Source organism: Sciurus carolinensis, chromosome 7 (assembly GCF_902686445.1).
Source record: "Sciurus carolinensis chromosome 7, mSciCar1.2, whole genome shotgun sequence".
Classification (NCBI taxonomy): domain Eukaryota; kingdom Metazoa; phylum Chordata; class Mammalia; order Rodentia; family Sciuridae; genus Sciurus; species Sciurus carolinensis.
This window is the reverse complement of record NC_062219.1, coordinates 47,057,974-47,191,861: the sequence shown is the minus strand read 5'-3', so window position 1 is coordinate 47,191,861 and position 133,888 is coordinate 47,057,974. Positions and strand designations below refer to the sequence as shown.

Here is a 133,888-nt window from a genome sequence, read left to right as displayed (position 1 = left end):
AAATTACATTTCTATTTCTTGCCAATTTTAAACCAAGTGAAAAGTAAAATAAGCCTGTTGACCAGAGACCATGGTTTTACCTGTATCATTTATGAAGTTGATTGGAGGATGTCGCATCTACCTGTAGGCATATGGGCTTCCTGATACTGAACACTAGCATTTAATAGTCGGACTCATCAAGTCCCAAAACACCTGGTCCCGGCAGGCCTCCCACCTGTGCCAGTCTGCCTGTGAAATGGATGGTGTGGAAAACAGGTCAAAGTGTGTCCTCTGCAGGCAGCAAGACACACAGAAGAAGGAGCATGACTGGGCAAATTCAGTCCCCTACCCCCCCAACCTCCCCAATAAGTGAGGTGTCTCTCCTGAGGTGACTTTACACAGTACATCACCCAACAGGCATTTTCATTACCCAACAATGTCCTTGAAATGCATCTGTTGTTAGTTGCGCTAGTTTATGCATTTTACCTTCGATATCATCTTACTTTTTTTATCATTGTTGATCAATTCTATAGTTTTCTACATTTTCATTCTTGTATGTTAGGCTTCATTGAACATTCTTGAGATATCTTGTTGGGACTATGTGCAATAGTTTGTCTTGGGGTATTTACCTAGCAGTGGAATTTCTGAATCAAAATAAACATAAATCTTTACTGTATCCATTTTATGTAAAGAGTGAAACTTGATGGAACACAATAATAAAGTAAATTCATTCTCCTAACTTCCTTGCATCCAAACCCTATACTATCCCTTTAAATCCATTTGTAAGCTATTTGTTCTCTGTCCCTTGTATAAAATCTTTTTATACAACAACATTTTTGGAGATGACTAGTCATTTTGTTCCTAAAGAATAATGCCACTTTTAGAAATTATAAGTCTAATTCAATGTAATAATAAATATTCTGAGCTTTATTTAAAATTAAACTTGCCTTCCTCCAAACATACATCTCTTTCAAAATGGAAACTTGACATGGGGGAGAGGATGTGTGGTCAGTTTGTTTTTTGTCATCTCCCCACTTTTTGCTCCTTTTTAACCTCTGATTAACTCTGGTTCCTGCACCTTCACTAGGCCATCTCTGGTTCTCTTAAACTTGGAAGAGAGGTGGGACCAGAGAAGAGAAAAGGGGCAAGAAGTTTTACTTGACAAATTTCTTTGTATTCTGGAGCTGGCACTCTCTGTCTTTGGTTGGTGCTAGAGGCTGACTCTTTCTTTTTTTTATTATTCTTATTATTTTTATTTAGCTTTTAATTTTTTATAGACTGCATTTTGATTCATTGTACACGAATGGGGTATATAATTTCCTCTTTCTCAAGGGCTTTTTGTGGGTTCCTGGGAGACAGACCCTCATCTCTGCCTCTACTACGTCCATGTACTTAGAGCTTGTTCTTCTTGAAGCTTCTTGTGTTCTCTGCAGCTGGTTGGCTGGTTTGGTTCACAGCCTTTTGCCTTTGAATTGCTGGGTTAGGGGTCAACCTCCTGAGGAAACGTGCCAAATTCTCTGCGTAGTTCTTTCAAAGCCTCTCTCCCTTGGTTCTAGGTAAGAAAAAAGAATCTTTTCTCTCCCCAACCAACCCAAATCCCAAGGTGGGATGACAGATGTTCCAAAATGCTTCTGTAGTTTTCTCCAGAAATGTTTCTCTTAAACCATCCTTCTCTCCTGGCCTTTCCAACATTTTAAATATTCATAAGGTGTAGTTGTCATTAAATGAGGTAGGGAAGACTATAGAATGTAAAAGATTTTGACTGTGAGATTGTAGTTGAGTTTGGGGTATTTTTGAATTTGAGATATTATCTGGGTTCTCCAGAAGAAAAGTTGTGCGTGTGTGTGTGTGTGTGTGTGTGTGTGTGTGTGTGAGAGAGAGAGAGAGAGAGAGAGAGAGAGAGAGAGAGAGATAAAGAGAGAGAGAGAAAGTCTGTCTGCCGGGAGTATTACCTTTTTTTCAAGGAACCTCATTTTTTTCTCTTACAATGTTCAACTAACAGGATGAAGCCCATCCACTTACTTGAAATCTACTGATTCAAATGTTAATCTTGTCTTTAAAAAAATTTCTTCACAGAAACATCTAGACTGGTATTTAGGTAAATATGTGGGTACCATGGCCTAGCTAATAGTGTTTTGCTATAGCAAAATACCACAAATTGCATGTTTTAAGCAGGAGAAATTGATATCTTACAGTTGCGGAGGCTGAGATGACCATGACCAAGGTGCCAGCTGATTTGCCTCCTATGAGGTCTCTTTTCCTGGTCTGCAGATGGCTGTCTTTTTATTGCGTCTTCATATGGTGGAGAGAGGTATGGTGTCTCTTCCTCTCCTTATAAGGCAACCAGCACCATGGGATTAGCACCCAGTTTTATCATCTCATTTGATCTTAATTACCTCTCAAAGACCTGTATCTCCAAATACAGTCACAATAGGGGTTAGGAATGTAATATATAAACTTTGAGTGGATATTATATGATTGAGAAATAACATTAACTGTGACAGATGTCTGTTGGATATGCAAACAGAGATGTGAAGTAGGTTTTGACTATAAAACATGGTCTTTAGGAGATGAGGGTGAGAACTCTCAGCCATGAATGGTATCAAATCCAAGCGTTCTACCAGATCACCAAAGGAATGAATACAGATAAAGAAGAGGACCAAAGACTGGGTGGGATCAAGGCTTAGAGGAGGAACCAGCAAAGGAGAGAAAACAAACATCTACTTAAACTGCAGGAAGAAGGAAAGGGAGTGTGGTGTTTTAAAATCAAAAATTTTTTTTTATACCAGGGATTAAACCCAGGACCACTTAACCATTGAGCCACATCCCCAGCTCTATTTTGTATTTTATTTGGAGAGCGGATCTCACTGAGTTGCTCAGCGCCTCACCATTGCCAAGACTGGCTTTGAACTTGAGATCCTCCTGCCTCAGCCTCCTGAGCTGCTGAGATTACAGGCATGCGCCATCACACCTGGCTACAGTCAAATTTTTTTTAGAAAGTATCTTAAGGAAGGTGATCAACTGTATTCAATACTGCTGTAGGTCAGGTAAAAGTAGGACAGAATATTGATTATTGTATTTAGCAATGTGATATCTTGCCAAGAACATTTTTGGTGTAGTGTTTGAGGATAAAGCCTTGTTGAAATGAGTCCAGAGAGAAGGGGAAGAGGATCAGGGTCCTAGAATCCCTGAAGGCTCAAATGCTGGCATAACGATCATTATAGTTATATCATTTATAAAAGTACTATTATTATATAGTGGTAATATAATAATAATACTATTTTGAGAGTACTCTCACTCTCAAAAAGTTCTTGTTTGGATGAAATAAAATATATTCATCCAAAGGACAGGAACTGGAGATAGAGAAGTTAAATGTCTCTTTAAAGGAAATTTGAAATATAGGGGACAAACAGAGAATTCTTTAAACATTAAAGAAACAACTGCTAATTTTTTTATTTTAAACTTTAGTACATAATTATAAGTGGGTGCCCAGTTTAGTTTTTTCCTTTTCTCTTTTAGCCAGAGACAAATTCTAAAGGCATATTTATTTGCTTAATAAGAATCCACCTACAGGGCTACAGGATTTGGGACTGTGGCTCACTGGCAGAGGGTTTACCTAGCATGTGTGGGGCACTGGGTTCGAATCTCAGCACCACATATAAACAAGTGAATAAAATATAGGTCTGTCAACATCTAAAATTTAAAAATATATTTTAAAAAAAAAGAACCTGGCTACAAGTCATTTGAGAATATATATTTCAAATACCTGTGTTTTTCCATTTGTTTGTGTTCCATACTCCTGTCCTTCTCATCTTTTAATACTCCAGAAAGAGGGGAAATGCAAACTCCCCTGAGCCCACAGCATCTTCCCCTCATCTATTCAAAGCTTACAAGGAGATCCATACTCAGGATTCAATGACTTAGCCTAGCCTCTGCAGCATATTTTCTGGCTTAATATTAAATTAAGTCTCTTTTCCATCAAACTCTTTTCAAAGACCAGATGGGATTTGTCTCTGAAGCCCTAGCAGTTCATGTAATTTTCTGGAAACCATAAAAGCCATAGATAGCTATGGTCAGCTTGTGGCAACTAAGGCTTTGCCCCAGGAAATTCAATTTATAGGATGCATACATTTCCAATAAAGATTTTAATAGACTTTACACTTTAAATTTTTATTTCACTTACATGTTTGCAACACAAGTGCTCTGTTAGCATCAAATCCCCCTCACCCCACCCATTTGGCACAGAGTTAAGCTACTAATAACAGGTGATGCTTAATATTGTAATCATCAGTGAGCAAGCTGCAAATTACAGAAAACATCTGTGTTAGGGTTTTCCAGAGGAACAGAAACAATAGGATACATATGATTATAAGGGGTATTTATTAAACTGGCTTACAGGATTAGGGGTTGAGTGGTCCTACAATGGCTGGATTGGCCAGGGAAAGAGCCAGGGCAAACAGTAGCTGCTCAGTTCAAGAAGTTGGAACTCCAGAGCCAGAGGGCCCAGCAATGCACCCCAGTCTGAGCCTCAGGGCTGAAAACCCTGTGGAGAGTCACTGTTGCAAGTTTTTGCTTAAAGGCTGGAGAATCTGGAATCTGATCACTGGAACAGCAGCAGGCAAAACCCACATTGCTTAAGAAGAGTCAAGTGTCTGCGGCACATGTGAGCTTCCCCCTTCTTTCACCTTTGAGTTCTGCCCAGGCCCCCAGCCTATTGGATGGTACTGCCCAGCAGGGGATGAATACTGTAATCATTGTAAAATGTTGAATGAATTGTAAAATGGTAAAAAAGTTAACAAATACTCAATGAAGATTGTATTATAATTAGATTTGGAAGAGAGGATGATTTCTGTAATTACTTTTCTTTAAGAAAGCAAAGTGTATGAAAATTTAGAATAAAGAATTATTACTGTCCTGCCAGAATTAATAGTTGTATTTTCTCCTCAAAAGATCTAAAAGTAAATTCATTGCTTCTAAAAACATTTTTATATTATATTATCATTTCTTAATTATTTGTTTAATAGGTATAAAATATAAATAAATATATTTTTAGTTTTATTCTTGCATTCATGGATATTTTGGTAAACTTAAGTATCATTATTAATGTTTATTATGAAATTATTCTAAAAGTAATTCATGAAGGTCTGTCTTACAGTTATACAAATAAAAAGCAAAAATATAACTGTCCACCAGGTGGCAGTAGTATCTTCAACTCGCTTTACAAACTAAGGACAAGGGGCATTTTATTGGAATGTGAGGAGAATGAGTTCTCTCCCTGTCCTCAAATTACTCCCAGTCTGTGTTCTCTAGCTCATGTACATGTAATTTATCTTTTTTCTTTGTTATTTGAAAAATATAAACATAGTCTATTCTTAGAAGAAGAAAGAAAAGAAAAAGTGAAGTTTTTTTTTGGCATCAGCGATGTGCCTGGATTGAACGAGTTTAAAGGCATATTTCTCCAGGGAAAAAAGTCATTCTAGTAGGCATTTGGAAGTGGTTTTTCTACTAAAAAATGTGTATGGTTTCAGATATGTGGTTTTGCATAATTGTTTTCAGCTCCAGAAATTGAAACTAGCTTTTTTTTTTTTTTTTTTTTTTTTTAATTAAAAAAAAAAAATAACTTGGTTGTGCTAATTGGGTCAAATGGTGTCCAGGTTTTCTAAGGAATGTCCATTCTGGAACAGAATGGTTGCACCAATTTACAGTCCCACCAGCAATGTGTAAATGAACCTTTTCCCCTATATCCTTTCCAACATTTATTGTTGCTTGTATTCTTTTTTTTTCTTTTGCAGTGCTGGGGATCAAACCCAGGGCCTTGTGCTTTCAAGGCAAGCACTCTACCGACTGAGCTATCTCCCCAGCCCTGTTGCTTGTATTCTTGATGATTGCCATTCTAACGGGAGTGGGAAGGAATTTCAGTGTAGTTTTGATTTGCATTTCTCTATTGCTAGAGATGTTGAACATTTTTTTATATTTGTTGTCCATTCATATTTCTTCTTTTGTGAAGTATGTTAGGGGGTAAGTACAGTGGTGGAGGGGAACCAACAGTTTTACTCTGGAAATTGGCTTAACAAAATAGTTCAAAAGAGAAATAATGAATAATATGATGTTTCTGCATAATTCACATAATTTCTAGATATGTTAGCATTTCTTTATTTTTTGCAAGTAATGCTTTGCTTTTTTTCCCTTCAACATTTCTATGTCCAAAAAGTAGACATTTGGCATATAAGTTTTAAATCAAAATCAGTTTTCTCTATTTTGCACTATAACATCTATTACTATTGATTAAAAAGTGTTAATTTCTCTGGAGTTATGTGATTCTTATTTCATCAAACATTTACATAAAAATATTTAAAAGAGCTTGATTTTTAAAAATTCTGCTTTTTGGTTATTTTTACATCAATACTACATCATTTAATTATTGTTACTTTATCTGGAAGGACAATTCTACTGGGTACTTCTCTCACCTTTATCATTATTCTTATTCTAGAATAATTCTTAGTACGTATTTTTCTATTTTTATTATAAAAATGACATTTTATGGTTTTCATCATGAGTGCCCTGTTAGTAAATGGGCAGGTTAAGAAATGACATTTTATTTACATTTGTATTCTGCAGTAAAATATGCTCATTGTAATGAAAATTGAAACACTAATAAAATATAGACAGTAAGTTTATCCAACCATTTGATCTTTGGGGAAAATCAATATTACCAGATACATGTCTTTCCAATCTTTATATATATCATATATACAAAAATTATGCTATTCTGCAACTATTTTTTTCACTCATAATTCATGGCAGGGTGTTTAATACTTATTCATGTTAACTTACTCTTCTTCTTAAAATGATTGAATAGTCTCTCATTGAAAAAAGTGTCATCATTATTTTATTGTTTTGTATGGATATTTAATTGTCTGAAATTTTTAAATTTTTATTATTTTGAGCATCATTACAAAGAACATCTTGCAAATAAATATAGCTTTGTATGATAGAGAATTTATTTCTGAGATCTAAATTCTTAGCAGTGGAATTGCTAAGTCAGATATTATGTGTTCCTTTTTAACATCTATTGATAAGTTGGCCTCCAAAAAATTGTTTTGACTTATCCTTGCACCTGTAATATATTTTCAAGCTAGCAAATTTAACCTACTTAGAAGGTCCGAGCATAGTTGTCTCTTTACAGTCGGGTAAACAGTCTCTGGAATCTACCCTTTCCTCTTTTTTCATATCTTTGTTTTGATTGACTCACAGGAGAAACAAGTTTACAATTCTAATCTGATCTTTTAACTTGGATATCAGTAAAATAATTTAATCCCTCTCTGTCTCTGTCTCTATCTCAGTTTAAACAATCTAGGTCAGGGATATAAAGAAAACTGTTCATATAAAATTCTGGAAATCTCTTTTCCTGGTTTTTGTTTTCACTGTATGTGACCTGGTGTTCTAGTAGCAAGCTGGGGTGTCTGAATTTATTTTAGCTTGACCATGAAATAGATGTACAACTTTAAGCAGGACACTCAGTGTTATCATTCCTTAATTTCCTCCTTCCTAATGCTTATTAACACACCTCACAAGATTGTTGTGAAAGCAAATACTAACAGTGATGGGGAAAGCAATAATATTTTGAATAATGATTTGTAGCTTTCAATGTACCTTAATGTGCATTATCTCTCTTGATCTTTAGAATAACCTCAAATGGTAGACTGGACAAGCATTTTAAATGTAAAACAAAGAAACAAACAAACAAAACACTGTTATGGTCTGGTAGCAACATCAAAAAAAGCTTCTTTGAGAAGCTGAAAGTACCCCACAAATGTAATACCAAGGACAAGTAGTACATCTTTGCCAGGCAAGGAAGTTCAGGAAATAATGCATGTGCACAGCATCTCTCCACCATTCCTCAGGACATTTACTGTGAGAAGAGGGTTCTGTGTCCAACTTCTTCCTCTCACTTTCCCACAATAGCTTTTTTTTATATGGTTATAGAGAAAAGTTTAATCAACAGAAAACGGTAGACCTGTATAAGTATATACAACATATGTCATGCTGAGAATTATATATAAATACAGAGAATTCACTGCCTTTATATAGTAATTCATTCCACCCCAGGTCCATTGACTGTAGAATAGACTTTTCTTTCCCCTGTTGCTTCTGCACCCTTTGGCTATATATCTAATTTCCAACTTGTTTTCTCAACTTCTCCTAGAGCTTCATTACAAACACCAATTTGAAACCTTAAAAACAAAACAAACAAAAAACCCTTTCTGGGTGAGTCATACTTTGTCCTTTTAGGGTTAGCCCCAAACACTACATACTCTATCTTAGAAAGAAACAGGAAAGAACATTCTCTTGTGTGTCTTAGCACAGTGATTTATCTTTTCCTAAATCCTTTATAAACAAATGACAAATTGTGTGTGTGTGTGTGTGTGTGTGTGTGTGTGTGTGTGTTCATTTTTTGGAAAAAGGATTCTCAGGAGAAAATCCTAACTAATGGAAGTATGAGCTGAAGTTCCAAAATTTAGCTTATGCTTCTTTTAGCTACTGATTTTTCAGAAAATACTCTTCTATTTTCCCTCTTTTCCACAAACAGAAAACAAAAAGGATCAAATCTTAAATTTCATTATGAATGGAATGATCTCTAGCTTAGGTTATATCAATAATAACTCTTTTGGATTATCATATTTTCCATGTTATTGGATCAACAGTACAACATGCATTTCTCACTTGAGGATCAATCATATTTATTAATTTAACCGTTATTTAACTCTCTTCCCAAGAATGGGAAACCTGGGAACGTGTGCCTACCACTGTGCTTAACTGTGGGATACAGGGGAGGAGGGGATGTGATCACTTCTGTGATTACTTTATAAAGGGATAGATTTACAGAGAGGTTTTTTTTTTTGTTTTTTTGTTTTTTTTTTTTTCCTTCAGTGTAATACAAGAAATAACTTGAGAGTCAGAACTTCAAGTTATCAAAATAGATAATGCCTCTGTCTTGAATTCACTCACAATTAATCTAGAACTATAGAATTTTAGACCTGGAAGGAAATTTGAAATAATTTAACATATTCCTGTCATTTTTTAAGTGGAAACATATAGCCAGTCATATGAAGCATAAATATTTCAGTCATAATTTTTTAGTATCAAATTGTAGAAATCCGGGAGCAGGTGTGTGAGGGGGTTGGGGGGTGGAGATAAAAGCAGTTCAGCATCAGGCATAGTTGGATCTTAATGGTTAAGTGATTGATCCCCTTCACCTTCCACTCCTTACTTGTCTCTGCGTCATTTTTCATTTGACTTCATTACCCCCTGCTTCAAACAGATTTTCTGCATGTGAAGGAAAGATGATAGTCAAGGGCACTGTGGTTTACCAGCCAAGATCAGGGGGAGTTTTTCTGCTAGCCTCCAAGGGCAGAAAGATCCCCAAAGGACTCTGAGGGCCCCGTCTGAGCCTCTTTCTTGTCACTCTGGTTTGAAAATCTTTCAGTTGCACATGGAATGGGGAGATTCCTCACAGAATTGTCAAGTGGGATGGAGACTTGAAAGGTTACGAAATATGGAGTTACTGAGAAGGGAAAACAAGTCTCTTAGACAATAAAATTTTCTACATCGGTGCAGGCTTTGCTGGGCACTTTCCTTGTCTTCTATGATGCCCACAGGTAAGTTTAATACAAGATCAACTCCTATTCCAAGGCTAGAATTCAATTGTCTGCCTTGTTCCATTATGTATCTGATTTTTTAAATATTTACTTGAAGAATTTTATTAAATGTATTTTTTATAAAATTCATTTCAGATCTTTTTGGAAATAGGTTGTTGTAAATATAGTAAGTTCTGGCTGGGGATATAGCTCATTTGGTAGAGTGCTTGTCTCACGAGCACAAGGCCCTGGGTTCAATCCCCAGCACTGAAAAAAAAAAAAAAAAATATATATATATATAGTAAGTTCTGCCCAATGCAGTGTCGCACGCCTGTAACCCCAGTGGCTGCATATAATCCCAGTGACTCGGGAGGCTGAAGCAGGAGGATTGAGAGTTCAAAGCCAGTCTCAGCAATTTGGCAAGGCCCTACGTAACTCTGCCAGACGGTAAGCTTTTATATATATATATATAAACTTTATATATATTTGAAGTTCTACACATCAATACTTCACTTTTCCTTTGGTGTTTGCTCTCTTACTGTTCTATTTTGTTTTGTTTTTAATTTTATTTGTTCTTTTTAAATATGCATGACATTAGAGTTTATTTTGACATATTATACATACTTATGCTACTTAGGATCCCATCCTGTGGTATAACTTATGCTAATTAGGATTCTATTCTGTGGTTGGACATGATGTGGAGTTTCACTGGTTGTGCATTCATATATGAACACAGGAAAGTTATGTCCAGTTCATAGGACTGTCTTTCTTAATCCCATCTCCCCTCCCTTCCCTTCATTAGACCACTTGGTCTAACCCAATGAACTTCTATTCTCCCCCTCTCCAATACACACGTTGTATGTTAGCATCTACATATCAAAGAGTACATTTGACCTTTGGCTTTTGGGCATTGACTTATTTCATTTAGCATGATACTCTCTAGTTCCATCGTAATATTCCATAGTGTGTATATACCACATTTTCTTTATCCATTCATCTGTTGAGGACCACCTAGGTTTGTTCCATAACTTAGCTATTATGAATTAAGCTACTATAAACATTGATGTGGCTGTGTCATTATATGCTGATTTTAACTCCTTTGGCTATATACCAAGGAGTGGGATAAAGGGTGGTTCCATTCCAAGTTTTCTGAGGAATCTCCATACTGCTGATACTGGTCTTGGAAATCAGAATCAGGTCCTCGTTCCCCTGATGTTGAAGATTAAACATCTGAGAAAAGTCAAGGTAAGCATGAAAAGCAAGTTTTATTTAAGAGACAGAACAGAGGTAGTAGATTTTCTGTAGAGAAGCTCAGACCCAGAGCTGGTGCCCATAGGAGTGAGTTTGTCTTGCTTTTTTAAAGACTCGGACCTCTCTTTCTTTCCTACAAAGGAGGGAGTGTTGAAAAGTACATTCCTTCTCTCCACTGGAGGTGTTAGCAGCTAAAGGAGGGTGAGGAGTGTGATCCATCTGGAAGTTAGATGTTAGCAACCCATTTCTTTTTCTTTGATAATCAGCTACCTGTCCTTTGTCCCTTGGATTCCATTGGTTGTACCCTGGAAACTCCCAAAATTTGGTTCCCATGTTTTCAGTTTGTCTGTGCACTTACAATAGAGGAAATGCTCCAATATGGACTTCCTGGTTAATTACGGATTGGATTTCACACTTTAGGCATCTATCTATCTATCTATCTGTCTATCTACCTACCTACACACCTACCTACCTATAGATATTCTCCATCCTTCTTGCACCCAAGTTTTGAAGATTTTTTCCTACTCTAGCTTTTCAGAAGTCTTATATGGAGACTTTAATATCATTCAGCAAGTTTGGAAAAAAGTCATTGAGTTATTGTGTTAACCAAAGTTTTAAGAAGATCCCTGAGAATGTTAATTGCTCATTTATCATTTAATGAATATCAATTTTGGGGTGTTCTTGTATAAAACCTAGGCACACAGAAGACTATTGCACTTGGACCTTCCTCTTGAGATCCTTACAACCTGAGCTGACCAGCCTTTGATTCATCCTGCCAATATAAAGCTGTGGATGTAGTGTGTATTTTCTCTCCACCCCCATTTTAGCAATTAAATATTTTACTTTGTGTGTCTCTGTGGGCGGGGCAAGGGGATAATTATATGAGTTAGTCTGACACTGAATTCTGTTTTTCCCCCTCAATTAGTTTGTCTTGACTAATAGGAAAGTTTCTGTCTGAATAATGATTTGAACTTTATAATGACAACCTATAAAGAGTTGAATAGTTCATAATGAAGGATTACTGGTTGTTCGGCGTTATGGAGACATTTTTGTGTGTTGATTTTTCTTATCTTTATTTTTTCTTATTTTAAAAAGAATATCCATGCACTACCTTTTTAATAAAAAAAGAAACCCTTTATTCCAAAAAGAGTTAAAATAAAAATTAGCTTGTTTTACTTAATAGCCAGATGTAGTTGTGGCTTTGAAGAATTCAGAACTTAATTTCTTACATTGAATAGCTCTTTTTGTCTCTGGAATAATGGTGGAAAGCTATGTAATTGTAGTAAAACTCACAACCCTCATGAAACAATGTTTCTTTTGTTGTTCTATTGGCACGACAGTGCTGGGGTTTTTGTTTTGTATGACTATATTCAAGAACTGGAAGCTCTCCTGAAGCTTTGCTCACCTGTCAATAGGAGACTGTTTTTATATCAACAGAGCAAGGAATCACTGAAGTCACAAAAATAATCATTTCTTATATTTTCATGTGGATCAGAATACTTTATCCTCCTAAAATTTTTATAAGATATTATCACTTTATTAATGTGAATACGTTTAGGATTACTCTCATAGTTTTTTAATTTAAAAAAAGTCAATGTTGAATAAGATTGTGGAACGTCTTGCTTAGATAGGTAGGCAAATTTAATTTAATGGTGAAAGAAATTGGAGGTTATCTAATTTTCCGGAAGAGGAGAATGGTAGTATTGGAACTACTTTGGGAAGGATTGATCCATGACAATGTATTCTGTGTGTTAGGGTGGGAATGCCAAGGTAGGCAGCTGGCATAGAATCTCAACAGCAGAGATGTGAAGTCCTAGGACACACTAGGTGGTGTCAGTGGTGGTGTTAGTATTGGTTGTAGAGAGGAGAGTGCAGCTGGGAGAGGTAGTATTAAAGAATTGACTACTGCAAGATGTTGGGAACCTTGGAATGTAAACTCCTGGCAAGCAGAAAACTTGCCTGTTTTTTATCTTTTGTATATTCCGCATACATAGAATGATGTCTGCTACATATAGGCACTCAATAGGTGTTAACTGAAAAAAATAAGACAAAAGCATGCGAATGCAATGAGCACTATGGCAGAAAGGAAGGTTGCATAGCAAAGGAGGTACTTGAGTTATGTCCAGTGGACTTAGCTAGTTTCAGGAGGGTCAGGGGTGGAGAGGATGTAAAGGCAGAGAGAAGAGCCCATACTTCGAGGCATGAAAAAGCGTGGTGTGGGGATAATCACAAGCAGTTTGCCATTTCTGAATGGCACCACACAAGGTGGAAAGGAGTAGAGATTGTGCTGGGCTTGAAGACCCTGAACATTAGGGTAAGGACTTCTTGACTTCTTATAGGTGTTAAAATAATTGGGTAATGTGAAGAGATAATTGGGTGATTACTATAGGAATGGAGCTCGTGGGAATGAGTGGAAAGCTTACCAGGGGCTCCTCCAAATTTAGAGTAAGTTATTTGAGACCAGAGTCAAAACAGGAGGCTGTTGCAACAATCTATGAACCAGGAGATGAAGGCCTGGATTAAGAAACTGGGGTTGTGGCTCGATGGTGGAGTGCTTGCCTGGCATGTGTGAGGAACTGGGTTCAATTCTCAGAACCACATATAAATAAATAAAATAAAAATCCATTGACAACTAAAAATTTTTTTTAAAAAAGGAAAGTGATGACAGGGAGAGGTCATGGCAGTTTTAAGAAAGTGTAAGTTAGAAAACAAATGAGACATGACAGATTAAAGAGAGAAGAGGGTGAAGCTGATAGCGGATTTAAGAATAAATCTCAGGGTGTCAATTAGCCCAAAAGAAGTCCTCCGCCATGATAAGCAATGGAAAAGAGAGAGGAAGAGGAATTTAGGAAAAAGAAGACTTGGATTACATTTTGGGTACTGTGACTTTGAAGTGTTAGGGACACGAGCAGGTGGGTTGGTTGGAGACTGACCTGGGTCAGAATGGTCATTTTTGGAGTTGTGTGGGCCAAAGTTAAACCATAAAAATGGACAATATTTTAGTGAGAGTGTGTTGAGAGGAATGAGATATTAGTTGAAGATGAAACCCTGGGGAATACTCACATATGAGAGTCAAGAGGAGGAAGATAACCCATCAGAGGAGACTGATACTGAATGGTCAGGGTATCAGGGTTAAACCAGAAGAGGTTTTATATAACCCCAAAGAGTTTTGACTCATTGGGGGAACTAAGACATGGCATTTCAATGAAGAGGAATTAGACTAAAAGGTTAATTAAGTTTTAAGGGAGATGAACACTTTAAACTGATAATTATATTGAGAGATGACAGGTAACATTCCTGTGAACTATTTCAATGAAGTGGTCCAACTAGATGGCAGATTTTCATGGGTTATAACTAACCTACAGGTAACCAATGTAATGATTATGACATTATTTCCTTAAGCATTTAATTGTTAAAGGGATAAAGAAAGACAGTGACAACTAAAATGAAAGTTGAGATTAGGACAATGTTATTTTGTAACATTTGTCTATTTTGAAATGATGGGAGCATCATGAACATGGTGTCCAAATCCTTCCACCAATCTGAGATCCCCTGAGCTCAAAGCCTTATGATCATATGGATGTATAACGTCTTGAAATTATTTCAAACACCGCAAATTCAATATTCTGCCATCTACTTTAAACCAAGTCTTTTTCTTGTCTTTCATATCACCTTTCAATAAACCATATTAGATGCCTATAATTCATCCTTCACTAACCCATTCAAATGAATGCCACCTCCTATACAGTTTGAGTATATATCCACATCTTCTACCCCCATAGATCCCAATCCTGTTAACTAGACTCCACCCTCCACCTTGTATCAGAGTGATTTTCCAAAGATAGAACTTTAAACTACTCCACCCATCACCTTTTTGCCAGATACTTTCATGGTAACCCATTCCCCACAAGATAGAATTTATCCTTAGCAAGGACCTCCAACTGTGGCATTCATTCATGAACTAATCTCTACATACCAGGGAGGATTCCGCTCTAGTAATACCTAATGAATACAGTTCCTGAGCACACGTTCTTGTCACCTTTCTGCTGCTGCTTCTGCTTTTCCCCTTTCTCTAGAACTCCTTTCTGTACTTTTGGATTAGCCAACTCCTACTTATCTTTCAGGGCTTCATCTAAGCATTGTCATATTTTTTTTTAATTTCACCTTCTCCTAAACCCTCCCTTCACCCCAGGAGCAGTTAAGTGCCATTTCACTGTTGTTGTGCCTTATGCACATTATAGTCATAGAATCCCCGCACTATACTGACGATGTCTATATGTGACTGTCTCCCCCTAGAATTTGTGCTCCTTGAGGTCAGGAATTATTCCTTGCTGCTTCTTGTGCCTCTGTGTTCAGCATATCGCTGGGTGCAGGATAATTGCTAAAAGGTTTGTTCAAGTGCACTGAGGAATAGAATAGAAGGGTAAAGATGCTTAAGAGAGGAGGAGAACTCATGTGAAGAGCTCATGTGAAGTGGCAGAGAATGGAACCAGGATGATATATTATGGGTTAAACTTGAAATAGAAGTGATTCCTTTAACCATGTGCCTAGTAGGAAGGAGAAATAAGATAAAGCCCGATGAAAGTGCTAAAAATGAAGGGAGTTTCAAATTGGAGACTTTATTTTCTTCATTAACAACTGATTGCACAGAATGAGTATTTAGCTCAAATTTGGTGAAGATGATGGCAGTGAAGAAATACATGAAACACATTTTCTGGGAAAGTAAGTGCACTTCTTAGATACAAAGACCCATGAAACATTTTATTCCATAATGTGGCCTCTTCTATTGGCTCATTTATATACTTGAAATTCTTTTCCGAGGAAAAGTTTTAGAAATCTTTGTCACATTTTCTCTGCATATCTGTGCAACTGGTTGTGCCTGAAGATCTTTGCTTTTCTGCCAGGCTGCAGTGTTTCCACTAGGACTAGGATGGGTCATTGTGATATTGCTATTAGTGGAGTCCAGTGAAGTATGACTCATGGCAAGGTTCCCAGCACTGTGAGAAGAGTAACTGTAAATCAACTCAAGAAAGGCTGATTTTGTGTTAGTCTCTTGCTTGCAAAGAATAACATAGCATTTGGGGAAGAATGTACAACATAGGATCCCATAGTTGGATATTAAAATTACGATAATCTCTACAGCTGGCAAATACTTGCCAAATGTGGTAGCATAGACAGGGATGAATGTGATCCAAGCTATGAAGTAAATAAGCATGCCAAATGTTATGAATTTGGCTTCATTGTAATTCTCAGGTAATTTCCTGCCTTTGAAGGCAAATATGAAGCAAATGAAGGCCAGGATGGCAATATAGCCCAGCATGGTGCCAAATGCAAGTATGGATCCCTCCTCACATTCCAGGATAATGACTCTGGGCAAGGACACATTCTCCTCCACAGTAGGTGCTGCAAAGATGAGCCAGAGTGTGCAAATGACAACCTGGATACCTGTACAAGTGAAGATGATGGGGATAGGTTTATAGAGGCATTTCAAGAAGTTCTGTAAGTTGGGATCAAAGCTGAAAGCTAGCAAAATTTTCAGGGACTTCATCAAAATGCAGGAGACACAGAGGGTAAAGGTCACTCCAAATAGCATCTGCCTGGTTTTGCATGTGAAGTCTTGTGGCTCTCCGATGAAAAAGCCCGTGCTGGCAAAGTTGAGAAAATGACAAAGCAGGATCACATAGCAGACCAGTAATCCCCCGGACGATTTCACAACAGGCGTATTCAGGTTTCTTGTAAATATTATGCCAATAGCCAAAACAAATATGATTCCTAGGAGGGAGAGGGCCACCAGCAGAAGAGCCAGGGAGTCATTCCAGTTGAGATATTCCACTTCCTTTTCCAAGCACGTAGCACTCCTTACAGGGGCCCAGTGAGTTTCGTTGTTGCATAAAATGCAGTGATCCATATCTAAAAGACAGAGTAGATTCAGTTACACTGCAAACAATTAAACTAGGTGATTGTCCAAAACTGTCCATGGTGATTGTCCATGGTACCAGTCCTGACTAGAAAACCGATACGGGTAATTGTCACATTAGTTCTTTAGTGAAATAAAACACGCGTAGAACCCCCACAAATGAGAGAAAAAGAGTAAAGGTGAGTCAAGGGAAAAAGTAAAACAAGAGAGAGAAAGCTATCAGAGCTATGAGTTTTTAGGAAATTTATATTTCAGGATAGAGGCTAGCATCGTATGAAATTATTATTGGAGGCAGTTCAGGGACCTCATTAAGAATAAAGGATTTGGAATCAGACATAACTCCAGTCCCTTTCATCTCTCCACCACTATCATTCCTTGAACAAGCTAACTGAATTTCCTGAGCCTATTTTTAAATCTCTCTCTCAAAACAAAAACAAAAACAAAAACAAAAAAACTCTGCCCGTTGGGGTGCCACATTCAGAGCATTGCACATGGTAGACTCCTCTCAGGTGGGAGTGCTGTTCTGAATAAGGGTACAGATCTTTCAAAAGTAGAGGCATTATGACTGAGTCACCCTAAAAGCTTAAACTTCTTCCCCAAAGTGAGATAATGTGAGATTATATCAATGACAGTTGAGGAAGAATTAAAGTTTATCCTCCCAACCCTCAGGAGATTGGTTAATTTGAATCTCTCACACTGTCAGTGATGAAATTGAACAGTATTTATGTTGATTCTGACAGCAGGGCAACATGAATAATTGATGTCAGATGGAGTCTCTGGGAGTAGAATTGCATTTGCTCTCTATTACCACAACCTTTAGATGATGGGTTCCAACTGTTTCCAAAAAGCTTCCCCCAGAGCATCCATCTGATTACATGCTACAAAAGTTGAAAGTGCCCATTCAGCATTTTAAAGTTTCTGTGTTCTCTTCTATATTAACCTTAAAGGGTTTTTGTTTATAAACTTCATGACTTTTCTAACCTCCTTCTCTTTGAAAATTTTATTTTCCTACAAATAAAATCTTTTCTTTGGTTTCTTCTTAACCACAGCTGGTAGGGCTTGCCATTTCGTTTGGTTGGTGGGAATTGAATGGTCTTGCCTATGCATGAGAGCTGTGTGCTAGAAGCGTAGAGAAGAGATGATGGCCTTCCAGGCTACTCTAACTCCTTGCTTTTCCTCCAGAGTCTCGTCAGTCTTCTACACTTGTGTTTGGAACCAACTTGGTTATCAAAAGACAGAATCCAGATTGAACTTAGAATGGCTGTACCTCTTTATGAGAAATAAATTTTACTTTTTTAAAAAAAATTCTTTCACTTGAAAAATTGCTCTGAGGTTGAGATAAATGGCATTTTCTAAGGCAATGACACAACATAAATGCTGTCATATTTCCATTGATATACTCTTTCCTCGAAACCAATAAGAAAAATGAATACATATTTGGGAACTACTTCAGCTCTGGGGTTCTTAAGTTTTCATAGATGACAATTAGGAATGCTGCAATTAACCAAAGGATATGATGTTTTTAAGTAGGTTTAATGCTGCTGAAAGTGCCCATAGTTCTTAGGGCTCCTAAGGCTGTTGACTTCACTCTTGCATTTTAATTTGTCTGTTCCACTCTGACTCTGTCCAATTGATAAAAATAAGGACGGCAAACAATCAGTCATTAGCACCTTATTTCTGTTAATAGGGGGTCCTCTTGTTTCTTAGGTTCAACTTTTTTCCTCTTGGTAAGAATGTTAATATTCCCAGTATATGCAGTTATTTCTTAACTCTAAGGATCTTTGGGTTTCTATTATGTTCAATATAGCTAATCTAATATTTACTTATTTGTACTTTTTGTGCCTGAAATTTCAAGTCAAGCATGTCTGTATGAGGATGGGTACACAGAAAAAAATTGACAGAGAACCTGCACTATTTTAAGAGTTGTTGATGAGGAAGTCTGAATGGGGGAATGATATTCTCCCTTAGAAGTAAAATTACTTTTACAACTCTATCATCTATTAATGATATACATCCGATAATATAATAGAGCAAATTCCAAGAGAAAATGAAATTTCGCTGGAACTTAATCTAGCAGGAGCATGGGAAGCTTTAAAAATTTTTTTTCAAGCCAAGAAACAAACCAAAATAGGATTCATGTAAGAGAAATCAGTTTAAGGGAAATAACTCAGATGGGACACTATGTGTAATGACTACAATTTACCTGTCTGATTACTGTAGTGATTTTCAGGGCAGCTCACACATTCATAGCAGCAGATATGTTGACTTCTTGTAGTTTTCTTCATTTCTCCAGGACTGCATTCCTTGGAGCATTTAGATAAAGTTTGCTAAAGTGAAAAGAAATCTCAGATGTTTTCTTTTAATTAATCTTGGCTTAATTTAAAGATACTAAGTAAAATTTTGATCTTTTTCATAGCATTAAGTAATTTCTTTTGCTATCTTGAGGTATTTGAAAAAGCTTAAAATACATAAAATGTTTCAGATGGAGAAAGAACACAATTTTTGTCCTATCAATAGCTTCTGTAAGCAAATTATGGGAACTGACTCTTTCAGACAGTTTGCAGAAGAGGGAGAAACATAGTTGTGAAACAGAGGTGAGAGCAATTTTGTGTTCAGAGTGAAAACTGAAAAGCCAAACCCTGTCCCTGCAGGTGTCAAGGAGGCTAAAACTGACATTTTCTGTGACAAGGACAGCCTTTATAAACTACATATGTACATCTCCTGACTTTTATTTTTATAAACTAACCAGTTCTGCAGGACCTGAAGAGACACAATCTAGCTGCTTCTCCCCAGTTTGATCGAACTACATAAAATTCGTTTTTCCTTTTTATATATTTTGCTCATTTATGGGGTCAGTTGGTGGCTGAATCGGGCAGCCATGATCCAGTCAGGTTCCCTGGCTTGGCTGTGGGAAAGAGTTGTAGAACTGAAGCAGGAAATGATGGTCTGGAAATTTCCAGTGTCATGTTGAATGATTAGCTCCACTGTATAAGAAAATAGTAAATTATTAGACTTTGATACTCTTTATAAAACATTCTAATCATACTCTCCAAGGGACACATCCAGTCTAACTCTAAAACTGAAACAAAACAAGAAAAAAAAAAAAAACCCAAACAATGGAATATTTTGAACTTAAAACTATTATATGTTAGTTAAAAAGATAAGCTAAAATAATCTTTAAATCACACTGAGAGTTATAATTCACATGTTGCAACATGAATCATAAGCAGCATTCTAGTCTTATGGAATCCTTTACTTCTGATCCAATTAATCATTCTTTGCACTTCACATTATAATTTTTCATTCATAATCCTTTTCTCATGGCATATCTTGTAAAATAAATATGTGTCATCATTTAACTTTTCCCTTGGCAAGTCAGAGTCAAATGATTAACTGAGACTTTCTCAAGATTCTCTGAACAGCTATTGCTGAGTCTGAAACACCATCAGAGTATTAAGCCAACCAATCCTTTCTCTAGAAGATGAAGAAAACCAACCAGGGACTGAGAGAAAAGGTAGCAAGATGTAGTAGCCCTGTGTCTACAAGCACTGGCTTTCTTTTTCTCAACAATTATTGCTCAGGAGGGTTTTCATCAGGAAGTAGATATGCCTTGATGATTTCCCAGGGCAAACTTTTTAATCTGAGCTGTCCACTCTCCTGGAGGATGCTCAGAGGAAACAAAAGGATTTAACTATTAGATAAAGCCAGTCGTCAATACGGGGATAAAAGTGTCGCCTCCTTTCCTAGCAACAAAGTCCTTCTCTCCCTCCACATCAAGAGACAGCAAAGACACTGCAAAGTCTACTATGGATAGCTTTGGAATATCAATAGATTAGAAATATCTGATATTTTGGATTAAGAATTTTGGTGAATTATGAGAAGTTTTGATTCACCAACTAGCCAGCAAATTGACAAGGAGATCTTGAAATCTAACCAAATGTCTCAGCTATTATTGGTTTTGTTTTGTTTTTTGTTTTTTTGCGGTGCTGGGGATTGAACCCAGGGTCTTGTGCTTGCGAGGCAGGCACTCTACCAACTGAGCTATCTCCCCAGCCCTATTATTGGTTTTGGCTATGTCCTTGAAATATCGATGGGTGTCTTCATCAGCAAAGAAGGCCGTGTCCCTCTCCTCATAGTGGTCAGCCCTTCAATTTAGTCACTCAAAACTTTTCTCAGTTTTCTGCATTCTACCACCTGCCCCTTAGTGTGTATCTTACAGAATCTGGAGATAAGTCTTGGTAACAATTAAAATCAGCACTTCTTGCAAAAATAGTTAGGGAAGCCTCTTTATTCAATAAGAAAGTGAGTTAGAATGGTTTTAAGGATTCCGTGTGAGTTTCCGTATTTAGCAGAGGGCTGGGTTCATGATGTAGTTGCAAGGATGATGGTCGTGATAGTGAAGATGACATTTGAACACTAAAACAAGGGTTATATTTCTGACTTCCAAGAAAAAAGTATTTTGCTTTATTGAAACTACTGATAGTAGAAATTTGATTAATGGAAAAGATTTACGGCATTACTCAACTAATTCTTTCATCTACCAAACACTTAAGTGCCTATTTTACATCAGGAACTGTTTTAATTGTTGGAGCCACAGGATGGAATGAGAGAGAAATTCCTTCTCTCATAGACCTTTCGTTCTGGTTCTAGTCATCAGGACAATAAACAAGATAAAAGTAAGCAAAATATACAGAATGAGAGACAGTGGTAAGTGCTAAGGAGAAAAAGGAAGAGAGGATAATAGCAAGCAGAAATAGGAGTTTGGCGTTGCAATTTTGTGGTGCTGGGAATCAAACAGAGGGTATGTACATTCTGGGAGTGTGTCCTACCACTGAGCTACATCCCCAGCTTGGATGTTGCAATTTTAAATAGGGTGTCCAGGAAAGGCCTTTCTGAGAAGGTGACTTTTCAGAAAAGAGAAAGAAGTGAAATAGTTAACCACATGGATGTCAGAGAAAATTACCAGAGGCAAAGGAAATAGTAGGTGCAAAGCCCTTGTGCTAGGAGAAGGAAACACATGTATAGAAGGACAGGAGGCCTATGGGAGGCAGAAGAGGAGACCAAAGGGAGGGTAACAGGAGATGAGGTCAGGGAGGAACAGGGCAGGTCGTGTAGGATCTTTAAAAAGACCAGCTTTTACTTTCAGAGAAATATAATTTCATGAAAGGTTCTAAGCATAAAACCATTTGTGGGCGCATGTGTGTGTGTGGCGGGGGGTGGGGTTCTGGGAATCAAACTCGGGACCTGTGCCTGCTGGGCAAGTGCACTACCACTGGGCCATATCCCCAACCCCAGAGCACTATCTTTTACAGAACCACTATGTTTTAAGGACAGACTGAAATAAGTAAGAGTGAAAATAGACAGTATAGACAGTACATACCCTCTGTTTGATTCCCAACACCACAAAATTGCAACGCCAAACTATTTCTGCTTGCTATTATCCTCTCTTCCTTTTTCTCCTTAGCACTTACCACTGTCTCTCATTCTGTATATTTTGCTTACTTTTATCTTCTCTTTTCTGAAGATAGACAGTAAAGTGAGAAACTTTACTACAAAAACCTGGGTGAGAAATGGCTGCAGCTTGGAGTGAGGTAGCAGGAACCAAGTAGGAAGTCAAACATGGTTAGATTCTAGACACATTCTGAAAATCAAACGTCCATTGGATCTGGAGTGTGCCAGAGAAGTGACCAAGATCCCAGCAATTTGCAAAAAGAGAGTTGCCATTTACTGAGATGAGGTAGGTTTGGAAAATAATATTAAGAGCTCTGTTTTAGAGATGCTGAGCTAAAATGACCAATAAATATCTAGTTAAAGGTGTCAGTTAGGCAGCTGGGAATTTATTCAAAAGTCAGAAAACTAAAATCTAGGAGTCATCAGCCTGCTATATAATGACATTATTTTAGGCCTGAGTGAGATCACTCAGGAAAAGTTTTGACAAAGAAGAAAAATTCTAAGCCTTAGTCACTTCAGTGCTGAGTAGGAAGGATGAGGAACCAGCAAAGGAGAGTGAGAAGCAGTGGCCAGAGACACAGAAGAAAACCAAGGAGTGCGATGTGAGCTAGACAGAAACAATTTTGATAAATCAGAGACAGGTAAACAAAGGTATGGGAGGAGAGAAATTTGAGCCAGTGAATATATTAATCTTTTCAAGGAATTTTGGTGAAAGAGAAATACAGAAATGGGTAGTGTGTGGAAGACATGGGGAGCTTTATGGTTTGGATGTGAGATGTCCCCCCAAAACTCACATGTGATACAGTGCAAGAAGGTTCAGAGGAGAAATGACTGGCTTTTAAGAGTCTTAACCCAATCAGTGACTTAATCCCCTGACAGGGATTAACTGAATGGTAACTGAAGTGGTAGGTGTGACTGGAGGAGGTGGAATTTGGGGCGTGGCTTTGGGAATATATATGTATCTGGTCAGTGGAGTCTCTCTCTGCTTCATGATCACCATGATGGAAGCTGCTTCCCTCCACCACACTCCCCCACCATGATCTCCAGCCTCACCTTGAGCCCTGAGAAATGGAGTCAGTCCTCTATAGACTAAGATCTCTGAAACTGTGAGCCCTCAAATAAACTTCTCCTCCTCTACAATTGTTCTGATTGAGTCCTTTCATCAAAGCAACAAAGAAGCTGACTAAAACAGGAGGGGGGGTCTATGGAGTTTCTTTCTTTTTCATTTTTTAATATGGGAGAAAACATGATAGCATATTTATATCATCATGCAAATAATCCAAAGTAGAATAATTGAAGATGCATGAGATAGTATAAAATTGCCAGAGGAAGATGTGGCAATAAGTGAAGGGAATGGGTCCTAGAGATGAAATGGAGCAGTTGTCCCTGACTAGGAGCACTAGGTGCGACCATAGGGCCAGATGGAAGGTGGGGATACAGGCACAGATATGCTACAGGGGAATGTGGAGTGCTTTTCTGATAGGCTCAGTTTTGTTGGTAGAATAGAAAGCAGTATGGTAGAACTGAAAATGAGAATGAAAAGGGTATATTAATGTCAGAGGAAAGAAGAGAAAGCAAAATAGCAATCCAATATGGCGGGTGAGTTAACTGACAAGGCCACAATGTGATTGCTCTCAGCATTAAGGCCCTCTGGAGGTTGGATATCATGAATTTAAAGTGATACCAGTGAACAAACATATCTTTTTTCCTTTCTTTCTGTTTTCATTTTTTTGTGTGCCAAGCTGAGCCACATAGGAACAACTCTGATTAGGAAGAATAGTTGGATCTAATCAAAACTGCATTTTGATCCAATCAATATGATAAGACAAAGGGGTAAGGAGATTGAGGCTGTGTACAAGAAAGCGTTACACTAGATGAACTCAAAATTTAAGAAGGGAGTGAGGAGAAGTGAACAGGTAGGAGGATCACAGGAGGTCCTGGGGGGGTCAAGGACTTTTCAGGTGAGGTACTAATTGATTGGAATGCTACAAAGCATTCTACAACAAAATTACCTTAAGAGTCCTGAATTCATTTTTTGTTTCCTGGTTTGTGATGATGAAGACATCATTCTGTAGATCATATTCTGCCATCTTGGTGATGGTCATGTGACCATTGATCTCCTTCCACAGCACAACATCATATCCAATATTCAAGTCCCCGTGAGCATCAAAATGAAAAGAAGTCCCTCCATCAGTGAATGTTATATTTTTCAACACATCAAGTAGCTGTAAAAAATAAAATGGAAACAAATGCTGAATATGAACATGGTAAGTGTACCCATTATCCCACTTATAATACTGCATCATAAGGAATATCACTTAAAAATGAGAAAAAAAGAAGATTCCTTATCACTGATGAGGGCATTCTTAGCCAGCTGTGGCAATAATTTAAGAAAGAATTCCACTTGATTTCTGTTCTCATCTCTGCCAAAGTTTTGCTATGTGGATTTGAAAAAAAAAAAGTTAGTTTCTATGGTGGTAGCTACTGCAGTCTATAAAGTTGAAATCTGAGAATCTGCATGTTGCAGAATTTCAGAATGGGTCCTCTGGAGCAGATGCCTGGGCTCTAATTCTGGTTCCATTCCTCATTAGTGGTGAGATCTTGATAATTGCAATTATTTTCTGCCTTATCATCTCTAATTAATCTTAAGTTTGTTTCTAGCATAAAGTGACCTCTAAATTCTATTTTAAAATTTAATTTATAAAATAGTTTTTTAACTAGGAAAGAGGAAAGAAAAATTACTTGCCTTACTATCCAGTTTTTACAGTGAAAACTGATAAGTGATAGAACTGGAACAGAAAATGTTTTGCTGACAAAGTAGCCACACTAAGCTCATGCTCAGGGAAAGAACACTGGAGTTGGATGTAGGAAAATAGGTTACAGTTTTGGCTCCATCACTAACTTGCTATATAAGCATCACTCAGTAAATATCCTCTCTGAACGTATTCATTATGGCCGATTCATGTTGGATTGGAAATCTATGGAATGAGGCAGAAATTATTCTCTCTGAATAGAATTATTCTATTCTATTCATTTTTAGTTAATCTTTTTTTTATATTTCAAAAGTTCTTTGGTTAATGGAATATAAGAAAATCAAGCTAGATTTCAAGATAAATAGTTAGATTTCAAGTCATGGTAGTCATGTCCATGACCAAATGTCACTTAAGCAGAATCCTGGTGTGTGTATTGATTTTCCTATGTGTCCCTACAGATTTACTACTTCTTTTGGTGAATGTAAATTTATTGGTATTTCTTTAAATAAGCAGGATACTGATATAATATGGTAGAATTAACCAAAAATATTTTATTCCAGCATTGGCTGGAAGAAAAAAATGGAGGAGACAAAAATGAAGGAATAAGTAAGAATCTGCTTTCAATGTTCTATGTCTACCTGTATACTGGTTTTAATTCTGTTCTTTCCTTAAACAATATGCACAAGTAATCCCCAGTAATTCAGTTCTTTAGGAAGCATATCCTCTTCTGGTCTCATGTTTGAACTATAATTTCCATCTGTTTTTTCCCAGTATTTAATTAGGCTTTCCAGGGTAAAGTTCTGACATATGTATGTTCTGTAAATAATGATAACATTGTATAATGTAAATAAACTTGCACAATTTTATGCTTGTTCTTTCAGGAAAGAGGATAAAGGCAAATAAAACAGTACACACATTACTCATTAAATATGATAAAACATTTGCTTTGGATCAAGATGAATTTTGAACATTAACCCTCCAGTTATTATACTATTATTTTTTTTCTATCACGTATTAATTTCTTTTTTATAGAAACTCCTAACTTCACTATGAACTGACATTACAGAATTCAGAGACTGGGAATGGCATTTCAATTATTATACGACTCATCTCTGTATTGTAGCATCCTGTTTTTAAGAACACAAGGCCAGGAGGCCACACCAACTAAGGTGTTATGGTTGATCATGTGTTCCATTTTCCTATCTGCCCTGATATCTGCTCCATCTTCATAAGTAAGCTTGTTTGTGGAAAGAGGTATCTATGGGACCAAATTACAGAAAAGCAGAGCAAGAAGCTTTGCATCTTTTTCCTGTGCTCAAAATTGTGTCTTTGTTTCTGATGAAGTTTTCTGTGACATAGCAGAAAGCACACTGAACTAAGGCTGTCACAGTTTCACTGTAACTATGTTGGTGACTGTGGGACAGACCTTTATTCTGGAAGTATCCTTCATCTTTAAACTGCTGTTAGAGTTGGTTTCCAGTAACAATTCCTCTCACCACTTCTTTAAAATGGAGCTTAAGGAATGAGTCCTAGCGGAGCGCATGCATGTAATCTCAGCAGCTCTGAAGGCTGAGGTAGGAGGATTACAAGTTCAAAACCAGTCTCAGAAACTTAGCAAGGCACTTAACAACTCTGAGAGACCCCCGTCTCTAATAAAATATAAAAAAAGGGACTGGGAAAGTGGCTCAATGGTTAAGCACCCCTGGTTTCAATCCCCAGTAACAACAAAAAAATAAGTCCTGTAGATCTTCCCTAATATTATCAAGATTAGAGATGATAGATCTCAGCACTTAGAACCATAAGGCTTAAAAATTGTTGGTGGTTACTATCCTTCACTGCAAAATCACTCTAACATCTCTCCTAACCTCAAGACTAATATGCTAACGTCATGGTTACACTTGTGTATCTCATAAGTTCTTCAAATTCAGTCTCTTCAAAATGAAATGCTTAATGTCTTCTCGCCACCAGACCTCTATTTTCCTCTGTTAACGTTTCAGCAAATGGCATCAGTTGCTCAAATTGGGAATCATTACAATGTTTTTGCTCTTCTCTGTCTGTCATCTGTTATAGTCAATGTATATCCAAATGCTCTTCAACCATCTTCTTAAATATCCATGTATACATGTCTCCATCCTTATTGTCACACCCAAAGAACAAGGCATTCTTATTTTATGCTTGGATTATCAAATTGTTCTTTCTCTCTAATCTTGTGTTTCTTTAATCAATTCATACAGCAGTTGGAATGCTTTTTCTACAATTGGAAAACAAATCATATCACCCTCCTGCAAAAAAATACCTTTAACGGGCACCTTTTTGCTTTCAAAAGTCCAAAACATTAAACATAGTTTGCAAACTTTCTACCTGAAGGATGGTCTCTGCCCCAGTTGTAGCAATATCACCTGAGATATTGTTAGAAATGCAGGCTTTTGAGTCCCTTTGTAGGACTACTGAATTAACATCTGCATAATATGATTTCCAGGTAATTCAACTACACTTCAAAATTCAAGAAATCCTGATTGACAAGGTCCTAATAATGTGCCCTTAATAAACCCTTCCTGTCTCATATGTCTATAGCTTCCATGCAAGACTCCAGTCCCATGGCACTATTTTCTGCTCCCTGAGGATGCTGTGCTTTCTCTCCCTTCTGGAACTCTGCTGAAGTGTTTCTTTCTAACCTTTCCATGGCATTCACCATAGATGTCATATTTGGAGAATGTTCTCTGAGTGCTTATACTGGGTTGGCTGGTTCAATGATATGTCTCTCTGCCATCTCATGTTTATATGAACTGTTGTAATTAAGTAGACTGCATTATAATTGACTCTATAATCATTTGGTTGTATCCCACACTAGATTGATTAAGGAGAAAATTGTTTTGTTCTCCATGATATATATCCTCAGCACTCAACATAATGCCCAGAACACTGAGACACCAAACAAATATTTGCTAAATAAACACATGAGTATTAGACATTCTGTCATCTCACATACACCACTTACTACCTTGTATACAATCAGAAGTAAAAGAAAACCAAAATCATTAGTCATAAAAAGGAAACAGTATCCTTACACACATGTGAAGAACATTAAAAACCAGTTGAAGTCCCATTATTATGTATAACTATATTGCCCTGAAAATACATTTTAAATATCTGTTGAAATGAAATAAATAAATATGACTTTGCCATCCCTGATTACTGCTTACAGATATCTCCAAATACAGAGCCAAAGTAAGTACTACCCTAAAACGGTAGGAAAAACTAACCCCTTAAAATTATCTGAATCTAAAACCATTCAGAAAATAACCTTTAAATATTAGTGAGTTTTGCTAGAAGATAAAGTAATACTTATGGATGTATCCTTGCTTAGGGATCTTATATGTTACTGATCTTTTTGAATTTGATGTCTATGAAGATTTCTTTATAAAACAACAATTGTTTGTGTTATTTGTCCTTCTAAATCTGGCATTGGCCAGATGTGGCTCACTCACATTATGATCAAAGGAGCAAGTTACCCTTTAATTCTCCTTTTAAATATGCTTCTGCTTCTTTCTAGATTAACAGGTTTTTGGGAATCAAGAATGACCTCAGACTCCTAGTGTTTAAATAAAACATTTTAGAAGACTTGAATTATACTTTCTGAAGTTTTTCTTCAAAATGTTTTACATATATTCCTGATTTAAAATACTTTTATAGATTTTCCTCAGATCTTTAGCAGACCTTGGAGCTTATTTTTGCGAGTAATAAAGTACAAATGAAAGAGCTGCCAGTGTAGCTTAGTGGTAGAGCCATGCTTGGTCCTGGACTCAATTCCCAACACCAAAAGAAAAATAAATAAAAATGACAAAAGTAGAAATGACATTTTTCTGGATATGCATTTATATGATCAAAAAACTGAATTTTATTCCTTTTTGCTTTCTTTTCTCTTACAAATCTGTAAACACCTGTATTTTGTGATATCTACCTCAAGACATATAGACTTGGCTTTGATTATCCATTATTGAGAGATTTGTTTCTAATGAGCAAAACTTATCAGCATTAAAAGAAGCAATTTACTTTTAAGTTTTGTTCATGGACATTTAAGAAAACTGGAGGTGTTGGGATTATAAACCACCTTCAACACAGTGGAAAGAAAAGAGTATGGAGTCAGAAGACCCATATTAGAATCATATTTATGGTACTGCCTAAGTTAATCTCCTTACCATATACAGGTTATCCATAATACAGGTTGAGCATCTCTGATCTAAAAATCTGAAATCCAAAAATGCTACAAAATGCAAAATTTTTGAGCACTAACATGACAACACAAATTTTTAAAAAAATCCACACCTGACCATGCAGTCATAATGCAGGTGCACTAAAAATATCATAAAATTAACTTCAGGCAATGTATAAAAAGCATATATAAAAATAAAGAAATTTCACATTGAAACTTGGAACCAATCCCTAAGATATCTCATTATGCATATTCAAATATTCCAAAATCTCAAATAGTACCCAACCTAAAGCCCTTGTGTTACCACAAAATTCAGGTAAGGGGTACCCCACTGTATTTAGCAATAATGAAAAGAATCATTAAACTTATCTGGTCTAATTTTTGCAGTTAAGATTATTAAAAGAGCTAATTTTAATTTATGTGAGGCATTGAAAAATCCATAAACTCAAGCATTATCAGTAGAATCTTTCTGGAAAATGTAAGAACAAAACTTTGGTGGATCAGTAGCAGGTAAAACATAATTCTATCCTCTTTAAGAATAAAAAAAAACGAGATAGAAATGCAGGTTATTCAAACACTAATAGTTTCTACATATAAAAGGAATAAAATTGAGCAGTTGATATAAATCTTTGCAACATAAGGTAGGGAAATTAATGATGGAAGGGAGATATTCTTGGATGTGTGAGTTAGTACCTCCCATGGTTGAAAGGCGTTGGGGTTCTGACAGTCTCGAGCTTGGCACAGATCCCGAATGGCATAGCCAAGGGCAAACACGGCAAGTTGAATACTATGAATGAGTCCTGGCTCGGTATAATGCCAGAGGAAGTCATTTCTCATGAAGAAGTTCCTTTTTACAGCCTTGTTAACCCTGTAGGTTAAAGTCCCCTGAGAATAATTGTAAATGCATCGGCTCAAATCACTGTCTTTGACATGCTCACAGGCAGAAAAAAGGACAGCATATTCATGCAGGGGTTTGTTATTGTCATTGGGATGTGTGTGCAGGGTTTGAAGAAAGGCATGGAAAGAGGATATGTTCCCTCTTCTAAAGGTAAACCCCACAACTTTGCCAAGTTTTTTAACATTAGGAATAGTGATAATCTTGGTGGCAGTTGACCAATTATCACTAGCAATCCAGATCTTATTTATATTCCTTTCAATGGCTTTATTGAAGAGATTGAAAACATGGAATCTCCTCAGAAATACCACAATGACATTAACCTGGGCTTCGGCAATGATTTTCTCTAGGGTCTGATTGATCCTGACTTCGATGGTATTATCTGAGAGGAAGGCTGGGAGAACCTCTTTGAAGGCTATGCACACATTATTTGCTGCAGCTTGAATTGCAAAAGTGTTGAGAGCCAATCGTCCGTAGTCATCATCTGTGGTTATGATGCCAATCCAGTTCCATCCAGATTTCTGAATCAGGTGGGCCATTGCTTTAGTTTGATAGAAGTCACTGGGCACAGTCCGTAAAAATGAAGGAAAACGAATTTTGTCACTTAGAATTTCTGCAGTTGATTCATAACTCACCTGGAAATGGACAAAATCTTTTAGTTACTGTGTCAATGAAGTCCAGGTGGCTGTTCATAGGAGTGTTCTTTTCTTTGATTTTTATAAGTTTCTGTAGCCTTTCCCTAAATTCTCTGGTTCTTTCTATATTGCCCTTTCAATAAATTCCTACTCTAGGAGTAGCTTAAATCATGACACTTACCACCTGAGAATGGGTTAGTGTCACTCTCTCTAATAATTTCATATTGTATATAGTATAATCCCTTCAAGACTTCAGTACCTAGGATTTACACCTACACACTATATTTGCCTGTATCATTCTATATCTTTGGCCAGGGCCAATACCAAGTTTATTTAAAAACTTAGAGGTAAACACAGGTAAAATGTAGTTAATCAAATAAGCAAAATGTATTCTGGGATACCAGCACATGCAAAATCCTGTTTAATCCACAACTTTTTTTTTTTTTTTTTTTTTTTTTTTTTTGTTCTAGGTAAAATTATCCAGTGAGGTAAACATCTAGTTCAGGGGCCACCGAACTTTTCTGTAAAGGACTAGAAATAAAATACTTTGAGTTTTTTGTCTGCATGTAGTCTCAGTTTTTTTTGTTTTTTGTTTTTTGTTTTTTTTTGGTGGTGCTGGGGATTGAAAAGGCAGGTACTCTACCAGCTGAGCTAGATTCCCAGTCCCAGTCTTATATTCTTTACTGTAATTTTTTGTTACAACCTTTTAAAGAATTTAAAAACCATTCTCAGTTTGCCAGTTCAATAGCTTGACAGCCACATTTGATATGCAAGCTGTGGCTTTCTGACCCCTCTGATCTAATCAAATAAGCATCAGCACCTTGGGAGTCCTGCCTGATGTGAGCAAAGTTTTGCTTGATTTATAGCTTTGATGATTTTATTTTAGGAAGAATTATTATCTTCCATTAGCTACAATAGCACCATGTCACTTGCTTTACTCCTTAACAGCAGCCCTATGGTATGATAGAAAGACAATATAGACTTTAATAAAATGTTAGAGTTTTGGCTTCAATAAACTTGGGGAAATTACTAGTCACTTCTTTACCTGTAAAATTATAGGATGCTTATTAAGATTAAAGGGGGAAATTTAAACAGACACCAATCAGTATTGTCTGTGGAGGGCTCCCTTTCCTTTTGTGCTGTTTATCACGGAAATCACATTTTTACTTCAGCCAATAGTTGTTAAAGTAGTCTATTTTTCTTACTTGTCACCTATGGAGAATTGCACATTGTAGGAATTTTGAGCCAAAACCTGAATCTTATATGTTTGTAGATAATTCTTTGGGTTTTTTCATTTTGCACTTAAATTTGTTTTGCCAATTTCACTAAGGTATGATATAATGGAATCCTTCATGGGTATAAGTATTTACTGTACATTCATAAAAGTTATATATTTGGAATTATTATGCACATTCATTATATCTATATCTATATCTATCTCTCTCTCTCTCTCTCTCTATATATATATATATATATATTTTTTTTTTTTTTTTTTTACCTGCTCACTTTTTCCTATTTAACTTTTGGCTTCTAATGTTCCCTGAGCTTAGAAAGCACTAACCTAGACTAGGAGTTCCAAAGTGATGCAATAGGAAGATAAGTAGGCTCAAAATGAATGCCAACGGGACTTGATTGACCTTGAATAATGTGTAAGAGTTGATAATCTGTTTTGGTCTTTTTGCTTACTTCATATTATTGGTTTGCATTCCAAGAAGATAATTATTTCTACTGACTCTACTCAAAGCCTTTCCATCATATTAAGAACAAGATGCAAATCATATCAAGATGCTATGTGACCCAGCCTTGCCCTTCTCTACAAATCCATCTCTTTCCAGTCTCCTTTTGCTCAACTGCCCTAGCCACATTGACCTTTTTGCTGTTCTTCCAAACCTTTGTACTTGGTACTTTCTCAACTAGATATTCTCTTCCCCTCCTCCACATACCCCTGGTGTCCTTTCTCATTGAAATTTGAGGCTAAATATCACTTTCTTGAGAAGTCTTTCAGGCCCCCCATAACCCCTTACTTCCTGCTCCCTTCAGGGTCCTTCATAACACCCAACTGAAAAGATCAGGGTAGCAGAGCAGTAGAGTTCTTCAGAGGTGTGTGTCTTATCCAGATCAAGCTAAAAATGTCAAAAACTAGACCTGACTGATGTAAAAACAACTCCCTAGATAGTTTCCCAGGCTCACTCTGATTCTTTCATAATAAGATCCAAACTAGTGAATAGAAGTAGAATAAAATATACCTGCGGAATGAGCTGTAAGTTCAACATTCTGGAGACAGCCATGGTTATTTCTGAGTATCCAGCACCTATGACAGCCTTAACCCTTGGCATGTAGCTGGAGTAGTCACACTGAAACTCCACAGTTTCTCTAGAGCAGTTGAACTTAGAAAGGAATCTCAGTGTGGCTGCCATTGCCGCTGTAACTTCTGTACAAGTGTCATAGATTTCATACCCCAGTTTGACTCCAGATAATAGTGTTGAATTGTTGATCATCTCAATGCTGTGTATCATGGCAAGGGTTTGAAGAAAAGCTGATACTTCAAAGCTGTTGGGAAACAAGTATTTTTGAAATCAAAACCTAATTCTTCTACAGGTATGCTGAGATCCTTTTTTATCCACATTTCTGTCTATAACACACAATTTCTGGGTAAGTGAAGTTTACCTCTTGAAGGGTATAACCTTTATTTGAAAATAACTTTTAATGGGAACCTTTAAAAAGGACAATGCTGGAAACCAGAGTTTCTTAAATGGAATATATGATATAAGATTTAATGATTTCTGGATGAATTTTGGGATCATTTTGAAAAGAGTTATCATGCAACATGAAGCATCTGATTTTGTCCCTTTTTTGTACCTAGAAGTAAATATTTTATTGTTGTCAAAATAATTGCTTATTGGGCTCAAAACCCAGTTTTGGGGTTTAAATTTAATAATCAGTTGTAGTTGGAAATTAGATGAACAAGCTCTTAAGAATTGTACTTAACCCATTATATCCCTTCATCCTATATAGAGGACACCCATAAAAACCTATAAAATTTATAGGACACTTATAAAATTGCTGAATTTGTTTTTATAGGTGTTCTATGTATAGGCTGATGGGGCAATGGTTAATCAGGCACTGGGTAAAAGCCTAACAGCCTTCTAGACAAAGTGCACTAAGTTCAGAGATAGCTATTTCCACAGCCAGAGGGCATGTGGAATGTACTTCACAATTTGTGATTATTCCAGAGTCTTGGAGTTTTTAGTACTGATATACTGTTTTTTCATCCACAAAAGATTACAAATAGTGTCTAGTACATAATACATTTCATTGGATATGTTTTTAAATGAAGAAAGAGATGCTACTGTTTAGGGTTTTGATATTCTAAAGTTTCCTTATTGTTATAAGTTATGATAAGTTAAACATTTTAGACATTGCTTTTTGTCATCGTGGACTGTCAAAACATGAGGTTTAGAAAATCAACATTATAATTTTCATTTTGAAAAAGAAACAAAGAGGAGAGAAAGAACAATAGTAGATAGTGTGATAATTAAATCGCATCATATTTTCAGAGTTCCCTACCTGTTAAGTTCCACTTGAGTTGAACCTCTTTGAGGTATTTGCCTTGGTATCCCTAGTGCCTAGAACAGGGCCTAGGCAATGTACATATACTTACTAAGTAGTGGCTCAATGTTTAATGGGAACTGTTATTCTTGATGAAAAACAATAAGGTAAAAGATTTCTAATTTGGAGATTTTTCTTTCCCCCAGGAGAATTTGTTCCTTATATCAAATGACTCTTTGGTGTTTTCCATCAATTGTTGTCCTACAATTGTGAGCCTCTGACTGCAGTCATTCTTTGGGTACCAATGAACAACTCTGGAAATCTTCATTAATTATTTTGTGCCCTTCCCCGGGTTTCCTGCTTGTCAGTTGTGATGACACAAGCAAAGTACCCATTTTCTGGAGAGAATGTCAGGAAGGAATCTTAGAATGACATGGGATCACATTTTATCTGAAAGCATTCTTTGAGAGGTTGATCAGTACTTTCAAATAAAGAAAAGTAGAAGAAAAGAGATTAAACTTACTTCAAGACAGAATCAGAATTTTATAGTAAACTAAAGAACTAAACGATGGTTTCTTTAACTATATTGGTTGCTATAACAACCTAAACTGGTGTTACCTCATCCTTAGAGGTTACCAGGCTCTCATTTTACAGATGAGGAAATAGAAACAGGAAGTTAGAGTTTAAGTGATTTGCCTAAGTTTGCAAGATTCTTTTGTACTAAAATTGGAAGTAGAACTCAACTATCCTAGTCTCCTTAAAGAAAATTCAGACATTATTGCCTCACACACATATATGACTGCATGACTGATGTGATCCTACAATATGTACAATCAGAAAAATAAGAAATTATATTCCATTTATGTATGATTTATCAAAATGCATAAATGCATTCTACTGTCATATGTAACTAATTATAAATTTTAAAGAAATTTTTAAAAATCCATTTGTAGTACCTTCCACTCAGTTTTGCTTTTCCACATTATACTGTATTGAATGTCATTTCAGTAACTAAGTTTCACAATGTAACTTGTTCATCAAGAAAAAAGTGACACTTGAATTGAGGAGGGTCATCATTTATCATGAAGGAATTAGATTATTTCAAGAATTAAATTAAATTTTGTCAGGCTAGTGCTGACAAAAGTGTTAGTGTGAGAAATATGTAAATGTAGTCTATTTTAAATAAAACATTAAATAATAAGTTCATATTTAAACAGAGTATAAGCTGTGGGTGATAGGAATATAAATGTGCTGTGTCCACTTCTGTTGAAGTAGAGACTATAGGGTATTCTCAAGTGACCTCGGGTTATTTTTTAAAAGTACAATCCAAGAAATACATTAATGCGAAGCATTCCTTGCCTCTGCACTTGGAGAGTGTTTGATTACATACAGAGGACTGATAAATCTCTCTTTTAAGCAAGTATTGCAAGATTAACCACATGCAATTTGAAAACATGCATTAGTTCAAATGTTATTAAAATAATTCAGATGTTAGTGCCAACAAACAGATGACATGATCTGGTCTCCTGGCATGATCTTGAAATCTATGCCGTTTGAAGATTTACTCACCCAACACACTTCTGGATTTGTGGTCGTTTGGGATGGTCTTCTGAGGATAACATTTTTTCATGAATGGCGAACAAACCTCCAATCATGATATGTCCCGGAGAAGTGACAGCCACAAAATCATCAGGAGTTTGACAAGGCTGGGAAGTAGCAAGAATAACCATGAGACAGGTAATTAGTATAATTAATAAGGCCATGTTTCTATCTCATTTTCTCAGTTCATGAGAGTTCTTAAGAATCATCAAGCTCACAGAGTGCCAACAGCTTGGTTCCCATGTCACTGGTAAACACCTTGCAAGGTATAGGCCACTGACAAGGCCAGAAGCACTCAATACTCAGGTACTTGATTATAGTAAAAACAGTTCTTTCACCAATAAGAACATATTGGACTTAACAGTCTCCAATGTTGGAGACATGTGATAGCAGACATGTGATAGGTAAAAGCTGATATAATCATAAACACAGGTTTCTCTGTAATGGTATTTTTTTTGTTCCATTGATATGTCAAGAGCTATGAGCCATGTTGGCATTTCTTTTTAGGCAGAGTATAGAACCTCTGGAAAAAGCATTTTGGGAAAATTTTTCTCACTTAAAAAATGGACAGTTCTGCATTTCCAAAGTATCACATTCAAGGCACAAAGGACTCAATAGTTTATCAATTGTTTAGAAAAAAAAAGTACCCTGCTTTTTTTTCTCTATTTAAAAGTACCCTGCTTTTTTTTCTCTATTTAAAAGTGCCCTGCTTTTTTTTGTTTTTTTTTCTCTATTTAAAATAATGAAACCGAATTGAGTTTAGGTTTTTATCACTTCTAATTTACATGTATTAGAGATAAATAGCTTTTTGTGGTGATGGATAAAACTAAAAACAAGGTGAAACTTATTGATAGTGTTTTGCTTTGATCAAGAAAGATGTCATAGATCACTGACATTTTCAACATTGTGCAATTTTATTTTTATAAATTTGTGACTAATTTCAAGCTACAGGTTCTGAATGCTTGGGAATCTGAACTAAAATCATTTGATGGATATCTTTAACAGAGAATAGATAAACCTTTGCAATTTAGATACTATTAATAAAATGTTTAAAGTTCTTAAATTTATTCTTCAAAATCAATCTTTTAAAAATATTTGATTTAAAGGGAATATCTCATGGGAAAGCAATACAGCTAATTTATTTGATGGGTGGCAGATACATTTAAAGGAATTTAAAAAAATAAAAAAGTACAGTGGTCACTGTAGCATATTTTGTTATCCAAATTAACCTTACGTTCCATAGATTGTGGGGTTATGCCAACTGAAGAGTGAGAAGTCCTGGCTCATCACATAGCAGCCAACATTTCCTTAAGTCTTTCCATTTTTACCAATAGTAGGATTAAGAAGATGCAAACCTGGTAACTTCAGTTGCCCAGAAAGTTTAACATGCATGAATTTGAAGTTTCTTCAAATCTTTACTCAATCTTATTATTCATTTGTTTATGTACGTATGTATGTGTGCATATGCACATACAATTGGACAGACTTAGGTTTTTGTGAATTGAGTTATTTTGCTCAGATAACCTCAAAGATCTCAAAAAAAATTACAAGTTCAAAATGATTTTGGTAAAGTATACTAAATGCAAGATATTCATATAATTTTCCAGCAATAGTAAAAAGTAGGTATTAAGCAACTCAATGATTATGTTCAGATCTGACATTTACTTGAAAAATCAGTGATTTCTCATAAGTTGAAATTTTAATATTTTTAGATTCTTTGTAATCTGACCAAACACAAAGATGAAGGACATTTTCTTATTTTATTAAACATAATCTAAGTTTGAAGATTTGTTTCTGGGAGCCTCTGAAGGTAGGAAAACAGAAGTTTTTGAAAGCCCTTTGCCCTGTAAAATGCAACTTCATGTGGCAGAGAGGGCTTAATCTTTGGAAACTGACATATCTGTTGTAGCTCTGCTCACCACCTAGCTATGTGGCAGCGAATGAGTTACGCAACTTCTCTGAACAATGGTTTTCTTGCCAATGATAGTTAAGATGTTCTTTCTAATGGGTCTGTTGTGTAACTTGAGTTAATCAATGGTTAAAGTTCCTATACTCAATAACTAGCTCCTAAATTCCCTTCCCCCCAATCAAACTGGAAGTTATTAATTCTTAAATTTAAAGTGGTTTCCACAGCTGGTTAAATCATTGTTCAGAGATTTTTCTCAGACATTTTAAATGCATGCCTAGTAGAAATGATGATTTTTTGTAACACTACCACTCCCTGGTTTGTCTCCCTAGAATGAAATCCATTACTGAGTTAAACTTGAAGGAAGATATAAAATATATATTAATTACTTCAGAATTCCATTGAACACATTATTATATCTGCTATAACTTCTATTGTTATCAAAGTTTAATTCTGAGACAACTTTCAGCCTTAATTTGGAATCTACAGTTAGTATATATTTTCTTTTATTTAAAAACATTTTTATAAATGACAACAATTATTTCTAAAGATTATGATTTTTCACCTTAAACTACTGTTTCTGAAGGCTAAAAACCTCTTAAAGAAAATTTGAGATGTGAGTATTGGTGAGACTAGCTTGATTGTTCCTTTGATCTTTTTTTTTTTGTAATGATCTTTATGCAAAGAGATATCTGGTTAATATTACTTAAAGAAAATAGTATAGAAGCAATATCACTACCCAAGTTATTTTCATAAAGAACTCATTGCCCATCTTGGACAAGTGTAACAAAGAAGAAAAATCCAGGATTAAGGATACTTAATTCTAACATTATGAATTTGTAGTATTGAAGATGGGATGGCTTCACCCATAATGGAAAGACCAGGGTAAAGGCTGGTTCAGGCTGGAAATGGCATTCTGGGACCAGAAACTTAGCATTCATCAGCGTGCAAGACGACTTTCAAGCAAGTGAAGTTTAACACCTGTCTCCTTTTAGCTCTTCCATTTTCTCTCTGGCCATGCCAGTTACCCACTCAGTTTCCATATCCCCACACTTCTGTTTCCTTCTTCATTAAGCTTCATGCAAATGATGACATCATATATTGTCTTCAGTGCTATTTGCATTTGAAATAAGATTTTTTAAAAAACAAACATCTTCAATATTAAAGGAATAAATTTAAAACAATTGAATTTTAGTTATCTGCAAAGGTGTGGGAGGTACGATATGACAAGGCTCATGGGGAATCTTTGGAGATTGGCAACTGCCTACTCTGCCCACATACAGAGCCAGATGGAACACGTCAGAGTGCCCTCTCAGAATGAAGGAAGAAGCCAACAAAAATGACATGAAGATAGATGCTAAGATCTACATTGTGTGTGTGTGTGTGTGGTGTGTGCTGGGTGGGGGTGTGTGTGCAGGGATAAACAGAGCTCAAGAATGAGTTCTGACCTATTTATTGTTCCTTACTGTTAATCTCCTTCATTCCTCCTGCCCCCTCCCATTCCCAACAGCAAAAAATGAAAATATATTTAGCCCAAACAAGAGGTATTCAAAACGCAATGCCACAACTACATTTTATTTGATCAACATTTAATTTGAATGCATTTTTCTGCTTGTGTTGTGCTTTTTTCCCCCACTCTAATCCCTTATATAGTGACAACAAAGATTGTGAGAATACACTCTTAAGCACTGGGCCATGATTAGGCACTTTGGAATGTCTTACAAGTTTATTTTAATCCTCCTATTATTTCCTAATTTTTCATGTATTATTGCCTCTTCAACTAGATTGAAGCTTTTGAAACCTGAGTTTTACACTTTGCACCTCTCATAGTTCATTGTTTTAAAAGTACAACTAGTTTTGTGATGTTGCAAATACATGGCTCAACTTCATCATGATAATAAGTTATCAGTAAGCTAATTGTAAACTATTCAGGTTACTGTGCTCACTAGATATGATCAGCAACATTAAATCTATTGCTATTATCATTCACCCATAAAAATAAAACTATCAATTTCTATTGCTTAATCAGTGTTGAGAGAAGGATATCACTGTACAAAGTTCAATAGTTTCTGCTTAAGGTAAAATTTCAGGGCAAAGGCTGAAATCCTTAATGGTGTGTGTAGAGCTAAGAAATAAATTTCAGTTAGTTGGATTTCAAAATATAAAAATGAGCAGAGTTGGTCCTTAAAAAAGTCATAAAAATGGGCTGGGGTTGTGGCTCTAGAGGCAGAGCACCTGCCTAGTGTGTGTGAGGCACTGGGTTCAATTCTCAGCAGAGTGTATAAATAAATAAAAGTCCATCAACAACTAAAAAACTATTTTTAAAAAAAGTCATAAAATAAATTGAGTCAGATTTTGGTCATCTTGCATTCTTTCCCAATCAGGTACACTGTTCCCCTGTCCTTACCCACCTGACTCAGTATTCCATTAGTACTGTGCTATCCATCATGAATATATATCACATATATCGTATATCATGGCAACACTATTGCTCCAGCAAGTACTGTCTTCCTGTCCTGCAGTGCCTATTTGTAATTGAAATCTCCCTTATAGTACTTTCTATTTAATATGTAACTTTAAAATTAGGTAATTTTCTTTTATGTGCAACATAGGGGATTTATTCTATTTAGGGCACCATACAAGGACTATTGGTGGAATCCATGGATGTCTATGCAGTACTTGAATTTGTCTAAAACTTTTGAGTGAACATGCATATGTTGATTTTTTGGAAGACAGCATTCAGTGCTTTTATCAGATTATCAAAAGAGTTCTGTTAAATTCAGGAAAGTGAAGAACCACTGTCAACTGGAACAAATTTGAGTCCTGCTTCCCAGGAAACACAGGAATGTTTTTAGATAATGATCCTGCCTTTGTTGTTACCCATTTGTGACTCAAGTCAACCTCATCATGTGCTTCATACATTTAGTATTCTCAGTCAAAAGATCATGTCAGCAAAGTATGACTGCCCCAAATTATTTCTCATCCATCCTAGAGTAGAACACAGCTAGGTCACTACCCAAAGAAGACCAAATCTACTTACTTTAATGAAGAGAAGAAGGGTGATTTTCTTGTGAAGTTAAGCAATAGTAATAGTCTACATAGAGTTTTATTAGTTCAGAACATGCCAAGTGGTCACTTCTTAAAGCTATTTGCTTTTTAAATTCTTCTCTAGCAATCATACAAAAATGACGATTTTTATAAAAGTAATTATTTTGATGTAACATGTTGTATATATATGTTGATACATACAAGGGGGAATATATGTATGCCCCTTGGGGAGAGAACTTTAATATTTTAGGTTATCATTGAGCTCTGCCTTCTACTATCTCATACGGAATGGCAATGCAACATTTCATCAGGGTCCTTTAGACTTGATATTACAGTACAGGTGACTGTAAAAGTTAAGTCTTTTATGCAACACAGCATTAACTATAAAACAGGCAAGGAAACCAAAATCTACCGGTTATCTCTCTCAGCATCCAATCATTGTTCACCTTTTTATCTATCAACTGAGTCTCTCATACTGCAAACTATATTTTTAGTAAAGTTATTTTAAAAAACTGAAAAGTTGTAGTCTTTGTGAATAACAAGTTGGATGAGATTGGCAGTTATTTCTGATATCAAGCTAAATTGTAAATTCAATGTAAGTGGTAAATGCAATTCACTACTTTTAGTGCCATTGATACAAAAATCAGTGGAGCAAATGTCTCATTTTCAGTTAAATTTTGATATGCATAGACATAATCCAAATCAACCACTTAGCTCTCTTTCTACCAGGTGAATAAATAAGTAGAATTATGAAATAAATTGTCTCTAGGAATCCCAAACTATTCTCCCTACATCCCCACATTTCCTAATAGAACATTCTGCACACAGCACAAATGCTTAAATCAGTGAGGAACCCATTTCTTCTTATGCAGATTGCTATGTTGGGCTCAAAGTTGAGGACACATAAAGCATTATTTTTATCCTGAAGATGTATTTTCAGACTTGTATTTGGTTTTGGCTTAAATGTAACTTCCTCAGAAAACTCACTCATTTTCTTCACAGCATTTATCAAAATCTGTCACTGTTAGTTGTTGGTTTATTGTTCTCCTACTCCATTATATTTTATAGCTCTATAAAAAGATAGATTTTGTCCATGTTTACCTGAATATATCCAGTATCTCATACAGAGCCTACGTGTGGTAGACACGCAATAACTACTTGTTGGTGAAAGAACAAGTACATTAGAAAAGCAAAGAAATGGGCAATCACAAATTAGACTGCTCTTTTTATCAGAGTGGATGTAGCTTTAGAAAATCTGGGAGGACACAGGTTAAATGTTGGTGAAACTCCAGTTCACATTGGTTTTCTCCAGTTTGTGATGTCAGAACGAGGATTTGTTTGGGGACTCAGTAGCACCTGCTTCCCTATTTATTCATTCTCTGCTCTTCTCTCCTAGTGAGGCAATATAGTAATCAGCCAGCTGCTGGCAGGCCTAACAGACTGACCACTACCTACTTGTTATTTGTTTTCAACAGACATACTCCATCAGGTTCACAGCTTATGTTGTGAGTGTGGCATGTTTGTGTTTAAAGTATAAATAACTTTATACGTGCTACGTACGCAGCTCTTAGGCTCAGTTCAGCAGGAAGAAACAGGCCAAAGCAACTGATATATAACTAGACAACAAATTCAGACTGTCCATTATAGGAATAGGCTATCGGTGAAAAGCCATTAAGAGCTTGCTCAGGAATAGGAGTACTTGCCATTAAAGATTTCTTTATTCACATAAGCAAAAAATAAGGGGTTAGCAATTGTGAGCAAGACATTGTGTAAGAGACAAACTCAGGTTTCTTCCTCGAGATTCCAGAAAATCACCAGGTTTAATCCTGCAAACAAAGGCAGACAACCATGATTGGGTCAGGTTGGTGAATTATTGCAGATCTGACTGCTTTGGTTGGCAAACATTCCAAGTTTCCTTTAAAATCTTCCTTGTAGAAAGAGATGAAAGAACTATTGAAAACAGACATAAAACCTCTGTATTCTGATTTAAAAAACATCATAATGGACAATTGATTTAGAATTGATTGTTGTATAAAATTCTGTTTGATTAGATTCTTTAAGTAGTTTCATTTAACTCTTTGAATCTATCAATTTGTCCTCCAATACTGTAGAAGTAAATTGACATAATCCTTTAAATATGTAAAGTAGAAAATTAAAGTTGGAAAAAATAAATGAGGTTGAACCACAAATATTCTTGTGCTGAAGACTGTTACCAAATTTCTTGAGGTACTATCAGAGTTCAAGTGATCATGTAGTAAATTCAGTGCTTTGGGTAAGTATAGAGAGAATCTGGACCATTGATGTTTGCAGTTCTAGTCTAAGAATTTCTTACTTTATCTACTTTAGCCTTGGGCAGTTACCTGGCAATTGATTAAAGTCATGTTTCATTTGCCTGTGCATGCTTTATTTTGCTGTTAAGGGGTTTAATACACCATATCTATTGTATATGTAGTTTTTCAACAAATACTTATTTGAGTATCTACTTTGTATCAAACACGGTTCTAGGTTCCAGAAAAACAAAAGTGAATGTGGCAGGGGGAAAAAGTCTAATCCTCATAAAGTTTATATTCTAAGGGTTAATTACCAAAAATATAAATGGTTTATAATGTGTTGGAAGATCTTAATGAGATTATGAAGAATAATAAAGTGGTTAAAGGGCATAGAAATTTCCAGAGTAGGATTGGCGCTTGAATCAGGCAAGGTGGCTGGTCAAGCCTTGCTAGGAAGATGACATTTGAATGAAGACTTAAAGGGGATGAAGAGATAACTCTGTGATGTGGGAGGAAAGAATGATCTAGGCAGAGTTAGTGCAAAGACCTGAAGAAGGAGCACAGTAATACAGCAAGGAGGAAGGTGACTTCGAAGTGAAGGGAGAAGGGAGGAAAATAGAATGAGACAAATCAGAAAAATGACTGGCGACCATATCAGAGGACCTTTCAAGTCCATTGTAAGGACTTTGTTCACAATGAAATGTAATTCTGAAATGGGAACTCATTGGAAGATTTTGAGTAGTGAAGAGCCATATTCTGATTTAGATTTTTGAAGACTCTCTTTATCTCTGTGTTGAGAATAGATTTGAGGCAACTTGGTAACTCTCACAAAAACTCTTACAAGAACAACTCTCTTGGTAACTCTCACAAAAACAAGATAATACTGACTTTTGTGAGGCTGCTAGTAGTGGATGAAGTGAGAAGTAGACAAATTCCTAATATGTGTAAAATACGGAAACAACAGGATTTGCTGATATAATGAACTTGAGATAGAACAAAAAAGAGTTGAGGACAACTGTAAGTTTTTATTCCGAGGAACTGGAAGCACCAAGTTGCCATTACTCAAGATGAATAAAAATATAGGAGAAGCAGGGTTACAGTGGGAGATGTCAGAAGAACCTTTCTGTCTGAACTATCTACAGTTTCACATTTAAGTGGAGATGTCAAGTGAGCAATAGGATATACAAGTGTAAAGTTTAAAAGTGATTTTTAGCTAGAAATATACACATGAAAATCATCAGATGGTATTAAAGCCAGGGAGCTGAAAGAGATCCCTTCATCAAATATTGGTGTAGATGCAGAAGAGAGGAGGTGTGAATGAGGACATCCGACGTTCTTCAGCGACAGAGGACGGGGAAGTCAGTCAAATGAGAAAAAGCAGCAGTGCAGTATGAGGAGACTCCGGACATGAAGAAAGTGTTTTTCAGGGATTGACCTCCAGACTGATGGTTGGATCACTGTGAATGTATCAAATCTATATCATAACACTTAAAACATTCAAAAGGATAACTTGTTAATCCAACTACCCAGACATTGAAATCTAATTAATTGTTTGCCTACAAAATATAACCAACAATGATGGTTGATATTTATGGCAGACTTATTCTGATTTAGATTTTTGAAGAATCTCTTTATCTCTGTGTTGAGAATAGATTTCATGCTAATAGTCCTATGAGGTACATCTTATTAACATGTTCATTTTGAATAAGAAGAATTCTAGGCTGAAAGGATTGTGTAATTTGCTGAGGATGGTGTGACCTAAATGCTACAGCTGAGATTCACCTATATGCATCCAGAACTTTAGTCCTTACCTTCTGTACTCATAGCCCTCTCCTAATGCCCAAGAGAAACTCAAGCTATGAGGACTCACCAATTTCTGCCCTAGATGACTCCATATAGCCTTCTACAGAACAGAGTTAGTGGTGCTTATGGGTGAATTCATCATACATCCTAGAAGTATATTAAAAAAGAAAGTGTCAGAAAATCTTATGGTGATATCCTTTCTTATCTATGCATTTAATCAATGTGACTATCATGGGACCTTGTTTAGTGAATGTAGGCATATACCATATGCATATGTTCCTCAAAGCACTATGCCTGTATAGATGTGACAGAACATGTCCAGGACTTGTATACATTTAAAATCATATCAGACTGTTAACATTTTTGCTTCATCTGAAAGTCATAATTTAGGAACTCAATGAAGTATAATGTGTCTTATTTACCCCCAAATTTTTACCTTTCTATTGCTGTTTCTTCTTTCCTGATATTTCAAGATCCTTCCTGTGCTAATCATACCTTTTTATTCTTATTTTTGATGTTTTGACATATTGGGGCTTTGTTGATCCTGGAGGGATTTTTCTTTCCAAGGTCAACTAATTCATAAAGCTAGCAAATAATACATTTTCAGAGGTGAAACACCCAATCCTATTCCAACAACTAACTTTGTTAGGTTCTCCCGCTCTGGACCACTAACCATTTGCCCTGATCATCTCAAGGCTAACTATCAGATAACTAGGGATGGCCCCAGCCTCCAAAGCACCCTGAAGTCATGCAAACTAGCGTCCTAAACTTGCTCACCCAGTCTCTTCCATTCCTTCCCTTAGATACCACAATAAAGGCTCTTGACCAAATCCCACCGCCCATCTGTCTCTAACTCCTGATGAACTCATTGCTTCTAATTTTAGTATGCCAAACCTCTGGTTTCTAGCAATTTACAAATATAAGTAACCTTTCTAACAGTCATTTCTGTATCTATGTGTCTTACCACATCTGATTAAAACAAATACTGAAAACTCTTACAATATTTCTTTAATCATTACCTTTCCATTTAGAGATCTTCCTGTAGCCATTCTTTTAGGAAAGGTTTCCTGGTGGTAAATTCCCTGAGTTTTCCTGCAACTATGTCTCGATTTTTATTTCATTCCTAAAAGGCATTTCCCTTGTAATATGATCTAGCTTCATGGTTCTTTTCTTTCAGCACCTGAAAAATATTGTCACTTCCTTCCTGGACAAGGAAGTCAATGCTTCTGTTTTAATATTTGTTTCAGATATTGTAACAATTTCCTAGCAATCTGTGTTTTCCACAAAATTCCAATTCCTTGTGATTTTTATTAAAGTACAGCTCCCAAATGCCAAGCCCACTATTAGGCAGATAATAGGTATGCTACAAAGACTTGCAGAACAAATTCATCTTGAGATAATCCTGCTACTTAAAAATAACATTTAATACTTGCTCCATCCACAAAATTTCCATTTGATAATTCCCTAGATATGGGTACTTTCAATTTATAAATAACTTTTCTAACCAAGAAATACATTTCTATGAGATAAACATAATTTACAAAAAGAAAGGAGGAAAGAATCTCCCTTTTTTCAGGTCAAGTGTCTATCCTGCCAAAATTATTAGGAAAGTTGTTAGCTATTAAAATTTGTTCCTTTCTCAATTTCCATCTAGTGGGTAGATTCAGGATGTCAGAATATTTGGATGTATGGAGTGTAATGTGAAGTAAATAAAATTTCAAGAAAACTACATACTTAACTATTTCTCATTATTTGTGTACTGTTACTGTATTTTTCCTAAGATATTCAGATAAAATGGGATAAAAGACAAAACGTAAACTGTTTGTCTTTTCTCTAAGTGCATAAATATTATTTTAAATGAGTTGTGGTTGAAGCATTTGATTTGAAATTTGTGCTTACCTAATAATAACAGAACATGTACATCTTGGAAAACGCAGAAGATCAAAGGGTTCTGTTTGTCTTCAAAGACAGTAAAGGGAAAAAAGGAAAAGAATAATAATTAACTTTTTCCAACTTTGGAACCCTGTTACTATCTCTTTTTTAGTGCATTTTTACATCTCACTCTCATGGTTATTTTAAAACACACTAATTCCCTTTAGTAACTGAGAGATGATGAAAGCATTTTCTTCTGATCATAAAGTAAATAAAAAACTTAACTCCACTTTTAAAAAAATATCTTCCAGGAGATACAAGATAAATAAAACATTGGGGATTTCTAACTTTGGTGAAAGAATGCTAGCAAGAGACTTCTAAGGACTTCCTTGTTTGGGTACCAGAAAAATCTGATAGAGCATTTTATGGGAGCTAATGAAAAAAAGGACAAAGAATTAAAAATTTCACGTTAGTGTTTCTTGAACTGTTTCTTAAGGTGATGCTCACAGTTATTCTTTGATAACAGGATTTCTATGTGTAAATAAAATGGGAAATTTTGGATTGAACTAAAGACTCTAGTCAGATTATTTACTTATTTTCTTTTTCCCTAGGGTTCTCACCTCTGAGCCTTTACTCAGCAGAGACAGAAAGAGCTAGTGCTGTGGTACTAGGTCAAGCTACACTACTAGGTGCATGTAGACGTGTTTATGATTGTCATATCTTTTTTGTGTGTTTTTCATTTTATTCCTAGTAATATGTTTTCTCTTAAACTCTATTTTGTGTCATATTAAAATTATAACACCAGTTTCCTTTTGGCTAACATGTACCTTGTATATATTTTCCATACTTTTCAACCTGTATGTGCCATTTTAAGTTTGCTTCTTGTAAGCAGTGTATTACTGATTTTTTTAATCTAAACTGATTTTGAAATCCCCTGACTTAATACATGAATTAATCAATTTACATACAATGTGACTTTTATTATATTTGAAATTATTTTAATCTCTTCTTTTACATATTCAGCTTGCTTTTCTTTTTTCCTGCCTTTACTGCTTTATGTGAGAATGATAAACTTTTCTTTTTCACTTTTACTCTCTTGGTTTCCAAGCTATTAATTACATGTTGAAAAGTTTACCAATAGTCTTTTCTGTACCTTTGTAACTAAACAGTGTTTCTCCTTGGTTACAATTCATATTTTCCATTCATCCTGTTTAGCATTTTTATCATGCTATACTGGTTTGGGGATTTGTTTACTAACTACTTTTATTGAAGCATGATACATGTACAGGTACAAACACATATTTTAAGTGTACCCCTTGATTTAAAAATTCAACGTATGTGTGACTATATTCAGATCAAGATATAGAATATTGACAGTAATGCAGATCCTTATGCTCACTGCTAATCATTACCTTCTGGCAAGGGCAATTAGTCTTCTGACTTATCACAGAGTTTTGTCTGGTCTTAAAATAGATTCATGTAGTATCTGACTTCTGTTACTTAGCATTACTTAGATTGACTCATTGTGCTGAATGTACGATAATTATTTTTTCAGTACTGTACTGAATTCTTGTATAAAGAGATATTATAATTAAAATATATCAATTTATCTTATATTAAAATATATCACAATTACTCATGCAATCATTGACTGACATTTGCATGCTTTCTAATTTGGGCTACAATGAATAATATTTTCATGAATATTCTTGCATTTTTTTTAGTAAACATTTGCATGTATTATTTTGGATACACTCTTAGGGATAGAATTGAATTGATGGGTCAAAGGACATATATATTGTCAGCTGTAATAGAAAGTGCTAAGTAGTTTCCCAATGATGTAGCTATATAAATTTGTATTCCTGCCAGCAATGTATGAGAATTCATATTGTTTCTTGTCCTTTTCAGTGCTTAATATTATCGTTTTATTCATTTTAGCCATTCCAATGGATATTTAGTATCATCTGATAATTTTTTAATGTACATTTTTCTGGTAAGCAAAATCTTGAGTAACTTTCTAAATGTTTTTAGCTATTTGGAAATATGTTTTAGGAAGTATCTGTTATGTTTCTTATTTAGAAACAATTGGTCTCTTTCTTAGTGATCTTAAGGAATTTTAAAATAGATTTTAGGTATAAGAACCTTGTTAGACATATTTTCTGACACTGTATCTTTTCTCAGGTCCCCCTCTCTATTGTTATTCCCTAAAGTTTTAGGGAATAATAAGAGTTTCTTTTAAGGTCAGAATGATTAACCAAACAGAACTTCATGGATAGGTCAAACAAGCAGCCTTCTTTTGTTGTTCAACTGGCAGCTCCCCAAGATGCTAAGAAAACCTTTAATGAGACTGAAATTCCCTTTCAATAGAGGTGAGTAAATACTGTACTTTTAGCATACAGCAAGATATTATTTGCTAGTTTCACTTAATTTAAGTCAAGATTGGACTTTTAAATCAAGATTGACTCCTATACCAAAACACATACTGACCATCAGTTACCTTAAATTGAGGCATGACTAATAATGTACATTGTTAAGTTATATGTATTAAATATACTGAAAATGGACTTTCAGCATGATATTTCACCTCAGGCATACACTGTGTACTGATCAAATCTAGTCTCCCCTTATTGACCCTATCCTCCCTCCCTATGCTTCCCAATCTCTACTAATCACTAGTCTATCTTCAGGTCAACTTTTTTTAGCTTCCACATATGAGAGAGAACACACAGTACTTGTCTTTTTGTGTCTGTTTTATTTCAATTAACATCCTGTTTTCCATTTTGCTGCAAATTTTTTTTTTCATTTTTTTATGGCCCAATGATACTGCATCACGTATAGATACCATATTTTATTTTTCCTTCATTCACTGATGGGCACCTAGGTTGATTTCATATCTTAGCTATTATGAATAATGCTGCAATAAATACGGGCAAAAGCACGTTTTAGTTCTTTTAAAATTTGGTAAACAAATTTTGATATCTTGTTAGGCAGATGAGGGCTGGGGAGATAGCTCAGTTGGTAGAGTGCTTGCCTCGTAAGCACAAGACCCTGGGTTCAATCCCCAGCACCGCAAAAAAAAAAAAAAAAAAAAAAAAAGTTGTTAGGCAGATGAAAAACAAAATGTGAGCTCAAGCAAGGATGAGTTCAAATGATGTTCCCATCATTTACTATTTGAATGCCCCAAGCCAAGCAGCTTAATTTCTCAGTGCCCTGATCTGTAAAATGTGGTTAATTTCCCCTATCTCTTGGATGGCTAGAAGGATTAAGTAAAGTCAAGTGTGGGAAGCACTTAACAGCCCCTGGTACCAGTAATTGTTGTCCAATACCTATTAGTGTGTAGCAGAAGGATGGTTAGGTTGAAGTTTTGCCCTTGTATTTTCAGCACAAGGGTCAGACATGGGCTTTTGCAGATCACTTTTATTTTGTAATTCACCTTTTTTTTTTAGAATTTTAAAAAATTCTTTAATTGTAGGTTGACACAATATTTTTATTTTTACGTGGTGCTGAGGATCAAATCCAGGGCCCCATGCCTATGCAAGCGTACTACCACTGAACTACAACCCCAACCCTGTAATCCACTTTTGAAGCATGAGTCCTAAGTTTAGAGGAAACATTGATTTTTAGGCCGCTAGGCAGCCCAGAGGCAAAAAGCTGAAGCATTGTTCCTGTATAGTTAGAAGGCCCCCTCTCAGAACCACGGGGTTCACATTGAAGGTTGAGTCCAGCCATTTTTATGGTTATTTTAAAACTTAAAAAGTTATTTATAATTTTTGAGAAATTTTTCCATTAAAAGAAATTATGTAATATAATAGGGCAGATTTTTTTTCCCACAGGCCTGCTGCTCTTTGAAAGTCAGGAACAAGGCTTTCCACAAACTACAAAAAACATTATTCAACGTCCCCACCTACTGGTTGCTCTACATTATGATAATATTCAGCTAATGAAGGAACTTAAAATATCTGATAATATTACTATTTTAATACTTCATCACAAAAAATCATTACCTATATTTTAATGACAAACAGGTACTGAGCAATTACTATGGGTTGTGACCTTTTCAAGAGATTTATGATATGGAAAAACAAAGTGTGTTTTTTCTGTTGAGTAGATGTGACCTCATGAAGAAATAAATTTCATCATTATTATTGAGCAAAAGGAGAAATCATTTACTCAATACAAAGCTGGATTTTCAATCTTCAATATCTTGTCTAGTGGATTGCAATAACCTCCTTGCAATGAGCTGTCTCCAGTTTTTCCCAAAGTCAGTCCCCAATGTAACATTTTTATTATGGTGATAAAAACAAAGAAATAAAGTTCCTGAATACTTTAAAATTTTATTATTTTTAATTGGCAAAAAATAATTATACATATGGGATACAGTATGATAATTGATATATGTATACAAATGTGTAAAGATCAAATCAGGTACATAGCATTTCTATTTCCTTAAAAATTTATCATTTCTTTGTGTTTCAAACCTTCAAAACTCCTCTGTTCTAGAATACATAAGTTGTTATAATATGTATTCACACTGTAGAACATTAGATCTTATTCCCCCAACTATGTTATTATTATATCAAACTAAGAAGCTTCCCCACAGCAAAAGAAACAATTACTAAATGAATGGACAACCTGCAGAATGAGAGAAAACTATTTGCAAACTATTCATCCAACAAAGTATTAATATCCAGAATTTATAAACACTCAACACCAAAGAAACAAATAATCCAATTATAAAATGGGAAAATGATATGAATAGATATTTCTCAAAAGAAGACCCATAAATGGCTAACAAGTATACAGAAAATTGTTCAACACCACTAATCATCAGAGAAATGCAATTCAAAACTAAATGAGATATTATTTCACCCCAGTTAGCATGTCTATAATAAAAATCCAAAATACAAATTTTGGGGATAATGTAGAAAAAAGGGAACTCTTACCATTGGGGGAATGTAAATTAGTGCAGCCACTACAGAAAACAGTATGGAGGTTTCTTAAAAAACTAAAAGTAGAACTACCATATGACCCAGCCTTCTCATTACTAGGTATTTGTCCAAAGGAAATTAAATCAGTATGAGAATATCCACATTTTCACATTTATTGTAGCATTATTCACAATAACCCAAGTATGGATCAACTGAATAGACATTTTAAACAAAGATTTAAAAATGTTTATAGCAGAAACAATAGTCTTAAAAACCAAGTTTTTATTGGTAGGGTTGGATTTGTGAGAGTAAAAGGAGTAAAGGTGAAGCACAGAAGACAGCAGAGCATGAACTACTTGCCTTATAAAGTTGATCTGAAAAAGATTTATGATATCAGAGAAAGTTCTCCATCCTGATTAAAAACAGATCTCACAGTTTGGAGATTGGAAGAGGAAATGACCCAGGTAACAAGTGGCTGGGCCTAAGGCCTGTGCTTGGTGCCAGAGGGGATGGCATGTTTGGGATCTGGGGAATGAGGGTATTTTACATGTGGAAGGAATGCAAGGATGAACTGCAGGTTTGCCATAAATTCTTTGACATTCATCTCATTGAGAATGAAGGTCTATGGCCCCTCTCCTGATTTTGGTGGGCTCTGTAACTACCTTGACCACACGATATCACAGAAGTGACACTATGTCAATTCCCAGGTCCATTTTTATGAAATTATAAACAGCTTCTACTTTCTGATTCTTGGAGCGCTCTCTCTGGAGATGCCACAGTGGGGAGGCCCGTGTCTGGGTGTCCCAGTTGACAATGTCCCAGCCCAACTTTCAAAACACTAAGGATATTAACTGAAGGCATCTTGGACTCTCTCGAGCAGCCCTTCTACCAGTGAAATATCACTAAGTAATTTTAGTTAATGCCACGTGAAACAGAGGACTTGTCCAGTTGAGCCTTATTTGAACTTTCGACTCATGAAGAGATATAATAAAATGGTTGTTTTAAAGCATTGCATTTGAGGGTAAATCTCTGATCAGCAATAGATAATCAGAACATTTCCCTCAAATCCTGTTCTCAACACAGTAGTCAAAATAAATACTGAAATGGAAGTCAGATCTCTAAAACCCTGCAGTGGGTAAAATCTGAAGTTCTTACTACAATGGTCTTGAAGGCCTTACATGAACAGTCCTACTTCCCTCTACCTTCATTGTCTGCTACTATCCTATTTGTTCACTCATCTCTTGCCACAAGGGCCTTCTGCTCTTCAGGAAAAAACTCAATATGTTGCTACTTAAGACTCTAGCAACTTCTGCCTAGAATACTCTTCTTTCACATAGCCACTTTCCTAACTTCTTTACCTCCATTATATAGTTGCTTAGATGCCACCTCCTCAATGATGCCTATCCTGATGATCTAATTTAATGCTACCGTTTATTCTCACACCCTGGGACTTCCACACTTCAGCACTCTTGATCCCACTTGACCTAGATAATTTTGACTTTTTTTTTTTTTTTTTATACTTATGTCCTCTTAACCTATTATACTTTATTTATTTTTTTTTGGAGGTAGATATCAGGGATTGAACTCAGGGACACTCGACCACTGAGCCACGTCCCCAATCCTATTTGTATTTTATTTAGAGACAGTCTCACTGAATCGCTTGGTGCCTCGCTTTTGCTGAGACTGGCTTTGAACTCTTGATCCTCCTGCCTCAAACTCCAGAGCTGCTGGGATGACAGGCGTGAGCCACTGCACCAGGCTATACTTTATTCTTGATGTTATTAAATGGTCCAACTTCTTCATTAAACTATAAGCGTCTCAAAGGCAAGATATTTTTCTGTTTGTTCACTGATGAATTTTAAGTGCCTGGCACATGTTAAGTGCTCAGTAAATATTTTTTTTTTTTTTGACTGTTTTAAAGGAATGAGATTACCTTCAATTAGTTAATAAGTTTACATTATCTACTAATGAGCAGATACGGAAACTTGAGTACTAAGTTTGCTTCAGTTTTAGAGAGAAAAATGTGTTAAACTTTAGCTTACCTGAATTTTCTGAAGGTGAAGATCTCTTCTTTATTATATTCATTTGGACAAGAACACTCCAGTCAAGATGCTGAATCCTGAGAACAAACAGTTCTAAGTAGAATACAATTACCATCATGGTCATCGTCCCCCTCCTCATCAATGTTGGGGTTGATCTAGTCGTCCTTGTCATCATCATCATCATCATTATCAGGTTCTGAGACTATTTCCAAACAAATTGAAAAGCAAGAATGAACTTTACCAATACAATTATTTTTATGAGATAATAGCCAAGCATTGTCTCAACTCAGTTTCATTCAGCATTCCTGTAATGAACCAGCTTTCTTTTTGAGCCCCACTGTTTCTAACATTTCTTAGCTTGCTGAGTACTTTTAAATATATGAGTACTGAATGCTGTCAAATGTCTTTTCTGTGTCTATTTAAAATACTTGTTGTGAAGCCCTAGATTTGATTCCCAGAACCATTAAATAAAATAAAATAAAGCCATGGTAAGTTTTAAACTGGGCGCAGTGGTTCATGACTATAGTCTCAGCTACTCAGGAGGCTGAGGCAGGAAGACTGAAAGTTGGAGGCCAACCTAGGCAACACAGGGAGACTGTCCCAAACAAAAACAAAAACAAAAAATCAAAACAAAACAAAAATTTCTTTTTTTTTAATTGAGTTAATATGATGAATTTGCTGATTAATCTTAGAAAGTAAAGTATTCTGACTTTTTTGAAATAAATCCCTTTTGTCAAAATATACTCTCATTTTAATGCATTCCCTCCCACCCCCTACTGTGGGTCCTAGGTGCCTAGATATTTGGTTAAGCTTTACTCTGTGTGTCCCTGAGGGTATTCCGGAATGAGATTAACACTTGAATTAGTAGGCAGAACAAAGTGGATTACCCTCCCTAATGTGACTGGGCCTCATCCATTTAGTGAAAGCTTCTGTGAAATAAAAAGTCTGACCCTCTAAGAATAAGAAGGAACTCTTCCTGATTGCCTACCCTGAGCTGGTAAGCTGGTGGTGGTGGTGGGCGGGGGTGCTGGGTTCTTTAATACTTTTAGACTCCAGTGATAACATTGGCTCTTCCTGGGTTTCAAGCTTGCTGACATTTGTAGAGGTACTATAACAATGACTCTCTTGCTTCTTAGACCTTTATACTGACTGGAATGACACTATCACTTCTCCTGGGTCACCAATTTACAGATTACAGAACTTGAGACTCTTCAACCTCCATGACTGTATAGGCAATTCCTTATGTAAATCTCTTTTTATATATCCTATTTTCTGGAGAATACTAATTCAATCTCTTAGCCTAATTTTTGTGTTTAATTTTTTTTTTTTTTTTTTTTTTTTTTTGTCTCTCACTAATTCAATCTGGATATTTTCATCTGGTTTACTCTCCAGTTTACTAATTCTATCTTTAGTAATATTGAAGTTCTAATTTTGTTGATTGCATTTTTTCCCTAGAATATCCACTTTAAAAAAATTATTTAAAGTTATCAATTTTGTCTCTTCTTTAATGACCACATTAAACTTAGTAATTTTAAAGCCAGTGTCCAATAACTCTATTGTCTGCAACTTTTGAATTTCTTCCAAATGGCCTTTCTTCTTCTGTTTTTTAAGGTTACGTTTCTTTGTTACCTTCTTTTATCTCACTCTTTTTTTTTTGGAGAACCACATATTGTATAAGAAGGTTTTATTTTAGAGATAATTGAGGCCCAGATTGATGTTTTCTTACTCCAGAGCAGATTGAACGTTGTCTCTGGTTGTTGGATAAGAATAGTAGCAATTCAAACACTTAATTCAATCTTATGTTTTTGAACTCAGAGTATTTGAAGTTGGCCTTAAGTTTCTTGCAGGTCCAGTCTATTTTTAGTTTATATTTTCTCTTAGGGAAAAGGAAACCTTCACTTCCCACAATTAGCCTCTTTGTCAGGAACTTCTTCATTAGCAGATTTTGAACTGTACTGTGTATCTATTAAGTTTTGTGAGACCATCAGTACATTTTTTAGCTTCTCAGTCTCTGAGGCATTTCTTATCCAACCAATTCCTGGGGCATAAGCAACTCAAAATTTGGATTTTCTTCAATGAACTGTGTCTTTTCTTGGATATCATTTAAATAATCTTTACATTGTAGACTTTGCAATGTTCTTAAAAATTTTTTAAAGTCATTTTTAAAAATTATTTCTTAACTTGGAATGGAACCACCATTTGACCCAGCTATCCCACTCCTCGGCCTATACCCAAAGGACTTAAAATCAGCATACTACAGAGATACAGTCACATCAATGTTCATAGCTGCTCAATTCACAATAGCCAGATTGTGGAACCAACCTAGATGCCCCTCAATTGATGAATGGATAAAGAAACTGTGGTGTATATATATATATATATATATATACATACCATGGAATATTACTCAGCCATAAAGAATAATAAAATGATGCAGTTGGAGAATATCATGCTAAGTGAGATAAGCCAATCTCAAAAAACCAAAGGATGAATGATCTCGCTGATAAGCGGATGATGACATATATAGGGGGTGGGAAGGGGGCAAGAATGGAGGAAGGAGGGACTCTATAGAGGGATAAGAGGAGTGGGAGGGGTGGGGGGGGAGAAAAAAATAACAGAATGAATCAAAAACTATTACCCTAGGTAAATGTATGATTACACAAATGGTATGCCTCTACTTCATGTACAAACAGAGAAACAAGATGTATCCCATTTGTTTACAATAAAAACGAATTTAAAAAATTATTTCTTTAGCTTTCTATTTGTTCTCAGTGAGAACTTTTACTTGAATTACCCAATTCATCACCACTGGAATGAATCCTTCCTACTTGTATTTTATTTCCAGTGTGATTCTTCCTTTCTTTCTTTCTTTCTTTCTTTCTTTCTTTCTTTCTTTCTTTCTTTCTTTCTTTCTTTCTTTCTTTCTTTTTTCCCCTTTAGTCCCTCCTTCTTCTTTCCATGAAGAGAATAATTGGAAAAACTTAAAGGAAAAATTGAAGGGCCCTGCACACACACTGCCTTCTCATATCAGGACATGTTCCTGGAGTGTACATTATTATATAATAGCTGTTCTTTGACATTTTTTTTTTCAATTTTCTTATATTCACTTTTTTTATTAGCAATATAGAGTCAACTAAATTGTCAATCCTAAGCAAGTTGAAGAGTTGATTTGCTCATTAAGGTATGAAGAAAATAACTAGTTGAAATGGTAAATGCTGTTACTTGTTTAACCATAATGTTATGCAAAATTGTATCAGAATCTTAAGGCAGCTGAGAGTTTATTCTTCTGGCAGCATTTTAACCTAAAGACCTGACATTCTGTAGGCCAGGTCTATTTCCCTTACCCTTTTCAGAGAAGTAGAATATATAACTAAAAGATGAGACTTCTCTTAATTCTCTCATTAAGGAATGAGTAGTGCCTTTTTATAAAGCCTACTTTTCTAAAGTTAAATTTTCTTACCTCATTGAATTTCTCCATGGAATTCTGGGGTTAATCATTATGCTAGGTGTTATACATGTTTACATAATTTATTCTCCAAATCAGGTATTATCATCATAATCCCTATTTTGCGGAAGAGAAAAATGAGGTTTAAAGAGGTTAAACACAGGAACACTACTCAATGGTAGATTATGGATTCTAATCCAGGTCAACCTGACAAGACCCTCATCCTTCCTTCACCTTTCCACCATCCTTCAATGTATGGTTTAATAGAGTATATATTTCATTTAAGCAGGGCTAAGTAAATTAATTCTTTAGTAACAACAGCAAATATATTTTAGTGGGCACATATTATTTGCTAAATAAGTATTTATTTACTGATAGTTTTACTGAGTATTGTCATTTCCTGTAAGGTTTCTATTAAGTTTAAGATCCTGGATTAATTTTTCTTGTTATTAAGAACCCGTGTATCAGCCAGTGTCCCATCAAAATATAGAGCCCATGGTAGGTGGTTCAAAGAGGAAATTTAATATAGGAAACAAATTTAAAGGTACTGAAAGTGTTAAAAAACCAAACAGCACAGCGAAGCAATTTAGAGATTAGCAATAGCAGGAAGTTGCTATTGTCCCTAATGGTGGAGGAACTGATGGAGGAGAACCTAAAGCCATGCCAATCTATGGGCTGGGACAACAGAGGCAGGACTGCCTGGCAGGAGCTGGAGCCCAGGAGGAAATGAAGCCAGTGGCACACACACTACCTAAGGCAGCCAGGATGCATACCCTGACTCTTCTTTTCCTCCCACCTATGAGTCTTCCCTTGAGTGAGTCTAGTTAAGATTTAGATCTTATTAACATGAACCCTTTCCTTTTGTTTTTTACGTTTTCCATTTGAGTATTCCTCTCTTGGCAAGTCTCATCTTCTGCATCCAAACATTCTCCATTTGCTGATTTGCCATAAAGCCCAATTTAAATGTTTTTCACCTGCACTTTATATGTAAATGCAAAGTCAATATATTATCTTTGTTTATATTACTGAATCTTGTTTAAAGGTTTAAATTGACAGTTCCATTTGGAGTAATCTGTACTGCTTTCAGTGGAATTTTTGTTTTTTGATATGATGGGAAAGAATGCCGTCAGTATTTAGCAGGTAGGACCAGGTTGCTTAATATCCTATAAAGATAGTTATGCACATGCATTCTGCATGACTTGTAAATAGCTTGTTATATATCAGGTAGTTGAAATATCCGTGTATTGTTCTATAAGCCTAGATGATAGCTGTTTTACATAAAAACACAAAAAGGCCTTGGTATGGTTATAATCCATAATGATCATTTTAGGAATTCAGTAAATGTAACAAGGTATTATATACTATTAATGATATAGATATTGACAAATGCTTTACATTTATCCTTTTATTCCTATAAAACTTACCCCTGCAGGCCCATGGGGGCTAGGGATATAGCTCAGTAGATAGAGTGCCTGCCTCTAATGCACAAGGACTTGGGTTCAATTCCCCAGCACCACATTAAAAAAAAAAAAAAGAAAGAAAAAAAACTTACACCTGCATTCTAGCTCACAGTTATAGAATTTAATGTGCTTTTTTTCTACCATGTTTTCTTTCCAATTATACTAATTCTACAACTTTCAGTTTCTCTTGGTTATTTTTCCTGAGTCCTGAATTTGCATTTAAATATATCAGACAAGCTTTTGTTTTTTTCCACTTCCTTTTCTCTCATTGTCCATACTCTTTGTCAGCATTTCTTGCTTCCTTGCGGGGCCTCAGGAATCTGCATGGTGAATAGGGTTTTAAGATTCCATTGAATGTCATGAACTACTTCTGCAGAGGAGAGAGTTCTATTGAGTAAAACAAGGTATCCTCTTCCTCAGCCAGCCTGGATGAGTCCTCTCATTGCAACCATTAAAGTGCATCCCTGACAGGAAGAGAACTTTACTTTTTACTGGAATTTCTGCAATGCTACCCAAATGGAGTATTTTATGCCTGTTGCTCACTGAATGAAGCAGTGAAGACATCATAATCTTACATTTCCTGATGCAGTGAACCTTAATAAAATAAGGGAAGATCATGATTTTTAAAAAGTCATTTCAAACTCAGAATTTCATTAACCTGTCATGGATTCATATTTCTGCAAATTTTCATGAGCATCAGTTGTTGTAACTTAAACCACTTAGATTCATTCACATCAAAATGGATGATGAATTATTGGAACTCTAAAATGTGCCTATTGTTGGCACTATGGAACTACCTTTTCTCTCCACAGGCTTGTAAATATCAATATACTAGAACAGGGTTAGAACAGAAATCACCCTTACCATGACCCTGACTCTATTAAAATTCTTATTTTTATCTTAATTACTTCCTGTCTCACTATAGTAATTTCCTTTTTTTTTTTTTGAAAGGTCTTCCTCAATCTTCTCATTTCTAACATTAAGTGAATGCTGAAGGCAGCTGGCAATCCATAGAGTATTTAATGGAAATTCTCAAAGGAGAATTTTCCATTAGTTTAATTTTTCTTATATAATCAACCAAGCAATAAGTCACATAATGACTTTGATAATTTGTCAGATATCTCTAGAGAGATCCATTGACTTTTATGTCTCTTACATTAGAAACTTCACTTCAAAATTAACTCATGGTTATAAACAGATAATCAGCCACATTTTAATGTGATTTAAATTATAAATTAGTAGTTATAATAGCTAAGCATTGATGACGAAGGTTTTTATTCACTTAGTAAAACTGAAGTTTACTTCACATTTACTGCAAGTTCATGAATAGACTACTGTATACTTAGTTTTATATCTGTTTTCATGTTATCCTACTTGTCAGTGACTTAAGTTTCTGGAAATGTGAGCAAAGAGAAATTACAAAGAAGATAACCTAAATGTGCAATCATATGTTGTTATTTGCTTTCCATATTAGTGTAAATGTTAATATAGTTTTCTTTTAGTTCTGGGTGTCAATTCTTTTAAAAGTTGATATATGAGTTTCAAAGTTCTATATCTTCTGATTTATTTGATGCATCCAATTAATGCTGAAAGATATATTGCTAAAATTCAACAGTATGAATTATGGAAATATACATTTTTAAACCTATAGAGTTTATGAAAGAAACCAATAAGCCTTTCATTTGAAATATTGATCACTAGGTTTTGCAGCTATTTTGACTTTGTAAAACATAATATCAAAGTCATCTTTGACTTCTCTGTTTCTGACTTCTCACTACCTTACTTTTTAAAACTGGAAGGCATATCTGTATGATTTTTTAAGATGAAAATATGATCATCAAACAATTATCTTCTAAGGATAAATAAAAATGCCTGCATCTGTCAGTTTTCTATGTGTTTGCAACTGTATCATGTATGATTTCATATGGAATATTCAAAATTCTCTTGAAATTTCACTTTGTACCACCATCCATCACAAACTGGAAAGACAGTATGGATAAATTGTGTATGTATGATAATTATTAGATTATTCATTTTACTCAAATGTGAGTAACTAGTTAAGAAAAGTACTCTACATGTAATGTCATATCTGTTTAAAGTGTTTACTAATTAACTGTGGAAAATCCTGTCCTTTTTTAAAAGGGGCTGGAGAATGACTCAGGAACTTCCTGGTATTAATCCTCCTGTTCTACAAAGTAGAGAAGGCAAAATCAGAGCTCAGGCAGTGTTACCAACATGGAGTGATGGAAACACTGGCAAGGAGAATGATGGATATGGAAAGGAATGATTTTCCAGCAGGTGTTCCCAAGAAGATGGTATTGATCCCCTCAATCTCTTTGGGGGTGTCCAGAATCTCTGGTCTGCTTACCTCTATCTGTGACACTTATTCCAGTGTGATGGATATAACATTCTTATCATCTACATGTTCTTTTATGAGATACCAGGAAAGCACTGATGAGACAGCAGGGATTGTGATTATCAACCCTGTCCCACCACCCAACTCTCTCCTCCATCCTACCCTTCTGAATAAGTCAATGCTAATTGTAATCAGGTTGAAGGCATCCTTTGTAACATCTCTAAGTTTCCAGACTATGACTTAGGCCTGGAGACACATTCTTACATTCTTACATCCCACACAGAAAGCCAATTTTCCATGTCCTGATTTCAATGTATAAAATATGATAAAATCCATTTCATGCATTGATTCACTCATTCTGTGGCGAGAACAGACATATTCACAATGACCTCAGGAAAGACTGAGGCAGATGGTGTAGCTTCAAGAAATACTGTTCTAATCCTTGGGTTAGATAGAGCCAACTGCCTCTTCCCTTTACCCAATGTTTACCGACTTACTACATTATTCTATTGTTATTTATTCTCTCCTGGCACCTAAAAGCAATATGTTATGCAAAGAGTAACATTCACTCATCTCTTCCATTTGATAAATTGTTCAATAAAGACGATTTATTGGGCCTCAAAAGCTTTCAAGCAGAGTGACAGATAGGGAATAAATACATTGTACACACAGTCTTAGAACCACAGCCTGGAGTCAGTAGATATAGTTATCTATTTCACTCTGTGACACAGTACAAAACTAGTAATTTAAACAAAACTAATATTGCTTAACTCGAGGAAATTATATTAGTTCTGAAAAGAGTTATTGACTTCAATATCATAGTTAAAAAGGAATATAGTTCATCAAAATTATTAATGATTAACAATTATGCCATACCAAAAATTATAATTTTTGTCATTTGTCAATTTTATAATATACAAAAAACAATTTGAAAGTCAAGGAAAAAATAAGTTTTACAATTTAAATGTTTATGGGATGAGGATTCTAAGTAAAGGAGCTACTTAAAGTGCATTTTATAACTAAACAATGACATAGAGATGTACAGAGAAGAAAAACAGGATTGGAACCAGCTATGTACTACAAAAAAATTAAGGACAAACTTGTAATAGATCATGTGTAATGGCCTTCACTGCCATTGTCTAGTCCAAACCTTTGTTTTATCACTTGGTTTTTTAAACTTCTTTGCTCCACAATTGACTCAGTCTGTATGATATCTTAAACCCCCTCAATGATTTGTTATATTCAGTTATAATAAGGTATACTTTTCTTAGCTTGAACAAGTCTCCTCAAGATCAGATCTCCATTCACAATGCTCCAGGATCTCCATGCCTCTTTTTTTCCAACTTTCCCCAACACTGACTCGTCCAGTCACTCATGCTCATTCTTGCCTCTGTGCACATTCTATTTTTTCAGTCTGGAATGCATTTTCCCCATAGTTCCACTTGTGAATGCATACAAATTCTTCAAGGCCAGTTTGATGCTGCATTCTCTATGAAACCTTTTGCCTGCCTTTCCTGGAGCAAAGCTGCTCTTGTCTGAACTGGTCAGCACTGATTTTGTGTTTCTAGAGCGCTTTGTATGTATCACTATGCTCTATTATCATGTTGTATTCTAACATACCTGTCTTTGCCACTAGAACAAGAGTATCAAAGAGAGAAAAGTTTGCCTTATTTATTTTTGAATTACCAGGTGATGGTAATTTCTTTTTTTGGCTAAATGAAGGAGAGTATGGAGGACTGCTAATAGTTCCCAGTCACTTCTATAACAAATACTTAGTAGTTTGTTCCAGCTGCTGTCTCACATATACATTTACTACTTAATTTGATTTGCAACTAATGTTTTTCCCATTTATTATACATATTACAATACTACATAAGGAACAGTTCTCAAATACACATAAAATACATTATTTGCTTTTGTACATTGACTAACTGATTTTCTTTCTTCACTATTGCAAACATACAATTAGTTTTATATTAATCTAAAAAAGATCATTAAACTATCTTTAATTAGAAATGGAAAGAAAAGTAAGTTGTTTATATGTGAAGGACAAAGTTTACTGGAGACACTGGATGTTAAGATTTAAAAAAATAACTTTCAATAAAAAGTAGAATGATTTTACTATAACTCAAGAGGTGAATATTAAAAAAATTTGAATGTATTTCTTCCAGTTTTAACTGTAACATAGTAATAAAAAACATTTTCCAAGCTTTAACACATTTTAAGTATAAATATCTATCCCTGGAATTATGGAAATATGTTTTATTTACAAACAACCACAAGTTAACTTTTACTAAGGATTTAAAAAACTCAATCATCTTTTTTAAATTTTTATTTTGAAACATTTTTATTCTAGAGAAAAGTGAAAATCACCTACATACTCTACTCTGGCATTTAAAATTTTCTAAATAACACGTCAAATAAAAAAATGTACATATTTGAACTCATCACTCACTATGGTTTATAGTATAAAGCATTACAAGGGAAGAAAAATATCTTTACTACAGACCTTAGGAAATGCTAACAAAAATGTCTAGACACTGGGATGGGGCTCAGTACACTCTGTGAAGACATTTCCGACTGAGTGCTGAGTTATTACCTCCAGGCTCCAATTCAAGCTGAGCTGTCCTGAGTGTAAGTCTGTCTTCAGAATGATGCTGGTAAAAGAGTTAGTTATTCTTCCTGAAACTGCCTGGTAAATAACACTAGTATCTGCCTCATTTCCAACTCTGCTCAACTGGAATTTGGCAATAGCTTCCAAGAAAACCCCTTTCTTAGATTTTCCCCAAATTTATTTACCTTTTACATTAATTCATAGTCATAATAAAAAGAACAGTTGAGTCTACATGGAGACTGGAGCCATCAGTTTGGTCTTCTAAATTGTAACTAACTAGACATATTTTCTCTTTTTCTATTTTGTTAACTCCCTGGATCGTCTCAGCCATTTCTTCATACTTTCTTTTCTTTTTCTATCCTTTTTGGTATCAATTTCCCATTATTTTTCTCCTATCCTGTGTGAAATATGGATACAAAAAGCATGAAAAATAGGTAAAAATGAACAATAGCATTTGAAAACAGCAATTCCTAAGATTTTTCAAATAACCCTGTCAATTAATGGACTGAACTGAACAAGTACTTCACAGAAGATGTATGATCAGCCAACAAATATATGAAATAAATGAAAAATGTTCAACATCTCTAGCAATTAGAGAAATGCAAATCAAAACTACACTGAGATTCCATTTCCAGTCAGAATGGCCATTTTCAAGAATACAAGTAACAGTACACGTTGGCAAGGATATGGGGAAAAAGCACACTCATACATTGCTGGTGGGACTGGAAATTGGTGCAACCACTCTGGAAAGCAGTATGGAGATTCCTCAGAAAACTTGGAATGGAACCACCATTAGATGCAGTTATCCCACTCTTCAGTATATATCCAAGACTTAAAATCAGCATACCACAGTGATGCAGCCACATCAACGTTTAGAGCAGCTCAATTCACTACAGTTATGCTACGGAACCAACCTAGACACCCTTCAACAGATGAATGGAAGACAATGTGGTATATATACACACTTGAATATTACTCAGCCATAATGAAGAATAAAATTATGCCATTTGCTGGTAAATGGATGGGTCTGTAGACTATCATGCTAAGTGAAATAAGCCAATCCCCAAAATCAAAGATGAAAGTTCTTTGATATGTAGATGCTATCGCACAACAATGGGTGGGGAGAGAAGAATAGAAGTTCATTGGATTAAACAAAGGAAATGAAGGGAAGTGGGGGAGGATAGGAATAGGAAAGACAGTAGAATGAATTGGACACAACTCTCCTATGGCCATATATGAAAACACGACCAGTGTAACTCCACATCATGTACAACCATAAGAACGGGAAGTTATACTCCATGTATGCATAATCTATCAAAATATAGTCTACCGTCATGTATATTTAAAAAATAAAAATTAAAATAAAAAAAAAGATGTTATTTCTTCCAATTTAAGGTATAGTAAAATTAAGTTCCCAGTCATAAGGATAATGAGTCCAAATGTATCTGACTGCAAATTCCTTTCCCTTTCTTCTTTAATTGGATGCCTCCAGGTATAAAGATATTGTCATTTAGGAACTTCCTAAAATTTCCTCTTTCAGATATATGTTTTTCTTAATAGTATCAGCTTTTATAGGTATTCTTTACTTGGGAATCTGTCAAACTACATGCAGAATTTTATTTGTATGTACATATACATGTTTACTATATAAACATAAACTATGACTATATTTATTGGCATTGTCTCCTGGGAAGGAAGTTAATGGCATAAATAAATTTTTTAAAGAGAATACAAAAAATTGGGATTTTTTTTATTTGTTCTTCTTAGATATACATAACAGTAGAATGTATTTTGACATGTTATACATACATGGAGTATAACTTTCCATTCTTGTGGTTGTACACAAAAAGTGGAGTTACACTGGTTACGTATCCATATAAGAACAAAGGAAAGTTATGTCTGATTAATGTACTGTCTTTCTTATTCCCATCCTCCCTCCCTTCCTTTCATTCCCTTTTGTCTAATTCAATGAACTTCTATTCCCCTCCCCTTATTGTGTGTTAGCATCTGCATATCAGAGAGCCTTTGGCTTTTTGCAATTGTCTTATTTCACTTAGCATGATAATCTCTAGTTCATATTTATGTACCAGCAAATGCCATAATTTCATTCTTCTTTATGACTAATATTTAATTGTGTATATATACTACATTTTCTTTATGTTGAAGGGCATCTAGGTTGTTTTCATAGCTCAACTATTGTGAACTGAACTGCTATAAACATTGGTTGTTGTGGCTGCACCATTATACAATGATTTTAGAGATGTTGAACATTTTTTCATATATTCATTGGCTGATCATTCTTCTGTGAAATACTTGTTCAGTTTCTTTGCCCATTTACTGATTGGGTTTTTTGAAAAACCAAAATCTTAAGAATTGGTATTTTCAAATACCGTTTTCCATTTTTACCTCTTTCCCTGTGTAGGACCGAATGACTTACTTATCACTATTCTTTAAAACACAGTCTTTACTTCTTTAAGATTTCACTTTCTGCAGTTTCAGTTAGCCATGGCAAATCTCAATTTCAAAATATTAAATGAAAAATTGTAGAAATAATTCATAAATTTTAAAATGTACACAGTTCTGAGAAGCATAATGAAATCTTGTGCATCTTGTCTGGAACGTGCATCATCATCACTTTATCTAGCATTTTTGCCCTGAATATGCTATCTACCTTTTAGTTACTTAGTGGCTTTTTGGCATATCAGCTCCACTGTCTTAATACTGCAGTGTTTGTGTTCAAGTAACTCTTATTTTGTTTAATTGTGACCCCAAAGTGCAAAGGTAGTGATGCAAAAGAGGCACTAGAACATAAAACAAAGGAAGACAGGTTAACTGGTGCTATGTGGTAATGTTGCAGGACATATAGGAAAAAACAGCATCTGTAAAGTTTGGTACTATGTATGGTCTCAGGCATCCACTGAATATATCTTCTGTGGATAAAAAGGAGCAACCACTATAATCAGAAATGGCAATTTAGGAAGATGACAGCTTTGTTTTCCCTCCCCCGAGCACTGCTTTCACTGCATCTAATGAGTTTGGGAAGGTTGGCATTAATTCATTAAAGTTTTGGTGTAACTCACCATTGAAGCCTTCTTGTCCCGGGTTTTTTTATGTTGTAAGTTTATTGATTACTGATTCAATCTCTTGTTATATGTCTATTCAGATTCCTTATTTCTGAAAAGAAGCATGAAGTAGTTTCACAGCAATTTTTTAGGTAGACAGTTTACTTAAAATTAAGGCATTAAAGTTTACTTAGGGTCTTAAATGATCTTGGTTTGTGTTTTCATTGATCACTTCAATTGGATAATTGCCAGATATTCACCAAATGTCTGTGTGACTTACATACAAACACATACACAGAGGATATCAAATGGTCAAAATTTTTTTTAAATTAAAAAGAAAGAAATTCCAATAATTTTCCTGAATATTTTTCTCTTGTTATGTGATATAAGTGGGCAGAGTCTTTTTCTGTACCCATAGTTAATCACTAGGACTCCCTTTACAGAATGAGTCTGAGAGACTCATTCCCTCTCTGTAAAGGGGGAACATTCTAAATTTTAGCACTGAGCAAGCTCTGGGCCTTTCAGGGGACTTGATATAGAGACTGGGATACAAAGGTGTCCTAGGGAAGGGATAGTTTAAGAACTTTTCTTGTGTTGGTGAGTGGGTGGCCCCAGGCTGAACCCAGCAGTTGAATGTACCAGGTAAGGAGAAAATCTTCGATAGAAAGTTGATGGCTTTCTCAACAAGGGATTAAAATCGGAGGTTCAAATTCAACCATAATTTTAGCTGCTTCGTCAAGGCAATGCTCTTAGACTGTATTACTCCTCTCCATAATTCGACCTTCAGGCACCCAACCACCTTGGGTCTCATTTTGTTTTTTTCTATGCTAAATTTCAATATAATGCCAATTAATATTAAAATTGAAGGGCAATTTCTCTAATGCTCCAGAAGAGGAAAACAGGTTGGGAATCAAAGCAGGATCCTGCTTTTCCTAGAGAGTACTAGGCCTAAAAAGGGATAGGGATGGAAAGAAGGAAAGATTTGGGGTAATCAGGCAACAGGACCTCAAATCTCGACCCAGTGGAGAGCTTCTGCTTAAAGGGAGCACAAGTTTTTACCCATCATACATAATTCTTGTCATTTTGAATTAGAAAATCATTGCAATTTCATTTTTCACTTTATCAAATGTCGGTCGCACTACCGCTAAGCGTGAGAAAGAGAAATTGTCAGGGACAAGTTTAAATTACAAAATACAATAAGTGAAAATAGATGTACCCTTTCCTCCAAGCTCAGGGCCACACCTCAGAGGACAGTGAGATCCAGAAGTGAGAGTCCCTGTGCATCTGCGGACAGAGAAATGTGTGATGCGATGGGATCTGCCCTCAAATCACTGAAGTCCTCACAGACCCCTAGGATTATTCCCGGAGTAAATAAACCTGAGCCATGCTGTGCAAAGACTGGGCGGAACTCTGGGTTACTCTTTTGCCCTCTGCTAGGCCTGCACAGTGAAGGCTACTTGGCAGGGTGCCTCATTTAGGTCTCCTGAAAGTAAGGGTGGGGGCTGTTGAGGCTGATCTTCCCAGAGAGGAGTTAAACTTTCTGGGATCTTTCTGGAAGTTTGGGGTGTGAAACACGTCCCAGGGTCAGCGCAAAATGAGAGAAAGGGAAGAAGAAGGGGGAAGAGGGGTGGGGAATGGGACTCCACAGTTCAGGGCGTGACGGGCTCAGGTGAGGAAGTGAGCTCTAGGTGTAGCATCTGCCGGGACCGCAGGCAGGTGGAGAAAGGCGGGTCTCCACCCGCCTCGGCCCTGGGGCTGTCTGAGCCGTACCAGTTCACCGCGTCCCCTTTCCAACGTCCAGAGACTGGGGAAGCTTGCGGCCTCCTCCCCCACCCCGGTGGCCCGGGTCCCCAGCCCCGCCCCGCCCCGCCCAGCCCGGGGCTCGGGGCTCAGCTGGGGAGCTGACCGAGCGACCGGTGCCGAGGTGTCGACGGCCAGGAGCATGGCCAAGGTCCGGGAGCTGGAGGACGCCTTTCTGCAAGTTCATCCTTCGCCCCAACTCTCCCCCGAGACCCAGGAGGAGTGCTGTGTGCAGCTCCTGGACAAGGACTTGCTCGTCTATCCCGAAGAAAGAGCATACCTGGCGACCGAAGCGCAGCCTAGGAGCGCACTGGGGAGCCTGGAGAAAGGGGAAGACCCGGAGCTGCTCGGGGGAGTTAAACCAGGTAAGTGCTCTGCTTCCTCTTGGATTGCGATTGGGATGAGAATGCATTTTGAGGACATCCAATAATAAAAATAAACACACCTCAAAATACATACACTTAGAATGTTCTGTCTAAATCATATTTCCCCAGGAAAAATGTCCACTAGAGATTGTTAATTCTAAGGGATTTTTGCATAGCTCTTCTTCCCTTCTCATAGGCACTCCATTCGATGCAAAGGTACATTTAGAGGAAACTTAACTGATTGTATATCTCCCCCCCCCCCCAATCATTCCTTAAACTTGCTATCAGAAATGTATTTAAGCAATGGTAACTTTTCTTCTGAAGAAGAGGATGCAGATAACCACGACAGCGAAACCAAAGCAACCAATCAACACATCTCTCAGAAGAAAACCATCACGCAGATTATGAAGGATAAAAAGAAGCAGACTCAGCTCACGCTGCAATGGTAAGACTGGCCCAAGGAGTATACTTATGCACCTGTTGAAGTTGCTTGTCACAATTTGTTTCTGAAACTTTTTGGGCAAATTTAAAAGACCAAATAGAAATTTATCCTTTTTTTTTTTTTTTCACTGACCATTTGGCATGGAGACATATTCTAGTACTGATGAAAATTCAGCTGCTAGATATCATTGACTAAAATGTTAATTTCTTCAAATATAAGCAATATTGAAGGTTTCTTATCATGCAATAAATTCAGTCCTTATATATTTGTTATTTGGCAGTTTTTAAATTTATAATACAGCTTAAAACTTAGAAGGATTTTAATATTGCCCAAATCCATAGGAGGGCAAATTACAAAAAGTGTATTGGCCCTGAGGTAGATGAAATGTGTTTGAAGTAGAAGACTTTGAAAAATCAGGTAAGATATTACTATAAACTTAAACAAATGTTCAACTATTTTTATAGCACCTGTCATATGTGATTTATTATAGTGAAAATTCACAAATTGGATTTCATGCAAAATCTTTTAAAAGTAAGAGTTTATCAGTAGGCTTTCTACATATAGAGAACATTTTGTAATATTTTCCTAAAAGGAAGAGATTTTAAAGTAAAAATAAAATATTATACTTATCTGCATTGTATTAAAAAATAGTATAAATTATCTACCAAATTCCAAACAATAAAACATACAAATAAAAGATTAGTTATTGACTGATTAGTTATATAACCTGTCTATATAAATCTAAATCTTAGGAAAACACATTAGAAAAAATAGAATCTAAAAATACTAGTAATTTGTATTTTTATTTATTTACATATTAAATTATAATTTGTATATGCTAAATTTTTGTGATTATTTGTTTGTACCCTTTTAAACATTTGAAATATAAACCAAATATTCCTCTAAAGTTATATTGTAACTATTGACATTGAGGTCATGATTAACAGTTAAGGATACACTAGAGCTGCAAATAATTGGAATATTTAAGACACAGTTATTTTCACTGGGATGATTGGGGCAAAAGTGTTTTGATTTCAGATATGTTATGGAGGTGTTTTGATGATCACTCATTTTCTCAGTTCAAATTGAGTGATTGAAAACAAACTTAAATTTACCCCAAATTACTAATGTCTAGGATTACTCAGTATTTTGAAGACAAAATCATGCTTACAACAATATCAAAACAGATGGGAAGTGGTCATAATCTATATGTCATTAGATATAATTTCAAATAAGTAAATAGTTCTCATAACAATTTGCATATTTTTGAAACTATAAAGCATGGTCCTTTTAATTGAATTTTCAACTTTTCTAAAATGTGAAGTGTTATACTTTTTTAATAAAACTGAGTTACTGATATTTTGAGAATTTTCATTTAAGGTTATAGATTATCTTGCAAGTATTCAAAATTAGAACCAAAAATCAGAGACAAACCTGACTGATTAACTCCAATTTTCACTTTCAATTAGATATCTGATTTTATATGTGCAAATTAATTTGTTTTGAAGCACTTCATCTTGGTTTTGGAGTTTTTGAACCCTCTTCTTCTTCTTTACCTTCTTCTTCTTAGAAAAATGGGTTTCTGATACGTTATCTGCTCAGGGAACACCTCCTTGAATTTTTGTTTTGCATGTATTGGGATGTGCTAAATATTTAAATTACAATTATTTAAATTTTTAAGTACGTTAAATCAGAAGGCTTGAAGGATTTCATCCCCAATATTAATCTGAATGCATACTCAACATTTCATTGTTATTGTGTTGTAAATAATTATGAATTTGCTATGTATAAAATTGGCATAAGTAAATTTAACCCTAACTTACCTACTGAAGTGTTAGGAAAACTTGGAATAGAATCTCAGAGTTCTGATTTCTAGATTGCTGTTCAGGTAGTTATAACACAAATATATTTATATTGCATTTATATATTTATTTCGTATTTATATAAATATGCAGTTAATTGCAAGTTGAATGGAATTACAAGTAAATTTTCAAAGTGTATATAGTTGTATTTATACTAAGATTTGAAGTTATGTAGGCTATATCTATGGAAAGTTACATTATATTCCAAATATACTGGGTCTTTTAGATAATCATAGTACTAATCACATTTAAAAGGTATAAGGATGGAATAGATCAGTATCATTTCTGACTTAAGGAAATTGAATTTACCCTTTTGAATTTTGCAAAAAAATGCACCACTATCCTTCCCTGTCTGTTCAGGATTCAGTAGCTTGTGAATGAAAGTAAGGGAGTAGAAGCATTTGCCAACCTAAAGTCTGGCAGTCCTCTCATGCTGAGAATGTTCTTTTAAAAACCTGTCATCTTCAATTTTGCCACTCATATTTGTATATCAAAGAGTAAATCATGATGAACAGAGAGGGGATTTGTATAGAAGTAAGACCTAATATTTGCAATGTGGACTAGGTAGGAGTGATTATACATTAGCCATGATATTTTAATTGCACTAGCAGATGTTCACTGGGGTTCTTGCTCTTCTAATATTAATCTTTGTGATCTGATTTGTAAAAAAAATTTTGCATTAAAGCAACACAAATTTACTATTTCACAGTTTCTGTGTATTACGAGTCTGGGATGAGTTATCTTGATACTCAGTTCCTGGTCTCATCAGGCTGAAATCAAAAATCACATGCTGAAATCTCATGTGAGACTCTGGGTTTTCTTCAAATCTCACTGGTTTTGAGAAAATTTATTCCTTGCAACTGTTGAACTGAGATCTTCAAATCTTAGTGTTACCTATCATTTCCTGGGTGGTGACCCTCTTCAAAATATAGCCATACGCTTCTTCAGAATCTTAACGAGTTTGCTACTACTTTGGAATCTTTCTGTCTTCTGTCTCTGATCTCTAGACCTAATTTTTTTTTTTTTCTACTATAGACCTTCTTACCTTCTTTATAGAGCTCACTATATTAGGTCAGGTTCACACAGAGTAATCTCTTAAAATTTTTACTTATACATAGTATTTGTACATATTCATGAGGTGTAATATGATGATTTGATTTGTGTGTACATTTGGTAGTGATAACTCAGGATAATTAACATATCTGTCACTTAATCATGTATCATTTCTTTATGATGAATACATTCAAATTCCTCTCTTGTAACTATTCTGAGATATATAGAGCATTTTTGTTAATTATATTCACCCTGATCTAATTTTTAATAATATCTGAAATAAAGGAAATCTACTCATTAATCCATTTGTATAGTCTGTTTTCAAAATAAGCATTAAATCATGGAGAAAAGACAAAGGAAAGGAGTCATAAAGAAAAGGTAGACTGATTCTTGTTCTTTTTCCTTAGGCTTGAAGAAAATTACATTGTGTGTGAAGGAGTTTGCTTACCAAGGTGCATCCTGTATGCACACTATTTAGATTTCTGCAGGAAAGAGAAATTAGAGCCAGCCTGCGCTGCCACCTTTGGAAAGGTAAATGGCACAAGTTGATTATACTACCTTACAACTAAAGTCATGCTAGACAGGCAGTATGGAAACCAATTTATCTGAAGAAGTTCCTTTAGAAAACATTAAGACATTCACTTTACAGTCATAAGTGAAATCTCTTAAGGACTGTGTTTGGAACTGCTATATGTTAATACCTTGATTTTGAGTATTAGAACCCTGGCTGTCAGAAGATCTTATGTAAACTTAGAGCAAGCTCCATTTAACAGTAACATTTCCCTTCAAAGAGGTATGCACTAAAGAGTATGACTTATATGGAGAAGCAAAATTAAGTGGAGATATTGATACAATTAGCAGTTGTCCTTATTATTTAGGTTGTCCAAGCATGAGTTTTTAATAGATTTTTATTTAAGACCTAAATAGTTTTTCTAACTCTCGATTTCACTTGAAGTATGTTTATGTCCCAAACTTGGAGATTTTATGATGGGTTTGGTTAAATTTCTCTGATTTAAAGGCATTCTTTTTTGCCTACTCTGTATGGTTTCAGTAGGAATCTGTGGAACTGACATTATATTTATATCATTATACTTGATATCATTTTGAGAATCAGGAAACAATCTTTGGGAAAAGTCTTGTTTTTTGAGATCCTTGTCATGATCTGTTTTCTGAGAACTAGGTTATCACAGAAAAACTGTAAGAGCTTTGGGTCTCAGACATTGTACATCGAATACAAACCGAAATCCAAATTCTATCCTGTAGAGGGACTCATTGTCCAGAAAATAATGAATGCTCTGGTCTAGCTCCTTAGTTTTTTTAAAAAAAAATTATTTATTTACTTTGAAAATTCGTCTGTTTATGGAGGAAGTATGATATGGCACATGGTAATCAAGTGGCCTAAGTTCTAGCCAATATGGTGACTAACTTGTGACACTTTCTAAAAGCATGTAATCTTTCAAATATAGTTCTCTCAGTCTATAAAATGGGGAGGTTAGATAAGACCACTTCCAGTATCCATGTTAGCATTACCATTTTGTGATTCTGCCTTATAGCAATAATTCTTAACTTGGGGCCATGGAACACTTTGAGAATCTGATAAAAATTACATACATAATTAACACATAACAAAGAAATTAACACATAACAAAGTTTGCCATGGAGCCCTTTGAAGTTTATAGATTTCTTAAGATCCAGGTGTCTTTTCAGTGTTGGGCTGGACATTTAATTATGGGTAATTCTCTAGATGGAATTATTATAAAGAAACCCAAACCATCCTACTCTGTGCTCAAAGAAAGTAATAATTACTTTGGTAGTAAGTTCAAGTACAACCAGGTACTGGGAGGATCTGCCTTGGCAATTGACACAAGGGCAATAGAATACTCCAACAAAAAGAAAAATACTACTCCCTTCCTCTGCTGATGTATTGATGTGTATCAAGATGTATATTACTTTTTCCAGAGTATTAATTTGCAGGTCCCTTGGGGTTCAGCATTTACTTTTTTGAATTAATTGGTTATGAGTGGCTTGCATTAGAACCCCACACTTTTTAAAAACTAAAGTACTTTTCTACCCTTTTAGACAATTCGCCAGAAATTTCCCCTCCTAACAACACGGCGGCTTGGAACAAGAGGCCATTCAAAGTAAGATACATAGGTGAACTATAGATTCTTCCCTTGTACATGAAGATGTAAAATAAATATTGTCTTTATCAGTGATAGAACCGGGTATTTACTTCTTAAGAAGCAGACTTTGACCAACTCTAACATAAAAAGTAGATTTTAGAATAATATTTAGAAACATTGATAATAAAAAATTGGAATGTATTATTATTTCTCCTGAAAAAAGTTAAATGAATCATTTTCATAATTTTGATGCCATTACTGAAGGCACCAGAGTCACAAAAGAGGAATGTGTAAAACTAAGCATGGTAACTAAGCAGAATCCACACACTCCCAGAGATACAAGGTCAAAACCAAGGAGCGAAGGGCTATCAGTAGAGAGGACATGCCTTAGCATAGGTAATGCTCTTCCTCCAATTTTCTTTCCAGACCATAATTTCTTGATATCACCTTCTTTCTCCTTCAAGGCAAATGACAAGTAAAAATGACCTCTTTGGTCATCTCTTAGTGTAAATACAAATGTAAAGTGTCAACTATTCTCCCTCTTTGTATTTTTCCTTTTCCTTTCTTTTGTGGCTTTCTGTGTAAGACCCTAATTGCAGGTTCTTATTCTTCAGTTATTTCCTCTGTCCATTGTGTTTTCCATTTCTCCTTTCCTTGTGTCTGTAAGCATATACAAATATTTTTACACTGGAAAAAAAATCATCTCAGACCTGCTATATCTTCTGCCATTGCTCTATTATTTTCCTTTCTTTATTGTTTCTTGAAATAATATTTCTCACCTCACTTGTCCTGCTTCTGTTCTAGTCCATTTTACCAGAACAAAAATACAATGGCTCATTTTCACTCTTACTCATCTTCCTTGACTCTTGCCTCGCATTTGTCCCTGTTGCTAATGCCCTCTTAAATAAATCCAGAAACTTCCCCTCTTTCCTGTCTTTCACAGTACCCAGAGCCCCTTATATCACTTATTTTCTAGCTTGTCCACTATCTCCTGTCATAACACCTAGTCCAGTGCTGACCAGTAGAAGTATGAGACCGCATACCAAATTTAATATCGCTGGAAGCCAAAATAAAAAGGAACATATGAAATTTAACTTCAATAAAATTTTATTTAACCCAACATATTGAGAATGTTATCATTTTATCATGTAATCCATATAAAATTACTAAGGAGATATTATATACTTTTTTTGCTGAGTTTTTGAAACCTGCTATATATTTTACACTAATAGCACACCTCAGTTCAGACCTGGCTGCATTACAAGTGCTTAGGATCCTCAAGAGTCTAGTGGCTCCCTTATTGGCTAACTTAGCTCTAATTATTTGCCAAGAAATAGGTCCTACTTTTTGAATTCTCTTGAATTTGTCTCTCCTCAGTCCCACTTTGATAACTATGACTCTGTCTTTCTAGTTCATTCAATATAATTTCTCCAAACTGACTTTCTAAAGTTCAGATTCAATCATATCTTCCATACTTAGAAAATTCCGCTTTTCATAATTTCTATTGAGGACAAATTTTTCTTCCCTTGATATTCAAGTCTATTCAATTCTAACCCATTTTCCTGTCTTTGTCATTTACTTCTTGCTTTTTAGCATGTAGCCTCTGTTCTCATTCAATTCTTACCCCAGTACCTTTGCTTCACCCCAACTGTCATTCTTTTGTTCCCTCTGAATGCCCTTTCTCCTATATGTATGTTGAAATCCTACCCATTCAATGAATGCCTCATGAACTCTCTTTTTTGAATGTTTTCTTAATCTATTGATTTATTGTAGGTTCTTTGCACCCTCATTGCAGTTTTTCTGGTATCTATTTTATTGTGACATTAACTTATGCTCTAAGCAGATATTAAGTAATTCAAGGACCAGGACTTTGTCTTATTCACTTTTAAATTCTTTCCGTTGCCTGATAATGATAGATTATCAATGAATGCTTATGTAATTTATTTCAACTAATGTTAACAGTATTGTGGCCTGGGCAGGAAAAATGAAATCACAGATTAAAAAATAAAATTGGTCCTTTCCTTCTAACCAAGTCAGTGTTATTTCACAACTGACTCAGTTTATTGTGATTTTTACTGAATTTGATTTCTTCCAAATTAAATAGAGTAGAAATCAGAGAATGTTTGAACCAGAAAGATAGGGGAAAAGAGGTAAAGCAATGCAGAGAAACCCTCTGGACAGGATCTGCAAGGGGTGAGCAGACTGGCTGCACAGAAAGTAAATTAATCCTGGAAGGAGACTTTAAGATTAGGGATGAATCATTAACCCTGTCCATTGTGACATGGTCAGACTCTAGTACTTAGGTTGATAGAGCAACATTTGGTGACTTCTGGCAATTTATTTGATATCTAATAGTCATAGATGTGCCCAAGGGCAAAGCATCAACAATTTGAATTATTTTCTGCCTTACTGATATACCATTTGCTTTTTATGACAAGACTATTACATTTTTTGGTATTTTTATATCATGAAAAATTTTTTTTCTTTTATAAAGTAAGTGTATTGAAAGAAATAACAAGATGTAATTTGTGCGTCTTGAAAATGGTAAATATTTTGATGTAATTATTCTTAGCCAGCTGATTTTTTCTTTTCCTTTTTTTATTTCAAGAAATGTCCTTAGATTTTTATTTTGAAAGACAGTATATCGAAAAGTAGCCTAGACTAGTGTTTAGGAACATTGGTTGGAAGTTAGACAGATCTAACTGTGAATCCCATATATCCTTCTGTGGTTGTGTGACACCAGATCAATGAAGTGGGTATAGAATATCTCAATTTTTGAGAGAATTAAGTGAGAAAAGTATAGAAATGAATGGAGGAATAAATATGCTTTCAACTTCACTATCCTTAAAAGTAGACATTAGTAACTGAGTGCATTCACAAATTGGCAATACAATTAAAAGTTATTATTTATTGAATAGTACACTCATACACACACATGTACTCATTATCTCTTTTCCAATTATGATACAATGTAGGATTTGCTTTGTTTTACAAATGAGGAAAGATTATTGTCCCGCCCAAGGCCATAATAATACTTACTATCCAATAACAACATTGGTATTTATACCAATGTTTATCTAACTTTAAATTTTATGTTTTGTTAACTAGTAAAAGTAAGAAACCTAACCTTTTTCTCATATCAGTCATTTCAACAGAACAATTATTAATTGAAATTTTGAAGTACATTTTATTGTTCTTTTTACTGATCAGTTCTCAAAATTTCTTAATAGATTGGATTCTTCCTCATAAAGCTAATAGCACCTTATTAAACCTCAATCATGAATTTTATTTAGAGGTATTAATGGTTTATATAAAAGTAAATTTGTAGCACCTATGAAAAGTGAAATTTCACTTTTTCCTTTTAAATTTTGTTCTAAATATTTTTTCTGCTAGTATGTTATCTTCACCATCATCATTTCTAATGGCTGTTTAATATTTTATAAATTTACACTTTATGAAAAACATTTTTAGGGGCTGGAGAGATAGCTCAGTTGGTAGAGTGCTTGCCTTGTAAGCACAAGGCCCTGGGTTCGATCCCCAGCACCCAAAAAAGAAAAACATTTTTATGTCCATAGAACTGTGAACAAGTGAATGAAACAGTATAAATGAAGTACATATATCTTGGAGAATCAGGAAATTATAATTTCTCCCAATTTTATAAAAACATTAACATGCTCTTATTAAATTTATAATATCAAATTATAGTACTTATAAATTATTATGTAACATTATTTATATTTTAAATTGTTGTATTTTAATTTATTATTAATTTACTTTAACTGCTGTATTGAATATTAAAATATAGTAATATTATACAACTTCTGATGATTAATTAGAAAGTAAGTTTTTAATTTTTGTTAAATTTTCATAAAATAGCTAGAGTGTGTCCAATCATTTCATTTGGAATTGTCAAATTTTATTTTAGATCATAATTGACTTAAAAGACTTTTCTGTATTCTGAGCATAAGGCAATCTCACTGTTTTTGAATCTGAGCTTAGATGTCTTTGGGTTGATGGACCAAAGACACTCTGCAGATTTCTCCTGTGGTCCAAGAATGAAATCCAAAGTTTGGGAAACACTGATGTGTATGACTAAGAGATGGTTAGTAGAGTTCATTCTGTGTCTACTTTATAGTCCTGTCTTTCTAAGCTCTGAAATAACTGGCTCTTACAGTGACCCATTCTCTCAGCTCTCACCTTGGTACAGGTTCTGTTATTTCTTCCCTTCATTGAAAAGTAAAAGATGAGAAAAGTTTAAATAAAATGAACCAAACTTTTGTTCAATTGAAAGGAAAAGATAAAATATTTAAAACAAGCGAATCCATTAACATAAATAAAACACAATGGACAGAATCACTATGTAGGCCCAAATATTATTCACTATCAAAATCAGATGTAAATAAAAATGAAATAATTCTGTTTCCAGTGGTAAGTCTAATGTTCCATGTGGGAAACCACTGCTTTAAATGATTATAGAAAAAAAGATTAACACATGGGGTCAGAATGCCTCACTCCAGATCACCACACAAGTGTGCTTTTGGGACAAACCTGTCAATTCCTAGGTGGCATTAACCACTCAACTCTCCATCCATTCCTTTACTCTTACCATACCTTCCCTGCCAAGAAAACCAGCAGCCCCAATGGCAGATTGTGCATTTAACACCAATAGAAACTGACTTCACTCTCTTGTTTTTTCTTTTCTTCCTTTTGATTTCCACCAGTGCCAAAAGTATACACCTGGTTTTAGTCTCCGTAATATTTTTCAATTTAGATTTTAAATAAATAATAATGAAAAAATTCTATAGGTTTAATAGAATAATGAAGAGTAATTCTTGCAAATTTAATCCATTCATATTTGTATTGATGTACAAAGCATGGTTCTAAAGAGTTTTTGAGATGCAAAGATATGGAAGATAGATACCAGCTGTCAAAGAATTCTCATTATTAATATTAATTATTTAATAAGCCTTGTACTGAGAGTTGAATTCTACCTAGGCACTAGAAGTACAATGGTGAGTAAAAAGAGCTTGTATCCTTCCCCGCCTTACTCAGAATAGATTAACACAGCAAGGGAGAACATAATTGAGCCCACAAATAGATTTCATGCACATGGTAGACTGTTTGATTTGAAGTTACATTTTAATTTATTATAGACATTGATCAACTGAATCTTGGTTTTTAGACATGATGGACAGAAGCCATTATCTTATTTATTAGTAGTGATTTAGTGGGTTAATAAAACTGATATGGCAGCTGCTCTTATCATAACAAGTTATTGCAAGTCCCTGAACAGCTTAATCCCATCATTTCCTTATCAGTTATCATTTGTGTAGTGTAAACTAACATCAGGGCTACTAGCTCAGTGGGGAACATATGTTTCAGGAATTCTGTATAAGGACTGAAAAAGAAAAGAAGAAATATAGCTTCAGACTGAAATTGGTTAGATGAAAAAGTATTAGACACATGGTAAATATTTTAGTTGTAAAAAAAACAGCAATAATTGAATTTGTTCTATTAAAAATCTCATATTTTATACCATGTTCACTTTAAAATCTGGGCACAGAATTAATTAATTATTTTTCTTTATTCATAAATTATAAATGAAATCTACCTCTTGATGTAAGGCATAAGACCAGGGACAGTTGATGGTCATGAGTGAACATAAATTTATTAGACAATTAGAAAAGCCACGTTGATGATGAAAACTGTTTCTTGGAGAAATTAGCCAATCATACTCAGAATTATGAAGCATTTATCATGTATCTTTTATAATATGTATAATAACCATGTAGAGAGAAATAATTATGAAGTGCTTGAAATAATAATCAGAATAATCTACAAGACTTATGCCAGATAGTGGTATACCAATTAAAACAACTAGTTGTCCCACAGTGAAGCAAACCTCACTTTTTATTTGACATGCACAGTATATGTTCTTGTTACATTAAAATATTTCTGGAAAATATTACCTAGCAGGATTTGTTTTAGGGAAATCTACTAACAACAAAATAGTGCTATAAAATTTTGCAAGGGGGATGAGAAATCCATGTGTACTCCTCATGAACTCACTCTTCCCAGTTTTATGAGGTTTATCTTTAGCTGCTAGGAAGACGAAGCAGTTCATTTCTTATCTCTTCTCTGTCCTGAAAGACACTAAATCATCCCTCAGATGACAACATGTACCTAGTTAGACTAAAAGACAGATTAAGTGAGAGAGATTATTGGCTCAAGAAGAAACTGGCTATGAAATGTGATAGAGTATTATAATCATTGAAAAATATTGAGATTTGTATTGCTAACAATAATCTTTCTACTCAAATATACTGGTTTATGCCTTTATATAGAATGTTTATCTATATGACTTTAGGTCAAACCCAGTATTTCATTGTTATCATGAAAATGCACAGCGTCAGACTGAAAACTATTGACTTTAAAAAAGTTTAGTTTTATTGATTTTCAAATCCCTAGGAGAACACATTGACTAAATCATTAAATATCTGAGGATTTTTCTTTACTATAATTTCTAATGGGAGATACAACTTAGAAAAAGGTAAAAGTCTCTTCCTCCACATCTTGGAGTTTACTAGGGAAGGTGGAAGTCATGCACACACACACCAGTGACACAAGGTAAAAATGCTACATGAGGTAAGGCCAAGAGAGGAGTTTAGGGGACAGATGAGTTTTGCCTGAGAAACCAGGTGAACTTCATACATTAATGTTATGGACATACAGGAATAAAGGTATTCCCAAAGGAGAGTTTAACAAAACAGAGGTACCAACATGGAAAGCATAAGCTACTTATGGAGTGCAAGTAATCCTGAGGATAAATGATAAGATTATATAACACTTATGGTAGGGTTAAAAGAGTTAGTACACTTCCTTACATCATGTTAAATAACAGATTCTTAAAAAATCAACCAAATTTCCAAATTGGTAAAATATGCGTATCTTTTGACTGACAGAATTTGTAGTTTCCTTTACATTACTATTTTTAACTTTTTCATATTATTTGTTCAGTTATTCAATGGATATTTATTGACTTATTATAGGAGTCTTACATTCTAGAAGGAGGCTTTGTTTATATTTGGAATGTCAAATATTAAGCCTCCAGATCAATGGTGTTGGTCTTAATGATTGACATTTAGCTCTATTTATTACAACATCATAAGGAACCAAAAAAATGTGTGTCCTTGTCAAACTATATTTCACTTTAGAATTTCCAATTATAAACAAACTCAAGATACAAATTAAATATACCTCTTGTACCATCATGATTGTGGAAGCAGCATGCACTATTGAAATAGTGCTCCGTGAAGCCGTGGGCTTGAATTCTTATTTCGAATCCATAACTTTTTTTTACATCACCTTTTAAAATAAATTATATAATTTTTGAATGTCTGTTTGGAAATTGTAATATATTCTACTTGCATGCTATGGAAAATTGAAGTCATAGACATTAAGTTCTTTGTATGTAATAGGTGATCCATAAATGATAATTATTTCTATCTGTAGCCTACTTCAATGTAGCACATATTAAATTTGTATCGCAATTCTTTTTTTTTTTTTTTTTTCATGCTTTTCTTCCACACAAGACTGTCAACTCCTCCAGGGCAGAGACTATTCTCTACCTCTCTTTGAATTCATTGAACAATAAACACTGAACACAGTTGAAGAAAAGAGAGCACACTCTTTCAATGGTTGCTTATCTCCTGGCACACTTAAAAAAAATTATTGATAGAACATGTTCAGCTACATCAATATGTCTAGATTATGAGTCATTGCTAATGAGAAAAGGATTTGCTGTTTCTCAGTTGTAGAGCTGAATGTGTTAACCAAGTCACTTCCCTTGTGTCTGGGTTCACGGTGTCATTTGCATTTGACATATGAATAAAACACATTACTGAAAAGGGGCTGTTTTTCAGTAGATACAAGACCTGACTCTGAATGAAGGTGGGGGCATTAAATATTTCTGTTTGTAAAAATACTCTTCTTTAGTGTTTGGGAGTGGGAATGAGGGGGACAACAGCACAGTCGTGTTATAAAACTAAGGAACAAATACATTGCGCAAAGAAAATATTCTGTCCTTAAAAGTCAAAAGTAAGAGAAAAGAAGACAAATCCATAGTATATTTATTGGGTCCTGGAGGATGTTGTAATTTTTTTTTTAAATGTGATCATCAGGTGGTTTAAAAAGTAGAAGTAAACTTTGCCTCAGTGCTGGTCAGTGTTTCCTGACCAGATTTTCCACATCTGTTTGGTTCATGACTGTGCTGCAGCTAGCACGGGTTCAGACACAGCATATACTCTAATGTTCATTGAATTCATGGTCACTGCTCTGACTCATCATGACTTGTCAACCACTTATGAAAGCAATGTAGTTTCTTCTCAGCTTGTATGGCAAACTGCTTCACTATGGTAGGATGTTATTTGCATGTTAAAAAAGATTAGAGACAAGAAACAAGAAGATGGAGGTTATTGTAAAAGCTTGTCAACTCTTAAAACAATGCTTAACATATATTGCTTTAGCAAGTGTCTTATGTATAGTTTGTCTATAGAACAAAGAACAAGCTTTGCAAAAGAGCGTGAAATTACAATATCATTCCATTGTAACAGATTCTTTTGTTTTCAAACATCTCATTTTATATCTTATAATATGTGAACATTTCCTTTGATATCTTAGTTCTAAAATATAATAAAGTACATAATACTTAACAAAAGACACTCAGGTTCATTAATTCTAAGTTTACTAATATACTTGGATGAGTATCATCCAAATCTGCTAATTTCTTTGTAGTTTAAGGGTATTTCCCTTAATATTTCTCTTAACATAGCTCTTCCATTTTTTAGTTTCTAATTAGAAACATAAATTGGTTCAGTATTTTTCAGTTTTAATAAGTTCATGAACTGGGGAGATAGCTCAGTCGGTAGAGTGCTTGCCTTGCATAGGGCCCTGGGTTCGATCCCCAATACTGCAAAAAAAAAAAAGGAAAAAAAAAATGTTCTGTATTTCCTGCATTGCCCTCCTTTTTTCTAATATACCTTAAAGGTTTTTTTTACCTCATATGCCATAGAATTTTTTTCCTATTCTGTAAATGGAGTAGTTATAAGCCTTCTTTGTTCAAGTTAATAGATTAATATTATCTTTATACCAAAACCAAAGATTTGAAAACTTCTTCCCAGTTTGCCACAATCATAAAATCCATTATTTACGTAGATCATGCCACATTATGTTTCTGAACTATGACAACTCTTTTTGAAAATATTTTATATATATATATATATGTAACATTAAAGTATGAAAATCTCTCTAAATCAAATAACGCTGAAGAGCAAGAACCTATCTCTAGGCCTCATGCATCAGAGAGTTCTGCTTTGGCTGCCATCCTGTCTACGGGGCAGGGAGCCCGCACCTTCTGGGTTGCCTAAAGCTCACAATTCCCCTTCCAAACAGCCCAGGCATACCTCTGTGGGGCTTGTCCCCAGTCCATCCTCAGGAGACCACACTGCCACCAGATCACATAATCCTAAAGTGAGGAGTGGCCAGAGGCAGCTTTTTATGGACGAAGTGATTGAATCTTGTGTGTGCGGTCCCTTCACAGTGGAAAAAAAGAAAAGAGGGCTAATAAGTGAGGTGAGGATGGGTTCCCCCCACCATGTGGGTTGTTCCCAAACGTAACTCCAGTAATTCTAAACTCAGATTTGCCCGGAAGATCATGTGGAGGTAAATTGTCAACTTAGGGAAGTGGAAATTCTTATTTAGCACTTTGTTAGCTTATTTATATTTTATTTTTCAAATATTTTGACATATGGTATGTGGGCTTCCAATTGTATTCATGTTCTTGGTTCTGAAAATATTTAGAGGTGGAACTACTCCCCAAGTTCTTTATTTTTAAGGTCAGAAAACAGGCCTTGAAACAGATCTTTCATTGTTTTGTCTACTTTAAACTCAGATGGTGAGGCCAAAAAATGATGTGTTAAGATGTAGTTAAGTTAGTGTACACTGGGAATCAACTCATTCCCTTTGAATTCATCTCTTCTCTTATATGAATGTAAATTGAAAGGATAGGCAAACAAGTGGGCAGTGGTGCTTCACAGGGAAGGTCACGAGGGGCGGCAGTTCTTATTGTGGCTGTTTTGGTTATAGTTCAGTCTCTTTCTCCTTCACAAGCTGCTTCATTAACATAGAGCTGGTTCCTGTCCTCGCCCTAGGTATCATTACTATGGGATTGGCATCAAAGAGAGCAGTGCATATTACCACTCCGTTTATTCTGGAAAGGGCCTGACAAGGTAGAGTTGCACCATGCATGATATCTGTTGAATAAATGGATTTCTAATTGTGCTTACCAAAATGTTTCCTTTTAATCATCAAACTTTAATTATAAACTTTGGGCATTTGTAATTATGTAATCTAGATTACTAGGTAAGTTATGTAATTTGTAATAATTAATGGGAAATTAATGGTGAATTAAGTGTACCAGAGACATGCAAAAGAGAAATCAAGGAAGTAGAACTGCTTTTAAATTAGTATTTATTCATATGACTTACTCTATAAAATAAAATATGCTCTATAAAATAAAATAAAAGCAGAAAATGTCTTTTCTATTTCTTCAGTGTGGGCTTGTTTGAAAGATCTATGTGCTTGACTAGCATCTTACCAAGTTGAGAAGTTTATTATAATAATCATAATTATACTTTGAACATCACTTTACCACAGTAAGATGAAGCTGCCGACCTGTTTTGGTCTGTGATCAGAAAATCATAAATGAATACAAAGACTGCATTGCCCTAAGCTTTCATTAACTATCAGAAAGAGGTTATTAATAAGTGAGGTGACAATCAATGAAATAAGTGATAATATAAAATTTTTTTTTGGAAAATACTGAAACTGAATAATTAACAGGGCATCTGAGATTGCCTTACGATATGATTTGCTGAGAATTACTCTTAGCTCTAAAAAAAGAAATTATTCCTAAAAATAAACTATCTTGTGAAAAAGAAATTTTAGTCACTCGAGCTATTCTAAGATAAATTCCTATATTACAAGGAACATAGTGAATGGCAGTTTACTAGCCTCTGCCCTCTATGAAATGTAAATACAGGCTGTTTAATATCGTGTTCTTTGCTTGCCTCAACTCTTACCTGACGTCCCTAAATACCTTTCATTTTACTTTCCCTTAAAAGACATATTATTTAAGTTGAGAAAGATGTTTGAGTTCCTTAGAAAAAACAAATTTCTGCCATTTATTTCACTAATTATGTTATGAAGTTACTACTTTTTTAGTTTCATTGTATTTTCTTGAATGCTATAACTCTCATTGCTTTTTGAACTAATAGAAAATATGTTGATTTTTAAGGTTTTCTGGGAGCAAGCTGAAGAATGAGGTAAGAATTATTTTCATCTCTATTTTGCATCTGCTGTACTATGTATTACAAATTCAGTAATGCATATTAATTAACCCTGTTGGCAAATATAGAAGTAAATATTATTAGGAGTCACTTGAATAACTGAGGACTTCAATGCAGCTCAGTCAGATTCAGGGCAATAGATAAATCTTTACGTGGACCTACTGACAATTCCCGGTTAACCTAAGAGAGGTAATTTTTCAGCTCTCCTTAATATCAGCTAATAGGAGATTTTTTTTTTTTTAAGTTATCATGATTCAAGAAGTTTCCACTTAAATATAAACAAAAAGCCAAAGCTGAGGATATGAATAGAATGGGTATTTGGACTAAGCCCATTTAGAAACTTTAATAGTTATCAGGAGAGTCCAAATGATAGCTATACTGTGTTTTTGTTGTTATTTGTTTTACTACTTTGTACACACACACTCCACTCCTATATAATCTTTCTCTGTTTCCTCTCCACCCCCTCCTTAAAGAACAGATCAGCAAACTGACTTTATCTAAATGAGTTAGACTACCATTAGGGACTGCATGGCTAATTAGGCACATGATAAGGCCTTCATTATCCTCAACTTAACTAATCATTAAAACGAGGTGCCACAGAACCAAGGGCACTTGACAATGTTTTGCGTGGTAAATCTAGATCTAAGGTAAAGTGTAACTCCATTAGTTTGATGAAATGATGCGAACATATTATCTTAAGAAATAACAAAAGCTCCCGATCCTTTGAAATGGCAGATTTCTTTCCAGTATTTTTAATACAGTTAATGGCTAATTACATAAGAAACTCCTCCAGATTGCTCTTTTTAGTCAATGAAATAATAGCTTTTTATTATACAAACAATTGTGAAACTGCAAAGATATTGATTTAGAAATACACTTTGGTTCACTAAGGATTAGGTCAATAGGAATCATAAGTAATTTCTCTCAGGTGTTCTTTCTGACTGTTTGGAGAGGCTGGAGGCTCGAGTGAGCCATCAGGTGCCATGCTTTGATTCATAGAATGAAAAAAATGTTTCTCAAGCTTCCTTTTTCCTCCCGAGAATAATATACTACAAATTCATTTGTACATATAGTTAATAAGGATAGACTAAAATTTAGGTAGGCTATAATGCTTATGTGTTTATAACAGATACCTGAAGGAATAATAATGCACTTTTATGAAAATGACTATAAGCATTAAGGGTTTCCTTAAAACTTAGAACTAAATGCTTTTCTAAAATGAAAATAAAATATTTGCATAATAAAATTGAAATAAAAAAAAGTATTTTGTATTTAGGGTGATCAACCTTCCCTGTTTGCTTAGGACATGGAATATTCAGTGCAAACCTGTCTATTTCAGGTTATTTGAACATTAATAACTGTGAGGTAAGGCGAATAGGTGCTAGCAGTGTTAATTTACCACTAAGGAAAATGAGGCTGAGAAATGTATTTGCTTTTTTAAAAAAAATTCAAAGTAAAGCTCTATTTAAAACAACAACAACAACAAAAAAAAAAAAACTGTGGCCAAGATCTTAAAAAACAGATTTGTGGTATTACAGGTTCTAGGGCACAAAGTAGTAAATGGATAGATTTGGTCCTGCCCTCACAGAACTTTAAAGGGTGGCAGAAAAATATACCTTGAACAAGTGATTGTTAGACATTATAAAGGATATCATGGGGGTAATGGTGTTAAGGGGGTTAAGAACATTTCTTACAGAAAATGATGTTTGAGGAAAGAACTAGAAACAAGTTGAGAGTTTGAAAGAGGAGGAGAGTAGGGAAAGAGGGAGAAAGAGGGGTTCAGACAGATGGAATAGGCATAAGTCAGGGGTTCTCAGTCTCAGTAATATGGATATTTTGGTCCAGATAGTTCTGTTTGAGAGTAATGTCCTGTATATTGTAGAATGCTTAATAGCATCACACCATGTCTGACCTCTACGCTCCAGATTCTAGTAGCAGTTCCTTTCCTCCACTGTGACAACCAAAGATGTTTCTGACATTGCCAAATGTCAACTGCTGGCGTATGTGAGGGTAAAGAAAGAGGAGTGTCATGTTGTAATAAATAAATAAAAGAAATTCAGGATGACTAGTGTGGAAGGAGATGGGGAACAGAGCTGTATATCAAGTAGGTGATGGATGACGAACAGTTTTATCAGGTTATGGACTCTAGAATGGAAGAAACTGAAGGGGAAAGAAATCATCAGACTTGTATGATATAAAAATCTCATTATAGCTGTGATATGAATAATCAATTAGAAGAGTATGAAAGGAAGCCAGTGGATCCATTAGTGGCTATATGAATGCACTGAGTAAGATAAAATTAGAATTAAGAAAATAGCTTAAGGATGGAAAAAATGACTAATTTTAGTTAGGAAATGGAATTAAAAAAACCCAGGTAAACAATTAGAAAGATAATGGGTTCAGTTTGGAACTTGTTATTTGATAAGCTTGTGAAACATCCAGTGGAAATTCGAAGTGGGTAGTTGGGGATATACATGTGGAAAGAGAATTTAGAAATAGAGGTTGATAGTAATTGAAGCCATAATAATGGATAAGAAAACTGAGGGATAAAACTAATGAGAAGAGGTTACTGGAAGAGAGTTCTGGAAAGTGATTAAGAGTAAGAGGTAGAGGGCCAGCAAGATGACCAAGAAGAATCAGAGAGCAAGAAGTGTAGTGTCATAGATGCCAGAGAAATGAATTCTTACAACAGAAGGGAATGCTTACTACTATTAAACAGTGCTAAAAGGTCATTGAGATAAGGGCTGGAAAGGACCTGTGGACTTAGTTAAGTGGAGATAATTAATGACTTCAAGGGGAGCCTTTTCCTGTGGTGGATTCATTGGTTTGTGAAATGAGTGCAAAGTGGTACTCAAGTGGTAGAAAATTTAGTGAAGTTCAGTTTGATAGTTAAAATAGGAGTCAGGATATAGTTTGGAAAGATGATTAAAACAATGATCTAATGTTGATTAAAGAGATCCAGAAAAGAACATAGGCTGAAGATGTGAATGAGGGGAAAGTTGGGAGCAAGGACCTTTGAGGAGGTGGTAGGAAAGAACTACAGGGTGAAGGAATTGGCCCTAGAAAGTGGGAAAGGTGAATTCAAATGCAAACAAATGTGCAGATTTCGTGTCAGGAAGTTGAAGAAGCTTGGGTGGTTTTGGATTTCTTTCAGAAGTAATAGGGTTAGATCATCTGCTCTCAGTGAAAATTGTGGAGAGAAAATAAAAGTTTGAAGAGTCTTTGTAGAAAAGTCCCAGCTATTCTCACAAAGAATTCTTAATGAGAATGTAACCCTAATACCCTAAGGTACCCATTGTATGCAAGGAACCAACCCTAATGAATGTGGAATGGTAGCAGCTACTCATCCTTGGGAGAATTGAGAAAATGGACCCTCAAATCATTTTCAATAGCACTTCATTTTCTCTTAGATCTTCTTTTAAGAGAGGTAGGAACATTCTTTGTGGAAAAGAAGAAAGTTAAGAAATTGCAAAATTTAACTGGTAGGAGCCAGCAGAAATGTAAAAAAATTTAGAAGCAGTCAAAATAAGAGAAACATACTACCTGTTTGAAAAAAAAAAATACAGGTATTAAAGAAAAATTTAAATGCAAATATATACCATGTGCCTGACTAGAAATGGTAGCTATTATAAATATGCCCATTCTTCCTCAATTAGTTTATACACTTAGTATTCTAAAAAAATTTGGATGACTAGTTTTTGGAAATGATCAAAAAGGTTATAATCCTGATCTAGAAGAATGTACAGGAAGTAATAGTTACAGAAATGCAAGCAAGAGTCAAAAGAGGACTTGTTTAGTAGATATCAAAACACGATACTATGGTACTGACTCAACTATAGATACAACAAATTTGCAGCAGAGATTAAAGACCCTAGTATATATATATATATATATATATATTAAAGACCCTAGTGCATATATATATATGCGTATACCCTAGTGCGTATATATATATATATATACGGATTTAGTACATGATCAATGGGGCATTAAATCAAAAAATGGAAAAAATATTTTTCAGTGAGTTGCTTCAAGTCCTTGCTGAAGGAAGGTGGAATACTAAATAAATAAAATTCCTCAGGGCATACTGTTATGGAAATGGATTATTTTGGGAAAAAAAATTCTTCACACATTATATAAATTTCATATAAACTCGTAAATGTAAAATGAATATTTAGAAAGAATATGTGTATCTACCTCATTTAAGAAGAGGCAGTTTACTTTTTAAACATGAAAACAGTATAAGAAATTTCAAAGGAGAAAGAAAAGCACCAAAATTGAAAAATTTTTTACATTCGAGGTATCATATGCAAAATTTGAAGTCAAGGAAAAACTGGGGAAAATATCTTCAAGAAATATGACAATATCTCTACTACATGAATAAATCTTATAATTTATAAGAAAAATACAAAGACTATATTAAATAGTAAAAGAAATGAAATAGACAATTCACATAAGAAAAGGTTAATTTATGCATGGAAACTGAAGAGTTAAAGAAATAAAAATTAAAATTATATTCTTTATAAAGTTATCAAGTATTTAGAAATTGTTGTGAAGCTATGGTGAACGTATGGTGAGACAAATTCATATATTTCTGGTGAGGGTAGAATGAACTTTCTGAAAAACAGTTGGAATATCTGTATTAAGAGTGTTTAAAAAGTTATACCATTTCTCCTACTCATTCTATTTTTGAATGAATTCCACATAAAGAAATAAAATAGAATTTGCACATAACACATGAGCAAAATGGTTATTGACTTCAGAGAATATATGTAACAAAGGACTAATAATAAAGGAAATGTTACATTATTTATAATACTAATATGACCCTCTTTTCATGAGGTAGAGAAATATTAATTATGAAAAAGACAAGACATAAAAGCAAATATATGATCTCAAATATGTAAAACAAGACTGAATATTTATAAATCATACATATATATGAGAATTAACATCTGTAACTGTGATGTACAATATGGCAGCTGCTAGTGATGTTAATTAAATAAAATTAAAAATTAAAAATTTCAGTCGCATCAGTTATACTTCAAGTGCTTAAAAGTTACATGCAGCTAGTGGCAACTATACTGCACAGTACAGATATATAGGACATTTCCATTATTAAAATGTTTTATTGAGCACCACTGTTCTAGAATACATAAAGAATTCAAATCAATAATGAAATTATAACCCACTAGAAATAAGCAAAATACATAAGCAGACAATTCACACAGTAAATAAATAACTAATTGTGCTGGTGTTTGTGGCATCTATTCTGGTTGGTTTGTGTCCATAACACACAGTCAGTAAATATTTTGAATAGCAAAAATAAATAAAAGTTGATCAATATAAATATTAATCCTTGGAAAGCAAATGAAAGCCATAATGTGTGATTTTCAGTAACAATTGGATCAGTATTGGATCAGTAACAATTAAAAAGTCTTAAGATATATTGTTGGTAAGGATGCAGAACAAAGGAAACTTCATAAACAGGAGAAGGGAAGTGAGGTTGAAGGTGCATACACTTTAGGACCTTGCCAGTAATCGAGGAGATGTGTGGGGATATCCATTGCAACATTGTTAGACAGCAGAATAATTTAAATAATGATACAATGGGAAAATAAATGTTTATATATATGTATATATAATGTTTATGTATGTATACACACACACACACACACACACACACAATGGAATGCTGTAGTGCTTTGGAAATGAGTGAACTGTATTTATAAGAATCAATGATCAATTTAGGGTCATCTCAGACCTAAAGTTGAGTGAAAAATGCACATTGAATATAGGATACATACTCAATGGCACCAGTTTTAAAGTGATAGTGTATATGAAGAACATTTTCATAAGAGGTAATTTTTAAAGGTTTGAATAGGAATCATTGAAACCAAATCCAGAACATCAAATATCACTTGTGTGGAGGGCAGGGAAAACAGGAAAGGCTAAAAAGGCTGCTTTCATATTGGAAATATCTCATGTCTTAATCAGGATGGTAAGTACATTCTGTAGACCTTTTTTTTTTTTTTTAAGTTTTGAATAGTTCCTAACATAAAAGCAAAAAAGTCAAATGATAACAAAAGCTATACAAATTGGGAAGAGGATGGTAAGAGCAGTTATTTTTGTGGCAGTATGAATTTTGATTGCTTAAATTTTTTTATTTGTAAATGCAGTGGTTTACATTTGAGAAATGTTGTATAGAATGTCTCAGAATCCTTTAATACCTAGGAATCAAACAAACCTAATTCTAATACGTCATCCTGATCAAAGAAAACTTTGCTTTTTCTGGGAATCTTCCAGTATGGGCCACATTTTTGTTTTATTTAGTTAGGGTGATGCAGTTGTCATTATTAGAGAATAAGCCCCTTGATTTCAGACATTTCAACCAGGAAATTTCTCTGATAGCCTGAGTTTCCTTCTTAACATCAACCATTCTTGGCCAGTTGAACAGCTTTGTACCAAGATCAATATCAGATCCTCCCTCCTTGGGATATGCTTCTCAAATATTTGTAGACTGTTATCATGCTTTCCTTTGTCATCACTTAGCTAGGCTGAGCTGCCTGACTCCTTTAATCTTTCCTCATAAATCAGACCCTCTTAGCTTCTAATCATATTTGTCTCTTCTATAGGTCCCTCCTTATTTTCCCTCAGAAATAAGATTCTTAATAATTCACCTAAGAGTACCCAAGTCATCAGTTGAGAAAGAAAAAACAAAACAAAACAAATCCTAATCTCTGTGGCAAGCTAGGAGCACCTCTCTTAGGATGTAATAGCAAACGTATTAGTGGAATTAAAATGAGCATATGTTACTTTTTGTAGATGACCAGTCCTTCCTTTCTTTTTGTGTTACACAGTCTGTAATAACATATCACTATTCAAGTTATGTGACGTTTATCATCTTTGTAGACAATTGTTAACATAGTCAAAGACTTACTTCTTAAGGCTTTCCTTGGGCTTTTTTTTTGCCTCTTGTTGATGTTCCACAGATTGCTAGCTTAGATTACACAAAAATGAGAATTTTTAAAATATTAAAATGACACACACATTATAATGTGTGCTTCTCAATACATTTCCTTAGCATGTTAATGATTTTTATTTTTTCAGGGGGGATGCATTATTTGTAACACCCCCATTATATACACATATATACACACATGTATATAGTTTTTAAAATAACCATGAGAAGAATACTCAAGACCTGCCCTACAGCTTAAAAGAAAGAAGTCTGTCCACTCACCCCCAGTTATTTTCTCTTCCCTACTTAACAAATGTTACCACTCTCCAGAATATAGCATTGCTCTTTCCTTTGTTTTCTCTAAAATTCATCACTTTTGAATATATGCTTAAACAATGTATTGGTTTAAATAAAAACCAGTTTTAGCTAAGTAAAAATAGATTATTTTTTATGGCTTTCTTTATTCACTTGATATTAGGTTTTGTGATTTTTCAATGCTAATGTATGAAGTACTAGTCCTTTATTTGCATTGCTGTATAATATTCCCTTATGAAAATATTGCAATGCATTTGTTCATTCCATTATTGATGGGATTTTTGTACTTGCAAAAGTGTTGATATGAGTATTCTCCAGGTACATATGGTCAGGAATAGAGTTCCAGATTCTAGTATATTCTCATTTCCAACTTTACTAGTTAAGTCTAGTTGTATTCCAAAGTTGTATTAATTTAAGTCTCTCCAGAAGTGTGTGAGCATTCTTTTCACACTTCATTCTTACACATTGTATTGAATGACATTTTTAAGTTTTGCCAGTCCTGTGGGTGTAAAATGATGTCTGGTTTTCATCTGAAAATTATTTTTAATGATCAATGGGTTGACATTCTTTTTGGATTTATATTGGTCTTTGTGCGAAATGCTTGTTCAGATCACAGTTTTCTATTTTGTAGTTTGATTCTTAGGAGTTCTTTGTATACTTTGAATACAAATACACTACAGATTATGGGTGATGTTATGCTCCCTAGTGGCAGCATAACAACACTTTGTAGCCTTTCAATGAAGATACATTTTTATTTTATAGTGCTATTTGTATTTTTTAAATTTGTGTATATTTCAAGATCATAAAACATTTTCATAAAGTCTTTTGAAAGTATAAATTCATTCTTAATGTTTAAATCATTTCCTCTATAATTGATTTTCTCTAAAGATCTTTTATTGTGGTAAAATGCATATATTATAAAATGTACTGTCTTGACTTTTTAAGTCTATAGCTCTACTACAGTATTAAGTATATTTGTATTGTGCAACTCTCACCACCATCTACCCCCAGAGCTCTCATCTTGCAAAACTAAAATGCTGTATACATTAAGTAGCTCTTCATCTCTCCTTTCCCTAGTCCCTGACAACCACCATTCCACTATCTCTGATTTTTACTATTTTACGTTCCTCATACAAGTGGAATTATACAGTTCTGTCTTTTTTGACCTGCTTATTTCACCTTGCATAGTGTTCTCCATATTGTAACATATATCAGAATTTCCTTTCCTTTTAAGGCTAATATCCCATCTAATGTATATACTATTGTTTATTCTTTATTGATGGAAACATGAATTGCTTCCCTATTTGAACTATCTTGAATAATGCCTCTATGAACATGTGTGTACAAATTCTCTGAACCCTGCTTTCAATCATTTTGGGTACATACCTAGAAGTAGAATTACCAGATCATATAGTAATTGTATTTTTAATTTTTTGAGAAAACTCTTTCCTGTTTTGTACAGCAGGTGTATCATTTTACATTCCCACAACCGATGCACAAGAATTCTCCCCATCCTTGCCAACCCTTATTTTCTGTGTGTATGGGTGTATGTAAGGTGGTACCTTGTGGCTTTGATTTGCATTTTCCTAATGATTAGTAACAATGAGCATATCTTCATGTGTTTATTAGCCATTCATGTATCTTCTTTGGAGAAATGCATATCAAGCTCTGTCCATTTATGAATTGAGATGTTTGTTTTGTTATTGTTAAATTGTAGGAGTTCTCTGTATATTCTGGACATTAACTTCTTATCAACCATGATTTGCAGATGTTTTCTCCCATTCCAGAGGACACCTTTTCATTGTGTTTATAGTATTATTTATTTATTTATTATCTATCTATCTTTTATGTGGTCTTGGGAATTGAACCCAGCATCTTGAACTTGCTAAGCAATCACTCTACCACTGAACTACATCCTCACCCCTTTTTATATTGTATTTTGATGCACACAAATTTTTCATTTTTATTAAGTTCAATTTTGTATCTTTTTTCTTTCATTGCCTGTGTTTTGTGTCATATCCTGGAAATTGTTTCCAAATTCAATGTCAGTGAATATTTTATCATATTTCCTTCTAAGATTTTTATAGTTTTAGCTTTTAATTTTAGATTTTTTAATTCATTTTGAGTTCATTTTTGTAGATAGTGTTAGAGAAGGGTCTCATTTCACTTCCTTCTTTTGCATGTGGATATCCAGTTTTGGGGGATCCTTTATTGAAAAGAGTTCCCCTTGGAATGGCCATGGTACCCCTATAGAAAATAATTTGATCACACTTATGGGGGTTTGTTTTGGGCTTCTCTGTTCTATTCCATCTTTATGACTGTACTACACTTTTTTTTTTTTTTTTTTTTTTTTTTGCGGTGCTGGGGATCGAACCCAAGCACTCTACCGACTAAGCTATCTCCCCAGCCCCTGTACTACACTTTTTGATTATCATAGCTTTGTAGTTTTTTTCTGATGATTCAGATATAAAGATATACTTTATTATTAATTCTAAAGCAAGCTTTTTGGAACAAAAATTGTAGTAAGCTTTGAAGTGTGAATCCTCTGGCTTTGCTTTTCCTTTTCAAGACCATTTGACTATTTAGGGGTTCCTTGAGATTCCATATGAATTTTAGGATTTTTTTTTAATTTCTGAAAAAATGTCACTGGAATTTTACATTGAACCTATAGATCACATTGGGTATATTGGCATCTTAACAATATTAAATCCTCCAATTCATGAACACTGAATGACTTTCCATTTATGTCTTTAATTTCTTCTAGTACTGTTTTTGAAGTTTTCATCGTACAAGGGTTCTACCCTTGGTTAAGTCAATTTCTAAGTATTTTACTTTTTTTTTGCTATTGTAAGTGGAATTCTTTCTTGATTTTCTTTTCAGATTGTTGTTATTGTATAGAAATAAATTTTTGTATGCTGACTCTTAATCCCTTTTTGCCAAATTTGTTTAATAAACTTGTTCTAACAAGTTTGTGTCTGTGTGTGCGTGTGTAAATTTTTTGGGTTGTATTCAGTATAAGATCATATCATCTATGAACAGTGATGATTTTACTTCTTTCTTTCCAATTTGGGTGTCTTTTCTTTTCTGTCCTTTCTTTTCTTGCCTTATTGCTCTGGTTAGGATTTCCATTATGATGTACTTCAAGTGGCAGACAGCCTTGTCTTGTTTCTGATCTTAGAGGAAAAGCTCTCAGTCTTTCACCATTGGGTATGATGTTTACAATGGGCTGTTTATACATGTCTTTTGTTATATTGGGTAGCTTACTTCTATTCCTAGCTTTTTGTGTGTTTTTATTATGAGAAAGTGTTGGATTTTGTCCAGTTTGCTTTCAGCACCATTGAAATGATAATATATTTAATTTTTTCCTTCATTCTGTTAATGTGGTGTATTACATTTATAAATTTCCATATCCAAATCATCCCTGTATTGTAGGCATAAGTCCTACTTAGTCATGGTGTATTAATCTATTTAGTATGCTGCTGAGTTTGGTTTGCTAGTGTTTTGTTGATTTTTTTACATGAAAATTTATTAGGGATGTTGGCCTGTGGTTTTCTTTTTTTGTAGTGTATTTGTCTAGTTTTAGTATCAGGGTAATACTGGACTCATGGAATGAATACGAAGTGCTTCCTCCTCTTTGATTTTTTGGAAAACTTCCAGAACTGTTTACATTTGTTCTTTAAGTGCTTGGTAGAATTTATCAGTGAGGTCATCAAATCCAGAGCTTTTCTTTATGGTTTTCATCACTGTGTTAGTATCCTTACTAATTATGGGTCTATGCAGGTTTTCTATTTCTTCATGATTCAGTCTTGGTAGGTTTTGTGTTTCTAGGAATTTGTCCATTTCATTTGTGTTATCCAATTCTTTGGCAAACAAGTTGGTCTTGGTGCTCTCTCATAATTCTTTTAATTTAACCAGTAGTAATCTATCCATTTTTATTTATGATTTTAGTAATTTTTTTAGTTAGTTTTGCTAAAGATTTGTCAAGTTCGTTTATTTTATTTTATTTTTGCTGGGGATCAAATGCAAGGTCTCACACTGATATTTTTTTTCCCCATAGAACTAATTGTTGGTTTCATTGATTTTCTTTATCACTTTTGTATTCTCTATCTCTCCTCTACTCTTTATTTTCCCTTTATTTTGTTCATTTTAGGTTTAATTGTTTTTGTTTAATTCTTTAAGTCACAAAGTTAGACTGTTGGTTTGAGATCTTTCTTATTTTATAAGGTGAGCATTTGTAAACATAAATGTTCTTATTGGCACTGTTTTCTTTACATCCTGTAAGTTTTGGTATGTTGTGCTTTTGTTTTCATTTGCTTCTAAGAATTTTTTATTTCACTTATGATTTCTTCCTTCATTTATTAGATGTGAGTGGATGTGTTGTTTAACTTTCCACAAATTCGTAAATTTTCAGTATTGTTGATTTTTAACTTCATTCTCTGATAGTTACAGAAGATACTTTGTATACTATTGCTCTTTTAAAATTAATCGAGACTTAATATGTGACCTCATTTATATTTTATCTTGGAAAATGTTCCATATGCCCTTAAAAAAGACTTGTATTCTGTTGTTATTGGGTACTCTGTATGTTTGTTCAATCTTACTAGTTACTGTTCTTCTGTCTTATGGTTCTATCTGTTGTTGAAGTTGCAGCATTTAAATCAACAGAAATTACTGTATGGGTCAATTTTTGCTTCATATATTTTGAGCATCTGTTATAAAATACATAAGTATTTATAATTATATTTTTGACTGTGTTGAGCTTTTATTGCTACATTCTGTCCTTTTAACTTTACCATTGAGTAGATACTTGCTGTGGAATTTGACAGATAATTTTGTGTAATGGTTTAATTATTTTTGTAAAATAAAGTAAGTTTTTCTCAATTTCTGAGCAAGAGAGAGAAATAATGAATGAAAGTTGAATTTTAAGCAACTATGTTATGCATCAATTGAGATGATTACGTATTATACAGCATTTCCTTGTTGATATTTTGTTTGATACTGTTGCAAGCATGGTGATGTGAGATTGATGGACAGTTTTTCTTTCACTTTCTATCTCCATCTAGTTTTGGCACATGTGCTTTTAAGCTAATTGGGAATTGGTCCTATTTTTTTTTTTTGTATCTGAAAAAATTATTTTAAGTTTGAGATTATCTATTTGCCGATTTTTTTAAATACTTAGTTGTTGATGGATCTTTATTTTTTTATTTATATACAGTGCTGAGAATCAAACCCAGTGCCTCATGTGTGCGAGGCAAGCACTCTACCACTGAGCCATAACCCCAGCCCAGTTTGCTGAATTCTTGATAAAACTTGTTAAATCCTTTAGGCCTCTTTTCTTTCTTTTAAGGAAAGATTTTTAATTGCTAATTATATTTCTTTAGCCAAAAAATGAGACTATTGTTCCTAATAAATTTAACATAGTACTGTGTATTATTGGAGTTTTTGTTTGTTTACATTTTTATTTTTTTTCCTATCTCACCAATTACATCTTGGGATGAATAAACATGATTTTTTTGCCCAAGAGAAAATGTATAAGAAAAAGTATAAACTTTTATAAAATTAGAATTTTAAGTGCATTTTTATCATATTTATACATTAAACATTAGATTTATATTTTTTTCCTACCTTTCGTTTCTTAAAATTAGATTGTTTATTTTCTTTCACTCTATTATTTTTTTCTCATTGAGTGACAGTATTCATTCATACTTTGACAGTTCAGTGATAAATAATGCTCATATGTAGCAAACCAAAAGCAGGGAAAGTCTTTGAAATGTATTTTGAATTATTACGACAGATTAAACAGAATGACTTGATATTATTATATCAGTTTATGATTATATTTATGTCATAGTTCTTATTAATTAAAAATTATTTTATCAGAATAACTCTTCATCATACCTGAAAATAGAGGTTAAGGCTAAAAATTGTAACCTAATTTTAAAGAAATGGTTTTCTACTACATTTTTAATACAAGGTTTGTTTAAAAGCTTCTGTCATATCTGTCAATATGAAATCAGAGCTCTAAATCTGGGATTTAAGGACTCAAAATCCCTCCCAACTTTTTTCTGCTCAACCAGGATAAGTCTACAAAGTCCTACAAAGGCTGGGAATGATATGACAGGGTGGGTGGGGACCCATCTTGTGTCAGTAATAAGTCCTTTTCTAAAAAAAATGCTTATTATGACAGAGATGAACACAAAATGCCCCCAAATAAAAGTGAACAAACTGGGAAATAACAAAAATTTATCCTTGTCAGGAGTACTTTACTTCCTTTATAATATTCACAATTTTATTCTTTGCTCATACTTTTGATTGTGATACAGTTTGGTGAAGTTTTGTTTACGGAGCTAAGACAGTCAGTGAGTGTCCTGGAGCACCATGATGATGCTCCAGTTCTGTCATGAGTATGCTTCAGTTTTTGTGTAGGTTTCCTGCAGGTACATCAGCACTGCAGATTTTATATTATTTTTTTGTAATTTTTTCTGAATTTCTAAAAACTGCTAGAGGCATGTGTTCTCTAAAATATGTCAAAGAATAGCAAATATCTGCACTTAGGGTAGGGAAATGTTGATGTGGGGAAGTTCAGCTTCCTAATTTGGAAATTGGAAGACTTAGGTGTCAACCAGTCAAAATTCTACTGTAATTACTTAATTACCTCTGAAACTGAGTGAGCCCTCTTCTCATCATCCCATTTACATAACTCTATAAATGAAGAGGTTGGATGTGGCCATTCCTGATCCTTTTGTAGTTAATATAATCTTAGTCTCTCCTTTAGTGTCAAAGGCAGATCATCTAAAATATGCAAATCACAAATGTGAACTCGTTAAATCTCTTTAAAGTTGTGAAATGGTACAATCATAAAAATGAGAAATTATACTCCATTTATGTATGATTTATCAAAATGTATAAATGCATTCTACTCATGTATAACTAATTAGAACAACTAAAAAATTTTAAAAAATAAAATTTATTTTATGAAGTAGAACATAGTAAATTCAATTTAAAAAAGTTGTAAAATTGGCAGATATTCAAAACTAAAGTCCAAAGTAGTAAGAAAAATATTCTATGAAACTATTTAAGATTTAGAAGCAAGTTAACTGACATGTCTAGTTTATTCAGTTGCACAGTCTAAATAATTTACCAAAGTTTCCTTGTTTATGATGGTTTTCAGGGTAATGAAGAATAAAATTTTATGGGCTTCTAGTTTTATTAGAGTCGAATTTTGGGTCCAGACAGTTAATAGCGATTTCTTTCTTTTTACTTTTTCTATAGGGTGGTTTCACTCGTAAGTATTCACTTAGTTCAAAAACAGGAACACTTCTTCCAGAATTCCCCAGCGCTCAACACCTTGTGTACCAGGGATGCATTTCGAAGGACAAGGTATCAATTGCAGATACTTCTGTATTGATTTTCTGATATGTAGGTTCCATATCTCAATTTGCTAGGAGTCTCATGACACTTGCAGGAAGCAGCCAGAAATCTGCATAATCAAACAGAATTGATTGATTTATAGGAGAGACAAATGTTTACTAGCATTGATTAAACACTTTCCAATTAATTATTTACTATTTCTATGATAGTATGTAATCAGAAGTGGTAAAATAAACCCTAAAAGGCTGAAGATTAGTTTTGGCTTAAAACTCTACATTGAAGAAGAAAATACTAGATTGTGCCTATCACATGCAGTTTTTTTCAATAATATGATTTATGTTTTCAATGAACTCCACTTTATTTCAATAATCATTAAGTATTTCTCCAGGACAGAATCTGTTCCTAGCACTGAGTGGGAGATACTACACAAGATCACACAAAGACTCCTTTAAATTCTAAAATTCTGTGCTCTCCTACATTTTTAATTCTTTTAAAAGTTAAAGAAAAAACATCTTCATTGGATTCAGTTTATAACTAATCTCAATATGACTTTTCAATGCTTATGTAGTAAAGTGTAAGGCTAAATTATCTTCTATTTCTGCACTTCCAGAGTTAATTATTCAGAGCCTATTGGCTGTTGAAGAGCAGGAACCATTGTTAAATCAGAGTGTAATGATTTCTACGTGTTTCTTTCAGTTAAAGATCATTCTTTTTATTAGCTTTTGGGGAAAACATCTTTCACAGCATGTTCAGTCAATTTATATTTTTGGGGGTGCAAATATAGAGGGATATGAATAATGTCCAAACACATTAATTTAAGAGTGGGATTTTTGTAGAAATAGCAAATAAAAATATCATATGGATTTAAAAAAATTGATATATAAGTAGAGATGCAGAGTAGCTGGTAGAGTTAGTAGTGATAACAAACATACTCTGCCAACTGAGAATAGGCAAAGTATTGAAGGTGATTCTGAGATGCTAAATTCATGTGTTTCTGAAGTATGTCCACTTCCTTCTCTGCTCTACTGTCACATTCTTGAAGTTATCACAATTTTTAAACATACACATATAGTGTGTAATACTATGACTTCATATTTGAGAAATGGACAGAAAATGCTAATGTGTGACAGTTTGTGGCGAAAACTGTGGAACTCGATGGACCTCAGTTCTTTGAGGGCGTATTGTTAGGTCCTTTGTGGAGAGGATTGCTTATGTGCAAACATATCATGAACATGTTTACTGTGCAAATATGTTTGGTGAGAGAAAGAAGAAGAAGGAGGGCAACTATCAAAGAAAAATGGAGAGGCAAAAAACTTACTCCAATAGTTTATTTCATTTTCTCTGCCAGCCTCCAAGGAATTCCTTACTTCTTACCTTGAAAGACTGGTGAAACACTTGTCGCTTCAGGTATCAAGTGCTTTATGACCCCCGGTTTCTAAATTCATTGCTAGTGAACTCTCTCATGAGCAGTACGTACTGACATTCTTCTTGTCCCTTGAGGGCAGCTGAATCCTTTCACCTTCTAGCCAGTAGCCAAATTCCCCAGGTAACTTGTTAATTCTTAGAGGGTGTGGTTGAAGCTAAGCACTTGAAACACCTGTTTCATTAAGAAAGATCACCGCCTGCAGCGCCCCAGGCCCAGCTACCAGCCCTCACCATGCCGTGGCCGTTTTCGGAGTCTATCAAGAAGAGGGCCTGTCGGTACCTCCTGCAGAGGTACCTGGGACACTTCCTGCAGGAGAAGCTGAGCCTGGAGCAGCTCAGCCTGGACCTATACCAGGGCACTGGCTCTCTCGCCCAGGTCCCCTTGCTCAGTGAGAAGCTGACCCCAGTGAGATGAAGTACTAGTGGGAAGATTAAAAATTTTTGATGATTTATGTACAAAGCTGTACATTTTGACACAAATAGAAATATTTGTGAAGAGCTTATTTTTAGTTACTAGGTTTTAGGGCTCAAAGGATACATTTTTTTCTTATGGTTATAATTTCCCTTCCGTATCTCATTTTGTCCCTTTTTTAAAAAGTGTGTCTGGGTGTTACATCTAAGAATAAAATAGCATTGCCTACAGAGCAAGTATCATTTGCATTGATCATAACAATATCCTGCTAGAGGTTTCCTATAGTTAACTCTTCTTGGAAGTATTCTGATAATTCTCATGTCACCATCATGACCTAGACCATTAGGAACTAGACCACACAGATGTGTGCCCTCTCACTGGGCAGCAGGAATAGGCACAGAATGTGAAGTTTTGAGATGGGAAACCCCATCATCACCACCACCACCTTAGGTGCTATTTTCATCCAAATAGCTAACATCCATTAATTTCTTAACATGTACTACTGTTTATTCTAACCACTTTATATGTGTTAATTCATTTATACCTCATAACAACTCTATTTTTACTGATATATCATGTCAACCTCACAAATGAGAAAATTAATGCTCATAAATGTTAAGTAGCTTGTCTAATGTCACATAGCTAGTAAAGGGCAGGTTAGAGTTAGGATTCAAATTCAGATAATGCAGAAACAAAGCTCTCATTTTTAACATTTATCTGGTTCTAATCTGTTACAAATTTTATAATATATTTAAAAATTTTATATTTATTTAAATATTTACTATTATTATTAACAATTTATTTTTGGCTGTGGTGGGGGTAAACCTATGGCCTCAAATTTGCTAGGCAAATGCTGCTCTTCCACTGAGCTACATCCCCAGCCAAACTGTTCAAAATTATTTAAGCTATGCAATCCAAACATCCATGGTAACTTGGAAATAGAGACTATTCTAACAGAACATCTTTTTGTCTGGTACATGTATCATTGGATGTCATTGCTAATCTAGATAATATTTAGTAAGCTCTCAGTATGCACCAGGCACAGTTCTAATGTATAGCTCATCAAACTTTATTTGACTTAACACCCTATAAGTAATATATTATTATTACTTAAACATAAAAAGCTGGGGGCTCAGAGGTAATGCAAATTATGCAATCACATCTTGTCAGTCATACAGTGGAACTCAGCACTCAAGTTGAGCTGACTCCAAAATTGAAACTCGAAACCACTGTGCCACACTGCTTCAAGCATCCATTCAACAAAACTGTGTGAAGAGTTTATGTATTTTACTATTTAGTGTTTCTTTTCCAAATATAAAGCAATTATTTCTTACGAGACAGAATATTAGGATGTTGCTTTGGACCACGGCTTCCTGGATAACTACTTTTTTTTCCCATTGTTCTTATATGGTGCTGTAATCATTAATTTACTCGCCTTTCTCCCTTCACAAGGCAATGAGCTCCTTGAAGTAAAGATTTTTGCCTTCATTTTTGATCCTCATCATTGAACATATGAAGCCAGGTACACAGTAGGAGCTTATAAAATGTGTGTACAATGAATGAACAAGGCGCCCTTAAAGGATGCTTTTGTTAAGCTTTTTCTTTCTTGAAATAGGTTGATACACTCATTATGATGTACAAAACTCACTGCCAGTGTATCCTGGACAATGCAATTAATGGAAACTTTGAGGAGGTAAGGGTGACAAAAAAATAATGCTTTCTTGACTACATTATACATATTTTCATGCCCTGTTCTTAATGAGTTCATACTAAAGGAAAATTTTAATATATGTATTTTGCTCTGCAACTAGATCCAGCACTTCTTATTACACTTTTGGCAAGGAATGCCTGATCATCTTCTTCCTCTACTTGAAAATCCTGTTATCATTGACATTTTCTGTGTTTGTGACTCAATTCTTTATAAGGTAAGCTCTTTAGAGTGTCTTTAATGGGAACTATTTATTTTTTAAATAGCATTTTATATAAATTCTTGTATTTACAATAAATTTGCTGTTTCTGGCTGGAACTACACTATCAATAACAACTTAATCATGAATGTTTAATGTATTTTACATCAAGCAAAACAAACTCGATTTCTACTTATAACCAAGAATGATTCTAAATGTGACATACTTGCTAATATATGAAAACAGTTCATTTTTATTAACTGCCTAAGGTATTTCAAAAATAACACAATAACTATTTCACAATAGTGTTTTCAGGAAAAGCAAAATTTTAGGACTAATAACTTGAAAATCTTGAAAACTTCTAACTTTAATGCATTTAAGTCCAATTCTGTTCTTAAACCAAATGAGTCCCCAGATCTGAGTTGGCAAGAAAAACCAAGCTTATTAGCAAGCTGATTGCCACTCCCAGGTTTTCAGCTTTGCAGAAAGTAAAGCAGAAGCTAGGTAGACTCTGTCCAGATGCACATTTGCAGATCCAGAAAAGGTGGATTGGCTTAAGCCCGTATGAGGGAGCCCATATTTTTTTTTCTGTTTAGTTCTCCCTCATCATAGGAGAAGACAACGGAGAAGTGTAGGATTTTCTCTGCCTTTAATTGAAGAAGGGCAAAAGAGAGCAAAGAGTGTCTGTTTTCCTGGATTGGATAAGAATACCATTATTTAGAGAGAGAAGGTCAATCTGCACCAACTGATCGTCTTTAATACTTAACACTTAAAGCAGGCAAACCAGAGGTGGAACAGAGGCAGTAGCTCTGAATGAGTTTAGAAAAGACCTGGGCCTCATGCACATGCACAAACATTTGCCACCATCAAAGTAAAGCTTTCCTAAGAAATACTTTTAAAATACCCACACCACGATCTTTTTCTTTTTTCAGTCCAACATAAAAATCCTGGAATACTCAGTAAAGAATTATGTTAATTTTCTTTTGTTTGTTATTAAGGTTCTTACAGATGTACTCATTCCTGCAACAATGCAAGAAATGCCTGAAAGGTATGTTCAGTGAATAAAAAATGATAGTTTTATTTTATACCTTATGTTAAAGGAAAACTTTAGGTAGTAATTCATTTGTTTATCAAGGAGAATTTTTTCTACTTCTGTTCCTTTGAATTGGCTGGAGATGTGCCTAAATCTTTGTGTTTGAACCTCATTGAACAAAATGAGTGGAATCCCTGAAATTCCTTTGAGAGTCACCAAAGTAGTACTTAAATGGGACAACCTTCAAGGTACTGAGAAAGTTCTTCAATGGAAATTAGCTGGCGGAAGATAAATGGAGATAATTGATGGAAAATAACCACAATAGGGCTGGGGAGATAGCTCAGTCGGTAGAGTGCTTGCCTTGCATGCAGAAGGCCCTGGGTTTGATCCCCAGCACCACAGGGGAAAAAAAAAAAAAAGAAAACCACAATAATAAAAAGTCTAAGGAAAGTTATTCTGTTTTCATTATTAACTTTGACCTTAATTGTAAAATCTGGAAGTGGGCATAATAAAATTTCTGCCTTCTTTTCACAAAGAAAGAATATCTCAAATAATTTATTGAAATGATACCTGAAGATTTTTCACAAAACCTTTTGGAATGTGTGAGCAAGTGGAACTTGAAAAAGAAAAACAGCCATTTTTTTTTTCTTGAAAACAAAATTTAATGAAATAAGGAAAATTATTTTAGTATTAGGGGAAGACAAATTAATTTAAGGATGAACATATCTGGTGCTCAAATTTTGATTTATCTTTTCCTCTAGATTATTTGATTTGTTTATGTAATAATTGATATTGATCTGGTTAATAGTCTCTTAATTATCTATTATAGTCTTTAAACATCGACTCTGTACTCTGCTTTATGTATTTATTTATTTGTGGTACTGTGGATTGAACCCTAATCTGTGCTCTCAGTCAGATACATCTAGCACTTCTGGGTCATAGCAGGATGTCTGTGCTAACTTAGTGGCAGGCATCTGGTCACATGACTGTTTCAAATGGTAATAAGAGTTGGTAGTAAACACAACATAGGCTTTGAGACTACATAATCATTTAATTCTTACAAGTCTAAGCTGTTCATTGTAGAAAATGAAAAACATACATAAGTGCATTTAAAGTCTCAAACTCACCATATTCTTTTTTTTTGTGGGGAGGTACTGGGGAATGAACTCAGGGGCACTAGATCACTGAGCCACATCCCAGCCCTATTTTGCATTTTACTTAGAGACAGGGTCTTATTGAATTGCTTAGCACCTTGTGGTTGCTGAGACTGGCTTTGTACTCATGATCCTCCTGCCTCAGCCTCCAGAGCCACTGGGATTATAAGCGTGCTTCCCTTGGCTCACCATATTCTTAATGTTTGAGATTGTTATCTCACAGACATTTTTCAAGGTATATCTGGAAATATACACACTTTTAGGATATTATAGTATAGCATACTATAGTGTTACATTTTAAGAACATTTCCATTTCAATAGATGGAGATCAACATTATCTTTTTGAGTGGTGTCATAAATTTTCAGCATCAGAGAACACAGTACTTTAACCAATTCCTTATCATTGAATAACTGAATTTTTTCTTTACGCAATCTGTCATCTTATTCTAAAGTAGCTATTATGTTCAAAATATTCTCAAATGAGGAACCTGGGAGCAGAAATAAGTTAATCTTCCCAGAGTAAAAATCAGAACCTAGATTTTGACTCCAAACTCTACCTACTCTTTTTTCTGTATCATGTCACTGCTCCCCAAAATATGTACCATCCCAAATACATTTAGATTTGTTTTGTTAAGATAACATATGAAGCCTTTAGATTGATATTTACATGTTTATATCTTATAATAGTTACATACTCAACATTTGTAATTTTCTAGGTTGGGCCTAAAACCAGTATTAAATACACAAAATGTTGTTAAGACCCCAATGTGGGCTGGGGAGATAGCTCAGCTGGTAGAGTGCTTACCTCGCAAGCACAAGGCCCTGAGTTCGATACCCAGTACCGCAAAAAAAACAAAAACAAACAAAAAAAAAACCCAATGTGATGTCTCTCAATAAGCCAAGATATATAAAATATCAAGTTAACACTTACATTTTCCCAGAAATATATTTTATAGAAAATGATTCAACTATGAGTTAATGTTAATAACAAAGCATTAATTATTAGATACATGTTGCATTCCAGGGTTTAACCTGGGCATTTTCCATGAATTGTTTCATATAATCCTCACAATAACCCTATGACTAGATACTATTCTTATTCCCATTTAACAGATGAGGAAGTTGGACCTTGAAGAAATTGAATATTTTGATCAAGATGATAAATGGCAAATTCAGGCTGAGGCTTTCTCACTTCAAGTTCATGTTTTTATATAACTAATGTAAAATACACTTATTCAATTTTTTTTAAACAATGTAACTTTAACACATAGTTTTCTTTTTAGTTTATTAGCAGACATAAGAAATTTTGCTAAAAATTGGGAACAGTGGGTTGTTTCATCCTTGGAAAACTTGCCAGAAGCCCTAACTGACAAAAAAATACCCATTGTGCGAAGATTCGTATCTTCTCTGAAACGGCAAACGTCTTTCTTGCATCTTGCTCAGGTAGGTGGATAAGTTGAGCATTAAGTCACCAAATTGAAACTGAATCTTCTGATAAGGGGAAGATTGAGGAACTTTAACAGACTGCAGGAAACTAAATATATATATACATGCAAAATGCAGCATGTGAACCTAGAGTGAAATCAGAACTGGAAAGGATGTTAGGAAAATGGTGAAATTTGAATTGTTGCAATAATTAATACCATTGTGCCAATGAAATCCTGATGTTGGTGACCTACAATGCTTATTCCAGAGAAAGAAGCTGAATGGAGGGTGTATGGAAAGTCTTTGCACCATCTTTGTAACTTCTCTGTGATTTAAATTTATTTCAAAATCAAAAGTAAAAAGAAAATGCAAACAAAATGTGAAACACGTATTTATCACATTAATCCAAAGGATACGAATTAAGGTTATAAGGAATGAGCCCACATGACATCTGATATTGTGAAACTCACACAACCAACACACTTTAAATTGCTGTATATGGTTCTTTTTAGATAGAGAAGAACAGACATCATTCTTAAATTAGGAATACCATGTATTTTTAAATAACTTTCACTGCCCAAAATGATTATTTACCTTCTAAGGTTTTTAGTCCCCTAAATTTTAGAAGACTAGCTGAAAATAGTTCCAGAAAAGAAATGTAACATTATATATCCTTATTGTGTGACTATGGGCTAGTTAATAAATAAATAATTCATTTTTAAATCCAAAAATAAAATTTCAAATCTTTAAAAGAAACGATTATAAGTCACAGTATTGCTTTTAATCTTAAAATGAAAAAAATTATTTATGATTCTTTTCCCTGAAGGAATTATTTTTGTTAGATAAAACTGTCCTCTAGAGACTATAAATGATATATAGTGTACTGTCTTAACTTTTTCTGTGCAGATTGCAAGACCAGCTCTCTTTGACCAGCATGTTGTGAATTCTATGGTATCTGATATTGAAAAAGTTGACTTGAATAGTATCGGATCTCAGGCCCTTCTTACCATTTCTGGTAGCACAGATGCTGAATCTGATATTTACAGTGAACGTAAGTCCATTTCCTTTATAGAGAACAAGGTTTCTATCCCCAGCACCACACACACACACAAAAAAAAAAAAAAAAAAAAGCAAGGTTTCTGAACTTTGGCCCTGTTGGCATCATGGGGGCCTGTGTTGTGCATCGTAGGATGCATAGGAGCATTCCTGGCCTCTCTCCACTGGATACCAGGAGCAGCATCTCCCAGTTAGGACAACCAAAATCATCATACATTGCCAGATATCCTGTGACTGCAAAGTCAAATCTGAGAAGCTCTCTTTATAGATAAGTTTTTAATATCTAAAGAGGACCCTTTGTTTAAAAACAGTTGCACTTATTCATTGCGGAAAATATAGAAAATATTGAGGAAAAAGAAAATAATTTAGAATCACAGTGTCCAGAAATAATCAAAATATAAATAGCCTGGAAGTAATCAAAGTGGTCTGGGGTTTTGTGAGTTTTCTTCCAGTTTTACATTACATGCATACATGTTTGCATGTGTTTTACACTTGTATTGCATGTGGTGTATGCTGCATGTCAAAATGATATCTCGTGCTGGGAATCTAGCTCAGTTGGTCCAATGCCTGCCTTGCATGCACAAGGCCCTGAGTTCAATACCCAACACACCACCAAAAAAAAAAAAAAAAAAGATATCTCAATGAAATACTATTCAAAGGAGGTTTGGACCATTCAACAGATTCTATGAAGCCAATATGTTTGACTATACAACTAAACTTGATTTCCAAGGAATAACAGCTCAGTATTTTTCCCTCCCTTTCTCTCTAAAAAGACAAAAACTATAGCCTCCTATAGGATATACACAAACAATGGACTGCTTTCTGGGATTCAACCTCAGCCTACTTTTTGTTTCTTAACATAAAATGTTATTACCTTTTAATATTCAGTAAGCCTCAAACTCTTCAATAAAATGACAATCATAAACTGCCCCTTTAAATTTTATGACAGAAAGTTATTCAAGTAAATGGCTTAAATCTGTAGGGAAATTTTAATTTGCTAAGGATAAAGGATCTTTTAGATGGAAGGAAATTAATAATCTTGACTTGGTTCTTTCACTAGCGTTCAACTAATCTGTTCCATATAATAAAAGCACTTGATTAAAAATGAATATTCAACTATATTAATTTTCTATTATATGCATATATCTGTCTGTATATACTTACATATAATACATAAACCTACATTTGAATATATATTAGGGTAGACATTAAAATTGAAGTGTAGAGTACCAAGCATTTTTTGTTACTGTTCTTATCATATTAAATGAGTTCCCTTCACACATTTCACTTAATCTGTCTTTCCCTTTTGTGGAATAAAATTATTAATGATTTGTAGTTCTAGGTTTTCCCTCAGGTTCAAAGTAGATGCAATATTCTGCTTTCTTCTCTTTTCTTTTTTGACATGGCAGATGACTCTATCATCGTGTTCCAAGAACTGAAGGATCTCCTTAAGAAGAATGCCACGGTGGAGGCTTTTATTGAATGGTTGGATACAGTGGTAGAACAGAGAGTTATTAAGGTACTTTTTAACAACCGATTTGAGGAAGTAAATTTTTTGTTAAGAATAAATACTCAATTGACTGTGATTTCCCAATTGGTAAAGAAAGGGTGGAAGATTCTATAAAAATGCTTTGGGGAGCTTCTGAAGATCTACAGATAAGGCAGCCCATATGTTTAAATTAGGAAGATGCCAGATTTGAAAGCATTGGACCTGGGTTCAATTCTGTTTCTCCTTTCTCAATCAAGGGCAGTATTCCTCCCCTGCCTGTCAAGAAAGTTACACCTGAGTAACTTCATTAGTGAAAGAAAACTCAGAAACTGGAAAGATATGGTCCTTTTTTAAAAAGCAAGTTTTCATAAATGTTGAAAGAAATGTTATTTTACCCTTTTGCAATACTAAATTCTAAAAGCTCAGTATTTTGTGTTTTCTATTTGTGTTCTTCAAATCTTTTTGTTAACCTTCAAGTCATCCATCATGAAACAAGGCAATAAGAACAAATATATCCACCACTAGTTGGGGTGAGCTATTCATATCAAGAAAACCAGTTATAGTCTGGGGACCTTTTTCTTCTAGAAGGAAAACAGATTTTCATTCAAGACCTGAGAAGTCTGTTAATCATTCACAGAAATATATAACCCCCCCTTCACACTTTATATTATCTTCTTTTTAAAACTCTATCAGAAAATTAAAAGATAAAAACATTTTGTGAAGTATCTCATTTTGTTATCTAATTCTTTTGAGAAACAATGTCATACGGAGTACAGACTTACTACCCTTAAAATGACAGCAGATAGGCTGAAATTAAAAACCCTGGACAGTTCATGTTATTTGATGAAATAAAAAACATGTCATGCCATCTGTCCATTTAGGGTTTATCTACCTTGACCTAACATAGGATATGTGTAGTGATGAAATGACAGATTTTGTAGTTTCATTTTGTTCCTTTACTTTTAGACAAGCAAACAAAATGGAAGATCATTAAAGAAGAGGGCCCAGGACTTTTTGCTGAAGTGGAGCTTTTTTGGTGCTCGAGTTATGCATAACCTCACCTTGAACAATGCATCAAGTTTTGGTATCCTATGCGCCTTATAAAAGTCTTACATGAGTTATGCCATTCATTCCCAGCCACGTTCCATATTTTTAAGTATATTACCATATCACTTCTCAAACAATGTCTGAATATTTGCTAGTAGAAAATGGTAGTTATGAGCTTCGTTTTGGAGTCAGATCTCATGTGGGGTTAAATCCTAACACTTCCTTTCTGGCTGTGGCTTTACCTGCTCATTGAAGAAGGTGCAGAATGCTCTTTTCCTAAGAACTATGTAGATGCTGTAGTGAGATGATGTATATAAAAACACATTGCTAACACTCAGTAGATACTCAATGAATAGCAGTCATTATCATTACATTACATTGGTTCTTGAATAAATTTTCTTTGTTAAGCAAACAATAACTGACACTGTTTTCAAGATACTGTTCATTTCAATATGGACTTTTTTTTTTCCATCTGTTTTCCTGGCACCCACATAGTAGCACTCCAGGAATAGAAGAGCAACTTAAAAGACATACTCTCATATATTTCTGAACTCCCTTTCCTGATCTCTATGACTTGTAAAATAAATCAGATCAAATTAGCTTTTTCAAAAATTGACTACTCTCTTTTTCCTAAAATTTCAGAGATTACCATTGTATAGTTACAATGCTAAAGTTATGGGCAGTAACTCTGCATTTAGCAGTTGCCAATTTCAAGATATTTTCACATTATAAAATAGATTGCAATTAACTAAGTTTTTAAATTTAATGTTTAATGCAGTTCCATCAAACCAGTAAACTTGTACTGAGGGATGAACAAAATACACTCACTCTCTCTATTATTTAAAATAAACTTTCTTATATTTTAGTTTTCTTAAAACAAATAGGATTGAAATCTGACTATATTATGATAAAAAGACTTGTTGGGAAATCAGTCGAATAGTCGAAAGAAATTTAAGATTTTCCAGTACATCTTTCATGTGGAAATTACTCTTTCACCTCTTTATTTTTATCAAACCAAAGAATATTTGTTTCAAGCTAGAAAGACATCTTTTCTTGATACTTTTCTCAGAACATTCTGGCCATTGTCTGATTATTTAGTACAAAGTAAACAGAAATAGAGCAGAGTAGAGCTCATTCTCCCCAGGTTAAACCTTATCACACTCCAGTGTGTGCCCTCTTAAAGCATAAAGCATGTCTCACTTTCATCCGTATTTTCCTTTGATGTAATTAGTGGCCAAAGAACAGGCAGGACAGTACACACAGTGAGCTGGGCAGGTGGTACACAGAAAGATTAGAGACCCAAGTTAAGCATGTTAGTCTTTGCAGGTCATTTAAAGTCCAACAAGTATTTGTTTACTTCAGTTGCTCCTTGTAAAGTGTGGTGAGATGGTCACAAAGATAACTTCTTACTTCTCTTTCTCCTCCCCTCTCTCTCCCCTGTCCCTCTTTCTTCTTTCCACCTCACCATGTCCTCTCCACTCTTCCCATCCATAAACAAGGTTCTTTCCATTTGATCCGAATGCTTCTTGATGAATACATTCTCCTGGCCATGGAGACTCAGTTTAATAACGACAAAGAACAGGAGTTACAGAATTTATTGGACAAGTATATGAAGAATTCAGGTAATATAAAATAAGTATTATAATTTTCATATTTCCTTGTTTAAGCCTAAGTTCCCAAATTTGCACATGTAAAAGTTAAGTGGATTCATTATAGTCTCAGAGTTTTCCTTTAAACATGTCTCTACTAACATCAGATACTAATAATAATGGAACACGGTTTCTCCTCCACTTATACATGAAGTAGTCAAAGTTTTTCACTGGAAACTTTGAAGTTAATGAAATTGACATTCTTAATTTCTGAAAAGTTAGATGAAGCTAGAGAAGTAACTATAGTTCAAAAAATAACTATAATTCAGGATAACACATGTGGTATATTGCACATATAAATAAGCTCTACAGGAATTTAGAGAAAGAAAGAAACACATCTAATTAAGATGTGAAAAAACTTGCATTTTGAAGGCTTCAGAGTGGATTATTTGGTGTCCCTCAGAACACACGTACACCCACAAATAAACAGCTAAGAACAAAGGTCTACCCAATTTATTTCCCATGGAAAACTTCGCTTATGAATTTCCAGATTACTTACTTTACCTATGAAACATTTTCGGTGTCTTTTACTTGGGCTTATCGACTAGGCATAAGGGAATGATTGCAGCTTCCTCACTTTGAAAACTCTTTCCAGATGCAAGTAAAGCTGCCTTCACTGCCTCGCCAAGCTCATGCTTTCTGGCCAATCGTAATAAAGGAAGCTCGGTTTCCAGTGACACTGTGAAGAACGAAAGCCATGTGAACACGGTCTGCCTTCCTCTGTCATCCAGTCACCCTGGAGCCCTACCCGCTGCTCTTCACCCCTTCCCTGCTGGGAACACAGATAATCTGCCACTCACAGGTACTCATGGAGCAACAAGCAGAACCAGCTAGACTTCCACACATCTCAGAGGAGCTTATTCCTTTACCTCTAGGGATTCCAAGAATAAAAAGGATTCCCTTGCCTAGTTAGCAAATATTTTATAAGATTTAAAATATTTTAGTTAAATTTTTATAATATTTAAAAATTGCAAGATTTTTACTATTTTTGTATTTAAAGCAATTACCATTTACATTTTAACTAATACCATTATTAATATGAGTATCACATTTTGGTTCTTGGTAAGTTATATTAGAAGTATGAATAGTTCTCTTCCTTTGGTGGAAGGAAAAACAAGATTTGGTATCCATAAAATCTTTAATATGCTTTGAAGATTAAGAAAAAAGAACCACTTATTTATTTTTGTTTTTTGATGAGATTTCTCTCCCATTAAAAAGTAGATTTGGTCATCCTAGGATAATTTTTACAATAATTTTACCCTTTGGTTTGGGGTCCACTTTGTGTCAAAGAATGTCAGTGGCTTGAACTAACTACTGGAATATTTTAAATCTGTTTATTGCCTTGTGTCTTTTCTTGAAACCCTTTTATATACATTAATTCATTGGACATACAGAATTTTGAGCCTGGAAGGGTCTTATTCTTCAGTGGCCTAATTCCACCAATGGAAAATGAAAGGCTCAAGGAGTTGGTGGCATACATTGGTAGTCACAAGATGTTTTGAATTGATGGTTTTGAAGCCATGTCATTTTGACGTTAGTGCATTATTCTTTCATCTCGAAGATCAAACCATTTCATATTAAGCTTGTTTTTAATTATGGAGAAATGTGAGCATCAGATTTCCTTGCCCTTTGCAAGTGTGAGTACTAAACATCTTCATACCTGCAGGAGTATGAAGCCATCCCAGACTCTTTCCATGGCTGTGACATATACCTGCATTGTGAAGACATACATACATTTTTAATTTGGATTTTAGTGCTCTCCACCCTCCTTATTTTTGCAGGGTAGGAATGAAACAAGTTGGGAAAAAAAAGGTATATTGGTACATCTTGCATATATTTCTTAAAGATCCAAGCCCATATACTTAAATATGTCACTAAATGAATACTCTGGTAATTCCTTTCCAGGTCAAATGGAGCTTTCACAGGGTACTGGGCATTTGATGACACCACCTATTTCTCCAGCCATGGCAAGTCGAGGAAGTGTTATTAACCAAGGGCCAATGGCAGGGAGACCCCCAAGTGTGGGCCCAGTACTCTCAGTTCCATCACACTGCTCAACATACCCGGAAACCATTTATCCTACTCTCTCTCAAAACAACCATGACTTTTATGGGACCAACTCTAACTATCAGACTGTGTTTAGGGCACAGCCCCACCCGACACCAGGACTCTATTCTCATCGTGCTGAGCATGGCCGATGCATGGCCTGGACTGAACAGCAGCTTTCTAGAGAATTCTTCAGTGGCAGCTGTGCTGGGTCTCCATATAATTCTCGGCCACCTTCCAGCTATGGACCATCCTCACATGCCCAAGATTCACATAGTATGCAGTTTTTAAATACAGGAAGCTTCAATTTCCTGAACAACACAGGGGCTGCCAGCTGCCAAGGGGCAACACTGCCTTCTAATTCACCTAATGGTATGAAATATTTAAATAATCTTTCCTGGCTTTTGAGTAGGCAATAAGACAACATCACTTATTGAGTTTTTGCCAAGTAATGTGTCATCTTGCATAAGGCTTCTAAAGACCATGGAGTCTTAGACATCTGGGGCTGATATACTCACATTAAAAATTCCATATTTCTTGTGGTTTTATTAAGTCGTACACATTATTAAAAAAATGCCACACATTATAAAAAAAGACCTTATGTCAAACCATACACGTGAAACCAATCTTAACAGCCGGAAGAAGAATGCTCTTTCCTTTGAAAGTATTTTTAATGGAGAATGTTCTTCAAAAGAACTAAAAGCAGATTTAAGACTGGGACCAAAACTGTGTCCATTATTAAGCTGATAAAATCACGAAGGGAGCTACAAAGACCTGTGGATGCCTTCAGCCACCAAAATTGGCTCTGTGCAATCAGACCTTATTAATTTGGTATAAGTAAATTATAACAGTCTATGTCTCAGAAGTAATAATGTGACAATTTCTTTTTGGAAAAAAAAGCACAAAACTACCTTAGTAAACCATATCCATATATAAGCATATATCCAATTCTATAGTAAACAGATATAATATTTATAGTTTGATATCTTTAAGGCTCTGCCCAATTGCCTTATGACTTTTTCCTTCCTGGAATATTCTTTGTAATAAGCTAATAGCTTATTCTCAACACTTTCTCTTCTAGGATACTACGGAAGCAATATAAACTACCCGGAGTCTCATAGGCTTGGATCAATGGTGAATCAACACGTTTCTGTCATCAGCAGCATCCGCTCACTTCCTCCCTACAGTGACATACATGATCCACTTAACATTTTAGATGACAGCAGTAGAAAGCAGACCAGTTCATTCTATGCAGACACATCATCTCCAGTTGCATGTCGGACTCCAGTAGTAGGTAAGTTACTTTAGTAGTTCTTGAAAACTTTTTTTAAAGTGATTTTGAAAAGGGGGTTAACCTCAAATATGCAGCATCACTTGGTGGACACTGTTGAGGTGAACTGGGCATGCATGTTGCCACTGCTGATTTATCCCTTTGGATCTGAAGAGTTATTTTTGTATCTGAATATACTGTTAGTAACAGTTTTCTAGTTCTCATTTTCACATATCACTACTATGAGATTTGCTGCTGGATCTATTTTTCTTTACAAAAAGAAGAGCTGGCATCTTTTATGAATGCAAAAAATTAATATAACCTGTCAAATGCAGTTTATAAGACAATAAGTTTTAGGACTAAGATGTGGTCTTTTTACTTATTGTCTCTTGATCACTGTTGGACTCTCTGGCAGTGCCAAGAGGTATCTTTTGGGTCACATGATCTCCATCAGTTCCTGAAACCACCCCAAAACTATTTTTCTAAAGTTGTAGATGAACACAATACCTTTATTTTATTTATTTATTTTTTATGTGGTGCTGAGGATCAAACCCAGTGTCTCACATGTGCTAGGAAAGCGCTCTACCACTGAGCTACAACACCGGCCCCTACCCACAAACTTTTAAAAACGGAGTCTTATTATGGATGTTACTAGCATTTTCTCAATTTTGTATCAAATGCAATTAAACATCTCCACAATAATGTTGCTATTTAATTTAATTTGATTTACAATTTAAACAAAAACGGGCAAATTAGTGAACTTGTCTTGTAGTCCCCTAGCTGCTTCTTCAACCAGTTTGCTGTTCCTGAGCCCCACTTATGAAGAAATTCATACTTGTACTAGACATGTCACGAGCACTTTTTAAAGCATCTGCTACGTAGTAGGAACTCAATAAATCAGTGAGTGAAAAAGAAGGAAAAACTAAATCTAGAGACTGGAGCTGTACCCCAATAGTGCATGCTTGGCCTACCATGTGCAAGGTTCAGGATTCAATTTCTAACACCAGAAGCAAACATAAAAACAAAAATTGAAAATTATACATATATTTTTGCCTAATTAATTAACTGACAACATAGATTTTGAGACTAAATCTATAAATCTAGTTTCTGAAATTATGAATGAGGTATCACAGGGCAAGTATATATTCAGTAAGTATCAGTCGGAGTGTTAATGTTTATATCAGATGGTTGAAATCTTCCAATGGAATCGATTAGACTAGCAGAAGTAAAGAGCATTGACACCCAAGCAGAGTGTAAGCAAAAATGAGAAAATTCCTTCTCTTCTCACTGAGTGTACTTTTCCAATAATTCAATAGGAAGCACTTCTTCCCTTCCTGTGACTGTCACAGATGCTCCCTGAGCAGAGTCTGGGAACTCATCTCCTGCTATCTGTAAACAGTCATTGCTTCTAGGTTACTCTAATGAAGCAGAAAATTCCACTTCAGGAAGTTTCCTCACCATGAGACTGAAACGTGCCACGTTGCCATTGCTACTATTAGTTCTGTTTACCTGTAGAGATAATGGAAGCTTTGATGGAACACAGGTTGGGAGTAGGGTGGATTCCAAGCTGAAGTTGTCAGAGGCCACTTTCAAGTAGGTTGCAAAGTGGGTTTGAGGGTGAAAAGAGGGAGCAGAGTAAGTGAGTAAGTAAGTGGTACGGGGGAATTGGGGCCCACAGTAGGCTTTCTTAATTACACAGCCTGGTTCTTAGTTGTCACAAATGTGTCATTTCACAGTGATAAGGCAGGGACCATACATAAGGGAAATACAAAGCTGGAGAGGAAGTTAGTGAACTTTTTTGAGAACAGTCTATGTTCCAGAGTCCATTCTAGGCATGAGGATATGGGGGTGATCAGGCCATAGTTCCTGCCTGGAGGAAGTTTAAAACATTACTAAAATGGGAAAAGTAAGGCAATAGATATGTGAATACATGCATTAAAAAGATAATTTCAGGTTCCCTGAAATCCATTAAATAGCGCAACATGGTAGGTGGTAGCAGAGGAGCTGCTCAGGTAGAATGGTCGGGAAAGGAATCCTGAGGCAGAAATATTTGAGTTGAAAATAGCAATAATGAAGCAACCACATGAACTTCTGATGGTGGAGTTCTAGGAAGGAGGAACAGTAATTGCAGAGCCTCTGAAATTAGAACACATTTGACAATTTCAGTGGACAGAGAGAAAGCTTGGGTGACTTCAGCATAGTAAAGAAGGAAAAAAGGAACAAAGCAAATCAAAAAGCAAGGATTTGCTCATGTAGAGCTTTATGAACCAGGGCCAGAAGCTAGGATCTTCTTCCAAGAGTATGGGAAATCATTCTAGCATTTGAGAAGAAAGAGAGTGATTTTACTATACACTTTGCCAAGACTATTGTGGCTGTTCTCTGGACAATGAGAGAATGAGTCAAAGGCAAAAGTTATAACAGTTAGGAGGCAGCTGTATCAGTCCAGGGAAGAGAAGATGGTAGTTTGAACTACAACTGTGGAAAAGAGGAATTAGAGTAGGTGATATATTTTGTGGTAGGATTTAAGATGATATTGAGTTTCCTTTGTGAAATTGTTAGAAACAATAACAAATTTCTGGGAAAATAGCAAATTGAAAAAATAGAAGACAATTGTGATGGCAAATCATATGCACTCAAATTTAGAACAGGTAAGTGTATGCTAATGCAAAAGTAAATACAGAGGCTTAAAGAGAGTGTAATTTGCATTGAAAATAAAATGTCCTATTGGTGATTATATATATTTTCCTCCTTTACAGCTTCCAGCTTGCAAACCCCAATTCCTTCTTCTTCATCCCAGTGTATGTATGGAACTTCCAATCAGTATCCAGCACAAGAAACTTTGGACTCCCATGGAGCAAGCAGTAGAGAAATGGTGTCCTCTTTGCCACCCATCAACACTGTGTTTATGGGAACAGCAGCTGGAGGCACTTAAATTGACAATGTTGAGTGGGGTTGATACTTTAAAAATCTCTACTGTGCAGATATTGTTATTCACTCAGACTATGCTGAGAATAAAGAAAATGGAACAGGCAGTGACTGGACATTGTTTTTCAAGTCACTGGTACTATAGATAACTCTAAAGTGAATGGACATTCTTGCATAGTTTTCCTTGCACACAATAGTTTTAAATGTGATCTCATTATTAATCACAGTTTCAAACATTATCAAATGAAAGCAGTGAAGAATTGAAGATGCAAACATTTCAACTATGAAGATTTAATATCTCACTTTCTAATTTATTGAGACTCTATATGCTCCTTCGTTGTTGGTTTCTAAAAAAGAGAAAAGTATATTTAATGCCTTTACAATATCTTTAATTTATTAGGATCTCAGAATCATTGTTTACTATTCCCTTATTTGACAAAAAAGTCAAATGTATATGTTCTACCTCCTATGGAAATGTTTACAACATCAAGACTTAATTCAATTCAGCTTAGGCCAAAGTGGGTTGACTTTCAGTTCCTCTGCATTAGTGTGATGATTTCTGTTACATAGCAGTATTCCAATTCTATGTAACTGAACAGAGATGAGAAGTGCTTACCCCTCTTCATAAAAAAGACAAGAAATAAAAGAAATAGTGGATGGAAACAATTTTAAAGTCTTGATTGCTCTCAGGGCTGGTGCCATTTTTGAAAGATGCTGGAGATTTTTAGCAAGATCTGGTTTGGATATGAAATGAAAGAGTAAAGCTGGTTGATTGAGACACTATAATTCAAGAATATTTGCATATCAAATTCATGTGTACGACTGTAAAGAAATTGTGACCTGTAGACTGAAATTCCTTAGAATTTAATATAATCAAGTACTTTGATTATAAATTGAGAGTGAATGAGTATTCAGGGATCATCTGGATGCAAAGGCTAATTCAGAAGTGAAGAATTCATTACATATAAATTAATACAATTTGATATCACCCTCTGTCTAGCTTTTTTCTTTTTCTTTTCCATGTCTTGGCTGAAAGATCTGTTGTAAGATTTATAGCCTACAATAGGAGACTTCCATTACCTTGACAGACTTCTATAATCTTACGATAGGCCTCATTTATTTGTATTATGAATTAGGTTATACTGTAGGCCCCAGGTACATCATAAAATGATCAGTAAGCTCTAAATATCCATTCTATTCATGATGTAATTTGGTAAAACAAACTGTGGAATTGTTTTCAGCAAACAATAAACTCTTACCTGTGGACTTGTCAAAGTGTTGCTGCTATTTGCTTAGTAGCGTGCTCAGTACTATCTAATTCTTCAAGCAGAAAAAGATTGCAATGGTAACAAATCATGAGAAATAGAAAACTAAATGTTCTCTTCCTTGCACTAGTAATGCTGTGAGAGTACAAAGGAAGGAGAAATTAAAGTCTTGGAATGAAATAGTAAACAAAACAGCTTTAAGAATTTTGACTGTAAGTTTCCAGCAAGGAACCAAAATGAAATGTATAGCAATTAATACATATTTAGCATCCAATATGTGTCAGACACTACTAGACAACATGGAAAATGCAGAGATGAAAAAAATCACTGTTATACCTTTAAAATGTTTTGATGTAATGAAAAGGGGTGATGTGATAGGAAATAGAGCTCACTGACAATTTTTGAGTAGAAAAGCAATGTGAGGAACTGATGCTTAGGGAACATCTAGCAGCAGTTGGAGGAAGCAGATTGAATAGAAGAGGAATTAGCCAGAGAAGGGCTATTAGGGAGGGCAAATCTCTCATCCAGATGTCCAGCAGATAAGCACAGGGAATATCTAGGAACAGAGGGAAGATGATGTGGGAGAGAGGAAGAAACACAAGAATCATTTTGAAGAAACATTAGCATCATTTCAAAGAATTTATTAAAGGATTTTTCCTAACCCTATTTGCAAAGATTTTCCCCACCCTATTTGAAAAATACTTCAATGGAAATAGTTGACCCTGGATCAGGAAGAAACTTGGAAGACAGGTGAGCTGTGTCTCTGGGTTTCACGTGCAGCAGGCTGACAACGAAGTGTTTGATGCTGACTTCAGAAGAGACAAACAACCAACTTGGTAGGCAAAGGAACTTGAATTTGCATCTCCTAGAAGTACAACAGTGTGTTTCTCAGGGAACCACAACTGGCTTTCACGCAGGAGAGTTCTTTGTTTTGTAAGACTATTCTGCGTATTGCACAAAATTGCACTGACCCTCAAACCCTAAATGCTGATAGAAGCCCTCTCCTTATCATTATGACAATCAAAAACTCCTCACATATTTTTAATGCCACTAGACAATCAGTGCTAGTCCTGTCTATTGGCATTAGTACTAATAGTAATCCCTAGTACTGCAAACAAACAAAAAATTACTTAGAAGGAGCATGAGACAACATATTACCTCTCTGCCCTTCAGTTATGCTCATCATTTAAGATTTGTTCCGTAATTGATCTAAAGCCCAGATGCTCAAGGCACTTCCTGGTATTCTTTTTTGATAATTGAAATATAGTTAAAGGACCTTGCCTAGATTTTTGTTGTTTCTGTTTTCAAAAGTAAATAAATTTCTCTTCAAGTAGTTTTTGAAGTCATGTAGTATTAGTTAAAAAGAAGTGACCTGATCAAGGTAATGCTTATATAAAATACAAAATTATATAAAGACATAATGACAAATTAATATTCCAATTAGATCAGTCAATTCTTGATAGAATTTAGAGACCAAGAAAATGTTTTGTGACAACTTAAAACCCAAATTTGTCATTAACATGGAAACACAGGAAAAAAAGGGGTCTGGTTTATTTTCTCTCTCCAGGTAGGTTTTACTAAGAAAAATTAGGGTTCTCCTTAGCTATAGGTTCCCATGTATATTTTCAGGTTAGAAAGGCTTTTTGTTTTGTTTTAAGCAACCTCTATTAACCTGGCTGTCCTTGAACTTGTGATCCTCCTGCCTCAGTCTCCAGACTAGTTGGGATTAGGGGTGTGCACCACTGCACCTGGCTTTTTTTTTAATTTAAACTAAATTCCAATCGTAGTTGTGAAATTAAAATCTTTCTTTGTTCCTACTTCAAGATAGTAGAATCCATGAGACCCTCAACGTCTCACACATAAGTTTTTTTTTTTTTTTTTCCGGTACTGGGGATCAAACTCAGGGCCTTAGTGCTTGTGAGGCAAGCACTCTACCAGTTGAGCTATCTCCTCAGCCCACACATAAGTATTGTCTGACTTCAAAAGCCAGCAAACAGTACTTCCATGGAGACGTGAAGGTTGACCAGCAGGCAGTGTCAGGAATCATGACTGCAAAACTTACATACACAGCTGAGAAAAATAAGCAGGCCCTGGAATTGGGCTAGAAGGAGAGAGAGAAGCAGAGGCAGAGAGAGATTAAATCGTGAGAGGGGTCACAGTGGGCAGCAGTGAATGTGCTCCTCCAGTGGAGTGCTGATATGACAGGTTCCCAGGGCAGGCATAGAACAGCAGAGCATCAGCTGTGCTGTGTTGACCAGTGAGAAGCACTGTCTAATTCTCTTCTGCCCACTCAAATTAGCCCTTGGAGCCCTTGATAGATGCGGTCTCCACTTAGCCATCCAAGGTACAGCTAAGTTTTAACCATACTTCCAGGTCCCCTATGGTATGGTTCTGCTTCTGCAGATAACCTTGATTACACAATAAGTTGGAGGCACATTGACTTTGTGTTTGAAAGACTCAATCTATTCACATACAAATGCAGTCCAAGTAAAAGGGCAAAAAAATACTGTCATTCTCTTTAGGTTTAAATTTATTTTAACTGATAACATAAAAACATAAAAATTGGACCTACTTGTTGGGTTCCATGTGATATTTCCATACATGCCTATGTTGTGTAATATCTAAATCAATCTAAACACATTTATCTCCTCAAATGTTTATCATTTATTAATGATGAAAACTCCTTTCTCCTAGCTTTTAAAATATACCGTTCTTGAAAGTCAGTCTAGGTAGTACATTTTTCTTCTGCAGCTCCCCAAAAATTAAAAGAAAAAGAAAGGAAAGAGAAATAGAGAAATTAAGGAAGGGAGGGGAGAGGAATTAAGGAAAAAGAAAAAATTCTTTGGGATAAATGAATTTTGAAACCCAAAAGCAAAGTTCCAACTTTTTAAAAAAGCAGGAGGCAAATGACAGTGATATGAACCCCCTGGAAAGGGCTAGAAATCAGATTTCTTTATAACGGAGTGAAATGAATTACCATACAAATATCACAATATCTTAAAAGACCTGGAGTAGTAAACTGTTCACCCAGTATTTTGAGGGCAGATTTACAATCCAGGGTGTTACAGAAATTTAAACAAAAACCTTCCAGAAAAGTCAACAATAGTGATTATGGCACAGAGGACATTTTGTTCTTTGGGAAAGATAAGAAATGATGAATTTATATAAACGGTTATTGTACCATCTCATTCAATTATTGAATTCTAAATTAAATCCTTGAGTTTGTAAATGGCAGAAAACACAACACTCTGTTTCAAAAGCACACTGATTAAATGAAAAGAAAATTTACTCCTTGATTACAGGCATTAGCAATAGCTGGAAAAGATTGGTTATTGTAAGTGGACTTTGATATATAATTTAGTTACCAATTTTGAGATATTTACTTATAAATAAAGTCTTACCTCTGTTATAATTGATAAAAGGTTTTCAAGTAGTTTTCTAATATAAAATCCTTATAAATAGTACTTAATTTTTACTGATCTTGGCTACATAGTAATGTGGTAGAAATGCTTTGTTTTATAAAAACTATGTATTTTCCAGAATGAGAAAAATAAATTTTATTTCGTTTTTTTGTATAATTTAATTTAGCTGGAGAGGTCTTTATTTTTTCTTAAACGTTCTCTTTAAATGTCTATATTTTCTATCATATTTACATAAAAGTTGTAAGGATAAAATTGACCCTTCATGATTTTGACCCTTTTACTTTTTCATTATGGTTCAAAGCCTTTCTGTCCATTGAATGGCATGGGAAGCTTTGACATAAAAATGTAGACTACCTATAGATTCCTTTTCATTTAAAATACTTTATCTTCTTATTTACAAATACTTCATTTGATCTAAAGAATTAAATTTTTCTTGTTTCTTGAATACCTTTTCTTTTTTTGGTGAGGTACTTTACCACTAAGCTAGTTTTTATTTTTTTATTTTGAGAAAGAGTCTCACTAAGTTGCTTAGGGGCTCAACAAATTGGTGGGGTTGTGATCCTCCTACCTCAGCCTCCTGAGTTGCTGGGATTATAGGCATGCACCCCTGCACCCAGCATTTTCTTGAATACTCTTAATGAGATACTTTGATGGTGTTCTTAAGTGTGGTTGGATTTTGTCACAGAGTTAATGTGTTGAAGTTTCCAAGAGATATTTGCTTTTATGCCACATTTTAACAAATACGTCTGCTCACACTGATGGTGATAACAAAACCAGACAAGGTCCCTCCTCTCACGGGGCTTATAGTGTATGAAGGAGAGCAGACATTAAGGGAGGGCAGGTCTTAAAAGGCTAAATAGTCGCACTGTTGGTTACAGTAAGAAATGATTTCAAGTGTTAAAAGTGAAGGTTGCTCAGAAAAGCTGTGACAGACTAGGCTCATGGAGGTACCTGGAGGGCAGGGAATTAGTGAGGGGGAAGCCAGGCAGGGCAGCTACTGGGAACAAGTGATGTGCTTGCTGACTGAGACCCCAAGGAAGTGGGTGGTGATAGGGAAGGATTTGGGTGAGGGATGGAATGGCAGTGGGGATCTGCAGAGCAGGTGTTCAGGACAGGAATCCAGCATGTGAGAAACTCACAACAGGGTGAAAAAGCTGGGAAGATGGAGAACACAAGAGTCCAGAAGGACAGCCAGAGGGATGAGCAGACTGTTGAAGCTTCTGATCTCTAGTGATCATCTGAGCCATCTGTTGACAGCACGAGAGACCCGTACAACAGTGAGGATCTCTAAAGAATTACAATGTCAAGCCAAGATTTTTATGAACTCCGAAAATGCTTGTGTTCCTAGCTTCCACAGTCAAAAATTATTTAATAACCTCTAAGCCCCTTTCACGTCTCCTATGACAGCTCATAATCAGGGAAATTAATTTCAAGGGATTTTTTTTATAAATGTTTTAATTTGAATTGCGTGGGGGGGGGGATGATGGTTTCAGTCAATATGAACAAGTTGTAATAGAATTCTCTATTTTTTTTCCTCACACATTCAATCCCAGACTTCTTTTCTCAAAAAAAAAAAAAAAAAAAAAAGCCTTTAGAATACAGGAAAAGGGAAAATAGAGTAATGCTTTTAAATGACATTTTCTTGTATTGCCATTGTAACTGTTCTTAATCCTAAAGTTGAAGGGAACAGAAGGTGAGGAGGTCAAAACAGATTTCTCAGTATGAGGTGGGACTTTACTTCTTTCCTTAAAATAGCCTCCAACTAAGAATCTGATGAGAAGCACATTTACAAAAGTGAAAAATTAACCACTCAATATGATACCTGCTCTAAAGCAAAGAGAAACCATTGTTTTTATTAGTTGAAACGAGGGCGGTATTCTTACCAATCAATAGTCAGAATGAGGGTCAGAGGTTTACAGCCTTCAAGCATCTTTAAACACACCGGGGCAAATATGAGCTTCACGGGCAGTTTGTTAATCAAGATTTGTCATTTGGCTTTGTGTACTTTAGCTTATTAATGCTTTACACATGACCTCCATAAAGAATAAAACCGTTCCCATTTTATATTAAAAAGGGGTAAGATTTCTTGCCTTTGGATTTTGAGGATAATATATTCGTGCTATTTGCCACAGCTCTTATCACTCCCCCATACGCACAGTTTTTTATTTATCACTCATCACCTGCACAACTGTATGATTATGACATCATTTTGACTCTGGTCCTCAAAGAAAAAAAAAACCTCTCACAGAAATGTGCTTTAAGGTGGTATCTGATGTGTTTTCACAGGAAGCTAAATATTCATTTGTCTGGGAAATTAGATACTTGGGTACCAAAGTCTGTAGAGAAAGCCCTCAGATGAAAGACAACCCTTTGGCATATCAGTGATTCTTTCACAGGCAGATGGTACTCAGGAGCATAAGGAACAGGGACCAAGAACTGACTGGTGAATCCTTGAAACCAGAGAGAGAGAGGGAGAGAATGCGCAAGCGAGAGAGAGCGCTAGTTTTTGGTACACATTTTAGTGCTAAGTGGCTTGACCTAGTGAAACTCCTGAATGGCTTTTTCCTCAGCTTCCAGCACTCCGGAGTCAGGTAGGGCATAGAAGGGAGCAAGATGCATCTAGATGCTGTGAGCGAGTCTCCAGTGCTCCCAAGAAAGAGAGTGACCCAAGGATCTCAAGCTCATCTCTGCATAACCACACTGAAACAGGAGCTATAGTTTCTATGACGATATAAAGCCAGAATATGGTTTCAAAGTAAAGGTCAAATATATAGCAATTGAAAGCATCACAGAGTTAGAGCTGTGTTTGGGATGACATTAGTTTTGTGACAAATTAGATATCTTCTCAGAGACTCATCCTTCTCATCTGTAAAATGAACTTAATAGTATTTTCCAAAGCAAGTGCCTGTGATATTACTTGATGCTTAGAGGTTCCTGGCATGTATAGACTCCATAAGTTGTAACTTATTACTTGTCATTATTAGTGTTGTGGAATCAGTAGCATTACTTAAAATAATGGAAACCATTCTTTTGTGTCTTTAGGTGCAATATAGACTGCTCTATTGCTAGAGTTTCCTAGTAAAATAACCTAGGCGTGGACTAATTATGTAAGGATTTGTCATGTAACATAAAGGAATAAAAGCAAAATGTAGAAAAATATTACTCAAAAATGATTTCATAGAGGCAACACTCATAGGATACAATATGGTCTGATTGTTAGACATGATAACATGATTACACACTACATTTAAGAAGAATTGCTTTTGTAAGTATTTTACCAGTTTCATAGAATGATGCAAACTCTTCTTTTATTAATCAGTAATTTGAGAGGGGAATGTCAATGTTTATTTCAGTCTGTTGCCTTTATTTTCACAGACCTATAATAAAGTCATAAAAACATAAGATTTTCTGTGGAAATTTCTATTGAGAAGAAACTGTTTTTGTTGATTAATTTTCTTCCTCCTTAAAAGTCAATTAAGCCAGTATTTTAAAATTATAATTGATAAATTGATAAATAGAAATTATTAACACATTGAACATTTCTGATGCTTCACAACTGCAAGGTTTGGAACAGGTTACTTTCTGTTTTTTATTGCTAATACAAGACAAAACTTTACCCTAACCAAAAGTGCTCTCCCAAGCTACTAAGCAGAATATCAACAGTCAGCTATTGAAAATTTCCCCTTGATGCTCTGTAGGCACCTGAGGTTCAGCAGCATGGAGCAGTTTGCTTCATTCTCAGATGACATCCTCACCTTGCGTTCTTCTCGGCCTTATGGTGCTATGGAAACCAGAAACCTAGGAAGCATCCCCAACTGTCCCTCACTGTCTCCTTTTCTGGTCACCCTATTTCTCCTAATGATCATCTTGAGCACATTCACCTTCTCATCCTCATGTACAACCCAGTGCAAACTCTTATTTCTTGCTGGGATTATGGTATTAGCCACAACTCCATCAGCTCCTCCATCACTTGTAGAGGAATCTTTCTTAAACACAAAACTGTAGTTCTCAAGATCCTTTCTCACCTACTTTGACCTCAGAACAAGACATATACTTGACTTTGTGGAGTTAAATTTTTCTCCTCACTTTTCCTGCCTCAGGCTAGTATTAATTAACGTAGAACCCTTTGGGACTTTGCAACTGCAAGGTTTATAGGATTTTTAGACAGCAAAAGTAATCACTCAGTAGGTACTGGGATTTTCTGTAAATGTGGTCAGAGTAAAAAGTATGGGAAAATGAATGATAAATGGTCAATAGAGATGAAAATGCTTATAAAAATCAATAGCTTTAATGGTTCTAAATTATTTCAGTACATTAGCATTTGACAAAACAACATTGAAGAAAACCCTATTTAATGGACATTTTTGGCTCAATTTTCAGTCTTTTTAGTGTGTAACAAAGTGATTTTGAAAGCCAGGAAAGAACTGGATAGACCTCTAGTCATATAGGCACACAGAGGCCTAACTGAAGGTGTGGCTGAGATGAGAAAGTTAAAACGTAGGAATTCAATGAACTCAATAAAGTCTCCTCCTCTTCCTTCTTTATTTTTTGTGCATGGCTGTTACCTACTCAACCTTCTAGTTCAGATGTCAGATTCCCTAAGAAGTCCCTTGAAATTCCAAAATCCAGATTGGTGTCTCTCCCATGTGCTCCTTTTGGGTCTTACATTTCCCCAGTATGACACTTAAGCTTTTTCTGGATCCTGAACTATATTATATTCTCCGGGATAGCTGAGACAATTGTCAGGTTTATTGATACAGTCCCACAATAAATCCATGTTTAGTTAAAATTTCATATAAGGAACATCTTTAAACTCAGAATGCATGAACCCGAATCTGTGAGTCCATTGCTCAAGATTCTGTGCACCAAATAACATCCTGAGGCTAGAGTTAAGCTTGGACTACAGTCATTGTAATCGTATTGTCAATGTGAATTTTTTTTGTGTTATATAGTTCCCTTTGACAGAAGATCATTAACAGTCATGTAGTGCTTCTTAATGTGGTTATGTTACAACTTAACCAATTCCAAACTGCTGCATTTTTAAGTGATTTCCAGACTGAAAGAAGAAAAAGGTAATGATTTCCTGGTTTATTGGAAATGATACAGTCCAACATACCCTTCCACTCCTGCACAGTTTTCATAGAAATCTAACGTATGAACACAGTTAATTTCTTTTGCAGAAGGAATTGTCCAGATGATGGAATAAATTTGCCAGTTATTTTCAGCATGTATAACATGCAGAAAATAGAATCACTGTAACATCCTGGTCAGCTATTAGTATGTCTGTGGGGTAGCATCCCGAAGGTGCATGCATATTCCATAATGAGTTTTGAAAGTTAGGGAAAGGGATATCGCACTAAACATATTTGAAATAAAATTGTTTAACTATTCTCAAATGGGAATTCTTTCTAAAATACTAGTAATATGAGAAATCTAAAACATTAGTAATATGATCAATGGATTTTTTTTTTTAAATCCTCATGCAGAATGTTAGAAAAAACTGCATCATGATATCTTTAGGAAAGGTTGTTGCAAAATAGTTTTGTTGACCTAAATAAAAAAAGACCTTTGAAAGATGAAAATCCATTGGCATTCAAAATAACTATGGGTATTATCTTTGGATACATTGAAGACTATAAGGATATGATGATACTCTGGGTGGGATATGACAAACACAATACACAATGGAGAATATGAGCAAGCAAAATATAAGTGAGGGCAAATGCCATTATGTAATCTTGCTTAGGGAAATTCAGACTCTATGGAGAGCATCATTTGATCCACTATCAATGGCAATATCACAATTCATTCTTTCAAGTTCAGTTAATATTGATGAGGTTATAAACACACGGTTTCCTCCCTTGAAATTATTTCTCCATGCAAACACACCTCTCAATAGCCTAGCAACTCATCTGCTTTCTGCTTTCAAGGTTAGATGCATCACACATTCCCTTAGATAAAAGGAATGATTTAGACACATCATCCACATATCCCTTCCCAAGGAATCAAATCCAAATTTCCATCAAAGGTCAGTGCAAACAAAGTCCAATGACCACAGACTTTTCTAAGTTATTTTAAGGAGATCAACTCTTGCCTAAACTTTTTTTTTGAGTCAGGTCTGTGTATTCATGTTTCTGTTGAAGTACAAATCAATTATAAAAGGAAGCCTCGTGTAGTATAAAAGCTATTTTAGTGCTTAGAATTTCTTGGATTACTATAACTTTTATAACCAGTGACAAATATACTGCAATATTGCAGATGAAAATGGTAAGATGGTTGAGGACTTGACTCTTGTGACTTATTTGAAAGGTTAAAAAAAAAGAAAATTTTATTAAGTAATGATGATAAGAGAGATGGGAAAAACAATTTGATCCAGGGGCCTGGGTATATGATGATGCCAGTGATTGATTAAGGACTATAGAAGGAAGTTGAGTTCTTCTCTGGGGGATATTCTGATGAAGAGGGACAAGAGACAAAATTATTTTAAACAAATTAATTTTGAGGTGCCTTTGGGCCATGCCTGTACTTGTTTGTATCTAGTCTGAAATTCAGGGCAACTATATTGTTTAGAAATGTTTATTTGAGGTTCATGAGGATAAGTTGTTACTAAAACCATTAACAAAAAATTATTGCACAGGGAGAGTACGTACACTGGGCAGAGCAGTGGGCCACAAGAAGATCACCAAGAGACACCCCTCCCATGACATTCTCTATTCACATATTCTTGACCATCTATCTGTTCATGTACTGTGGTGGGATCTGCAACATTACTTGTTGGTTGATGAATCTTGTTCTTTCAAACTTTGCTTCAAAATTCTGGTTATTAGTGAGCAAAAGCAGAATCCACTCTAGAAATATTTCCATACTTAGTTGTGAGTATATTTTTTTAAATTGCTGTATCAGGAGTAAAATGACCCAATCAGGTTGTGTATTCCACACTCATGATTCAGTATTCCTTATCCAAAAGATGAGCTCCATTATAAAACCAACATACACACAAAGTCTTCATGATAAGGTGGATATTTATACAAAATTCAAGTTAATGGACACAACTCATGATGTTCACTGACTGCCTGAATTGAATTAGAGTAGGTTTTAAACCACTGTACCATACACACACATACAGACCATATAAAGATATGTAATTTTTCTGAAGGAACAGGAAGTTCTGATATAATTATAATAAGTCACAAACACATTTAAGCTAATCAAAAGGCAGACATTAAACTTGCAGCCTTTCATTACCCAGTAAAATGCATAGTAAACATGGTGCTCCATTGCTGAGTTCCACCCCAGCATGTGTGACCTGCCTGAACTGACAGAGTGAGTATTAGAAATACGTAAATGTGGTCTTCTTTATGAGCTGACAGCCTAATGCTTTGTCTTTTTGATTTCATGATTATGTAAAGTGGTCACAATGTGAACACAGTAACATCAAAACATCCTCATCAGAGAGACATGTGACTTCTTCAGATTCCTCTGTTCTAGTTTCTCCTTATTCCTCAAATAACCACACCTTTTATCAAGCACCATCTCCTATTTATTTTTTTCCTTATATTTCCCCTTTGAAGTTTATAATTGATATGACAATTTCTTTATCTACTGTCCTCACCCCATTGCAAACTATCACTACCTTCTGATAGCAGTTCTAGAAGCTTTTTCCAGATTGACTTGTCAATATTTCAATCAACAAGTATGGTTAAGTACCAGGGACTAATATAGAGGGAGTGTACATATCAGGTTTCTAGCACCAACAGCCATTGGCAGGTATGTCTAATTTTTGTCCTTGGTACTTATTTATATAGAAAGAAATATAAATAATTAAAATTTAAGCCCTGAACCCCAGAAACAGTACAGACAACCAGACAGAGGCAAGAAAGGTATTTGAAGCATAGAATAACCTAAAATTTCAGAGGCATTTAATAGTTTTGTACGTCAATACTTGGGAGAACTGAAATATTAACTTAAATCTGAAAAAAAATAGGTTTATAGGAATTCCAAGATATTATACAAATTTTCCTTACACGTTAGTAGCAGATACCCAGGGAGCCCTGGAGTGAATTTCTGCCTTTGCTATTCTTCTTCACAAATAAGAAGCATTTATTCTGGGAATGTGGATTAACATATCATTACTGCTAATATTGTAGAAAACATATACAGATTTTGTTGTTTCTTGTCACAAACCTGAGATTTGTGTTCCCCATGTAAAATTTAAAGAAGAAAAAAAGGAAACATAAAGAAAAATAATAATGTAGGAGAAGAAAATAAAAGATAAAAATAAGCTAACAAACAACAAAAGAAGTCAATGAGTCTTTAGATTTACAGAAATGAGCAAAGGACGTGTGTCTATTCACAGAGTGGCGATTCCTACATAAGAATGTTCAAAGCAACTTTAAATGTTCAGTTCCTGATGGCCAGGCCCTATATTTCTGTAGAGTTTTTCCTTCTTGATAGTGGCACAGATGGAGTCTCAATTCAGGAGAACGTAAAAAGATTCTATTAGGCAGGTGAAGTAGGAAAGCTGACCTATCTTCCTCTGGGCTTGGTTGATCATTACCTTTGATCAAACAAAAGTCCACATGTTCCAGCTGCCCTTATGCCCTGGTTACTGCAGTGGGTGGAAGGAGGGAGAGAGAGAAAGAAACAGAAACAAAACCTAAGACAAAATAGATATTACATAAATTTGCATACCATCTTGAATTCGAGCCGTTTCCATGTTTCCAAATTCTACATTTAAATGGGATGATGAAAATGACTGACAACAAATTACTACTCTTCCTATAGTATGAATGATTATCTCAAAATAAATTTAAGTTTTTAAAATTAGAAATATCATGTAATGTGTACATAGACAAAACTCTGGATTAGGCATGAAGAAGAAAAAGGTGAGGGGAGAAAAGAAGAAATAGGGACAGAGCCAGTGGGCAATTACTCCTCATGACTTCTTATTGAATTTTTGTTGGACAGAGATTTACAGAAATTTATACAACCACTTCTGCAGTCTACCCAGTTGTAGTAATGATGAAAGAATTTATGTGTTTTTTTCTATGTTCTTTGGGCCTTTGGAAATGTAATCACTTAACAAGGATTAGTCAGGTGACTGAACAATACCTTTTTGTTTTCTGTTTTAGCTTACCATATTTGGTAGATATTTGGATTTACTTTAGTTATTTCTGCAAGCAAACACTTTATAAAATGAGTTGATATTTTGGTTTGTTTTCCCAAAATAAGTATTAACACTTAGTGTCTTCTGAACCAATGAAAAGACATCTAAATGTGGTGGAGTGCAGGGAAACAGTTTACAAATCAGTGTACACAGATAGCATGTTTTTCCTAAAAAATATGTAATTTTTTTGTGTAAGTATGAATAAAAATCCTTCTCTCTCATCTGGCACAAAAGTCAACTCAAAATGGATGAAAGACCTAGAAATTAGACCAGAAATTATGCAACTCCTAGAAGAAAACCTGGGGTCAACACATTTGCATACAGGCACAGGCATTGACTTTCTCAATAGGATCCCTAAGCTCAGGAAATAATGCCAGGAGTTAATAAATAGGAAAGCATCAAATTAAAAAGCATCTGTACAACAAAGAAAACAATTGAAAATGTGAAGAGAACCTACAGAACGGGAGAAAACCTTCGCTCACTGCTCTTCAGACAGATGATTAATATCCAGAATATGTAAAGAACTTAAAAACTGAATACCAAAAACCAACAACCCAATTAATAAATGGATGAATGAATTAAAAAGACACTTCTCAAAAGAAGAAATACAAATGACCAAAAAATACATGAAAAAATGTTTAATATCTTTAATTATCAAGGAAATACAAATCAAAACTACTGTGAGATTTCATTCACTCTAAGTTAGAATGGAAACCATTGAGATACAAACAATAATACATGCTGGAGAGGATGTGGAGAAAAAGAAATGTTTTTACACAGCTGGTGGGATTGTAAATTAGTACAACCACTATGG

The 133,888-nt window shown here is 34.9% G+C and overlaps 2 protein-coding genes across 4 annotated transcripts; one reads left to right on the top strand and one right to left on the bottom strand.

The window, feature by feature from the left end:
* Positions 1-15,663: 15,663 nt before the first annotated feature.
* On the bottom strand, positions 15,664-36,044 carry Gprc6a (G protein-coupled receptor class C group 6 member A). Of its 3 annotated transcripts, none has more exons than XM_047559488.1 (6): positions 35,851-36,044; positions 32,979-33,282; positions 29,896-30,732; positions 24,249-24,461; positions 18,989-19,112; positions 15,664-16,778 (listed from the first exon to the last, which is right to left on the bottom strand). In XM_047559488.1, the coding sequence occupies exons 1-6, from the start codon at positions 36,042-36,044 to the stop codon at positions 15,664-15,666; spliced, it is 2,787 nt and encodes a 928-aa protein (XP_047415444.1). The 3 variants fall into 3 exon arrangements, with proteins under 3 accessions (XP_047415444.1, XP_047415446.1, XP_047415445.1); XM_047559490.1 differs by having other exon boundaries at positions 30,421-30,732; XM_047559489.1 differs by lacking the exon at positions 24,249-24,461.
* Positions 36,045-68,628: 32,584 nt separating this feature from the next.
* On the top strand, positions 68,629-119,228 carry Rfx6 (regulatory factor X6). The gene is made up of 19 exons (XM_047559503.1): positions 68,629-68,851; positions 69,140-69,296; positions 72,616-72,739; positions 74,288-74,349; positions 84,540-84,617; positions 85,685-85,712; positions 100,285-100,392; positions 103,836-103,913; positions 104,032-104,145; positions 105,126-105,175; positions 107,598-107,757; positions 108,646-108,790; positions 110,205-110,314; positions 111,251-111,368; positions 112,831-112,953; positions 113,576-113,782; positions 114,886-115,398; positions 116,108-116,320; positions 119,053-119,228. Exons 1-19 carry the CDS (start codon positions 68,629-68,631, stop codon positions 119,226-119,228), a joined length of 2,787 nt encoding a protein of 928 aa, XP_047415459.1.
* The last annotated feature ends 14,660 nt before the right edge of the window (positions 119,229-133,888 follow it).

Excerpts from the sequence above, each read along its gene's own strand:
- Rfx6 (XM_047559503.1), top strand. The coding sequence starts at position 68,629 with ATGGCCAAGGTCCGGGAGCTGGAGGACGCCTTTCTGCAAGTTCATCCT. Across the intron at positions 74,350-84,539 it reads GGAACAAGAGGCCATTCAAA|GTATCATTACTATGGGATTG; the intron begins GTAAGATACATA and ends TCCTCGCCCTAG. Across the intron at positions 103,914-104,031 it reads TTAATGGAAACTTTGAGGAG|ATCCAGCACTTCTTATTACA; the intron begins GTAAGGGTGACA and ends CTCTGCAACTAG.
- Gprc6a (XM_047559488.1), bottom strand. The coding sequence starts at position 36,044 with ATGGCCTTATTAATTATACTAATTACCTGTCTCATGGTTATTCTTGCT. Across the intron at positions 33,283-35,850 it reads CAAATCCAGAAGTGTGTTGG|CTTTGAAGTATCAGCTTTTC; the intron begins GTGAGTAAATCT and ends GTTTCCCAACAG. Across the intron at positions 30,733-32,978 it reads ACTTACAGCTCATTCCGCAG|GTGAGTTATGAATCAACTGC; the intron begins GTATATTTTATT and ends GTCCATTTCCAG.